Genomic DNA, 121,896 nt, shown 5'->3' with positions numbered 1-121,896 from the left:
TACGACCATTTCCACTCGAAAGACAGTGGAGCTCAGGGAGGGGCCTCGCCTGAGATCCCACAGCCAGCAGGCAGAGGCACCCGGAATGAAAGGAATGTCCAAGTCCAGCTAACAGGCTCTTCCCTCCACTCCAGGCTGCTCCAAGTGCCGGGCATCAGAAAGGGGAGTGTCCAACCCAGGCCCTGCCCAGCAGAACTAGGGACCTGCAGTGGACCTGCTGAGGGAAGATCACGACCATCAGTCTGCCTCCCCCCCCCGAGCCTCCCTTGGGGTGTCGTGGGCCCCTTGAGTCGATGAGATTCACCCTGCACACAAAGGGACGCTCTGCCTCGAATTCCACAGGGGCACACTTTGCCCTCGGCCTCCGGAGTCCCCTCCTTGCTGCGAGAGAGGCAGAAGCCTCTGTCAGGCTTCTGTAAGCGTCTGATTCTAGATCTCGGCTGGTCCAGCGTGGTAGCCAGTCACCGCGCGTAGCAACCGAACACTTGGAATGTGGCTAGTGCCACGTGTTCAAATGACGATATTTTAAACATACCGATCACATTTAAAAATAAATTAATTCCCCCTGTTTCTTATCCTTTTTCAATGTGGCTACCAGAAGCTTTAACAGCACCTGTGGGGTTCGCACTAAATTTCTATTGGATGGGGCCGCTGCCGTCTAGAGCTTGTGGTGTTCCCTGCAACCTCACGAGAACTCTGAGATGGAACTGGATGCCGACCACAATTGAAACAGTTTAAAAAACAATGTGAACTTTGTGAGATGAGAGGAATGGGGGCCATCAGCCTTCATGATACAGAGAAGGGAGGTGGGACTCAGTGAGGTCAAGTGACTTGGTCAGACTCGAGGGTTGGAGGCTGGGTTTTCCTGACTGTGGAATTGAGACCCCTTTCCAAGGCAGTCCAAGGGATGCTCCCTTCTCCACACCGGCGCTGAGCCACTCACATCCCCCAGCCCCTTCTGAGGCCCCTTTCCCCTTCCCACACTCTGGGAACCTGCTGGAAACACCCGCGACAACCCTGTTGAGACATGGCCCTTGGCCCTCCGCTAAGGCCAGAGTCTAATCAAAGCTGGAGGTCTTGCCTTGCCAGGAAAAGCACGCTCCTTTATACCTGCTGCCCTTCACATCGGTGCCCAGGGCAAAAGAAGCAATGGCCCCTGCTCCCGGTGCAGTGGCCCCACGGAGGGCCACTCACCAAGCCCCACCCCACCCCATCCTCAGCCTGGGTTCCACCCCTCTGCCTCCTGCTTATAGAGGAGTATGTTCAATGAGACTAAGGGATTGTTTCTTTAATTCCCCCCCTGTCCTTCGTCCCTGGAACATGATAAAAATACCCAGCATTGATCTTCTTTTCTTCCCCTTCTGCCAGGGTAATGTTTACCCAGGTGTCAATCAGGAGAAGAATTTGGCTTCCTAATTTCTCTTCCCCTCCCTGGGGGCTGCGTGTCTCCCTGCCTCACATGGACACTGAGCTGGAATCAAGGTTACTAATAATCCCCCAGCACACACAGACACTGAGAGCACATATATTAAAGTCACATATTGATTTATATTTTCAGGTCCCTCTGCCTTTCTGCCCAGCCTCAGCCTTTCTCTCTGCCAAGGAGAAAAAAAGAATTACACAGCTATATTTATCACCAAGATGTTTCGTGTAAAGAGCATTGTGTCCGAAGGTAATTCCCACCCCCTCCGCCCTCTTTGGGGATATTTTTTAGAAATAGTGTGGCATCGCCTAGTCATAAGCATTTATCTTTTGTTGTCCATTCTTTAACTTTTCCATGAAGAAAGTGGTGAGAGATTTAAGGTAGACCGTTGGAAGGACTTTCTGACTTGACCGACGGTGCCTGCCACCCCCAAGGAGGCTGGTGGGGTTATCTTGCCCACAGAGATAATCCCGTCATCAGTGGGGGCAAGGCTGGGTAGGAAACTGTGTAGAAGGTGGGGCAATGGGCTCAGTAACTTCTAGAGGCCACCCGCCAGTTCACACAGGTCCTCATAATTCGTGGCTTGCCACCTACGGTCCCATTCCACAGCTGGGGAAACCAAGAGGCGGAGGAGGAGTGTGTGCACTTCCCACCAGGGCTCCCTATTCCATGACAGCCTTGGCGTTCCATCCAGACTCCGAGCTTGATGGGGAAAAAACGCTTTCCTCCAGGTCTGGGCGGCTCCTGCCCTGAGGAGAGGAGAGGGGGCACAGTTGTCTGGGAGCGGGTGGTGGAGGAAGCCGGTGTGGAGACCCTTATTCTTTAAGGAGAGATGAGGGGAGGAAGGGCTCCGAGAGCCCTGAGCTCAGAATGCCTGTCACTCTGTCTGGTGGAGCTGCTATTTAAAATGCCAAACTATTTGACTCTAGTTCCCTCAAGAGGCTCTCGGAATGGAAGCGATGTTGAGCATGAGGACTCACATGCGAACCCTCACCATCTTCTGAATGCGTCTGGTGAGTTTCCTTCCCACTCACATATATCATCTCCTTTATTATTCATAACTGCCCTGGGAGGTAGAGGGTGTCAGCCCCATTCTACACATGGGAAAGCTGAGTTTCAAGAACTCACCCAGCCTCCTACAGCTGGGACCAGGCCAGCCTCTGGCCTCCTGATTCCCCTGCAGGGCGCACAGCCTCACTACAGCAGCCTACAGCCGAGACCTTCAGGTCCCGCAGCCTCCTCCCCTGGCCAAGCCTGTGGTCGGGCTCTCCGCTCACCTCCAGGCCCAGCTGCCTCCCCATCCCTGGTACAGAACTTCCTCTTCCGGTTGTGCCCAGAGGCGCCGGGGTGATCCCGACCTGTCCTGCTGCCTGCCCGGCCTCTGCCCGGGACCCTGGACGGCTGGGCTGGCCGGCCGCTGCTTTCCCTTTGGTATTTTCCAGTAACTTGACCAACCAGGGCCCTTGCTTCCAACCAGGGTCCCTCACTTCATTCTGGAACCTACTTTACCCCATGGCGGGACTGAGAACTGACGTCTGTGGGTGCCGGTCTGTGTAGCCCCCTGCAGGGCACTGTCCTGCTCTTTGTGACCCAACAGCCCTGCAAGGGACATGTAGAGACCCAGATGACAGACGAGAAAACCGAGACTAGGGAGCACAAGCGACTTTTCCTAGGTCACCCAGAGGGTAAAAGGTATTACTGAGATTCCGTCAAGTGCGTGTGACCCAAAGTCCTGGTTTTGGAGCTCACTCCCACTGCAGCGCTGTCCCCCTCAGACAGTGCGGGTGAGGGCCATGGGGGCCGCGGGGTGGGGGCGGGGGTGCCAGACAGCTCAGGGCGCGGCGTGAATCAGCAACGAGGACCCTCCCGGATAACTTTTCCCATTGAAAATCTGTTTCCCTCGCGGCCACGGGTGATGTATGGCTGGAGCTGATGAGAAACGTGCAGCGGAATGGAGGCAGGCAGCGCGGGCGCCCGGGCAGCCCGGCGTGGGCAGCGCGGCATTGAGATTCCACGGGACGCGGAGGGGGCGGAGGGGGCGGAGGGGGCGGGCGGCGCAAGCCCCGACGCGAGCCGGGTAATTGATCTGGAGGTGCCAATTTGCAGCAACTAAATATTTGGTTTCTGCCTCTGCCTGCTCCGCACTCTGCTCAAACAAACTTCAATTAAAAGTGAAAAGGGAGGGATGCGGGGTGGGGGGTTTCTGCGGGTCCCGTGCCTTGCGGCCTGATCGATGGCGTGGAGCTTGCGGGTTGCGGAGCGCTGCCGCTCCAAGCTGGGAACGGGCGGGGGGCCGTCGGCCAGGGTGGGGAGGGCGGTGCGGGGCTGGGGCCTTGTTCCGGACCAACGGGCGCCCGGCCCAGGAGAGGCAGCACTTCGAGCCTGGACCAGTGGCTTAACCTCAGTTGGCGGAGCAGAGGTGCCCACGGTGTAGGCACAGGTAGCGCTGGCCGACACCCCCACTCAGGACGGCCGGCCCTGTGTGCAGGAAGCGGGGAAGGAGGAACCCCAGGGCGCTGAACACCCTCTCCCAACGCAGCCACCACAGGAACTTTGATGGTGGCCTTGCCGTTCCGCAGCATCACTGAGCGTCGCGCCTGCAGGCTGCAGGGTGCCCAGGGCCCTGGGTGCCGAGATCCGTCCCCTTTCTTGTCTGCTTTCAAGCAGACAGGAAGGTTTCAGGAAGAGATCAGTCTACAAAGGGGTTGGCAAAAGCCATGAGGGTGAGTGGGACCCCGGCTCCACCCCTGCAGGGGTCTGAGGAGGGTTTGGGATTGGGGGAGGGGGCAGTAAGGTCCTGGGGACTGGAGAATTGGCTGCAGCCAGGAGCAGGGGAAGGGAGCATGGGGTCACAGTGGCCTCTTTTTGGGCTTCAAGACAAACACAGAAACAGCACTCATTCATTGGGTGAAGTTAGTGCACAGGGAAAGGTCTGTCCCTTGAGAACCCTCCAGTACTTAGAGGGAGAGGCTCCAGGACCGGGAAGGAGAGCCGAACGTTGCTGCCAGGAAGCTGGGGCATCTCAGGGTCGGCTGGGTGGGCAGCTTGGGAGGTAGTCACGACAGGTTCTGAGAAAGGTCTGATGAGGGGGTGGCTACGAGGCATCCAGGTGCAGACAGACAGAAAGTGCAGGGGATTTAAAGTCATTTCATCTGGAAGTTTTGTGAGGGTCGGGGCTGGGAAACAAGGCCAAAAGGCTGGGGAGGTGAGTCAGGAGCCCGCTGTTCTCTCCCACGCCTCTGTGCCCACGGACTGGAGTGAAAGAATAGCCTCCACATTTACCCCTGTGCCAAGGGAGGCTGCTGCCGGTGCAGTCAGCTGCGGGCTGCAGCCCTTGCCCTTCCCTTTCCCCCTTTCAACCTGCTCTGCCCTCCCCAGGGATCTCCTTGGTTGGGGATCCCGGGGGAGGGAGCACAGGTATGGGAGCACAGGTCATACCCCCGAGGGCCCCAGCTTCCAGGTGATCACATGGCCCTGCAAAGCTCCCCTGGACCAGGGAGGCCTGGGTGCTGTCCCCATTCCCAAACACAGGGCTCTAGGGGAGATTGATCTCACCACCACCCTTCTGCCCCCTTCTACTTCAAGCAGTTGCCTCACAACCCCCCAACCTTCCTCATCAGCCCTCAGCCACCACTTGTCTCTGTTGCTGGGCACCAGTTTATCACCACAGGGAAGCTGGATCCAGGAGCCTTCCCATCCACCGCGACTCTCCCTCCCAGCTCCCCGCAGGGGCTGCCGCATTCCCTGCCTCAAGCCCCTTCCCGGCCTGTAAGCTGGGCGCCTGCTTCCTCGCAGTCCCTTCCTCCTTCCCGCCCTCTCCCTGGGCGCTGAGCTGTGGAGCAGAATGATTTCCTGTAATTGGCCAGCAATCTGACTGCCCGACTTGTTCTATCGACATGCTGGTTAGCTGGAAATTGTACTGGAATCTGAGCGACAGGGCGGGGAGGGGAGGGGGGAGCCAAGAGAAGAGGCTCTTTGGGCCTCAGTTGGGTGCAGCCTCAGCTCTGTGGGTGGGACAGAGGAGCCACAGCCACATCCCCCCTTTCTAGGAGCAGGAATACAACCCAGGGGGCTTTACCCCTTCACTTTGCTCTTTCTCTCTTGCCATCTCCAAGGCGGGCGGGGGGGGGTGTGTGTGGTAAGGTCTCCCCCACCCATGCCTTGTGCCCCTTTGCCAGTCATCACTGCCACCCCATGCCCACTCCGACTTCCAGGATGGGTTTCTCCTGACCTAAAGTGTCTTTGCGAGAACTAGCGATGCCCAGCAGGCATGGCTGTCCCTTGCATCCGATTTTGAGCCATGGATGCTCATGGAATGTCCCTAACTTTCCTCTGCCTGTCCCCAAGCAAAGAGAGGCTAGACACCCAGAGAGGTGACAATACCAGATAAAGAGCCAGGATGTAACTAAGGGGAGCAGTGCAGGCAGTGGGAGCACTGTATTGGGAGTCCAGAGGCTTTGGACCCCACGGGTCGGCCTCTGAGCCTCTGTGAAATTCTGGCTTTGCCCCCTTCACAGAACTGGAAGGTTTCAAGTGGATAACCACGGGAACATGCTTTGCAAACTGTAAAGCTCAGAATTATCCTAGGACCAGCCAGGCTGGAAGGGGGAGGAAGGCTGGAGTGCGGTGGTTTTAGGGCCTGCCTGTCCCCTTTACATCCCACCAAAAGTCCAGTCCGCCCGCCAGGCTCACTGGAGTCTTCATTGCTCCTGTCCGTGTCGGGGTGCTAAGGCCCCGAGTGGAGAACGAAACGCAGTGCCCAAGCAGACTGGAGAGTGAGAGGGTGGAAGCCCGGGGAAGGCAGCAGGATACCATTGGGACGAAATAATCGTTTCAACCGCTCCCACCACGGAGGTCGGACCCCCAACCCGGGTGGGTGCTGCCACCTGCTGGCCAGAAGGGATGACGCCCTCCAGGGCGAGGCCCGGGCTCCCGTTTCAGCTTGGCTCTAGCTGTTCCCCAAGCTGCGGAGCCCCATAGGCGGTTTAACCATAGCGTCACGCACCCCTGGGGGAAAGGCCCTCTAAGCTCACCTTGGGCCACTGAGCCTGGGAAAGGGAGGCAGTGAGGAAGGAGGCCGGAGGAGCAAGAATGGGAGCTCCGGGGGGGGGCGGGGGGGGGATCAGGGCACCCTGGAGGACGGGATCCCGATTCGGCCACCCTGCCGGGTTGGCCATCCTCTGACATTCTTGCACTAGACTCAGCAGACTGGGTCAGGAAAGAAATTCTTTGGAACTCTACCATCTGCAGAAGGTTTTTACCGTCCTGCATGAGGTCCCTTTGATGTAGTAAGCATCACGCTGCCTCTCTGGTGGAAGAAACAGGCCAGCACACAACCCCAGATCTGCCCCTGCCGGATGAGGCTCGGGGTGCAGCGGGCAGAATCCTGGGGCCTGGCGGACCCGAATCCATTCCCTCCAGCTCTGTGCCTGGGATTGGAAGAATCAATGTTACCTCACCTCTAGGGCAGTTATGTTCAACTGTCCATCTCATGGAACACACAAACTACTAAAATTCTGTGGCACACCCCAAAATATTTTTTTTTGCCAATCTGACTAAAATTTGCTGTAATTTTTACGACTCATTCACACCAGACAACTATGGTTGTGTTGGCTGTTGTCACTTTTTCATTTGACTAAGGGGAAAAAGATCAGTGGCCCTAAAACAGGTATTGCACGTCTGGGCAGCACGCCAGGTGAAAACTGCCGCTCCAGGGCATTACACACCCAGCAGCATCTGACGCACCGCAGCATTCATAAGGTCATCTTCTCAGTGACGGGGCAACAGGACACCCCATGACCTCAGTGGGGGGGNGACAACTATGGTTGTGTTGGCTGTTGTCACTTTTTCATTTGACTAAGGGGAAAAAGATCAGTGGCCCTAAAACAGGTATTGCACGTCTGGGCAGCACGCCAGGTGAAAACTGCCGCTCCAGAGCATTACACACCCAGCAGCATCTGACGCACCGCAGCATTCATAAGGTCATCTTCTCAGTGATGGGGCAACAGGACACCCCATGACCTCAGTGGGGGGGCCACACCTTTCTTCCCCTCCCCCTTCCCGCCAGGTCCTGCTAAACCCGGGAAGCAGCAGCCTTTCTCACCCTGCCCCGGCCCCACGCTGAGGCTCACCACAGCCTTTGTACCTGGGGTTTGTAAGGAGTTAATGAGCTGGTCTCTGAGGGATAGGAGAAGCTCTGGGAAACGGGGCACTAACTACAGCCACCACGGCACTCACATTTGTCACACTCGTTTCTGGCCTTAATAGGCTGCAGGCCACAGGATCGCCACATCAGCGGGTCTGCCCGCTCTGGCAGGGAAAGCCGATGTCAGCCCTGGTCTAATTGGGTTGGGGAAGGAAGATGGAGTATGTGGGTGTGACGCTGCCCCAGCACCTCCACCTGCCTCTCACCTGGACCTAGTTGGAACCCTCCTCCTGGGTCCCCAGAAGTCAGAGGGCGACTGCAACTTCTGGAGCCCAGGCTTCAGCAAGGCAGGAGGCCAAGCGCAACCCAAATTTTACCAGCCGTGTCTGAGGCTTTTAATTGGTCCACGGTGCTAGGGGCAGCACAGGGCGTTTCCGATCAACACACTTTATTGAGCACCAACAGCGATGCAGGCTCTGCACCAGGAACAGAGGTAAGTAAGACAGTCCCTGCCCTCGAAGGGCGTACAGTCCAGTGAGAGAGACTAGACCAGCAGTTTTGGGCTGATTACTATACTGTGCACTCAGACAGAACCTGGGGAAGGTGGTACCCCAGAGCACCTAACCCAGCCTGGGGCCTCAGACCATGCCTGAGCTGGGAGTCATCCAGTTACAGAAGGGGAAAAAACGGGATTCCAGGTCAGGGAAGAGCATGGTGAAGGCACAGAGGTCAGAAACAGTCCAATGCACATGGACTAAGAGTTCAGGGCTAGGAGTCCATGGAGGGGAAGGTAGAGAGTGGTGGGAGGTGGCAAGCAGGATGAGGGGAGTGCCGGACAAATGCCGGGGCGGGACAGTGGGTCATCCCAGAAGGGGCCCGGCCCCTGTCAACGACTGTGTTACCCACAGGGAATCTCACTGCATCCTGGCCAAGGGCGTCAACCTAGGGAAGAGTCAGGTTTGAAGGTGGTAGCCCGTGGCCCAGAATGACTTGCCATGATTCACGAGGGGCTTTGGCCACAGTGGGGCCTGTGCTAGAGGGCCCACGCCCAGGGACCCTCCCCACTGCAAGCACTGACCAGGGCCAGGGAGACAATGTCCCTGAGCCCTGCCCACGTCCAAGGGTTTCCCGTGATTGCTTTCAGGTCTCATTGTGGACACTGTTCTGCAGGTGGTCCCAGAGCGAGGGGTTCTGGGGAAGGTGGGAAGGAATATCTACCGACAGCCGTTTCTCAGCCTCAGAGAGAATGCACGGCAAGGAAGGGGCAGCCCAGTGCAGGGCTCCAGCCGAGAGACAGAGAGAGAGAGAGAGAGAGAGAGAGAGAGAAAGAGTGAGAAAGAGTAAGAAAGAGTGTGTCGGGGGGACGAGTGGAAACTGGAGGCATTTGTCACCTAGCTTCAGCCTCCCAGGAGACTGAGGCTGGGGCTTCCTGCCTTGCAGTGCGCAGCTAGGGGGAAGGCAGGAGGTAGCGGGTGAGCAAGTACAGGAGGCTGGCGATGCCGGCCAGACCTGTGAGGACCCCCAGCCTGAGCGGCAGGTACTCCAGAGAGCGCTCCAGCTCAGCGTGCAAAAGGATGACCTGGCGTTTGGTGATACTCCACTCGCCCGAGTTGTCTAGAACGTGGCGGGCCATGCGGGCTTTGTCCTTCAGGGGCAGCTGGGCGTTGATGCGAGCCTCTGCGTCCTCACGGTTCAGGTTGTTCCGCCGCATCAGCCTCGCCAGCTGTGTATCCCGGTCACTAAGGACAGGGCAAAAGGGATGATCAGGCTTTGTAGGCCCCATCCCCCCAGCAAGTTACAGAGGTGGACAGCCCCCTCTCTCAAATCCATTTAGGGTCCCACAGCCAGGGAGGGAAGCCTGGAAGCTCTCACAGGCTGCTCCTACACCTCACCCTACTCTGAGGCCCTGGTAAGGTGATGAGTTTAATGTGAAGGGGGGCGAGGAGGCTGCAGAAGCTGCTTTCTGCCACCTGGAAACTGCTTTGCCACCAGACGGGACACTTCCCAGTTGTAGCATGGAAAGTGTGATTGCCTGGAAGTAGCTACATTCTGGATCCCTGGGTGCATGACCTTTACCCAAAAAGGCCTGTGCCTGCAAGCTGAATCCTCCTGCCCTTTCTGTGGGGCCCTGGGCCCGCTGCATCAAAGATAAATTCCTCGGCTGCAAAGACCCTCTTCGGGCCTCCCCATTCCTACGTTTTAGAGCCAAAGGATCATGATGAAATGGTGGCTGCTGTGCTCGATGCCCCCAGTGAAGAGGGACAGGCAAGCCCCAGGATGCTTCTAGTGGAGCAGGGACCTGAGAAGCAGATACCCCTGGTCCCGGCACAGGAGAAAGCCCCCCTGCACATAAGCTGAACCCCCCATCTTCCAGTTCCAAAGGAAATTCAATGACCACCTCTTTGGCCCATCTGATACCACCACCTGGGTCCTTCCTCTGGGAAGTCCCTGTCCTGTCTATGCCCAGAGGAGCTGCCCACTGCGCTCCAGAACAGGGTCACCTCGAACTTCCCTCCAGCTCCGTGACTACCTAACCCCCCAATGGGAACAAGGGGAAAGGGCGGCAGGAGCTGCTTTCTGCCACTGGGGCCCCTCTGCTTTGCCGCTAGGCCTGAGATTTCCCAGGTGTGAGATGGAAGATAGATCACTACAGTCTGGTCCTCTTTTAGGTGTGACCTACACCCGAGGGACTCCTGGGATGTAAAGACAGGCTTTCTAAGGACAGACATAACCTGAACTCTAGCTAGTTCCATTTCAGAACAAAATGCTGCAGAAAATCATTTCTGGCTGGTTGATCAGGGGAGACCTTTCAGAAGAGATGGCATTAGAAAAGTAAGTAGGACTTCTGATTTCCTTTGTTACAGTGACAGTGTACTGTGAAGGTCACGGGCCAATCCCCACCTGGCTGAGAAAATAACTATCTCCAGCCTTAGAAACACCCCAGGCCTGGGGCTGGGAAAAGCAGGCTGAACGACCGTGGCGCAGGACCGCCTGAGTGTGCATTCCTTAGCCGGCGCGGCCTCAACCAGAGGGCCCCCTGGGCCGTGTAGGCAGAGAGCTCCCCCAGTCCTTCGTGGGGCTGAGACAAGGCCCATGTGTCTACTTTAAGGATGGATGCTATTTATAGTAATAAGATTTATTTTTACAGATTTTATTTATTCATTTCTAGAGAGTGGGGAAGGGAGGGAGAGAAACATCCACGTGTGAAAGAAACATTGATCGGTTGCCTCACACACCCCCAACTGGGGACCTGGCCCAAAACCCAGGCGTGTGCCCTGACTGGGAATCGAACCAGTGAGTGACCTTTCGGTTTGCAGGCTGGCACTCAACCTACTGAGGGACACCAGCCAAGGTGGTAATGAGATTTTTATCAATCACTTATTCCACAACTGGCATATTCCTTGAAAATATGAATTATCGCGTTTTGTATACTTGTGCTTTAGTAAATGCCCCGTATTATTTTAAATGCACCAGGGGTGGTGTGACAGAGGAGTCCACGAGGAGAACCTCGTTTCTGTAAAGGGTAGGCCCCCTTCATGAAAAGCGAACCATCACCCACTCATGTCTCTGGCATCTCTCTGGCATCACATGCCCGGGGGAAAAGCAGCAACCAGGACTTTGGCAAAGGTTCTTCAGCTGGTGAGCAGGGCTGGAGGGTCTGCTGGAGATCGGACAGAATCTATGCAGCCCCACGCACCTACCTGCCAGGGGCCACAGCAATCTTTGCTCTTGGCCAGCAGACCAACCTCGAAGGAAAAGGCCAGAGGGGAAGGTGGTGAGGGAAGGCATGGAGTCCAGGGTGGCTGCAGATGCAGTCTGTTCCCTTCTGTTCTCTCGCCTACCCTTAAGACCCATTTTTTCTGTCTGGATCCCTTGGTACACAGTTCCAATTGCATTAAGACTTTTAAGACTCCAAGGCAAAAAGAATTCCAAGTCTTCATGGAGTGTGCTTGGCCTCAGGTCATGGTCCTTCACAAACAGGGAACAAAGAACTCAGAGAGGCTGCAGTTTTACTTGGAGAGACTCGGGGCCAGTGGGAGCGATGAGAAAGCCTGAATCTCTACACCAGGCTTGGCAGACTCAGTAGGTATTTTTTAAAAATCCTCACCTGAGGGCACCTTTTAATTGATTTTAGAGAGAAAGGGAGAGAAGAGGGAAGAGGAAGGAGAGGGGGAGGGGGAGAAAAAAAGAGAGAGAAATCAATCTGGTTGCCTTTTCATACATGCCCTGACTGAGGACCAGACCCATGACCTTTCGGTCTAAGGGATGATGCTCCAACCGAGCCACACCAGCTGGGGCCAGACTGGGTTTTGTTCTGTTCTGTTTCAAAGATTTTATTTATTTTTAGAGAGAGGGGAAAGGAGAGAGAAAGAGAGGGAGAGAAACATCAATGTGTGGTTGCCCCTCGTGCACCTCTTTCTGGGGACCTGGCCTGCAACCCAAGCATGTGCTCTGACTGGGAATTGAACCAGCGACCCTCTGGTTCACAGGCTGGCACTCAATCCACTGAACCACACCAGCCAGGGACAGACTTGGTTTTAAATGACAATTTAAGACAGGAGGCTGAGGAGCAGGGGAGAAGGAGGGCAGGGTAATGCCTGGGGCCCTGAGCAGCCCAGGCCCCATCTCCAGAGTGCTGGGAACCTCCCCCGCATCAGTCTCCTGAGCGCCCCCCAGTGCCCAAATTCCCGCAGAGCCGAGTGCCCACCTCTGGGTCTGCTGCACTCGTGGGCGGCATCCAGGAAGTTTCCGGAAGCAGACACTCATCTACTCTCTCACCCCACCGGGACTGGGACTCATTTTCTCTGACAGTTTGATCCTCCTCTGTTTGTCAAACCTGGATTCTGGTTTGCTTCATATCCTCGGGGATTCTGAGAACAAAGGTCCTTCCTTAGCTGGGCTCTGACAGTTCCCTCCCTGCAACGCTCTGTCCATGGGCGTTGCCAATGGAGACCCTGGACAAATCGGGTTACTTCTCCACGGGCCCCACCCCCAACTTTCCCCTTCTCTAGCTCAGGAGTATCAACTAATGACCTGAATGCCTTGTGTTGAAAGGTAAATTCAGTGAAGTAACAAGCGTGGTGCTGTCTGCAGTGCCAGAGGAGGAGAGGGACCCAGCAAGTCCACTGCCCCAGGGCAGGGCCAGGCATCTGGGGAAGTGCGTCCACCAGCCAGCAGGCAGAGCCCTTCCCAAGCACTAGAGAACCTGGGGGTCGTCCCTTTCCACACCTACACAGGGGCATATCTGGATTGGGCACAGGGGTGGTTTCTGTGGGCTCTGGGGGCTGCTGCCCCAACCCCGGGCTTCCTGGCTGCCCTGTGGGGAAAGGGCACAGTGATGTGGGCTATTTCTCAGGCACGTGCCTTGCTTCAGGGGTCCTCCTTTCCAGCCTGGCAGGCCACAGAGTGCCACACACTCACCAGTATACCACCACTGTGTGCTTCATGTATTTGAGCAGCTTCTTGGTCTCAAACAGCAGGGGGATATCCAGAATCACATAGCGGTACCCTGGAGAAAAGCCCGGAAAGCCACAAGGTCAAGTCTGCACGTACAGTGAGGACTACCCATGTGTTAGGCACGGGGACAGAGTTGAGGCCACTGTCTCCTACCACTAATAGCTCCCAACAGAGGGCAGACCTCCCAAGGCGTAATTCCAACGCCAGGCAGAAGAGAATGCTGCAGAAAGTCCTTTCGGACTGGAGGAGCCGGTAGGACCTTGAAGAAGAAATGTCACCTGTACTGCAGGCCCTGCACAGCAGGCAGGTAGGACTCCTGACACCCGAAGATGAGTGGGTGAAAGTGAGGATTTCACGAATGGGGAACGGCGAGGTCCTACTGCTCTGGCTGAAGTGGGTGCCTGGGCAGTGTGAGGTAAAACTGGTAAGCTGGTCAGGGGTCACACAAAGCACTGAGTTCACCTTGACCTCGAACCCAAAGAGCTATTTCTTTCTTCTAATTAATTAATTAATTTTTAGAGAGGGGAAAGGAGGAGGAAAGAGAGGGGGAGAAACATCAATGTGTGGTTGTCTCCCATGCACCCCACACTGGGGACCTGGCCCATAACGCAGGCGTGTGCCCGGACTAAGAATCGAACCAGCAACCCTTTGGTTTGCAGGCTGGCACTCAATCCACTGAGTCGCACCAACCAGGGCCAAAGAGCTGTTATTTCTGAGCAGGGAAATGACATAGCCAAAATCGTAGGAGACTGGAAAGAGTTTCCAGCAGTGAGGGCCCTTTCTGCTCTACTTCACCCACCTTCATTTAAATTAAAAAAAAAAAAAAAAGTTCTCCCTCAACAGGCAGGTCCCAGCCCTGCCTGGGACTCCCCGCTGAGAAAGTCCTGCACGGCCGTCTCCACCAGCTCTCCACAAGAGGCTCACACGGGCGGCGGTGGCCTCAGCAGGAAAGAGGCTGCTGCTTAGACAGGTCTGGAGGTGCTGCTATCGTTATGACTGATACTAAACCACACTGGGACCAAAGCACTGACCCCCGCCCCTGCCCACCGTGAGCCATGGCCAGTCACGGCAGCGCCCTCACGCACTGTCAGCGGGCACATCCCTGGGCTGCCTGTCCAGGAATGCTGCAGGCTCCACTCCCGGTTCTGTTTGCCAGCAACCCCGTGCAGGTGCAGTGACGCTGTGGGGTCCCGGAGCAGTAAGAGGAAGGAACAGGCACCGCTTCTGCCCACAGACCCCCGCCGGCCTGGCTTGGATGGTGTCCACTGCTAACACTTGGCCACAAAACCAGACACACACGACCCCATTCCAACAGTCACGGTGAAATGGGCGCTCTCGGTGATGCGGGTAACAGAGGTGACAACCCCAGCGGCTGGGTCTCNGAGGTGCTGCTGTCGTTATGACTGATACTAAACCACACTGGGACCAAAGCACTGACCCCCGCCCCTGCCCACCGTGAGCCATGGCCAGTCACGGCAGCGCCCTCACGCACTGCCAGCGGGCACATCCCTGGGCTGCCTGTCCAGGAATGCTGCGGGCTCCACTCCCGGTTCTGTTTGCCAGCAACCCCGTGCAGGTGCAGTGATGCTGTGGGGTCCCGGAGCAGTAAGAGGAAGGAACAGGCACCGCTTCTGCCCACAGACCCCCGCCGGCCTGGCTTGGATGGTGTCCACTGCTAACACTTGGCCGCAAAACCAGACACACACGACCCCATTCCAACAGTCACGGTGAAATGGGCGCTCTCGGTGATGCGGGTAACAGAGGTGACAACCCCAGCGGCTGGGTCTCCTGTTCCCCAGGACCTGTCACTCAGGAAGCCTTCTGCTGAATGAGGGGTTAGGAGACTGTGCCCTGATGACAAGCCTGGGCTATGGCCCCCGCTTTCTCACCTGTGACTCGGGCCCCTAACAAGCACCCTCTGTGTGAACGAAGGAAAGGACTTCCCGCTTCGCAGGAAGACGGGGAGGATTAAGTGGGTGAAGCCCGCAGCCCACGCGCCACCCTTCACCCAGACCCTCACTAGGTGCTCGGTCAATGCCAGTTACTATTGCTGCTGGTCCCGGAGGAGGGAGCCGGCAGTGCTGGCTCCCCAGCTCCCCCCAAACGTGGCACAGGGGCCAGGGCCAGATTCTCTCTGGGCCGCTTATCTCCCTTTCCTGCTCTGCTCCCACCCCCTCCTCTGCCCTCACTGTCCTTTCTCCTCGGCCCCTCTCGGGAGCTTGCGGCCAGCTCTTTGGTTCACCGGCAAAGGGCTATTCAGCTGTCACATCCCTCCTGCGTGATAAGCTCTGCAAACTATCCTGACTCTATTAAGACATCCGTCTGCCTACATGGAGACCTCCCCAACAGCTGGTGATCTTATCTGACGTTTGATTATACCAACTCTGACAGTTGTATTTGTTACAGTCATCAGGGAAAAACTGGGACTGTGGAAGCCACAGCTGTCGTCCCCATTTTTCACCTTATCGAGCTGAAAAGAGCTTTCTGGCTTTTATTTAAGTGGCGGTGGCTGGAGAGAGGGGAGGCTGGGCGGATGACACTGCGGGAGAACTTTGGAGCAGTGACATTATCTGATGTTTAATTTCATAAGGGGAAAGCCACTGTCGCCTCAAAGCCCTGCAGAGGTACTTGTGACTGGCCTGGGAGTGCACGCAAAAGGGCAGGAGTGAAAGGCAGAAGGCTCTGCTCCCGGGTAGGGGCAGGAGGGGATTCTGGCACAGGTACAAGAGGCAGGACAAAGGAAGAATCTACAGACTCTCCTTGAGAGAGGGGGGAGGGAGGGAGGCCTGAGACAAGGTGCTGAGATGCAGCAGAAAGCTGGTCCAGCAGGGAGGGTGGCTGGAGCCAGCCCCGACCCTGGCCAGACCTGGGGGGAGGGGCAGGGGAGGGGGGTCGGCATCACGGATGTCTTTCAAGTCATCCCTTTCCATCTGGGGGAAGGTTCTGGCCAGAGCGGGGTGGGATTCCCCACTCTCTCTGACACCTCGGCACCCAAGGAAATAGGGGTTTGGCCAAGATCACAGAGCAAAAGCCCGAAGAAAACCTAGAAGCCTCCCTGGTACCCACAGGGAGGAAAGTCTCAGCATCAGAACTGACAGAGGGGAGGCCAGCAGCCAGGCCTTCAACACGGAGGCCTCATATGCCAAAGGCTACAAGGGCCCTTGGCCAGCCTCCCACCAGACCCAGACTGCTCTCCTCCTAACCACTGTGGTGACTGACCCCATCGTGGACGGTAAGTAACAGGCCGCCCCTGCCCAACACCGTCCCGAGGACAGGACTTGAACTGTGGCGTATGGCTTGGGAAGGGCAATGGCTGCAGAAGGTTCTTGTCGACTGACCACAGACCCCGCTGTTCAAACACCCCACTTCTTGCAGTCCTGGCAAGGCCCCTGGCTGTGCCTGCACAAGCCAGGCTGACTCCCCACTGAGCCCCAAACTCCAAGGTTTATCCCCCACTTAGAACCCTCCTCCACCTGCCCCAGCCGTCCCAGACCCTCCACAACTCCCCGTCTGCAAACTCACTGTCCTAGGCGGCTTGAGCAGCACCAGATCCGACTCTGACTGGTTTCTAGGTGTGGGGTGATGGACAGTCACTGATGTGGACTCTCAGTCCCCCCAACAGCTTTGCAAGGTTGGCATTATTAGCCTCACTATGCGCGTGAGGAAACGGGCAGAGGCGTCTGCTTGCTGACGAAGTCAAACAGCTAGAAGCTCTGCGGGCCAGGCCGCAAACTCAGGTCCTGTGTTTTTACCCCATTACCCACCAGCTGTTATTACTCCCATCCCTACTAGAAAAAGCAATTTACTTCCTGAGGATCATGGCCCAAAAGCCTCAAGTGTCTCTTCTCAATACTAACTGTCAACCTCCTTAAAGAGTTGAGTGTTAAGTGCGTCGTCTTTCTCCTGGGGCTGGTGTGGGACTCTGCATGGGGGTGGCGGTCAGGGCGGGGGCGCGCCAATAGACAGTGTGAACCCTACAGCCTGGCTAGCAGCTTCCTGTCCACCCCCAGCCAGCCCTTCTGCAGAGAAGGGCCCTGGCCCTGGAAGGAGAGGGCTTTGCCCACCCCTGTCTGGGGCCTTGTGACTCACCCCGAAGGAAGTACTTGAAGGTCTCCTTCATCATTTCCTTGCGGATCTCAGGGTGGGTGATGGTGTTGAGCAGATGTCGCCGGTCAGGCTGGTTAAATATCAGGTCCCCCAGGACCTTGCGATTAATGTCACCATTCTCCAACAAGACCTCGGTGCCGAAGGCCTCCACGATGCGCCGGTGGGCGGGGCATCCTGGCTGGACAACTGTGGCATGAGGAGGAGGTTGGGTCACTCTGTGGAGCCTCCTGGCCAGCTAGAGGACCCCAAGTGACTAGAAGCAAAATGACAGAGGGACCCAGGGATGCTTCTCTCACTTGAAACAAAAGTAAAACGAGGGGAGAGAAAGCAGTTAAAGAAGACGGCAGACTGCGCCGAGTCCCTCACGTTGGTCACGGGTGAAGTAAAGGGGGGAAACGTCCAACGGGAGGCGGCAGCAAAGAGAAAAGCAAGAGGACGAGCACAGGGCAGGGAGCGGGACATCAGACCGGGCTCAGAGGAAAGCCGTCCCACCTCCTGGGGCCCTGCGAGGCCTTACAAAAACGGTGGAGTGGCCGCATCTCCCGAAGGGAGACCTTATAAAAAGAAAGCAGGGGCAGCCGCCACACACAAGCCCATACGCTGACCCCTCAGACTCACCGTGCCGGGCGATGACGTCGACGTCGATCACCGCGCACCCCAGCTGCTGGAACACCTGGATCACTGAGCTCTTGCCTGAGGCAATGCCCCCTGTCAAGCCCACCAGGAACATCTTCCCAGGAAAAAGCGGCCAGGGGGATCGAGATCCAGAAGTTGCAGTCACTGGAGCAGGGCAAGCTCAGCCAATCAGGATGGGCCACCGCGGGAACACCAGGAGGACCTGCCAGCCGGACAAGAGCGGGCCTGATCAGTGCTGGGGGGAAGGGGAGGGAGGTGGCCTGGCCGGGCAGTGAAGGCCAGAGCTTGGAGAGTGCAGGGTCCATCCTGGAACAGAACGCTCTTTCAGGAAGGCCTCCAGTATTCTTTTAAAAACATCCATGCTGCCCTGGCTCGTGTGTCTCGGTGGATTAAGTGCTGGCCTGCAAACCACACGTCACTGGTTTGATTCCCAGTCAGGGCACATGCCTGGGTTGTGGGCCACATCCCCAGTAGGGGGCATGTGAGAGGCAACCACACATTGATGTTTCTCTCTCTTCCTTCCCCTCTCTTTAAAAATGAGTAAAATGTTAAAAAAATTTTAATGTATTTATTTTAGACAGACGGGAAAGCAGAGAGAAAGAGAGGGAGAGAAACAAAGTGTGTGGTTGCCTTTTGCACCTCCGACTGGAGACCTGACCCACAACGCTGGCATGTGCCCTGACCGGGAATCCAACCAGGAAATCTTTGGTTCGCAGACCAGCGCTCAGTCCACTGAGACACACGAGCCAGGGCAAATAAGTAAAATCTTAAAAAAACAGCAGCAACAAAAAACCACTCATAAAGAAGGCAAAGTAATGCAGCCTAAATTTAGCAAAGTGCTAAGGAGGCAGAAGAGGGTCCGGTGCTGTTAAGCAAAGTGTGCTTTCAGGAGGTGGCAGTAAGGGACGCAGGCACACTTCCAGTAGGAAGGGGACACCTGTCCCTCTCTGGTGAACCCAAGGCACTTTCCAGATGCCCACAGAAGCAAGTCGCCCTCCCTAGCCTCCACTTTCTAGTGTGGGACAGAGGCTCACGGGAACACGGCCTGTCTAGCTCACCCAAGACCAGCACTAGGCCTGAGTGGCCCATACAGAACACCAGTAATCCCTCCTGGTCACCTCGGAAGTGGATCAGATGGGAGCTGCAATGGCAAGCGGTGGGTCAGTGGCCACTAAGCCTCAGGTTCAGAGAAGTATAGGTCTTGCCGAGGAGAATGTGAGGTAAGGACAGGCTGGGGCAGCGAGGGGGCAGCTCTGAGCCGGGTGTGACTTGCGGCGCTCGGCCCTCGGCGGCAGCAGCACAGCACAAAGGTCAGGTGCACAAAGGTCAGGCAAACGTCAAAGCCAGTTCCTCGCTCACATGCCGCACAACCCCAGGCAAGTCACTTTCCTCCCCGAATCTCAGTTTCCTCATCCTTAAGATGGGAACGACTGAATCTGCCTCATTCATAAGCTGTTGTGCAGACTGAGCGAGAAAATGCTTGTGAAGTTCTTGGTGCACCGCCTAATACAGTAAGGGAAGTGAGGGTAGAGGTGGGGGTGGGAGGAGGGGGTGCAGTCAGACTGCAAGAGAAAAAGACTTTCACGAAGTTACGTCCCCATTCCTGCAGCTGAGACTATTCAACAATAGGTTTTTTAAAAGGCCATGTTGCATTATCTGGAGTAAATGGGGTTATTTAGCATGTTTTTAACTTTGCTCCCACACTGAAAAAAATGTAAATTGAAGGCCAGGTCTTCCCATCCTTCCTTCAGCATCAAATCACATCTCCAGGAGCTTGAAATCTGTCCCAGGACTTTGTTGTTGTCAAAGAGCAGGTTTGGCAGTCCTAACTACACTTTGCTCGAGCTTATACGGACATGACGTGCTCCTGAGGCCACACCAAATGACGGGGGAGGCAGTGGTTCAGATGTGAGCCAGTGGATGGTGGCTTAGAGCAGCGGAAGGCCCTCGAGTAGTTTATATCTGCCCAGGCTCAGTCTCACCGGGGAAGCCAGGGGCGGAGAGGGGGAAATTCCCACTGGCTTCGCCATCCAGATGGAGAGACCTAATTAAATTATTAAGCCATTTATAAACCACTGCTTCTCAATCTGAGACTGGAGTCATCCCCAGGTGGTCCCCTCCAGCTTAAAAAAAAAAAAAAAACAGTTAAGGATAGGGTTCAGTTGTCCAAAAGAAAAAATCATCTACTCTGCTGAAGTCTGACATGAAGAATTCAGCAACACTGTATTTATTATTTATTTAAATTTATTTGAGAGAGGGGGCCGGAGAGAGGGGGAGAGAGAGAAAGAGGGACTCACGGTTCCATTCATTCGTTGATTCCTTTACTGTCCTGACTGAGGATCAAACCTGCACCCCTTGAACACCAGGACAAGGCTCCAACCAATTAAGCTACAGGGCCAGGGCCTCTAGCAACAGCACTTTAATTCCAACTCCTTCCTGTTATCTCCAAATCAAGGAGCCTGCTACTCTCTCGTTGGAGTCCAATCTGGAACAAAGGGAGTGGGGCTTGAGATCAGGTTGTAGGGGGGCAAAAGCCAGTCCTCCTCGGGGCCCCAGCCTCCCAACAGGGAAAGCCAGCCACTGTCACGGGTCAGCGGGGCTTTGCCCGAGTTGGCTGACAGGGCCCGGAAGGCCGTGTGACTAAGATTTCATCCCCGCCCCACTCCCGGGACCAGGACACTCTCGAGACCTACTGAGCCAGAATTCAGGGGATGGAGGTGCCCAGGCAGTGGCGCCGTGGACCAGGGCTTGGGACCACCTCCCACTCTTCACTCACAGCANAAGGGAGTGGGGCTTGAGATCAGGTTGTAGAGGGGCAAAAGCCAGTCCTCCTCGGGGCCCCAGCCTCCCAACAGGGAAAGCCAGCCACTGTCACGGGTCAGCAGGGCTTTGCCCGAGTTGGCTGACAGGGCCCGGAAGGCCGTGTGACTAAGATTTCATCCCCGCCCCACTCCCGGGACCAGGACACTCTCGAGACCTACTGAGCCAGAATTCAGGGGATGGAGGTGCCCAGGCAGTGGCGCCGTGGACCAGGGCTTGGGACCACCTCCCACTCTTCACTCACAGCAGCAGAGCTGAAGCTCAGGGAGGGGAAGGCACCGGCCCAGAGCCACGGTTGTGCGTGGGGCCTGGATGGAATGTAAGGCCCCAAACCCTGAGTCCAGACCCCGCTTTTCTGCACTAGGGAATGAAAAGTAATTTACCTTTAGAATAGGGCAAATAGGACAACTGATTTGTCTGCGGGAAAATCAGTTCAGAGCCCAAGAAAAATGATCCTTGATCAGTGGGATCAAGGATCCCTCAGCAGAACAAAGGTGGGGTCTCACAGAAACAAACAAGGCACAAAGGTAAATCCAGGCTCAGCTCTGTCCCAGGCTCCTGGGGTAACCTAATGCGTACCACCGATTCTCTGTGCCCTGGATGACCACCTGGGGAAACAGACCAACAGCTGCTTGGCCTCCGTCAGGAAGGCTAAGGGGACGGAGGAGCACGGGGCCAGGGAGGCCCAGGGAGGCCCAGGGAGGCCCAGGGCCCCGGCTTACAGGGGCTGGACGAGCGACAGCTGTTCCTGTCCAGCAAACCCTTCGTAGCTCATTCCCTCACCAACTGCTGACTGAGCCCTTCCGGGCTTCACAGCATGATGCCAGGGACCTCCCCAGCAATCAAGGAAAACACAGGTCTCGCCCCTCAATGAAAATGGAGAGACAGACCGTAACAACTGAAACCCACTGACAGGTGAGCAAGAGGAGTCACTTGGCACTATGCCCAGGCCCAGGGGCATGTGTGGTTTGTTCACCAACCTGCCCAGGAAAAGAGCCACCACCAGCAGGAGCCTGGTGTCCCTCACAGTTTATCAGGAAGAAAACAAAGGCTTAGGTTCCAAGCTGCCTCTAAGTCCCACCCTAACCTGTCCCTGCAGCTCCTCCCAAGGCACCCGTGGAGAGGTGGCCCCTCTGATAACCTTCGACGATCCTTTTCCTGCCCAGGCTCGAGAGCCGTCATTCTCCTTGTTCCACTGCCATTTACTCGGAGGAACTCCTAAACTCGGCTCTGATCTGAGCCTAGGAAACTAGAAAAGGTGCAGAAGCCCAGGCTGCACCCCAGCCTGCAGAATCCGAATTCAGGGTGGGACCTCACATCCCAGCCAGCCAAGCACCAGAACCACTGCTGAAACAGGAAGTCGTGGGATGGGAGTGGAGAGGCCTGAGTCCCAGTCTCTGAACTGTGCCACAGAGCCACCTGCAGGAAACCTTCTCACCAGCCTGGCCCAGGGTGGCAAGTTGAGCTGAGTGGTAAGCTGAGCCCCAAACATCTGCCCCCCTCCAAGCCTTGGTCTCCACACCTGTAAACGAGGGAGGGACTGGACTTCCGGGGCTAGTATCAGCATCAGCTCCTGGGGGAGGCGGAGAGTCACGCTGGTGCCTTCTCTCTCTGAAAGTGCTCTTCCTAGGGCAGTCAACAAATGCTTGCTGGAGTAACCAAAGAACGACAAGGCCTTGGGAGCCCAGGAATCTCCCTGCCGGCACCCAAAGGTGTTCAGAGAACTGGCTTGGCCGCAGGAGGAAGGACAACGCTGAGACCCATAGTCAGAAAGAAAAGCTGAGGCCCAGTGCAAGAGGAATGAAAGCCATATTCTAGAACCCACCCCAGGTCTGGGATACATCAGCCAAGCTGGGGCTCCAACCCCAGGGGGGAGCCACATCCAATCCTTTCTTTCCCCTTATTCTCCATGTGCCGGAGGGGCAGCAGGGAGTAAAGAAAGGGAAGGACTAGAGTCAGAAGTGGCACCGAGGCTGTGAGGTGGAGCGCAATCCTACTGCGCTCCATAAATGGCGGGCCCTCTGAATAAGGCTCTCCAAACCGCCTTTCGGGTTTCACCCCTTGGGCCCCAAAGAAAACCCTATCAGGGAAAAATGGTCTTTCTTAGACTCTCCCCTGGCCATGTTTCTCAGGGGAAAATAAGAGTGGATGGCTCCATGGGCTTCCAGACAAGCGCCCTGCTGTGCCGTCTGCGGGGTTCTACCCACTAACCTGAGCCGCCAGCACCTCACGCCCGACCTCTGCAGTCTCCAGTGCCCTGCGCCCCTCCAGCCCCTGCCTTATTTCTCCCAAGGTAGCCAGGGTCTGGGCTTAAAGGACACCTGATTATGTCACTCTCCTACTGAAAACCTTCACTACGTTCTTCCTCTTCTACCTAGCCACTCCCAGAGGTCTCTGGGTGCCGTGTGACATGCCCTCTGTCGACCCCTTCACCCTCTAAATCACTCCTGTGCTTGTCACGCACCTGCCTTCTGTCCCTAAAGGTGCAGGCACTTTCGTCCCTCAGAGCCCCCTGCCCACCACATTCACCATCTGGCTAACTCGATTCATTCCTTCAACCTGTCAGGCCCCAGAAACTGTTCAAAACAAGAGTGCCCAACCCTTCTGCCCAGGATGGGTGGATGATATATTAAACAGGCAGCTCATATGGGAGGTGGTGCGAAGTAGGGGAGAGAATTGGTGCTTCAGATGAGGAACAGGAAGGTCCCTCTGAGTGACCCTAAAAGCAGCAGCCCGCAAGCGTCGGCTCCTTTCAGGGCAGCCGCATCCTCCCTCCCGCCTGGACCAGGCCCCAACGCCTCCAACTGCCCCATTTCTTATCTTTCCCTTGTACCCATCAGGCTTTGCACATTTATAGTATTTGTTTCATCACTTCCAACACGTTATATAAAACAAGCTCCACGAGGCCATGAGCTGTGTCCACTTTGCACCCGTGTCTCCAGCACCCAGCATAGCGTCCAACGCCTGTGTGTCACTCACCAGGTGAGAGATACTGGTTACATTACTTCGCCTTCCTTCAATTCAGTTTCTTCATCTGCAAAACGGAGCTAATGGCACCTACTCTAGGTTGCCGTGAAAAGTAAATAGGTTAAAACATGTTAAGTGCCTAGAATAGCACCGGGCACACGCTAAGCACTCAACCACTGCTCCCTATTAGTTACGAGAGAGTTTGATAACTATGGTAGAATGAACGTCGGAATGTCCATGGAAGGAGAGGGACACCTGGGGTCACGTTCTCCTCTCAGGGGCAAAGGGGGGGCTGAAACCAAACCCCAGTCAGCTCCTTTCCCCCTCAGAACACGCCGCTCGCTGCTAGTACATCCCTCCTGAGCGGGGCGGGGGAGGAAACAAAACACCCAGTGGGTTAAACAGAACAAGGAACCTGTATTTGAATGGATCCTCTGCCTTTCCTCCCTTGGGAGAGCTTGGGACTTCAGCTGGAAGCGGTTCTGTGGCTTTGCACCCCCCAGCAGCAGCCCACACCTGCGGGCGCAGGGCCTGGCTCCCTCATTAGCTGGCAGCTTCGCTTCCTCCTCCTCCTGCGGCCTCTCAGGATCTCATACCGGGCCTGTCTGACCAACCAAGTGCTTCTCCTCTGAATTGCACTCCAAATGGGGGAGGTAGCCATTTTGCTCCAATGATCAATATAATCATTCAGGAACAGAGTCACTCCCCGTCTTGGGACCCAATTATTTTCTTGTGGAAGCGGTGGTTGCAAAAATATATTGTTTTCCAGTTAACTAGTAAGTGCTATTTTTAGCTATGGTTTCCTCACTCCTAATCTTGTATTATTGGTGAGAGGCTGCTGTTTAAACCCGAGTCCAGGTCCCCTCGTCTGCTAAGTCCATTAAAAGTCACCATCTCCTCCAGACTGCCAATTATCTGAAGGGGCTGCAGTCAGTCTTCCTCTCCCTTCCCCCCTCGCCCACAGCAAGGGGCGGGAGGGAACGGGTCTTTCATCCTGAGCACTCCGAGAGCACAAACCAGTACTCCAGGGAGTGCTTACAGGTGAGCAGGGAGGTTGGCTGGACTGGGCTACTGCACTGGCATCGACACAGAAAAGGATCAAGGGGAATGCCATCTCTCAGGAACTCCGAAGTCATAGGGGCCTTGGCTGACATTTCAGCTCCGTCCGTCCCTTGGACAGCTGTGTGGCCTTGGGCAATACACCAGCATTGTGGACTTCTGTTAACCTGCCTGTAAAATGGAATTAACAGTGACTACTCACTGGGGTTTTGTCAGGATTAAATGAGGTAACATATGTCCCAGTCACCTCATCTTCTGCAGCTCAGTGTGCGGTCAGTCTCTGAAGTCGACTCCATTTCCCTAAAGAGCACCTCCATCCTTTCAATTGCTCGGGGCCAAAAACGTGAGTGTCCTCCTGGCTCCTCCCTCAAACCCATCAGTGCCCCCGGTCAGCTCTGCTCCCCACCTTCACAACCACGTTGGACACCTGGTGCCACCCAGCACTGCCATCTCGCTCCTGGATTACTGCAGTGGCCTCTGTTCCCAACAGTCTGTCCATAAAACAGCAGCTAAGCTAGTGTTACCCTTTAAAAATGCAAGTCCGAGCACGTGACCGCTATGTCCAAATCCCTCCAGTGGGTCCCCTATCACTTGGAGCACAAGCTAAGTCTCCTTACAGAGTCCTACAGGGGCTTCATGACAACCGTGGGTATTTCCTCTGCAGGCATCTCCCGCCACTCTCCCCCTCGATCGTGCCCCTCCTGACACACAGGCCACCTTACTGCTCCTTGACCATGCCGGGGCACTCCCACCTTGGGCCTGTGGACACCCTGTTCCCTCCACGTGGAAAGCTCTTCCCCCAGGGGACTGCATGGCCAACTCCCTCCTCTGCCCCACTGTCATAGTACCAGAGACTGTCCTGAATATACACAACAGCACCCCCACTTCACAGCACACCAGTTCCCCTCTGCCCAACACACTGAGTGCCTGGGCTTGTTTACTGTCATTGGCCCCTCTCCCCAGAATCTGGACACAGCTGCAGCCAAGGTGCTTAAAACAGGGCCTGAAAGTAGAAAGCCCTCGAAAGATCTGTTGACTACGTAAAGCATGGAGCTAAATTTCCAGCTCATGGGTAAGCAGCAACTCCACATTAATTACCTAAAGGTAAGAGCATATGTATGGTCTAGAAAACCTACTATGAGAATCACAAAATCCTTTCACGTCACTTCCCACCCACACCTCCCTGGGCTGACAGTATCTTGGGCTCGCGGATAAGGAAGAGAAGGCAGAGTGCCCAGGAAGGTGTATTTCCCGTCAGGCAGGAACCAGAGAGCCAGAGCAGTCACCCATGGGGTGCTCTCCATGTGACCGGGACATCCTTGATGCCACCTAGTGCACAGAACAACCAATGAAGCCAGTTCTTCGATTTATTCCTGTTGTAGACCGCTCTGCCATGGTTCTAGGAATTGTATCTCGACCCCTTGTGGCTAAGGGCGAGGGACGACCTTTGGAATGCAAGCCCTAGGAGACAAAGCTTGTCTCTGGTAGCAAATGCTGCCTCAGTTTCCTCTCCCTGCCCCCAAAGCTTGGTCGGAAGTCAATGCCAGGTAAGACCCCCCCCTCACAGCAGGGGGGGGGCAACCTAAGCCAGACTCAATCACTTAGGAGGCCTTCATAGAAGGACTGGGGGTGGGGAGTTGCAACAAGGAGCAATGAACTCTCGCCCCCCCAGGCTTTAACAAAGCCCAGTCCCCATGTTGTCTGAGAGAAGCACTTCCTGGCTCTAATCCCCTTAAGCCTGAATACCTGTTGGGGATAGGTACAGCTCCTTGCCTTGCTAGAGCATGTCCTGGGGAAAAATTTGGCATCACAAAGACTTCCTGATAAACCTGTGAAATCTGCTCTGCTAAGAGTGCTTTCATTCATATGTTAAGGGTTCAAGCAAGAAACCCTAACACTCTGTTCCTGACAGACTCTAACTCATAGTAAGCCCTCAGGTTTCTTTGAAATGTTATCTACTGTTTGATCCTTGTCGCCCTGTATTCCTATGTATTAGAATCCAATAAAAGCCCTGGAGGAAGGGGCTCGGGGCCTTTTCCCCCAGAGAAACTGGCGGCTGCCAATGGCCTTTTCCCTCTGGGAAAATGGTCATTTCTCTTTCCTAAGATCACATCATGTCTCGGGTCACATTCACTCTCATCCGTGCATGGCACTGGAGGGGGGGGGGACGGACTTGCGAGGGAAGTCATCCCTACCATATTCCCATTCTGAAAGTGAAGAAATGGAAGTTAAAATAAGTTAGGGATTTGCCCACAGAAGTTCCAGGCGGTCCTCATACTGGGGAATGAGAAGCCGGGATGCATTAAGATTTTGCAAGGGACACAAATGCACAGTTTAAAAGAAACCAATTTCAACTCAGTTCCACACCTTCTCCCTATGGGAACAGACCAGCCATATTTTTTGCCTGTAGTTTCTTCCTTTCCCAGGCCCCCCATTCATACTCACCCACCTCCTCCTGATAAAAAAAAAGTAACTACCCACCCAGGGCATATCTTACTAAGGTGCTTTGTCCCACAGTGCAAAATGCCCCTGGCCCCACAACGGGGCCATTCAAAACATCAGTATTCATGCTGAGACTGTGACTGCCTATAGTGACAATGTAATAAAACCGCCTGCTGAGTCAGGTGGTTTCCAAACCTTCGCTTTCAATCAGGTTAAAGGAGGACCTTAAAAGAATTGTCAGCTGACAGGTTGCTAATAAATGATTTCAACGATAGAGCCCTGTGATTTTCTGGCCATAACTCGGAAGGTGTCCAAAGAACTTGAGCAATACCGCCGCAGCAAAATGCCTTTAACTCCTGTGTATTTACTTACACGAACCGACTTTGCCAATGCATACAGCTATGGAGAACAACAGTCGTGCTGGTTCCAGCAAATACATACGGGTGGACGCGTGAACTAAAACAAGAAGTTCCACTCAGCGTAGGAAGAGAAGAATTTCATATAAAGCTTTTTAGGTTTAACAATGATCAAAACTAGTGATATATTTGTTTTGATCAACTGTGTGTTTTAAATTCTAAAAACTCAATCTCAAGGGAGATGTTTGCGATGACCACAACACAATGTTCAAAAATGTTTTAATTTTTGGAGGTATTTCTGTTGCAGATTAGTAGGACGACAAACCAAAGGCTTTCCAGCCTAATATCTATTCTACTAGAAAATATTCTGTGGAGGAAATAAAGTGGAAGTATGAGTTCAAGGGTGAAAAAGGAACAATGTAAACCTTAAATGTTAAATAAAAACTGGTTCATGGATTTTTTTCCCCCCTAAGAATGAGGGAAATCAAATCACTCTTTGGCATTTAGGTTCCACTGAAGATTTACATTCCTGATGTAACAGTTTTATTTTCAAAATGTCAATATTTACAATTAACTACAAGTCATATCCTTTACAACTACTGAAACCTTCAGGGAAAAATTTTACCTACCTAGAAATGTGCACGTGCCTCGTTTTCAAAACAAAGTTAAGCCCCCACCCCCACCCCGGCTTGCCTGCCTTCAGCTATCAGCCCTAATCTTTTCTTCTAACGCCCCAGGCCGAGAAAGGCTCCGAACCCTGGAAACATTTTATCCAGGGCAAATTCCGACTGCTCCAGATAGAAGAGGATTTGGTGGGAATTTAAGGCCCTGCTAAGATAAAACCACCCAAACTGGCCTGTCCACTTTCTATTCACCAGCCAGCTATCTCCAGCATTCTACCGTTTTCCAGGCCTGTTTGCACTCCGCCAAATCAATTTGGTTTAGTTACGTAAAATCAGCTCCCCTATCCTATATTCAAAGCCTTCCATTTCCTGAAGTTTAAAAGTAGGACTTAATGTGAAAATTAATTTGGGTGGTGATTTTCCCGTAGGTGAGGAAGAAAAATATTTTAAAACTTCATGAACAAACTCAACGCCAAAGGTGCTAAAGCCTCCATTTGTGAAGCTGGGAAAGGACGAGAGGCAAGCGGTTTGGCCGCCTTCTTCCTAGCCGCCAAGGTCGGGGGGAGGGGTCTTCACTAAAACTTTGCAAGTAGTTTGGCCTCCGGGGGAAAAGCGGAGGGCAGCTTGTCTTAACAGCGAAGATGATCTCCCAGCAGAACAGCATAGAACGTTACATCCATCCTCCCTGAGACGGGTATTATTCTCATTTTTTCTCAAGTGAGTAAATTCAGAGTCGGAATGGTACCCAAAATCAGAGACTGGATTCAAGATCTGGTAAGTTTAGGAATGACCAGAAAACTCTACAGTAAACTGGCTTTGAGCTGAAAATGGGTTTGAACCCACGTTTTCCATCGCTTTCTACTTGTAAACCTTCCTCCACAGCTGTAAAACAGGGAAAATAACACCTTGCTTAGTGGGGGGGGGGGGTCAAGGCAGTGAGTCGTAGATGTAAAAGTGATCCAATGGCTGCTATATAGTATGTGCTCAATAAATTGTAACCAAGGCTTGAAAAAAAGGCGCGTACTCTAGACCCCATCACGACTGGCGCGACTCGGGCTATATGGTTCTGAGCGCCCAGGGCCCGGCCCAGCAACGGGAACCAGGCCGGGCGCGGGAGAAAACAAAGCAAGCCCCGGAGCAGCCCGCCGGCCCGCCCACTTCCCGAGGCTTCGGCGCTACCACCCACACGCCCGCGCGGCACGCTACCTACCCGGGCCCTCTGACCCGACCTGGGGCGCCGCCGCTCTTCCAATCTCAAGGACGCTTACTGAGTGACTACCAGTGGGCAGGCGAGGCTTCGGGAGCACGCGCACCGGAAGTCCTATCGGCGGAAGGGGCGGGACCGGGGAGCGGGGCGTGGCCAAGTAACTAATCCGAGAGCCCCGGCCGGAGTGTGGACCTTAGAGTAATTCCTCCCTCGCAGCCAGAGGCTTCTCGTGCGGGAAGCTAGGGGGCGACTTGGAGTGTACTAGCTTCAAATCCAGGCCTGGCCATCGTTAGCTGTGCGGCCTCTGGCAAAGGTAATGAAAGCTATGGTAGTTAACTGTGCCCCCCTTACCTGACAGATCCTAAGAGCCTACAGATCACAGAGAGCCTGCAGATTCCGTAAGTGAATTTCCACATTGAATTTCAACAGCCCTTGAGGTGGATACTGTTACCATCCCCATTTTACACAAGAGGAAATGTTTTAAATTGCATGCCTTTAAGTAACGTGATGAAATTGCATGCGCCTTGCTCCATCTCAACCAGGCTGTGAATTATGCCTTTATAGTTTATCCACACGTAAGTCACTTAGTAGCCAACTCAGTATCATATTCACTGTCATAGTATCACAGTGCTTGTGTTCAAGTAATCCTTAGTTCTTACTTTTTTGCAGTGGAGAAATATTGGCTTTTTTATTCTAAATGACACCACCCAGAATGGGAAGCCAATGTTCAAAAGCCCAAAACTCCCCGGTGGTATATAGGTTGCAAATTATGAAGGGCACAATCACAAGACACCATGGGATAGGGGTTTGGAGTCGTGCTGGGAGCTGATCAGTCTTAAGGGTAATAAATTGTTCCTTCGGGTCTGGAGAACAGTTCTGACGTCTGTTCCGATGTTCCTCTGTCTGGTTTCATGGTAAAGTAGCCAGGTGAAACATAACTTAGGCAAAGATGTTATCTGTAGCCCTGGCTGGTGTGGCTCAGTGGATTGAGTGCCAGCCTGAGAATCAAAAGGCAACCGGTTTGATTCCCAATCAGGGCACATGCCTGGGTGGTGGGCCAGGTCCCCAGTTGAGAGTGTGCAAGAGGCAACCACACATTGATGTTTCTCTTCCTTTCCTGTTTCTCTAAAAATAAATAAATAAAATCTTTTTTAAAAAAAGATGTTACCTTCAGCCTGACAGAGGTCTGGCCTGTGTGACCATTAGTCAGATCCAGGCTACTGTCTTCTGTGACCTAGGGGGTTGCTGATTATCGCAGGGTAAGGCTTGATTTCTAAGGGGCATATATCTAGAGAGAAGTGATTTCTAGAGCTAGGATTTAAAGCTAAAATCAGCTTTCAGGTTTGTCTAGTGTGGAGCTTATGATACTTAAAATATTTAAAAGATACAAGGTCAGAGTATGAGAAAGCTTGGGTGAAGCCATCAACTAGGGTGGACGAGGTGTTCCATCCTGGAATACCCAAGGATCTCAGCAGTCACTCAGCAGTGGCCTTACCACTTAGGTTCCTACTATCTGGTCTGCAGTTAAATGATATCCTCTGACTCCCACCTATGACCTGTGCACCAATCATTGAGCTTACTCTACATTTCCCCTTTGTTCCCAACTTAAGCTGTGTTTCTACTTTGTCAGAGAATGCTCTTCAACTCTTAGCTCCATATTTGTTTCAGTCTCAGATTTATAATTAAACCTATTCAATTTTCATTGTCTGTTCCTTTGCCAAAATTTTCCAATCATCTCTTTTTAAAAAATATTTTATTTCTTTATCTTTAGAGCGAAGGGAAGAAGAGAGGGAGAGAAATATCAATGTATGGTTGCCTCTCATGTGTCCCCTGCTGGGAACTGGCCTGCAACCCAAGCATGAGCCCTGACTGGGACTTGAACCATGATCCTTTGGTTCGCAGGCCCAGGCTCAATCCACTGAACACCAGCCAGGGCAATCATCTCTTAATTGGATGAAACTTTACCCCTAATAGAATCTTCAGCAAGAGCTCTTGAATAGAAAACTTCTTGAGTTCTGAAAGTTTAAAACAGAAATTCTTAGCGCACACTTTTTACTTGAGTTTTTAAAAATGTTTCTTCACTCTTACTTTCTACAACCCTGTTGTGTAGTTGATGCCACCTGTTTTTCATTTTTTTAAATAAGTTTTTATTTTTCAATTAGTTTCAGTACAATATATTCAACCCATATAAATGATTAGACATTTACATAATTTATGAAGTGCTCACCCCAATAAATCTAGTACCCATCTGACACCATAATATTTAACAATTACTTAATAGTGGCCCCAAAGCCCAAGAGTAGTGATGCTGGCAATTCAGATACACCAAAGAGAAGCTGTAAAGTGTTTTCTTTTAGTGAAAAGGTGTGTATGTACAAGAAAAAACACAGCATACATAGTTGGTACTCTGCGGTTTCAGGCGTCCACTGGGAGTACTGGAAAGTGTCCCCCACGGATAAGGGGAGGCTACTACACATAAAAGCATCTAATGGTGCCTCACATCCAGTAGGTGGTCCTTAATGAACTCCTGCCCTGACTCCTTTCTCCCTCCCTCAACTGTACTCCTGCGCTCTGCTTCCTTTAAGGTAGAATGTCTATACCTGAAGGAATAATGTCTACCTTCACCCTCAGTATTCCCAGCACGCTGGGGTCCAGTACACTGAGGAATGAAGTAATTCGACATCTTCCTCTGCTCACTTCAGTTACTGAGACCTTTCTCCTTGACGTCAACAGCACCGGTGGCACCACCCACTACACAGGATTGCACCTCGTGATCACAGGGCCCATTCGGTCCAAACACCTTTTCGGTGTTTGACTCTCCTCCACACCATCTTTCCTGTTGGTACTTGGATACGTCCAGTGTTGGGAGGGAACTCCCTCGCTGATTTGGAGACAACTTCATCCTGTCTTCGAAGTCTAGTCCTGTCAGAAAGCTCTTCCTTAGATCATTCCCACTTCTGATCCATGGGGCCACATGGAACAATTCTAATACCTATCCCACAGAACCAGATCGAACGGCTCGGTCCCCTTCCTGCATCAGACAGCTTACAGATACCCGAGGTGTGTGGTTCTGAACGTTTCCCTACTGCAGACATACCAGAGGGATGATACCCAGATCCCCATCAGTACCAGTGGGCGTTCCGCCTTCTCGCGGCATCCTCATGGCCCAGTCTGTCAACAGCAGCTGCACCAGGCTCTGGCACGGCCCCAGAGGAAAGGCTGCAGGGCTGCTGCGAGCGTTGCCGACACCGAGGCTTTCTCAGCTCGCACACAAAGCCTCCATTATTCGGGGCCGCACCAGTGAACTCTGAGCTGGTTCTAGCTGCGCACACGATCGCACTTTATCCCGACAATGACCTGCATCTCGGTCACCTCTATGTCCTGGGCCTCCAGTGTGACGCCTGGAATAGAGAGCTGCCCCAAGTTGTGCGTGATGAGCAACCCTCTGCATCCAGGAGGGATGACTTCTTTGACTCCTGGTTCGTAAAATTAAACTTACTTCTCAGATGTTTATTTTAAATAAATATTAATGTGCAATTAAACTTACACTGTACCTCACAAATACCATTAATATTTATCCTTTATTAAACAGCTTCAAAAAAAAAATCCTAAAGGTTGTCACCAACTAGAAGATGAAGTCCAAACTCCTCAACCTGCAACTTACGGCCTTCTATAACTCGGCCCCTGACCACTGGGGATGTCTCACCACATGCCTGTTAGGAAAGGCCGAGGAGAATGGGAATTTAGTTATTGCACCAGACTTTTTGTTAAAACACCGGGTTCGAGTCTAGGCTCTCACTAAGTAGCCGTGAAACTTTGGGCAAATCACCAAACTTACAGTTTTCTCATGGTAAAACAGTACTAACGCCTGCGCTGCTCATTGTGGAGGGTCGAACAAGGCAGCTGACATTAGGGGTCAGAGGAGACCATGTGTTAGTGCATTTTGTGGGCGGTGCAGAATTGTGCAGATATCAGGGGTGACTACAGTGTGTTCCGGCCTCGACCCTTTGCTTGTATCATTTCTGCCCCCTGACGGCTTTATCCCTTCTTTCTTACCATTCACTCACTCACACATTAATTAATGCAACAAATGGAGGGCCTACGGGGTGCTGGCTCAAGGGATACAGCGGTAAGGAAAATACAGATACAGATACAGCGGCAGTCTGTTCTCTGCCCCCACACAATGTGGGGTCTTGTGAGGGGAAATGTTTACAAACAAAAGTAAAGCTGTGACTTAAGCTTAGGAGTGAGTCTATAGGGCCTGCCCTCAGAGACTACAATGGAGGGTGCAGGAATTAAGCTGTCTTCAAGGTCATGTTCAGTGTGCTTTTTCCAGGAAGCCTCTCCTAACGATGCTGCCCCAGAGTTTTACCCCTTGCCCTGCCCCCAACTTCAATGAACTTATCTATCTAGCTCATTTCATCACATCCCATCAGGCCTTGTTACAATACTTTCTTTTCAAGTGAGCCTGGTTTTCAGGACTTCACCAGCAGAAGGCTGGACCCATTGTGCTCCAGGCTCAGGTGTCAGGGGATGTCATAGGAAGGAAGGGTGCCCTTCCTGAAAACGAGCTGTGGCAGAGACAGGACACTGCCTAAGACCATTTCCCCACCCCTCATTTCGTAACTGAGCCCACCAGCCCTGTTCTTTTTGGGAGGAGAAAAACTCTTCCCGGGACATCCAGTCGGCTCCCTGGAGTACCATCTTCCAACAAAAACAGGATCGCATCTGGCCCCAGCTAACAATCATCCTTGGTGCCCGGGTCTTCAGGACAATGCCCAAACTCCTCAGCCCGGCATCCACATGCCCCTAGGGTCTGACTCCCGCCCGCTCTCCAGCCTCAGCATCCCAAATGCTCCTGCTGGAAGCTCCAGTCGCAGCATTCTTCCTGCAGTACCTCGAAAGCACCCTATGCGCAGGCACACAGACTTTGCAGACCTTCACCCTGAATATCCACTCCGGTTCGTCTGCTTCCCCTGTGAAAACAGGCTGTCTTTTCCTCCAGGACCCCTCTCTCCACATTAAGAGTCCCTTCTGCTACATCCTGTGCCCCGCACTGTCCTATACACTATTCTGTAACAGTCTGGGTGCTGACCGACCCACGGAAGGAAGCCAGGGTGGGGACTGTGTTGTTAGCCCTGTTCTCTAGGCCCTGACATTATGAGTTTTTCTTTGATTATTAACAGTAGTGATGCTGACTTCCTGGGAAGGGAAATGATTTATAGGTTTTGACAGTCCTAGACACTTTACAGAGAGTTTTGTGTACACTGTCTCATTTTACAGATGACAGTATTCAGGCTCAGAGAGGTTAAATGACTTGCGTAAGGTCACTCATCAGGCAAAGGCAGAGCCAAGATTTAGAACCCAGGCAGGTCTCATAATCACTCTGACCTATTGGGCCCAGGAACCGCAACGGGATAAAAGAGGTGTCCTCACCAGGAGCAGATTCTTCCAGAATCTGCAGTTTCACGGGCACATTCCTCAGTCACCCTCTGGGCCCTCCTGGGCCCCACTTCCTTCTTATAACGCTCCTGCCAGGACAGGTGGGTGAGAGGAGCCAGCAGAGCCAGATGGGGGAATCCTGCTCTTCTAGTGTGATGAGGTGCTCGGAAAGCGGGGAATGTTTACCTTGGAAAAAATAAGAATATTAGGGACGCAGCTATTAATTGTAGAATATGGAAAAACTACCTATAAGGACACAGGATTATATGTTTCTACATAACCCTGCAAGGCAGAACTTGGCCAATTTTCCACCAATGAGAGCTGTCTGAAAGAGGAAGCCTGTCTCTTAGGAGGGAGTGGGGAAGAACAAATGGGAGCCATTTGTAGGCCAAATGTAGGAAACTCTATATTGCACTGTGACTGTAAGCTCCTAAGTAGACTTAGGCACCAAAATCGCATATGGTAATATTCAGTTATCAAGTGGTCATTTAAAAAAAAAAGTCACATATACTCTATTTAATTTTTAAAAACAAAAATTTTAAACTTTATTATAGAGAAATCATGGACCCAACAAAATCTGTGAGGATTCTAACTTGAAAAGTCCTAAGAGAGAGGGAGTAAGAGCCTCTCTTAGACCCCTTCTCATTCTGAACTTCTCAGAGATGCTGGGTTCCAGAACTTTGGCCTTGAATTCGCATTCATTTGCATTGTGAGCTCCATTAGGGTTCCACTGCCTGCCCGTCTCTCCGGAAAGGCTTGCCACCGGGCAAAAACTGCTCAGTTTGCAGTAGCTCGCAGGGCAGGATGTCTTACTTAAGCTTTAAACTACGAGAATGGCGGGGTCCAGAGAAACCAGCACCTTTATTCCCTCTGTCATGTGTCATTAGCCTTCACTTAACCTCTGTGTCTGTGAGAAAAGAAAACAAGAGGCTGGAAACTAGAACACCAGACGTGGGTTCTGGTTCTGCAACTAGATATCATTGTGATTTTTCTTTTCTTCTTTTGCAAGCACAATTTTCTTCAAGTCCCCTTCCCTACCTACTTCACAAGGTCCCATAAGCTACAACAGGTGAAACTAACACAGGTGAAACTAAACCTTACTGTTATCATCTCTGACCTCCTCCAGTTGCCTGCAGCTGCAAGGAAGGTGGCCCGGAGACAGGAGTGCAGAGGTCAGCGCTCAGCCTGAGCAGCTGTCTTTGACTGCCTTCCAAAGTCAAATATAAATCATTGGAGATTACCTGATTTGGATCATATTTACTTCTGCTCTTGCCACTGATATAAAAACTAAGAGCTGACATTTAGCTCTGTTTTATCTGTTTCCCTAAGGCAGAGGGGAGGTGTTTCTTACCATGGTGAACGTTTTCCCAAAGCAAAGATCATTTCCCTTTTTGGCCAAGAAGTTCTCTGCTGTCACGAAGTTCCTTCCCTCACCACCCACCACAACCCAACCTGAGCGGGAAACCTTGGAACCAGAACCACGTCTTTGGGCCGTCTCCTCAAAACTCAGGAGTATCAGAGCACACTTTCGATTTTCAGCAGAAGCTGCATTTCTCTGCTTTGCAGACTATCCATCTGAATAAAGTTTCTAAAAAAACAAACGAGCCCTGGTGTGGCTCAATGGATTGAGCACGAACCAGAGGATCACAGTTCCATTCCCAGCCAGGGCACATGCCTGGGTTGCAGGCCAGTTCCCAGCAGGGGACACACCAGAGGCAACCGTACATTGATGTTTCTCTCCCTCTGTTCTTCCCTTCCCCTCTGAAGATAAAATAAAAAAATTTAAAAACAAACAAACGAAACTCAGGAGTGATTAGAAAATCGCAATAAGACCCAAGAGACTGAGGCCTGTGGTCAGGGCTAAACATAGATCGAGATGTTGCAATTACCTTCCAATACCCGTTTTCCTCGGGCAGGTGTATGAGACAATGGAATTTTCGTAGTGGTAAAGAATTAAGCGAGCCTAAGGGCAGACAGATTAAGATTTATATACCGATTTTGCCACTTATTAGCTATGTGACTGCAATTTACTAATTAACCTGAGCCACATTTCTTCGTCTGTAAAAATAAGGGGGGAGATAGAGCCCACATGCTAGGTTTGCTGAGATTAAAAAAGAAGCTCAAAAATCTTTACCACAGAGCCAGGTATGTAAGGGCTCAATTAAAAGAGTGATTGTGGAGGGCTGCTGCGGAGAATGAAAGGGACGCTACATGCGGAAGAACTTCGTGGACCGGTACCTGGAGGTCCAGAAAAGGGAAGGCCTGACGGGGCAGTCTCCTGGGTCTGAACCAGGGCTCCACACACGACCATCCGCCATCTCTCGTGAGGCCTTAAGGAAGGCGGCCAGGAGCCAACCTGGCTTCTCGCAGAAAAGCCCCACCAAGAAGGCCCGATGCATTCACGCTGCCGGTGGGGCACGCCCGCGGGTCTCAGGCTCTCTTACTTACCCGGAAATGGTAACAGTCCTTAACGGCAGTCAGTAACGGCTTACCTTTGGCCCGGGCACTAGCAAGGGCAGGCTGAGGTCAAAGCTTGGATTTTGGAGCCTCCACCATCAAAACCCCTAAACGAGCATAGAACTACAAATCCCAGAATGCTACACGATCCGCGGGGTCGCGAGGTCAGCCCTCAAAGCGCGGCCGAACGCAGAGGACTTCCGAGCGCTGCTGGCCCCCGACCTAGGACAGCGTCCCCTCGTAATTTCTGGGTATTGTAGTTCACTTTGTTCTGGTTTCCCGGGATGAGCCGCGCCTACTTACGGCTCCCTTCGCCACAAAAACTACAAAACCCAGAATATAGCGCCAGTTCCCCTCGTCCAATAGGAGCCCCCTATGTAGCGAGGCTTGGAGGCCGGCCCTCGGAACAGAAGATGGCGGACGAGAGTGAGACAGCAGTGAAGTCGCCGGCTCCTCCGCGGCAGCAGATGATGGAAGGGAACGGAAACGGCCATGAACACTGCAGCGATTGCGAGAACGAGGAGGACAACAGCTACAACCGGGGGTAACGAGATCCTCGGAGTTCAACTCCTGTCCAGCTTCCTACAACCTGGGTCTCTGGGGTGCGGGGAAGTCACCGGGAGCTTAGTGTAACCCCACCCCCATATTCTTATTGGCTGAGACCTTAAGATCCTGCCCGGCGATTGGGTTTTGCCCTTGTCGTTTACCAGTGGTGGATGCCTAGTATATTAAGGGTCAGAGACGTTCAATACTTTTATTATATAAAAGTTCTTCTGTGTGCGCTTCAGGCTCGTCCTGGGAAAAGATCTTGTAGGATGGTGGTTTTAGATGGCACAACACAGGTCAGTATAACAGTACAGTTCAGAGGGAATGTTAACTTAGGTATTGTGTGAACAACGTGATCAGCAGTGAGTAATAAAACATTTCGCTGCAGTTCGTTCATCTTCAATGAGGAAATTCAGGCTATAAAACCATAATTATGTTGTAAAATGTCGCTACCAGAGAATCTCAAAATATAAACTCACCTTATAAACTCTGCGTAATTACTGTATAATAATGTTTTGAGGTATACAGTGCCTGTTGCTCCAAATCCGTGTTTCCTGAACGATATATAATTAGGTCGTCCAGCATATGGGTTCTGTTACGCTTGCAAAGTAGCCTCAAGCTTCAAGAAATTGAGTAACGCTTCTTGGAGCGTTATTTGAAGGTGGGTTTAACACTGCATCTCCCGTACTTTAGGGTGTTGCCTACTAGTTACTGTTCCTTCCGCAGCAAAAATGTTTCGAGTGTTCAGTTCTGTTCCCAAAGCAGTTTTCACTCTCGTAAGCCACACCCTATCATTCCTCTTTCTTCAGTTTTACAGCGGCTGGAGCAGGCGCTCGCTCTATCTATATATGTTTTTTTAAAGGTAAAGTCAGGAGAGACTGTTTTAGATGTATAACTTCCACTGAGTCTGCTCTGATTTTCGTGGCCATCTTGTCATTTGCAGTATTAATGGTATTCTGGAGGTAAGGTAGAAGGTTGAGATCTTTGGATGAACTTTTTAGAAAATCCTGCTATCTCTTAGAGATGGGAAAACATAGGATTACTAAAGCGGTTTATAATCGACCAGTGATGAATGAACCTTTAGGTTAAAAGATCTCTTATGTTATTTTTTTAAATTAGCTTATTTTTTAATGTATTGATTGAGAGAGAAAGATACATCCATTTGTTTTTCTACTTATTTATGCATTCATTCTTGGCTCATTCTTTTGTGTGCCCTCGGGGAGATTAAACTGGCAACTCTGGCACATTGGTAGGACATTCGGTCAGAGGAACAGGAAGCTTGTTACATTTGATTTTATAAGACTGTGTTCTTTTGGTGTAACTCCCAACAGATCTAATCTGGTAAAAGCCTAATTTTGAAGTTCGAGATTCCTAAGAATGAAAGAACTGAGAAAGAGGAAGTAGGAGGAACAGGAAGAAGGGGAAGTGTATCCCTTCTGAATGGAGATCCCACTCATGAATGGGAGTTGTTGATTAGTCATTTCAGAAGTAAAAGTTTCTTTGCTCTTTGTGTAGTTTCTTTGCTTTTTGTGTAGTTACATTTATTTTTTTTTTCTGCTAAGCTGTTGCTCTGACCAGTGTCTGCAGCTCTTTAATGGGTTTTGTTCTCTGTAATCTGAATCATTTTGCAGAACTGCTTGGCAGAAAGCTCTGTTTTATTGACGTATGACAACGTGGTAACCTTAGAAAACTGAAGGTGTTTCTCTTTTCAGTGATTTTGTTTCATGTGGGGTTGTGGTCTGGGTGAACAGACCCTGAACCTGGAGGCCTTTCTGATAAACGAATTTGGAGGTGGCAGGTGGGGAACAGAGGACCCACCTAGAACACAGAGTCTAGTTCCGGCGCTTAGGTTCGGAGGGAGAGTCAGCATTTTTCTGTTAGTCCTCGGAGTACGGGGTGTTGGGAAGAGGCTGTGGGGCTTGGTGGGAAAGTGCAGGCTGGGGAGTCATTCAAAACCTGCTTCTGACACTGAATAGTCCTGTGACCTTGGGAAAGTTACTTAACCCTTCAGTTGTAGGGATTAAGTGAGATAATGTCTGGAATGCAGTCTTCCCCCTCCCTCCTAGTTTTTCTTCAGCTCTTTCCTGTCCTCCTTCCAGCTTGCCTCCCTGCCCTTACCACACACAGTAGGCTTTGTAGCTTTTGTCTTAACACTGGTTAAGTGACACAGGTGTCCAGTCCTTGCCTCACCTGGCTGTGAGGTGCCTGAGAAGAGGGTTGCGTGTCTTTGCAATGCCTGGTACTTCGCTTGCATTAATGAGTATTTGCTGGCTGGATGAATGGCCAGTGTTAAAGTTCTTAGCCCAGTGTTAGTGGAGTTTCGATTCTCCTCACTGATGGGAAGGATGTCAGATTTTTCCTATACACTTTCTTTCCCCAAATAAGTCTCGTTGTAAACCTTATTACAGCTTTTGTGAAATACCTACAGAAACCAAAGATCCTTGAATTTACTGTGGAATTCCAGCTTTCCACTGCTTTTTGGCTTCTTGAACATTTTATTGTCTTATATTATTTAAAATGTTTTCAGAAAAATTTTTGAATTCAATGAGAGCATTTCCTTTTGATGTGAGTGATTCTCAAGCATAATAGGCAATTAGCTAATGGGGGTCCAAACCAGCTCTCTTCGGCGTTTCTTTCAGGGTGGGTTCCCAGTGCTTTGTAGTGATGGAATGAACTACCTTCGTGCCCTGGAATAGTAGGAAATTGGTTGTGCTGGCTTCCTAGGTTCCTTCTTGTGTATAAGTTTGGTTCTTGACTTTTCTTGTCATGCGTTTCTCCCCTGACTAAACATTGGGTGAGTATAAATTTCCTATGTACATAAGAACATAGGTGTGCTCATGTGTACATATATAGCACATGTGTGTATAGTGTAGATGCATCTGTCTGCAGTTTTTCTGTCAGCTGTTGTTTTCAGAATTCACTCAGCAGAGGAAAGGGGCAGCATTTTCACCGAGGTTATCTGCCTGACGTGGCCAGTCCTAACAACGGGACAGGCAGACCAAGGTGACCTGTGTGCCACATCCTCCTGCAGGTCGTGCTTCATCTGTCGGGTTTAATTTGCCTGCTTGTTTTTAGTGAAAAGCTTTCCAAGAAGTATCACTAAAGAATAAACCTTGTCAGCTGGCAGATTGTTTTTGACCTCTCTTTGTGGGCCTTGGTCTTGTGACTTCTCCTGGCCGAGATTGTATCAATCCGTTGGGGTGCGCCGGGGAAAACAAGCTGCAGGAGGCATCCCGGGGAGAGGGGTTAACGTGGGGGTGGTTGTTGCAGGTGGTGGGGACCAGTCTTGTTGCTGGTGATGTTGTCTACGAAATGGCACCAGTTGTTACCAGAGAGGTTGGACCTTGGTTCGTGAGTTTGGTGAAGAAAACATTCAGATGCAGGAATTCATATTATGAGAGAAAATTACAGAGGTGGTAGAAGTGAGCCAGCTGGGCTGCGTAGGCTCAGGAAGCAAGTCACAGAAGCAGAAGGAAGGCCTGTGGAGCTCTGGAGAGAGAAAGGCCAAGATAACACTCCTGGGGGAAGGGGAGGGGGCAGGAGAGGGGAAGGAAAGGTGCGGGCGTGTTCCCAGAGGGAAAGTGCACTCAGCTGGGGGATTTTAATTTTTTTAAGATTTTAATTATTTATTTTTAAATAAAAAGAGGAAAGGAGGGAGAGAGACAGAAACTTCGATGTGCATGTGCAAGAGAAACAGATCAGCTGCCTCTCACATGCCCCCAACCGGGGACTTGGGGACTGGCCGGCAGCCCAGGCCTGTGCCCTGACTGGGAATCAAACCAGCAACCTTTCAGTTTGCAGTCTGGTGCTCAACCCACTGAGCCACACCAGATGGGGCAGATTTTAATTTTGGAGCACCAAATAGGTAGTTTATCTGAGTGTTTGGAACAGGAAAGAACCTTTAAACCATTTTGTTCCTAGGAGTCTTTTGGAATTTGTCGTGCAGTGTCGTCCATACCATAGAGACACTGATAAGCCCAGGGGTGAAGAACCTTTGGTAAGGGGCGTCTACTCTCCGCCCTGTTCCCTCACTCACCCATGGGGCGGGGTAAGGCGAAGTTTTCCTCGCTTCCTAATCGTGAGTTATCCCTTATGAATAAACTTACGAGAAAAGAAAGGTCTTTTTGAAAGGAATTCCATAGGCTAGCCTTATTTGCTTTTTTTCTTATTGTTCATATGCTTCAAGAATGATTCTTTCTGTATTTATTTGACGGCTTATGGCTGCATCTAGCTCTTGGCAAGAAGAAATCTTTTTAGTTTCTTTTTCCTTAATCTCTTCCTTCAGCTTTGATTTTTCAAAACTAGATCAAAGCAGAAATGAAAAGAGAAACCTCATCACTGATACCAAATAAGTGTTCTAATTTTATTTCCCAATTAAGTGGCAATTAAAAAGAAACTAATCAAGAGCTGCTTCAAAGAGAAGAGACTGGAAAGCAGAAGAAATGAAAAATAAATGAGAGCCTATTTCAGGGAGATTGCTGCTCATAACTAACCAGTTTTGCTGATTTTTCACATTGTTTAATGGGCTCGCTCCAGAATTTCCCGGCTTTACTGAGTCTGCAGTTAACCCTTTCCCTGTGGTGTCTGTCAAGTTTGGGACCATAGATTCAGTCACATTAGGAGAAGGACTCTTCAGTCCTTCCTCTTTAACTGTTTTTTGAAGGCTGCCCTGCTGGCCTCTCTTCTAATTCCCCGAAGAAGGTGCTTTTGTGGTCGTTGCATGTGAGGCACACCGAAACCTGGTGTTTTCTATGGAGAGTGGCCACACACACGAGAAAGAAACTCAAACTCTTCAACAGGGTTAGTCCTTCGAGTTTTTTCTACTGCTGCTGGCTTTGAGAGGCCCCTGAAAGGATTTACTGTTAGGAGTCCAGTAAATGTTATCTCTTATCTCTTGCTATTATTACTGTGTAGTGGGCGCTCGTACACTGTGCTCAGCCCTTTGCCCCTTTGCATGGATTATCTCAGCTCGCCCTCGCCTATAATTGGTTTAGCTTTGGTAGTGAGGCTTGGGATTTGCATCCCCACCCCTCCCTTTGACACCCTGAAGGACATATTCTGAATTTAGAAATTTCTTTTCCTTACTGTAATTGACTTCTTTTTTTAAAATAGATTTTTACTTATTTATCTTTAGAGGGGAAGGGAAGGAGAGAGGGAGAGAAACATCAATGTGTGGTTGCCTCTCATGCATCCCCCACTGGGAACTGGCCTGCAACCCAGGCATGTGCCCTGACTGGGAATTGAACCTTGTTCCTTTGGTTCGTAGGCCCGTGCTCAGTCCAGTGAGCTACACCAGCCCGGGCTGTAATTGACTTCTTTATCCTGTCTCTGAGAGAGTGAGTTTTGTCTTTGGATGTATTCCATAACCCATGGACTTCCCCTAAGGGGAATACCAGTTGGTGATGGAGGTGGCTGGCCCCTTTAAACTTTCCTTGATGGACCAATATCTATTTCAGGGGTCATTTTAGGGTGTGAAATTGCTGCCAGCATTGAGACATTTTTCAAAAAATTACTGAAAGATGGTCTCTGAATAGCATTTGATTTGAACTTTAAGTTGTCAGTTTGCAGTCTGGGTCCCTACACCAACCCAGAGGATGTGGCGTTTACGTTTCTGTCTCATTCCTGTTCTGTTGAGTATTGTCAGAGCTTTTGTGACCCTTAAAAAAAACCCACAAAAAAATCTTTTCCTCCGTGACAGGAATTGACTTTTTCACCCTCGAAACTGTACTAACTACCCAGGAGGGCAGAGGGTGGGAGTAAACACAGTCTTCTGTGATCCCTTCCCACGTCTGCGGTTCTTTTCATAGGCCTCCTAGGGTACCTTGGTGGCTGTACGAAAGTACTTTTGTTTTCCCCATCATGAGGATTCACAAGCAGTGTTTTGTGTAAATAGCTGATGGGTAGGAATTTGCTGAGTGTTCATGAAGTGTGGTCCTTCGATCCCAGCAGTAGGGCGGGTAGGCCAGTGGTACTGATTCATGCCCATGGCTTCTGCCCAGGTACCCCGTAAACGCCGCTGTGATCGTCTCGCTCTGGGCCTGCTGCGTCATATGACAGGACTGCTGTTGAATGTGTATACCTCATGAGTAAATCGGTCTGCAGAAGGATTTCCTGATGTCCGAAAGAACCGAAAGGATGCTAGAGGCTAGATTTATTTAGTAAACTTCTCCAGAAATTTTGAATTTTAGCCCAAAGATTTAATTTCCAGTTTATAGGAGTAGAAAACAAGTGACTGAAGAGGATGAATTTTATTTTCTGAACCCTTTATTTCTGTTTATCTCATGATCAAAAATAAATCTGTGGTCTGTGTTTAAGACATTGGAACCATTTGATGTAGTTACAGTGGAGGAGGAGATAACAAATTTAAGAAAATCGATCATTTAAAATCTTAACCAGCAGCTCAAAAGAGCACAGTATGTCCTATGAAAGCATCACTCAAGATTTTTCCTGACCATCTTTCAAGCTTATCTTTTCAGAGTTTTATTTTAGTCTGTTATACCTGTAAAGCATCCTTCTAGCCTGTGTTTATTGAACTCTCTTCTTAAAAAAATGTTATTGAATTCTTTCACAGAATTTTTTAATTTATTGATTAGGGAGAGAGAAACATTGATTTGTTATTTATATTGAACTCTTTGTTTTATTTATTTATTTATTAAGATTTCATTTATTTATCTTTAGAGGGGAAGGGAAGGAGAGAGGGAGAGAAATATCAATGTATGGTTGCCTCTTGTGTGTCCCCTGCTGGAAACTGGCCTGTAACCCAGGCGCGTGCCCTGACTGGGAATCGAACTGCGATCCTTTGGTTCACAGGCCTGCACTCAGTCCACTGAGCCACACCAGCCAGACATACTGAACTCCTAAAAGAAAAACTTTTTATTGATTGATTAGAGAGAGGGGAAGGAAGAGAGAGAAACGTTGATTTGTTGTTCCATTTATTGCATTCATTTGTTGTTTCTTGTATGTGCCCTGACTGGGGATCGAACCCACAATCACTCTAACCAGCTGAGCTACCTGGCCAGGGCCTGTTGAACTCTTAACTGTGCGCTCGGCTCCACTGGAGGTGCTGTGGGAAACGGCTGTATAACATGTGGTCCCTAGGCTTAGGAAATTTTCATCCCATTGGGAAGCTAGGAAGCAGCACATCATTATATACAAAGTACTGAATTATTTGGGAGATCATCATCTTAAACAAGTCAGAACTCAAGGAGAGCTAGAGGAAGCAGGGGAGGGAGGCTTTCTGTATAAAACGTGGCTCACTTTCCTTATTGCCTTCAAGATCTTCTGATACACAAACATTTGTTTAGGGCCCTGCGTTATGAAACTGTTCTTTCGGCTTTGGAAATGCTCAGGTAAACTCTTACAGGGAATGAGGCTGTCGTGGTGGGAAGAATGGGCCAGGTCTTGAGAGGTCCGTGGCTTTCCCCTGGGTACAGTTGGTTAGTTGGCAGCCAGTTTGCCTCTCATCTTGGGTCTCGGTTTCCTCTTTTGGGAACAGTAGGTTAAGCCAGGTAGCGCTAAGATTTCTTCCAGCTCCGGTGCTTCAGCGCTCAGCTAGCAGCTTGCGGTTCCTCAGCCACGCACCTTCGAGCGGACTTGGTCATCCAGTGGCGTTGAGAGGAGGCCTGTGTTACGGCCCTCACTGTTCATGTGTGGAAGTTTGCTGCTCCTGCTGCTCATCGTCAGCTTGCCCTTCCCTCCTGCCTACTTACAAGCCCTAGCACTGTATTCTTTTTCGAGAAAGGAATGCTGAGGTTTCATTTCCATCTCCTCCCCCAATCCTGACTTTCTATCAGAGCACCGTAGGGTTGCTTCTTACGTGTTTGAAGTTTGAATGTTTTGGCCTTCATTAAAAAAATGACATTTCTTAATTGCTTTTCTTCCATTTGGGGGCCTGTCATTCTGCTCATTTATCCCACATTCACTGGGTTGTTCATTAATGACTTGGTTTGATCAACTTTACTTTAGAATGTAATTTTCCAATTTTTAAGGCAAACCCCCGCCTTCCTTCCCACTGCATGCACACACCAATCCCTACCCCACCCCCAAAAAGGAAGGCAAATTTCACTAATTCTCTGCTCCTTATTTTGGGACGAAATGAACCAAAGTTGGATTTTGATTTGCTGTATTCCAAGGTGTATTAAGATAACTAGCAGGCTTAGAGAGCTCGAGAGACTTGTGTCAATTTGCAGAATCTCAGAATGCCCTGTGACAACTACCCAGTGAGTATGGACTTCACGTCCCTTCAAAAATGATGTTGAGCCCTGGCTGGTGTGGCTCTGTGGACTGAGTGCCAGCCTGCAAGCCAAAGAAAGGATCACCAGTTGATTTCCAGTGAGGGCAGGTGCCTGGGCTGTGTGGGCCAGGTCCCCAGTAGGGGGGGTGTGAGAGGCAACCACACACTGATGATTCTCTTCCTCTCTCCCTCCCTTCCCCTGTGTCTAAAAATAAAGAAATAAAATCTTTTAAAATTTTAAAAACAATGTCGAATTCTTAGAGAAGGGCTAGCCTGGCTTTTGTGGGTTCCTCTGGTTCTTCCCAAATCCAAATTGAGGCCATTTTGTGAAATGATACTGGCTTCCTAATGCTTCTTGAAAACCTACTCTCAATGTCTCTGAGCTTGGTTTCTTGTGAATAATTATAATCACCTTAAAAGCTAACTCTAGTGGGCTCCTCAGAAGTCCCATCTCTGAGTCTGTTTGGGGTGTTGAGTGTAACACCATGGGGGGGGCTCATAGTGTGTTCTCATGGGTGTGGCTCAGTACCTGGTAGCTCAGTAAAGGTGCCTGTAAAAGAACTTCCCTTTGTTCTCCAGTTGGCTTGATGTGCGAGTTGGAACACGATTGTTGCAGTGTCACTCCGTGTGCTAAGTGAAGCCAAGACAAGGAAATGGTTTTAGTTTGGGTCTTGAAGTTTGCCAGGTACTTGTACTAATAGTTTTAAAAAAACAAAAACCCAGAATTCAGCTCAAGATGCTTCCATAAAAATGGGGTGGTTGAGGAGATGGGTGTTAGAGTGGTTCCACTGATTAGTGATTTTGCACACTTGTAAGGATGTCTGCAGTTGAAGAAAGTGATTTCTTCTCCTTATGTGAATGGCGTTTAGTGGTTATCCAGTCGATCAATATATAACAGTATTCACCTTGACCTTTTGGTTCTTTTTTTTACATAGAATATATAAAAAATGGTTCTTACACTAATTCATATCCAGGGACTAGAGAATGCATTCCACAAGCTGAAATGAAAAAGGATTTATAAATTGTATCAACAGTGGGATGCTGGTTTGTCTCCTAACATCAGCGAATTTGTAATGCCGCTTACAATCCTGAGATCAAAGTGAAACTATCTCTGGAATAAGAAAACCACGTAGAGTTGTCATAGGCTACAAATGGGCCTGTGTGTGATAACAAAATTGAGTTATTAAGAGAAAATTATCTTCAGGGCGTGAATGACTTATGATTCAGTTCCTAGTCTTTTTATGGCCTTAGGGCTTTGCTGCATGTCTGATTTTTAGGAGTTCACCTTAAAATCCCCTTCACCCCTCTGAATTGTTACTGGTTTTTCTTCTACATTGTGCCTTCTACGTTTCATTAATATAATTTGTAGGAGGGTACACTTGCAGGTAGACTTCATGACCTTACACTTGCGCTAAAGGAACCTCCAGCTTTCCCTGGCTGGCTCTCCCTGGCTTCACGGTCTTTGCATCAGGGACCCAAGAAGGGGCCTGGCCAGGCGGGGCAGGCAGTCATTCCAGAGCAGCAGGTCGGGGTGGGTAAGCTAGACTGGAACTCGGTGTCATGGACCCAGGGAGAAGTTGGGCTTTCAGGCATGGGAGGGACACGTGGTGAGGCCCACTTCCACAGAGGGGAGTCTCACAGAGGGGAGTCCCTCAGCTGTGAGTCCCACAGAGTTCAGGACGATGCAGAAAGGCTGGGAAGTCAAGGAGATCCAGGAAATACTGGAGGTGACTTTAGTGCACGTGTGAGGTTGTGAAGTCTGGGTGTGAGTGCTGCTTCCCCGGGCGAGGAAGAGACTGGCCTGAAAGTGTCCTACTGCGGAAAGTGGCAGCGCGCGGTTCCAGACTGCCGCCTCCTTGCACGGCGTGACAGGAGAGTTAATGTTCATAATCACCCCAAGTCAGTTTAAGACCATGAAGGCTTTCAGAGTTATAAAGTGAAGCTTAATTGGTATTTACCATAATGTGCGGGAAAGGTATTTTATAATGTCTCAATTCTTTGAAACTTGGTTATCTGGAGTATATGGCTGAAACAGTACAATGAGTTTAGCCGGTCCTGCAGATTAAGGTTCACTGTACTCTCAGATTGGACTCCGGGTTTGAGAAGCTATAAAATACACAGGAGACCACTATGGTTTGTAAGTTTTCTTGTTAATAATGGTGCATCTGAACCTGACAGGACAGCTAAAGTTTCTTGTGTATGAAGTTCAGCTTTGGAAGTATTTGGAGTGAAGTGTAATGTCTGTAACTTACCATGAAAATCATTGAGTAAGGTGGATGAATGAATGGAGGGTTAGATGGACTGACATGTGGTAAAATAAATATAGCAGAAAAACCTAGGATAATTGCAGAATCTAAGTGGTAGATGTGAGTATTTATCATAAAATTCAACTCTTTTGAATCTTTGAAAACTTCTATAATAAAATGGTAGGGGGCACCTCTGCTATTTGTTCTTCGGACTATAAAGACATGTTAGTTGCCTTCACATTTTGTCTCAGGCAACCCAGTTAAGGTGACATTAGCCTCATTTTACAGGTGAGAAAACTAAGGTGCAGAAATGTTGAATAATATGTTCAAGGCCACTCAGGGAGCGGAAGTGAGCTGAGCTGGAACCGAGGTCTCCTGATGGAGGGAGACTGTGTGGTGCAGTGAAAGCAACACCCAGGTCCCATTAGTCGTCATCTTTGGAACAAGGTTTGGAGAAGCAGCCTTTGTTCAGAGAGGTGCTGGAGTCGCCCACCGCCACTCCTACGTGCAGACACACCCAGTCTGCCCCCCTCCCTGCTTATTTCCGCACCAGGTTCCTGTTCTAAGTACCACTAGCATATCTAAAGGGGTCAGAAAGATCTCAATTTGTTGACGCGTTACCCAAAAAATTGGACTGAAGAAACTATGCCTTCATGTCAACTCTAATCACAAGTAATTTACTCTTTCTTTTTAAATCCCTAACCTTGTATATTTCTAGCTCCTGTGGCCCAGGAACACATCTTTATTCAAAAGATGTGAAATCCAGAAAACATGCAGATATCTGAAGAAGGAAAGAACATATTACAATACCTAATTCATAAAAGTTTTGGGAAAAAATTAGCTTCAATAAGCTTAATACTTCTGTGGGCTGTGCAGAGGAGCGTGGGCCAGAGAGTCCCTCTGCTGAAGCCTTCTGGCTCCTCTCTCTGGCCGCCTCTGGGTCTTCACGACCAGAGTGCCAGCAGTGGCTTCATGCCACCCGCCTTCCCAGATGCTCCACTTGCACAGAGCAGCAGGCGGAGCCCTTGGCTGAGCTCCCCTCCGTGGGACAGGTCCAGAGTGCACCCTCTGGTCTGGGAATCCCCAGCGTGGGCACTGGCTCCTTTACCAGGTTTCCACGGATAAGGGACCCCAGCTCCGAGGAGCAGGAGAGATACAGGCCAGAATGCTGTAGGGGAGAGAACACTCTAGAAAGAAAACCCAGTTAGGTGAAATGTTTGCTGTGGAGTAACCCCAAGTGGGACTTTTCTGAACCTCAGAAAATGGGTTCAGCCCTCAGGTGGTCATTCGGATCCCCTCCAGAGCACCTTCTCTGCTCCCTCACCCCTGCCCGTTTCCCCACACAGAGCTTTGTTTTCCCTCAACGCCCATTTCCTTTCCTTACCCCTGAACACATAGACGCTGCCTCTTCCTGTCCAGAGAAAACCTTGATCCTCTCCTGAGCTCTGCCACCCGTGTCACTGGAGTGTGTCTGGGGAGTACCGGAAATGAACTGGGGCATCCCAGCCTCCCAGACAGGAGTCGGCTGTGAAAGCTGCACTGCAGGCCGCTGCCACCCTGGGCTCTTGCCAGAACGATGGATCCACTCGTGGGCTTCCAGGCTGTACTTGTGCTTGACGCCTTTCCCACCTTCTGCCCCGGAAGGGCCAGCTGTTAGAGCGGATGTGCTGGTGACTGAGGAGAAGAGTAGGTAAAGCGGAGGCCACAGTCAGGGCAGGGTGGGGCTTCTCACCTTTGCATGTGCCTGTGGACCGCTAGCAGGGAGGTGCAGGCAAAACAAACGCTGCAGTTGGGACGGCTGGAGGGCTTTTCACCTGCACGCGTGTGCTGGTGGGTGGCCAGCAGGTAGGGGTAAGTCAGGGCATGGGTAGGGCTTCTCCCCAGTGAGAGCCTGTCTGGGTGGCCAGGGGAGCCTCTGGTGGTACGAGTAGGGCTTTCTACCTGCGGGGATGAATTACCTAGAGATGGCCCTGACGCTGGTCACAGGGAAGGGCTGATCCCCAAAGTGAACCCACGTGTGGTTGGCTGGGAGGGAGGGGTAGCTGAATTCACAGTAGGTGGTCTTCAGGGTGGAGTGTCCTTGAGCCAGGCTTGATGGAGCTCCACCTCAAGTTCCAGGAGAGCCCTGGGCAGGCTGCTTTGTGGTGGGGGCCAGCTGGCGTGCTGGGAGGCAGCCACTGCTCGAGAGACTCTCCCATGTTTCATCTTTTTGTTGGGGCTCTTCTTTCGCCCTCTTTCTCCTCTCTCCCATCCCTGGGTCCTGTGACCTTTCCCTCGCCTCTGCTGGCAGTTGCTGGGCTCTCACCCTCTGGATCCTGGGCCTTCTGCCTTCTTCCACTTCTTCCACCCAAGAAAGAAAGCGGGTTTGGGGCCTGAAAATCCAAGAGGGAACCCAGACGAGATGCTGGGCCCCACAGCGTAAGAATCCAGTAGGTGATGATGATGTATCTGACTTTTTAACGAGAGCGTTCCAAGGAGATGGCAGAGCGGCGTCAGTCACTGTTCCCAGCCTGACGAAGCTAGCGACGGCAGTGGTCGGGGAACAGGCCACGGGGTGAACCTGAACATTCATCAGTCAGATGGAGAAATCCCAGAATCAGAACTGCTATCCTGAAATCAACAAGAACTGGAAGAACATTGGGGAGCAAATGGGTTGAAAATGTCAAAGAATCAGTATAATGTATGATTTGTCTGTCAGTAAAGATAATGAGACACAATACAGAAACAATAAGAAACAGTGGGAGACGTGAATGTGGCCAAGGAACTTTGCTGCACTCGCTGGATGTGTCTCCAGGAGGGAAAAGGGCCCGAGGAGGCCCCATCACCATGCTCACGCGCATGCCCACGGCGCATGTGATCTCTGGGCGGGAATGACCGCATGCTTCACTTCGCTGAGATCCCTAGTACTGGATTTTGCCTGTGGTGCTCACCCAGGCTTAACCGGCCCACAGTTGTCCTCAATCCTGCAGGCCTGATCTAGGTGTTTTTCCAGGTTGTTTGACAGTTTTGGACACAGTTAGAGCGATGTTAAATTGCCTGTTTCCTTGTTGTTCCCTCGCTCTCGCGTACTGCTGAGTGCTTCAGGTCCAGCCGGGGAAACTCGTTAAACCGAACGTGTTGGGAGGCTGGAAGTGGGTGTGAGGAAGGGCTTCCACAAAGACCACTTTTGGATGTCATCCTTTTATTTTACTTTATCGGATTTTTTTTTAATATTTTATTTATTTATCTTTAGAGGGGAAGGGAAGGAGAGAGGAAGAGAAACATCAATGTATGGTTGCTTCTTGTGCATCCCCTGCTGGGAACTGACCCCTGCCGGGAACTGGCCTGCAACCCAGGAATGTGCCCTGACTGGGAATCGAACTGCAATTTTCTGGTTCACAGGTGGATTTTTTAAATTGGTTTTGATTTTAGAGAGAGAAGAACATGGATTTGTGTTCCACCCGTTCGTACGTTCATTGGTTGATTCTTTGTCTGTGCCCTGACAGGGATGGAACCTATGACCCTGGTGGATCAGGACGCTCACTGTTAGCAGTTCAGAACTGTTAGCAGCTCTCATTTGTCTTTGATGCCAGCAGCCTAGCAATCTGAAGAAAATAAGTGTATAAAATAAAGCAAGAATAGAAACATTCCTTTCAGACAAATAAGACATTCCTTGCACAGCGCTCCCTCCCTGGGAGCTGGTGGGAGTGGGGAGGAAGCCGTGTCTTCTGGTGTCCGCCACACGCCCCTCTGGAGACCTGGATTAGACTCTCGTCTGCTTCTGAAGCCAGCAGGCGTGATGCCGGAGGGTCTGGCTCCACACAGAAAGGTCTTTGTAAGTGCAGCCCAAAGCACGTGATTTTTTAACAAATCCTGCATCGGTGTTTACTTGTTTTACAGTGGCTTGAGTCCAGCCAATGACACTGGAGCCAAAAAGAAGAAAAAGAAACAAAAGAAAAAGAAAGAGAAAGGCAGCGAGACAGAGTCAGCCCAGGACCAGCCCGTAAAGGTAACAAGGGGGCTCTGTGTTCTTGTGACTGAGAGTCGATTTCTCACTTGAGAGGGTTTGGGGGTAGATGTGTAGCTTAGATTGACAGTCTCCACTGGTGTTACCTCACGGCGGAGTCGTCGCTGCCTTCTGTCCCCCTAGACCTAGATGATGAATTGTTCTTACACCCCAGGACACAGGTTAGACACTGGCTCCCAGGCCTGGTGTCCCCGGAGAGTGCACAGGTGCATCACTGCAGGTGGCGCTGTGCAAGGTGCCAGACGGAGAGGAGAGTGACTGCGTTGTGCCAGCGCCTGTTGCCTGGAGCCGTGGTTCTCAGCCTTTCCGCTCACGCCCCCTCCGTTGTGGGCACACGAGGCCTGTTCCCCATAAGGTGGGCCTTCCTGTATTGCACACGTTCTTCTGCTGCGCGTGACTCTTTGTCACGAAAACCCCAGTCTCAGAGCTGCGAACCACTGACCTACCACAGTGTGTGGCCTGAGACTCACAGACCTGAAGCCCAGAGGTATGGGTAAGGATTGTTTTGTTTTGTAAATAACAACATTAAAAAAAGAAAGCCTTTTATTTCAGGTAAGTACTGTCCTCTTTAAAGTAGGCACTGGGGAAAGTTCAAAACAGATCCATAATTCCTTTTTTAGAATTATCTCTCAAGCAGTTTATAAGCCTCAGAAGAAAATTGGTCTTGTTCTAGGTACACACACTTTGCTTCACGCTCCAGCTTCAGTCGTCTTACGGAGATCGGGCTTGAAGTAGTTCTTACTGTTGTCACCGTCCAGTCCCCTGTGAAAAAAATACCTCCATCCTGACCGCAGTGTTGGCTGGGTTCTTGCCAGGCACTTCAGTATCCCTACAGGGCATGAAAATGAGAGTCTCTCCATTTTAAAGATGAGAGAGCCGGCTCACCCGGGTCTTCAGTCAGGAGTTCTAGTCCAGCTCCTGCTTTGGCTTCCAGGATTTTTGTTGGGTTGGTCTTTTGTTTGTCTGAGGGTGGGTGTTGGGTGACTCCAGGGGAATTTGATCTTGAGCCTGAATCAGAATGGTTCTATTTGAAATGAGAAAATTTTAACAGTATTATTTGCATAGCTCTTCTATTTTCCTTTTATAAGAGTGTTGAAGTTCACTGTAGAGAATTTGGAGAAAAAACATATCAAGAGGAAGAAAACTAAAATCAGTTATAATCCTCTGGACGAAAAAGGGGCACCATATTAAATCTGACATGCTCAGGGGAGGCCTGCATGGTGGGCCTTACAAACTCAGACCTAAAGTAACTACACAGGATGGTCTGAAACTAAAACTTCCTAACAAAAAGCAAGTCACAGCGAGCAGGCATGTCCAAGGCCAGTGTCTTCCCTGACAAGGTCAGTCTTTACCTTAACTGAGCCTTTTGTCTTTTTGCATCTGGACAGCACATCTTTGGAGTGTCAGGGTCATTTCATTCCATGCCGTGCCCCGCCCCATCCCTCACTGCACCAGCGCAGAGACCACAAAATCCTTCATTGTTACTGTGGTTTTTATTGCTAACTATCAGATATCCACAAATGTAAAGGAAGTATGTGACTTTTAATTTTGTTTTTTATCCAATCCTGAAGATTTCCCCTGCTTTGCTCTCTCTGCCTCCCTAATCTAATTACCAGCAGATCTCATGTAACCACATGTGCTTCCTCCTCTGATTGTAATGTATAAAATAAGGTGCAAAACTGCTTTCTCTGGAGCACTGTCTTTGTCCATCGAGATTTCGCTTCTTTGCCAGTTGTTGTCAGTTGGCTCAAATAAACTCATAAAAATTCCCTACAGGTGTCAATGTTTCTTACTTTGACAGACCTGCCTCCCAGGAGTCAGCAGTGTAAACATGTCGGTTTCTAGCCTTCCTTCCCTTCACAATTTAACTGAAAAAAATAAAAATAAAAAGATGTTAGGAAAAATTATGCATATTTTGTAATCATAAGCCTAACATAAGACCCAGAAGCCATAAAGTAAACTTGACAGATTTAAATTTCTCTGTAAAAGTCAAAAGATAAACAATGAACTGGGAAAATAATTTGTAACATATGAATCAATTTAAAGTAATGAAATGCATTGGCAGTTCACAAAGAAAAAAATATAAATGTTCAGTTAGTGTATGAAAAGATGATTAAATTCACAATGGAAGACATGAAAATTAGAGCAATATTTTTTTCTCCTAGATCGGCAGAGATTAAGATCTCTGGTAAATCTAGTAAGAGTCTGGAGAAACACATGCTTTCATAACACTGTTGGTTGGTTTATCAACCGCTAACTATAATTTCAGGTGTGCAGGAGTAACTAGCGTGCTGGAGGGACCCCTTTCAGAGAGCCCCTTTCTCAGACCTGGTCCTGCAGGAGTTCATGTCCAGATGAACAAAAAACGATACACCAGAAAGTTCATTACAGCGTGTGTGTAACACTGAAGAACAGAGCCACCAAAATGCCCACTAACGGTGGGGGTTGGCTAAGTACGCTACGGTCCACGCACAGCGGTTAAGATGCGCAAGTGCACGTGGCCACGTGGAAAGGTCTCTTAGTTGCGGTGTTTAAAGAGCAGCTTATCGAATAACACTATACGATCCAATTCCAGTTTTTGAAATTGTGTGTTTGGAACTTGCAAGCAAAACCATCTGAAATTACATGTATTTACCTCTTCTCTCTCTACTTTCCAAATAAGACGGTTGATGATGAGGATTATATTTGAGGGATGGGGTTGTTGGTTTCTAACTTTTTATATGTTTGGACCTTTACACTGAGCATGTATTACGTCTGCCATCACATATCACAAGAAGGGGACAAACCCTGAGGATGCACCCCCCTCACATTGCTCATTGTGAACAGCTTTCTCCAGCTGTGCAGTACGTGGCCTCTGGGATCAGAACAGGAACCATGCCCCTGTGATTGATCAGAAATGCTTACTAACAGGGGGCCTTTTCTCTCCCTGGCTTTGTCTCGTCCAGATGAACTCTTTGCCAGCAGAGAGGATCCAGGAAATACAGAAGGCCATTGAATTGTTCTCAGTGGGCCAGGGACCTGCCAAGACAATGGAGGAGGCTAGCAAGAGAAGCTACCAGTTCTGGGACACACAGCCCGTCCCCAAACTGGGTATGTATGAGCTTTCTTCCCCAGTTACAGGGGCAAGGGCACACGGCGTGCCGTAGCTGTGCTAGGGGTTCCTCACTGGATTTGTGGGAGAGGACAGTAGAGTCCTAGTGGTCATTTTTAGAGGATCATTTTTTTAAAGGTTTTATTTATTTAATTATTTTTAGAGAAAGGGAGAGAAACATCAGCATGTGGTTGCCTCTCACATGCCCCCAGCTGGGTGCCTGGCCTACAGCCCACACATGTGCCCTGACTAGGAATTGAACCACTGACCCTTTGGTTCACAGGCCAGCACTCAGTCCACTGGGCCACACCAGCCAGAGCTAGAGGATAGTCTTGAAAGTGCAGTCAGTGTAGGGAAGTTCAGGGACCTTTTCTCTGTACCGTAGCACACAGTGATTCTAACAAATAATGATTCTTTTGCTCCATCATCATTCAATATAAATCTACAAAGAAAAATGATGTATTGGCACATGACAAGTGGGGATGTCTGCCCAGGGATCTATCTTTTCATACAGATTTTATGAACAGACTATCTTGTTTATCTGGGCAAATGTTTAATTCTGGAATGGCCAAGTCCACAGTCTCTTCCCCTAGTCTCTTGCCAGTGCACCCTTACTAAATGCAAAATAATTTGACATTTTGCTTAACAGCGATGGTTCAACAGCTGGAACACCATGTATAGGTTTGGTTGGCACCCCTAAAAAAGCTATAACGGATTCTTAAAGGCCAGGCAAAAAATCTAAAAGAATCCCAGAAGAGACTGGATGTAGCAGAGTTACAGATGCCTCCTAGGACCGAGCCCCAGCTAACCTGGGTGGCTTATGTCAGAGTTGCTACTGACGAAGTTCCCCAAGCTGTGCTTCATGGGTCTGGGCCCACTGCAAGCCCAGCTTCAATTTTCTGTGTGCCTGGGAAACTTAGTGTGTTGGAAGAATGTGTGTCCCACCAAATGTGAGTGACCATCAGGACGTGCATGTTACTGCTCCCCTCCAGAAACAGTGCGACTTGACAGTGTATTTGGTGGGGAGGAGGAGGGTGGGAGCAGGGCCAAAGACTGGTGAGGGACAGCTGTGCCCGAGGAGATTCATCTCCAGAGGTGGGCATGTGCAGTTCAGAGCCTTGCTACTGAAGTGTGGTCTCAGACCAGCAGGGTGGTGTTGCTGAAGGGCTTGTAGAATGCAGACTCTTAGGCCCCACTCCAGGTCTTTGGAATCAGAACACGCAGGGGATTTGTGTCCAGTTTGAAAGTTTCTGGAGCCCTGCTCTGGAGCTCTGCAGTTCCTGGACAGCTTAGTCACAGTCCAGAGGTAAGCTGAGGTACGCCCCCTGCAGGCAAAACACTACCCGAAGCCTTATGAGCTGTGAATCAGCAAGCAGGCACCACTCCAGAACCCTGCCCCAACCCATCGGCCTTGTCTCTTGGGCTGCCCCAGGCACATAGGTCCCAGGCCCACTGGCTAAGCCCTCCAGCAAGGCCTTGGGTCCCAGTAATGCTGCTCCTAGGGTGTTACTAGTAGCCGGGCCCAGTGACCGCTCTCTCTGAAGGGAGCAGAAAGAAGGCAGGGCCACACACAGTGCCTCTTGAGTGAAATGCATGGAGGTAGGTTTTGTGGTGACTGCCAGACATCTTAGTCCAGTTATCAGGTAGGGTTTGGTGTTTTGGTTTGATTATCTTTTTCATTGGAAATTTGCAAGGGGTGTGTGGGTGGTGCTCAGAAGAGGGTAGCTTAGCCCGATTGTTTTACAGACAGCAGGACTTGGTGATGAGGTGAGTTAGGTGGTGGGTTTCTGTTCCTCTTCAGTCCAGTTATTCTTTGTTCTTTGCCTCGGTTTCTCCACCTGTACTTGTAGAAAGTGCTGTGGTTTTGTTTTCAGAAGGTTCATGAGAAAGCCACGCACTTGCTCACGGGGCCTCGACACTCAGGAAGGCGCAGCGGGGCCCAGTGCTGTTTCTGCTGTGATTGCCTTCTGTGCACGTGTGTGGAAGAGCCGTCGCTCTGAGTGCCTGATCAGTCTGCCTTACAGGCCCGCGGCCAGTCCAGGAGAGTGAAGGGCTCCTCTGTGGCCGCGAGTCGGCCTGCAGAGAGGGGCACGTTTCCAGTGCCTGCTGCTCTGCGTGGCCGAGGAGCCTCCCTCGCTCTGCTCCCCGTACCCTTAGGGCTGTGTGGTGTCTGGCTTCGTGCTTTGTATTCCCACTGAAACGGGGCTAGTGATTTTAAAACTCAGGCGTTTCAAGTGAGCTGTGTTCAGTACTTCCACCTTTGTTGGGAGAGTTGTGATTACATTGTATTCCACTGAAGAGGCCTAGAGTTCTTTAGAAATTGAAAGTCATCCCAAATTCCCCATTTAAAGGCTTTCTAAACAGCAAGTGTTTCAGTCTATGTAACAGTTCTGTGTGCTCCCGGGTGAAATTTTTACCTCCTTTTTCAGATCACGCCACTGTACTTGTTAAGTCACCTGTGTCCATTTCGTGTACCAGCTCTGTACCACAGAGCGGCACCACAGAGCTTGCGCGCTCTGAGATTCCGTGAACAGGTGGTGCAGGAGAGAATGGAAATGCTTGTCACATGCAGTGCCAGTCCTGTAACCAGCCCTAACGAAAAGGTTTGGCCTTGAGATTATTGTAATACAGCCATGCTCTGCATAGTAATATTTTGATCAACAGCAGATCACGTGTGCGGTGGTGGGTCCATGAGACTGTAAGGGGCTGAAAAAGTTCCTGTCCCCAAGTGACATTGCCACACAGTGAGCACAGCTGCTCCTGCGCCACCTGTTGCATCAAGTGTAGCGCGTGCAGCTACATGTGGTGCCTGACACTCGACGATGGGGATAGTAACAGTGTTGCCAGTTTCCGTGTTTGCTCTACTGTACTGTGTATGGTTACTTGAGAGTATACTCTATTTATTTAAAAAGTTGTTTGCTCTAAAGCAGTTTGCTGTGTTATGCTGACAGCAGCCTTGTATGTCTAGTGTTTACATCTCAATTCCACCATCGTTTTCTCTGGTGCCTGATCTAACGTCCTGTGGTTTTGTGCAGCAACATGCTGTGCAGGCTTGTAGCACAGGGACAGGGGGCTGTGCTGTGGAGCCTCAGTGTGTCGCAGGGTCAGACTGCCTAGGTCCACGCACTTGCACTCTGTGCTGTTTGCACGACGACACAGTCACCCAGCGACACCTTTCTCAGAAGGTATCCTCATCGTCAGCGGCGGTGACTGCACTGGGGAAGATCACTGATCTCCTGTCCGTGGAGCTCACTTAGGAAACCAGTAATACAAGATTCTGAAGTTAAATGTGTTTTGGAAAAGGTGTAAGTTCCATGTAGGACAGGGAACAGACCAGCGCCTAGATGAGGTGGCAGCAGCGATCCTCGGTACTTTCCGGGGCTTAGTCCTCGGCTTTGTGGGCTCAGAAAATTGTACATGGTCTTGAATTGGAAGCAGATTCACTTGTGTTAAACTGCTTTGCTTATGAGTAAATTAAAAGGTCAGCTTCCAAACGAAGGAAGAAAGTATCACCTCTGTTGCAAGCAAACCTTTTGAGGGGCCAGATTGTGATGGGTGGCCAGCTGCTCCCCTGCTGTGTATCCCGTGGTTGCGTGTAGTTTCCAGTTTGTGACCCTTGGCATGGTGGTAGTGTCTCATTTCTTGAATATTTCCCCAGAAGATGGTGCACCTTGTGCAGGTGGGGACTGTGTTTTTTCCTGGCTGTGTTCTAGTGCGCGGTGTCTGATGCACCTTAGTGCCAGTAAATGTTGAGAGAGAGAGAGTTGGGTGATAAGTGATGGTGGCCTGTCCTCAGCTCACAGCCGCAGGTCACCATTTCTCTTTCATCTGCCCCGCAGCTCTGTTCCGGGGGGTGCCTAGAGCTGCCTGTTGCACACGAGAACGGTGCATTTGGGCCAGGAGTCTGAAAGGTCGGCGTGAGTTCAGCGTCTGGAGTGTACGGTGCCCTGTGTTAGGGGTGGACAGTGTACTGAGGGTGTCCTTCTTGAAGACTCCGTTTGCAAAATGTATTAAACATTGCATTCTCCCGAGTGTGAACAGCAGTGAGCTCTGGATTGTAGAACTAAATAACACCAATACCAATAGCCAAAATTAAGTGGTCGAGTCGTCTGACATTTATCAAATGAGTCTGATTTGCCTGTGGGTGGCAGTTGGGGCTGTATCTTCTGAGCACCGCCCACGCACCCCACAGAGGAGGGGTGCCACAGCCCAAGTTCCTGGCAGCATGGTGTGGACTCAGTGATTCAGCCCCAACGCGCTCGCAGGCTCTGAGGACACTGAGGGCCCAAGTTGGCGGCAGCAGGGAACTGGCCCCCAGTGCTAAGAGCTAAGGCTGGCAGGGCCAAGATCCAGCCTGGCGCCTGGATGCCACCATCTGCCTCAGGAATGGGCCCAGGACGTCGTCGTTGCTGTTGACACAGAAGCAGCCTTGTTGCAGCTCCTTACAAATCCATCTGGGTCAACGGGCCAAGGCCATGGCAGCCCTCTTTGCACCAGCCACGAGGCAGGAGGCCAGATCAGTCAGCTGTCACTCGGTAACCAGAGGGAGATGGAGGAGGATTTCCAACCACCCGGCCACCTTGAACCCCAGTGATTGTTCTGAATTTTTGCTGTGAATTGGCCCTCAGTTAGAGGCCAAGGGTAGCTGGAGAGATGGTCTGCAGTTGCCAAGTACAGAGTGTTCTTTGGGGGAGCTCCTGGGGCAGAGGGTGAGGCTCATGGCTGTGCTCTTCTTCCAGGAGAAGTGGTCAACACCCATGGCCCCGTGGAGCCTGACAAAGACAACATCCGCCAGGAGCCCTACACCCTGCCCCAGGGCTTCACCTGGGATGCCTTGGACCTGGGGGACCGTGGTGTGGTGAGTAGGCCCGGGCAGGCCACAGTGGACTGGGCGCCCCTTTCACGGGGAGCCCCGCAGTCACACAGAAACAGCTTCTGCTCAGGCCTTCTTCGAGGGCTCTCTGAAGAGCTGAGCCAAACAGGTCTGAGCTGACCCCCGCGTGGCTTGCCCTGGGGCCTACCCAAGCCTTCAGAGATACCACTGGGCTCCTCTCTGTAGCTCCTCAAGGTGGATACCCTTTTCTCATGCTTTCATTTTTCCTGTTCGCTCATTCATTCCCTTGTCTTAATGAGGGAGTGGTTGGTTACTTGGATGACACTCTCGGTCTGCCACTCTGTATGCTTAAGTCTGCTGTTCTAGCCCTTGGTGGCTCAGTTTTCTGTTACAGCCAGGGTGCTCATTCCAGAAGAGTCCCTGCCATGCCCAGACTGGAAAGGATTATCAGATCAAACACAGCTTTTGGTAGTTTGCCTTGTCCTTCAGCAGACTCGGAGCCCGGGTGGTGGAGTCGGCCCCGTCCAGTAGAGTACCTCTAAGGCAGCGCCCGTTTCTCCACAGCTGAAAGAATTATACACCCTCCTGAATGAGAATTATGTGGAAGATGATGACAACATGTTTCGATTCGATTATTCCCCGGAATTTCTTTTGTGGTGAGTTGTGAGGGCTTCTTTATGGCGCTCTGCTGAGGCAGCAAACACCTGCCACGGGCGTCAGGGTTTTCACCCGCTGAGCCAACCTGTGCATGGCACGTCGGTGTGTAATTTCCGAGTTCCCGCGTCTGGAGGAGACTTGCTCCCAGTGGAGCTTAGAATAGAAACCTCACGTAAGACAGAGTGACTGGGTGAGGGGGCTTTGTGGAATTGTTACCCAGGAGAAAAGGTCTGTTGTGTGGTGACTTTACGTAAGAAGGGAAGGAGAGATGAAAGCTACTAGGATTTTTTTTTAATTGGAAGAGTCATTTTCCATGCAGTTTCAGAATATGTTCCAGAATTGTATGGCCTTGCCTGGCTGAGCCATCCTCCCGGGCCACGTTCAGTACCCAGAAGGGCGGAGGCACAAGGCTGAGGTGTAGAGGGCTGCCCGATGGAGGGGGGAAGGGCAGAACGGGCAGGCAGGGAGAGGGCAGTGACGGGGCTGGAGGGTGGGCGGAAACCAGTGCTCCAGGGGCTTCCCGGTCGGCTCCCAGCCACGGGACCCACTGGACTCAGAGCTGAGGCGGCCCGTCCTCTGGCTTAAGCTGTCAGAGTGAGTGAGCGTAGAGAAATTGAATTGGGTATGAAACTTCAGTGTGGCGGCCTTGGATGGGTGGGTAAGTCCGCCAAAAGGGCCGAGGAGGAACTGTGGCTCAGTTCCTTCTGTGTCCAGGAGGCGTGTCCCTCAAGAGCATTCAGGTGCTAACCCCCATGGAAGTGGGAGCAGGCGGTTAGAACCACACTCAGCTCTGCAGGTCTTGAGCAGCAGCAACTCATGTCTGTTCTAGGGCCCTCCGGCCGCCGGGCTGGCTCCCCCAGTGGCACTGTGGGGTTCGAGTGGTCTCGAGTCGGAAGCTGGTCGGGTTCATTAGCGCCATCCCAGCAAACATCCACATCTATGACACGTAAGCACCAGCACCATCTCCCACCTCCCACATCCCCACCATCCTGCTCAGTCTACAGGGGAGGGGAAGAAGAACAAGTACACATGCCTTCCACAAAAGAAAGAGGGAAGGTCCCATGAAGGGAGGCGACTCAGGCTCTGGGAATAGACGCCCATAGTAAGAACCACCTGTTTTACTCTGAATTGTTGCTGGTTCTCTTGTCTGGGACCTGGGCCATGCTGAGGGCCAGTCCCCTCTCTGAGAAAGCAGTTCAGTGTCCACACTTGTACCAGTCACACACCGATGCACTTGAGTGGCTTCAGCAATAGGCTGGAGCCGGTGTGACTCTCACTCAGATGGTGATGGGCCTCGGAGCTCTTCCTTCTCCCTGGAAACATCGGAGCCTCCTGCCGCGGTCTTCTGGGTTCATGGGCTATGGGTTCCTGTTGGTGTCAAACCCATGCAATCCTAGAATAGCCCTTGACTTTGTGAGTTTCCCTGGCTGCCGAAGGTGGGGCTCCCCCAGCCTGCCACTGCCGAGTCCTCGGAGATGCTCGCAGTGCCTTCAGATAAGCAGTTGCTTGAGTCCCACTTGACCTTTGGAGGGAAAGTCTGTGTTGGGGAGACAGTGGCTCCGTGCCTGGTAGAGCAGAGCAGTGGGCAGCATGAGTGCTGACCGCTGAGAGCAAGTGGCCGCCGAACATCTGCCCGTGCTAGCAGCTCAGTCCCTGTGGTGGTGGCACGTGCTTGAAGGGGTTGCCTTACCCGTTGAATGCCTCGTCACTTTCGTTCCTCCCTCCTTAGAGAGAAGAAGATGGTGGAGATCAACTTCCTGTGTGTGCACAAGAAGCTGCGCTCCAAGAGGGTGGCCCCAGTCCTGATCCGTGAGATCACCCGGCGGGTTCATCTGGAGGGCATTTTCCAAGCTGTTTACACTGCCGGAGTGGTGTTACCAAAGCCTGTCGGCACCTGCAGGTAACGGTCTCTTCCCACAAGGCCCTGGGAGTGCTGGCGAGTCTGCTCTGGGCGAGGGGCTGTGTCACTGTTTGTCAGGGCTCTGCCTCCGCCCAAGAGCATGTCGCTTCTCCGGTGTCTGATAGGAGGGGCTGTGGGTGCCCCCAGCAGCTGGGGATGGGGTGTGGAGAGGTGAGTTTGTAGGAACAGCAGACGGGAAAGTGTGCGCCCTGCCCAAAGGGGTCAGTCTGCCAGGGTTTCGTTTTAGTTTTTAGGGATAAGTCCAAATGAGGATTTTTGTGGTAAATGTGCAAAAGCTTTAACGGTTGGCTCAGTTTTGTTCTGAATATTGTGTGGGCCCGAGAGAGCCTGTCTGATCCCCGTGTGACCCGGGGAGAACCTCTGACTCGGAAAGTTGTTCGAAACAATCGCAGTCTGTGCCTCGAGGACTTCAGAGGTGAAAGCACCAGACAGATGCCGTGGAGGAGGGAGGAGGAGGGTAAATATGCACAGAGAACTGTGCTGCTCTTCCGCAGACTCGATTCCAGGAGCGGGCAGCGCTCTTCCCAGACAGCTCCCGTAGCAGGAAGTTTTCCAACTGAGAAATAAACATGGGGAGAAAGGAAACCCCAGAAGAGCTCTGGCAGCTCTGCTGCATTCACTGTAGCGGCGGTGGCCGGGTGATTGGGGTTGGAGAGCTGGGCACTGCTGCTGGCTCGAGAGACGTGTCTCTTGTGCCACCTGCTGGCCATCTGGGAATCTCCATGCCATTGTCCTCTTAATGGCGCTTGCCAGAATCCTCTGAGGACAGTGCTTTTGTGTCCCCACAGGTACTGGCATCGGTCCCTGAACCCACGAAAGCTGATTGAAGTGAAGTTCTCCCACTTAAGCAGAAATATGACCATGCAGCGCACCATGAAGCTCTACCGACTGCCAGAGGCCAGTGGTGCTCCGGGGCTGCAGGAGGGGCGGGGGAGTGGCTGGGGGGAGCCTGGTCCTCGGAAGGGAGCAGGGCTTTGAATCAGGGAGGGGACACAAAACTGGCTCACCCCATGTTTTCCAGATTCCTAGACTTTCCATTTCCATTGCTTCTATCGTTTTAGTAAGGGTTTTTAGTTTGACTTTCTCTGTTCCCGTGCGCCTGCAGCTGGGCCAGCGTTTCTGTCATTGTGGTTAGGCCAAGAGGATACCGCTTTCCTGCACACGCAGCCTAAGCGAGCCTAAGTAGGAAGGTGCAGCCACTCACGGAACGGCAGTACATCCCAGGGCCCAGTGTAAATCAGCCGCAGCGTTTCTGTTGCTCCCTCTGCCGCGCCAGGTGACCCAGGCTCGTGAGGGAGGCCCAGACTCTAACTCCAGTACCCCGTCCAGACTTTGCCGTCGAAGGACTGGGCCATCTGCAGTGAGCTGGTTCCTATTCTGGGCCTCAGTTTGCCTAGTTTCCCAACAAAACAAATGCTCCACATTCTCCAGCTGTGCCTGGTTTCAGGGTCCTGACGTGTCCTCAGATCGCTTGTCTTCCCTCCGAGCTCCCGCAGGCGGGACCACTGAGTTACAGGGTGCCTGCTTATCAGGGGCTGGACTCCTCAGCCACCCGACTGGTCACTTCTTGGGATCAGGCTAATCCACCAGTGGATTGGGGTCATCATGTCCCATTTTGAGGGACCGCTGCAGCGCAATTACACACTGCCCCAGTGAAAACAGATTTGAGGGGCCATGTTGGGTGTCTTCTTTGTGTTGTTATGACAGCTTTGCCCTGCTTTCTAGGGGGGCAGAGAGCATTCTTAAGGCGCGTAGCGGCCAAAGAGTAAAGACTGTCTCTGGATCTCTCTGCCTGTGGGTGCAGACCGGCAGCGTGGCTGCATTGCCAGTCCAGGGTTTGAGGTGTCACTGTGGGAGCTGCCGTGTAGAAACAAGTCAGGAAGTGTTCCCTAGAGACATCAGGATTAGCGAGGGATTTCGGCAGCGAGAGGCCCTAGAACCGCTGTCCTGGAAGCAGTTCCTACACTGGGAAACTGTTACATCAGGCAGTGACTGAGCAGTGACAGCTTAACTACCCTGGTTTCAGATCTGGCCGACCCCACCTTTGGGGATACTCTCCCAGCACCGGTCGTTTCTTCAGAGCACCATACAGCTTTGTTCCACTGGAGCACTTTTTAAAGAAAAGTTGTGGGGTGGGATTCTGGTTTGAGATTAAGTCAGGAGTTTGATGCTTCTCTCCTGAATTTAACCTGCACGAATGTTCTGTCGGGGGACTGCTTGCGCAGTGGGGTCCAGGTGGGCAGAGGGAGTACCCAGTGCCGGTGTGCTGGGCCGGGGGCTCCACAGTGCCTGCAGGGGAGGGGCCTGTGCCGGAGGAGACCAGCTGCAGTGCGGTGGGAGAAGCTGGGCGGGACTCAGAGACGGGCAGTCAGGAGTGGCTTCGCTGCAGCCTAGGAGCAGCGCTGGGGTGCTCAGGGTTTCTCTCTGTCTTGGCACCTCTTACGTTTGGGGCTGGTTAATTCTTTTTTTAATTTAATTTATTTTATTTTATTTTAAGAGTTTATTTACTCTTAGAGATGGGGAGGAAGGGTGAAAGAACGGGAAAGAAACATCAGTGTGTGGTTGCATCTCTTGCACCTCCTACTGGGGACCTGGCCCGCAACCCAGGCATGTGCCCTGACTGAGAATCGAACAAGCGACCCTTTGATTTGCACTCAATCCACTGAGCCACACCAGCCAGGGCAGGCCAGGTACTTCTTTGTCTTAGCGACTCTCCTGGGCACATAGGATGTTTCAACAGCGTCCCTGGCTTCTGGATGCCAGCAGCACATTTTGTGACAACCAGAAATGTCTCCTGGTGTTACCAAATGACCTCTGGGGGCGAGAGGCACAGTCAGAACAGCCAGCCAGTCCAGGGTGGAAGGTCTTGTGCTCTGTGTTGAGGAGTTTGGAACAGGGAGGCGGGGGGTCATGTTTCTTAGGAAGACGGCGTGAGACTTATGGATGGATAAGTTGAAGTAACAGCCTTAACTAGGAGGGAAGGGCCAAAAGACACTGGAGAAGCAGGCCTTGTGCCCAGTGGATGTGGACACGGGGGAGAGGGCGTCGCCCAGGGTGGTCATGGAGTCTGTTTTGAGGGCTGGGTGGATCTAGGGTCGTGTAAGAAGGGGTCAGCGTGAAGGTTTTGGCACTTACAGGGCCTGAGAGGAGCCGCGGTGCTCACAGTCAGCAGTGCGTCTGATGCGGTCTTTGTCTTCCTTCCAGTCTCCCAAGACTCCTGGCCTGCGGCCGATGGAGAAAAAGGACATTCCAGTCGTGCATCAGCTCCTCACCAGGTACCTGAAGCAGTTTCACCTCACGCCGGTCATGAGCCAGGAGGAGGTGCAGCACTGGTTCTACCCCCAGGAGAGTATCATCGACACTTTCGTGGTGGAGGTGAGCGGGGAAGGGCGGTTCGGCCCTCTGACCGTTCGCAGGGAGCCGTTCTCCGAGGGCAGCTGGGTTCTAGGCTCAGTAACTCCAGAACCCGTTGGCGGCAATGTGGGCGCCCCAGACTTCCTTGACTGTACGTGCTTAGCCCCCCCTAAATTAGAAGGTGGAGTTGTAGTTTGCCTTCGCTAAAATGGTACCCTCTGGACCTGGTGTGGGCCCTTCTCCCTCCCCCACCCCCAGTCCCGATTGGGGACCAAGAGAACGGAGTTCCTCTTAGGTAAGCCCGCAGCCCCTGCCTGTCCCGGCTTGAAGTGGTGCTGGCCGAGCATTTGGGTCACAGTTTGGGGGAATGTGAACTGCAAGGTGTCCCTGGCAACGCACAGGCCAGGAGAGACAGCTGATGGGCTCAGACTGCATCCTGGCCTGGCTTTTCCTCCCGGCTGTGTCCTCACGTGCCCCAGCCGGTGTGTTCTCCTCGCTGCGTATTCTGTTTCAGTTGCCACCCACTCTTTTAGGGGCACACCGTGGGTGGCATGAGAGCAAGAGGAAATATTTTGTTCCCAGGCTACAGGAGTTCTGTGCGGGCGTGACATTGCTTCCTTTCATTGTCTTTTCTTTCAGAACGCAAATGGTGAAGTGACAGACTTCCTGAGCTTTTATACGCTTCCCTCCACCATCATGAACCATCCGACCCACAAGAGTCTGAAGGCTGCTTATTCTTTCTACAATGTCCACACCCAGACCCCTCTTCTAGACCTCATGAGTGACGCCCTTGTTCTCGCCAAAATGGTGAGGAGTGGATCAGAGGGAGGGCCAGGGGACCCGTGGGGCAGGGGCAGTGGAATGGCGGTGAGCACAGCTCAGGGAGAGGCAGCTGCCAGGGGCTGGGGGCTGAGAGCCCACCATGCCCTCCTGCTCCACTCAGGGAGGACTAAGCAGTTTTCACAGTGAGGAACTAGGAGGGAGCAAGGAGCATCCATGTGAAGTGAAGGCATTGAACTCCTCCTGATTTATTTCAGTGAGTTTCGTTCTCACGGGAGGCGCTGCCAAGGAGCCTGAATAGCCAGGCCTGCTCGGGCAGGAAGGGGGTTCTCCTTACGACTTCCCCAGCGTGGGAATGGGGAGATTGGTCTCTGTCGTGGTGAGTCATTGGAGCTGCTGACTGTAGAGTGCGGGGGGAGGGTCCAGGCTTCTTTTACACAGCGAGGTCACCTCCAGTCAGTCCTCCACCATGGGTGCTACCCATAGCCCAGCCACCGTGGGCTGGCCAGGCAATGGCCATTCCAGTCCCTGTCCTGGGAGCAGTTGAGATCAAGGTGGCGAGATGTAGGAGGCACCTTCGCCACAGTCCCAAAGTAGCGTATCAGGTGTCATGGAGTCACAGGGTGTGCACCCAAGACCTAGGAGTTGGGGTGTCCAGGGACTGAGAGAGCAATGCAAGTGCCAGGAGCGGCTTCTCTGAGAAGGGGGTTCAGGGCCTGGTCTCCAGAGAGGACGGTGCAGGTTACTAGGGTGTCTCAGGGAGATTCAACAAGGAACAATGGGAGCAGTGGCCTGGACAAGTGTACGTGGAGGGGCACTAAGGAGAGGCCAGGTAGGGTTGGCCACAAGTGTCCCGAGAGCTGCCACGAGCAAGCGGGCACTGGCGGGAGTTGGGTTTAACGTGGAAGCAGCTGGAGCTTCCCAAGGAAGATAGCTTCTGATGGCCTATGGAGCAGTTCTGGCGGGACCGAAAAGGGCAGGGAGGTGAGGTGGCCTCGGCTTCACTTCACCTGTTCCTCTCGCTCCCTGCTGCTCTGCAGAAAGGGTTTGACGTGTTCAATGCACTGGATCTCATGGAGAACAAAACCTTTTTGGAGAAGCTCAAGTTTGGCATAGGGGACGGCAACCTGCAGTATTATCTCTACAATTGGAAGTGCCCCAGCATGGGGGCAGAGAAGGTGGGTGAGCGGCCGGGTCAGGGAGTTGGTGGAGCAAAGACAGGGCCCCAGATGCAGGGTCCTGCATCAGCCTGGGCCCTGGGTAGCTGGTGTTTGGCCCCCCGCAAAGCCCCCTCTCTGACGGCCAGATGAGCAGGGTCAGTGCTGCTGTTTCAACAGCCGTGTGAGGGGGGCAGAGGGGGGCGTGCTTCAGAGCCGCCCAGACCCTGCAGGCCGAGTTGCCCACCGTTAGCCAGGAGTTTGGAGTTAGAAGTTTGAAGACTTTCCTCTGCTGGGCTGCTGGCCCCTCCCCAACCCTCCCCCCACCAGCTCCAAAGGGAGCCCAGGGCCGAGGGTGTGGTCAGAGGTTGTAAAACTAACTGCCTGCAGGAGGGAGGCCTGGTGGCCGGCAGGGGCTCTTCTTAAAGGGTGTGGTGAGTGCATGAAGCCTTGAGCGGAGGTTGAGTGGGAGCCCCGGCCGGCTCAGCCTCTGCTCACCCTGCTGGTGGCGCTCTGGGGGCTGCTGTTTGGCCCTTCGGGTCGGAGTGGGGAAGTGGGAGAGGCTCCGAACTCCTGTCACTCACCCCTGCCTCTCCCCATTGGCTCTCCTAGGTTGGGCTGGTGCTGCAGTAACCAGCTGCCAGTGCGAGTCTGGATAAAGCCACTGGGAATTCAAACCAGGAAATGGAACCCTACCACTTGTTGGTCCAATTTTCACAAACGTGAGAATCCCTGGCCAAGGGAACAGAAGCGAACCGGCTTTACTGAACAGCCACTGGATTTGACAATTGCATTGTAATGGCGTGGGCTGCGCCATGTCACCTCGGCCGTGTCTCTGGTGTCCGTTTTCCAGTTGGTCACACTCTCGTGCGGCCGAGATCAGGGGGTGTAGCTGCGAAAACTGGCTCGTGATTGGCATATTATGGAGTTAACGGGTGAATAATAAAAGTATATATATTATATATATAAATATTTTAAATATCTTTCATGTTCCAAATGTACAAGGATGTTTGGTCTCCGATGAAAAGCCGAATCCAGGTCATTCCTCAAAATCAGAATCAAGGACAGTGCCATACGTACATACATGTTGGTACGGCCAGTGACTTCCCTCCGAGAGCAGGCACTGACTGTCCTGGGGGAGCAGGAGAAAGAGGATGTGAGGCAGCTTCCCTGCTTCCCCTTCTGGGTTGGCTGGAAAGGTTGGCTTTGAGAAGATGGGGTGTGGTGGAGCGGCTGCGCCAAGCTTGGAGTGGGGGGCTCAGATCTCAGATCACAGGCAGAGTCCTAGGTGGGGCTGGCCCTACTCAGAGGCTTGCCTGCAGGCCCTGGCTGTGGTGACCTGGGGAAGCAGAGTTCATTGAGTCCTTCCATCCTCTTGGCCTGCTCCCTGTTGGAAGTCCTGCCAACTCTTTAGCCAGCTGCTGCCAAACTTACAGGCACAAGTACCCTGAGAGACTGTTTTTCCACTCCCACGGGTGACTGGCAATTTGAAGGGGACTTTTGACCTCCTTGTAGCATTTGAGACCTTGAGGAGACCATGTCAGTGCAATCCCTGTTTAGCTCATCTTAGAGCAAAGAGCCAGCACCCTGACACCCCTGGGGCTGGCTGGGCAAGAGTGGTGTGGGGCCGATTCCCAGACCCCTTCAGCCACCAGTCCCTGGCTTGTGCCTTCCAACCCATCGGCCATCTCTTGGGCGCCTGAGACACAGAGTTCAAGGAATGGCAGGGAGTGGTGGTTAGATGCCGATCTGTACTTGACAACAGAAATGGTTCTGTGTTGCCATTGTCCTAGTGCGACTTTCACTGAGGATGTTTGGTGGGTTTTTGTGGTGGTGGTGGTGGCGGTTATGGTTATGGTTATGGATGCTGCCAGGTTCTCGCCAGGGATGGAGCCTCTGGGCACGTGGCTGTGCAGGCATCCCTCATTTGTGCTCAGCCAAGTGTTAGGGAGGATCAGGCTGTGGAATTGGCGGCAACCCATGTCCTGGCTCCTGTGTAACTTTTGCTGTGGGAGGAAAGTGAGTGGGTGGATAGCATGGTTCAGGGCTTTCCTGGCTGCTTTCACCTCTCCGCTGCTTGCAGCGGGAAGGGAGTCGCAGCCAGGCGGCCTGGCCCAGTCTGGCTTACTCACTGAAGCCAGGCTCTGCAGGCCAGCAGAGCTGGGGTTCAGGGTGTGGGTTTTGATGAGGTTTGCCGGAGGCCAATTCTGTAGTACCCCAAAGCTGGAGCGCTGCCCGCTCTCTGCAGTCCAGGCTGGACTTCCGGAAGTGGCCTGCAGAGGCCTCCCTCCTGTTGTACCTGTGCGGCAGCCTGCAGGCCCCAGAGAGCACGGCTGGCCTTTGACTCCTTGGCTCCAAGATCCCCAGACCAAAGAAGCTGCTGTTCTTAGCAAGACACTCACCGCATTCCACAGACAGGAGGAGTTGGAGAGGCAGGGGCTTGCCTTCCAGCCTTCCGGGTGTCAGACACAGCACCCCGAGTCCCTGAGCGGCCCGCCTTGTTCAGGCTTCTGAGGATATCAAAGAACAAAGTGCCTGCCTCTTTCCTACCTTGGGCAGGACCTGGAACTTGGAAACACTCCCTGGGAGAGGCTTGGTCAGCTCTGGGCCAAGGTCCAGCCCGAACTGCCTGTGTAATGCGGGGTGCTCGGCAGACCCTGGAGAGAGCTTGGCTGTGGTTGACCCAGGTCATGGAATGGAAACTGCATGCCTATGGCTGCTCTGGAAGAAATGGATCTGGAAAGGCCTCGGTGTTTCTCTCCAAAACTGCGTGGCCTGCTCCTTGGACTCTCTCTCGTTCATGGTGGGGATCCTGCCCCACCCTCAGCATTATCACCCAGGTCTCTGGGAGTCGGCTTGGCAGTTGCTGTGTTAGCCTCCTTTTTGTCCAAACAGCTCTTGGGTTCTTCACTCAGCCCCTTCCAGGACTTCAGGCCAGAACGCTCAGAGAGAACCATTGTTTGGGTTCAAGGCCTCCCCACAAGGAGCCTTGACTGGAGCAGGGTGGTGGAGCCGTGGCTGTCTAGGACCAAACAAGGGGAGGACCTGGGGCCACCTCCCCTGGGACCTGCCCCGGGCAGCTACTGTTGGACGGCCTCCTGGGCGCAGCCCTCACTCTGGGCCACCAGTGCTCCGTGCTGGCACCAGCTTTTTGGGCTCCGTGTGTCTGAATGTTTATCTCCTGCCTTTGGACTGACTGCATTTGACCCCTGACCCCGTGGCAAATTCCCACGGCCTCCAGTCTCTGTAGGGAGAGAGCTGGGGAGGAAAGAGGTCTGGGCTCTGGACAGGGGGCTGTATAGGGCTTGTTTCCTGACACATGCCTAATTTTGTAGATGCTAACCTCGGGTTTGAAGGCTGGCCCACACCTAGCCACTTGGGACCCTGCCTGCATCTCCCTTCTAATTGCCATTATCCCCTCCCCGCCTCCACTCCCCAGCTCACTGAGGCCCAAGGGTGGGTGACCCGGTGGTCTTTCATTCTTTGCTCAGAGATGACCAGCATTTAGCCAAACCAAGGGATGGCCCAGATGGCTTTGGGGTACAGCAGTCTAGAAGCGGGGGGGAGGGGCTGTCTGATCGGGGAGGGGGCTGGGGTGTATCTCTGGCCAGTGCCCACCTGCCCCGACAGGAGACCCCGGACTTGGGTTCTGCCCCACTGCCAAGGGAAAGCGGCCCTGCCAAGAGACTGTCCCTGGGGAGCCTTTGTGGGCCAGTTTCATTCAATTAAGTTCAAAAACATTGACTGCAGGCAGGTGCTGCGTCCAGGAACGGGGAAGGGGGAGCTTCACCTTTCTGTCTTGGCTTTTCTCTGGGCTGTGGGCGGGGCATCCATTTCCAGGGTGGGGGAGGAATTGCCTTGTTCCGCTTGATACATCTCACTTGTTTTTAATAAAGGAAGCAACTGAATAAACCCCTTCTGCCCTCCTGGTTTTCCTCTGCACCACAGGTGATGGGGCACAGCCGGAGCCCTGGGGGCTAGAGGGCCCCTCTCCCGGAGAGTGAGTGCCCTGTGGGAAAGGCTCTTCCCGTGGCCACACCTCGGGGTGCTCCTGAAGACACTCGGCGAGGCCAACCGGGCAGACTGGGCCCTTCTCCCAGACCTGCACCCACCATCGAGGAGCCAGTACTGACCCAGCTTCACTCCACGAACGGAGCAGCCGGGCTCTGTGCCCACACCGGGCACCTTGGCGGAGGCGCCAGTCCCAGGCCGGGCTTCCGCAGCTGGGAGGTCAGCCCCTCGGTCCAGGACAGGCACCGTCCCCGCCCACACGATCAGGGGTCTGGTGGGTCTGTTGAGCCACCAGGGCTGCTTTCAACCCCGCAGGTCAGCCAGCCCCGCTGCTGCCCACCTGCTGAGCCAGCTTCTGCAGAAGGGCCCGAGGCACTGCTTTGGACTTCCCATTCCATGTTGTCATCCTCTGGAACTTTTAAAAATATTTTAAAATATAGTTTTAATACATATAATTTTTTATCCTGAGGACATGCTTCTCGGGGACAAGGGGAGGGAGGGCATCAGTGTGAGAAACACTGATCTGTTACCTCATAGGAGACCTGACGGGATCGAAACCTGCGGCTCTGGTTTATAGGACGACGCCGGCCAGGGCCTCCTCCAGAACTGTTCCTTCGTCCCCTGACCCTGTGCTCCTTCCAGACCCCACGGCTGGTGCCTCTGAGCCCCCTTCTGGGGAACCTGGGCCTGGAGCTGCAGTCTGAGGAGACACGACCTGTGTTCGGGAGCTGCTGTCCAGCTCTGTCCTCGTGCAGGGTCAGTGTGTCGCCTGACAGGCAGGGAGGCAGGGCTCCCCTGTGGCCCTAGAAAAACACCTTTCTGCCTGTTTTCTCTGGATTCTGTCGTCTGGTGTCTGGGTGGTTTCCTCTCCGAGCGTCTTCGGAGGCAGCTGGGCGCAGCCATGGCCTCCAGGCCTTTGTCTGAAAGGCTGCTTGGCTGGTGGAAGGCGAGCCCTGGGTTTCTGGGATCTGTCTACCCCACCGAGCCCAGAAAGTCGGGGACCTGCCCGAGGCCCCTCAGCGTCCTGCCCCCACCCTATGGGGCTGCAACAGCCCTGTCCTGGCAGGAGGCCATCCAGCTGCCTCCCCACTGAAGGCCCCTTCGAGGGTTGGTGCAGGCAGCTTGTAATTGGCATCTTCACAGTCTGTGATGCGGGCAGCAGCTTTAAGAGGGCTGGGGGCTACTTCGAGCCGTGGGGTCTCCAGCACCCACTGGTAGTCTTAAAGTCACACCGGCTTCTGTGGAAGGGGCTCTGCCCCTGTCGCCTCGTGTCCCTGGCTGTGGCCTCAAGGTGCTTGGGGTGGCAGTGGTAAAGGAATTTCCTTCTTTATTTTTAAAATAGTCTTGTTCTCTTGTCCTCTCCAGGGCTCTTCTATGTCAAGAACTAAAACCTACTTCTTGGTGTCCCCAGAGCTCCCAACCTCCACCCTTCATCTGGCTTCAACAAGAGAAGGAGCTCAGGGTCAAAAGCTGGAGGGAGGAGCCCAGGAAAACCTGAGGGGGTGGGGGGGACTAGGGGGTGGCTGGTGCCCGGGGTGGGGGGCAGAGGGGATAAGGCCCTTACGTCCTGCTCCCAGGTTTTCTGGCTCCTGGTGGCAGCAGGCCTGGCGCTTCACGGGCCACAATGTGGGTGGGTCAAGGACTCCAGGAGCTGGGGCCCTTATCAGGGCTGCCGGGCAAAGGTCAACCACCCGCTCTTAAGGAGGGGCTGAGGCTGAGGCAGAGCCTGGCGAGCAGGCGAAGTGGGCTGGTCCTCCCACCACCTGGGAGAAGGCCTCTGCGGTGGGCGGCATGCAGACTAGTGTCTGCAGATCCCCAAGGTGGGTCAGTCCGGCCTCAGGAGTGCTGGATTCGGATGTGGACGAAGAGTGTGGCTGGTGACAGAGACGCCCCGTCCTTGGAAAGCAGGTGGATGTGACGGTACCCTGTGGGGAGAGGAGCCAGCCATCGGGTCTGCCACCTGCCACCCTGCGGCCCACTCCCCACCCCTGGGGGCTGAGTCCCAACTCGTCCAGCTTGGGAACAGCTGGCGCACAGGAAAGGAAGCCCTGAGACCTGGACGCCTGTTCCTCCTTCATGCCCACCAACCTTGCTTCAGACTGTTGAGAGGCAGTGTGAACTGGCCCACAAAGTCATTGGGGGACGTGGTGTCATAATCTTCTACCACAAACCGCACCAGCACCAGCTCGGGGACCCGCAACTGGAACTGCAGGGTCTGCCCCCAGTGGGGGTTGAAGCCTGGGGCACAGACAGGTTTGGCTGTCAGAGCCAGCTGGCCCCGTCCTGCGGTGCCCTGCATCCTCCGCCACCTGCACCCCTCGGCCAGCAGGCCCACTCACCGTTGTTGAGCACGTAGGTGGTTTCTTTGCGTGCACAGTCCATGGGCACCCCATGGATCTCAACGCGCACCAGGGGGTCCACAATGGAGCTGGGCTTCTCTGCATTCAGCTTGGGCAGCTGCTGTGCAGTCAGCACCTGCAGGGGATGGGGAGGGGCTTCAGCCTGGCCTCCGCTGTTTTCTGGTTTGCCCTCTGCACCTGCACCCACCCAGGACTCCGACCTCCTTCCCGCCTCCACTGCCTTCCTCTACTTCAGGCTGGTGCCCGAGAATGAGGGCCTCCAGAGCCAGCTCCGAGCCCAGTGCAGGGCGCAGCCCAGGCTGCCAACCTGCACGGTGAGGGTAGTTCTGGGGGGTCCTGGGCTCTCCGGGTCAAAGTCTGTGTCAGGCTGCCGCAGGCACTGGGGTTTCAGGATGTAGCCACACTGCCCGTTGACAAGGAAGCGCCCGGCGTTGAGGTCCATCTCGTAGCCTGGTGTCTGGAAGTTCAGGGCCACTGTGGATACAGTGGGGTCAGGACAGGAGCTCTTAGTGGCCTTCTCACTGCGCAATTTCAGGAGCCTCACTGCCTCCTCCCCCAGACGGACCACAGGCAGAGGACTCAGTCCCTGTCTTATGAGGACCCCAGGCCCTACTGTCTGGGGAGTGCTGCCCCCCCCCCACTGTGGTGTGGGGGCTGGGTCATGGCAGCCAGGGGGTCTAGCCTGCTCAGCCAGGGGGTATCACTTGAGACTGGAATGTGGGGCTGAGTGGGGCACCTGGAGAAGCACCCAGGGCCGAGGCCTGAGGTTTCCATACCTATGCAAGGGGACCCCACTCCCTGCCCAACCACCCCGTCCAGCCCGCTTGGGGGTGCACTACCTGGGGTCGCCGAGGCCCGTGTGTATGTGTGTGCCAAGGGAGCACATGGGGTGTGGGGAGTTTCAACTTCTACAGAGCCTGCTCACAATTTTTTAGACATTTATTTCTTATTTTTAGAAGAGAAGGGAAGAAGAGAGGAAGAGAAATAATGACTGGCTGCCCGCAGCCTCTTGTACACCCCTAGCTGGGGGCCTGGCCCGTGCCACAACCAGGAATCGAACTGGCAACCTTTGGGTTTGCAGACTGGTGCTCAATGCAAGAGCCACATCAACCAGGGCCCTGCTCACAATTCTTTAGTAATTGTTATTATCAACGAAACACTCTTAACCCTGGCCTGGTAGCTTGGTTGGTTAGAGCATTGTCCCAGTACACCAAGGTTGCGGGTTCAATTTCCCATCAGGGCATGTGCAAGAATCAAGCAATAAATGAATAAGTGGGACAACAAATTGATATTTCTCTTTTCCTTCCTCTCTTTCTAAAATCAATCAAAAAATTTTAAAAGATTTTATTCATTTATTTTCAGAGAGAGGGGAAGGGAGGGAGAAACAACAATGTTCGGTTGCCTTTCATGTGACCCCCCCACTGGGGACCTGGCCTACAACCCAGGCACCTGCCCTGACTGGGAATTGAACCAGCGACACTTCGATTAGCAGGCCAGCGCTCAATCCTCTGAGCCACACCAGCCAGGGCAAACTTTTTTTAAAAAACACTTTTTCCACCTGGAAAGCTGCGTGGCCCTATCACTGCCGGGACCAGCCCTGCACCCCCAAGGCCCCCCTCAAAGCGCCCGCCCATCCGCCTGCAGCCACCCTNTAAATGAATAAGTGGGACAACAAATTGATATTTCTCTTTTCCTTCCTCTCTTTCTAAAATCAATCAAAAAATTTTAAAAGATTTTATTCATTTATTTTCAGAGAGAGGGGAAGGGAGGGAGAAACAACAATGTTCGGTTGCCTTTCATGTGATCCCCCCACTGGGGACCTGGCCTACAACCCAGGCACCTGCCCTGACTGGGAATTGAACCAGCGACGCTTCGATTAGCAGGCCAGCGCTCAATCCTCTGAGCCACACCAGCCAGGGCAAACTTTTTTTTAAAAACACTTTTTCCACCTGGAAAGCTGCGTGGCCCTATCACTGCCGGGACCAGCCCTGCACCCCCAAGGCCCCCCTCAAAGCGCCAGCCCATCCGCCTGCAGCCGCCCTGCAGCCGCACTCACCCAGCTGACAGCCCCAGTTCCACATCTCCTGGGGGCAGTAGTTGGCCGAGTTCATCCGAAGCCCCAGGGGGTAGACGCGAGTCAGTTGGCGGGCGTTGTGCCTGATGAAGCTCTTCCCTGGTGGGAAGTCCAGGTGCGATCATTACAGGCTCCTGGGGTGTCCCTCACCTGGAGGGCCTGTAACCCCTCCCCCAGGGCAGACAAGCTGGGAACAGGCCGAATTCCCATCCCCAGCTTGCCCTGCTCCCGCTCCTCTGACCTGGGGTGGGGGTGCCTCACGAGGAGGTTGCTGAAGTCCAGGAGGGGGAGGGTCCACTTCCCACACTCCTGACTCAGCGCTGGAACACCTGGCTCCAGACCGACACCCTGGCGCTCGTCACACCCATACGCGCCCTCCGGCTTCCTGGACCCTCCCTGTGTGCTGTGCCCCATGGCCTGTGTGCAACCCAGTCCCCCCGCTGCTTCCCAGTCCTGCTGGGTGTCTTCCCAGCCATGACTTGCCCAGGAATCTTCCCCTGATCTCACCCCCCCTCTGCTGCCCTCCCCCCGTCCCTATCATGGCCCAACTGCACCCCAGCATTGTAATCACCCAGCTGTGGCTGGTGCCACCACCAAGCTGTGCGCCTGAGGAGGGCAGACAGCAGACTCCCTGCTTCCTGGGTGGTCTCCCACGCCTGCCGGGCCTGTTGCTGTCCCCTCTCTGGGGTCCCCTGACCCCTTTATTGCCCCCAAGCCCCCTCAATTTCCTTCCCAGACCATCATCAGGAATCCCTAGCCACAAGCAGCCTACAGCCCCCAGCTCCTACCTGCCTCCCGGATGAGCTTCTTGGCCTTGCGCTCGCTGAGGGAGCTGATGTGGCAGGGCTGGGGCGGCCCCGGGGCCGGGCCCAGGGTCCACGGGCGCACGGCACAGCAGTACACCACCAAGGCCGACAGCTCCGGGGAGATCTGCTTGGCCTAGGAGACGGGCCTCAGCCGGGGGTCCTCTGGCCCCAGGCGCTCACCGGCCTTCCTTCCCTCCCCTGCCCCCTGCCCCCTGCCCCAAGCTCTGCAGCAGTACCAGGCCCCGTCCAGCCCACCCTACTCACCCCTCGCTTCTCTTCCACAGCCTCCAGCCCCTCTTCTTCCTCCTCCTCCTCTTCCCGGTCGGAGAGAATCCGACCGTCCTCACTCTTGGCAGCTGGCAGCTTCTTCCCCTTCACCAGGACCCGGCCCTTCAGCTGCTGCAGAGGCGGATACGGGAGGATTAAGCCCTCCTGCCACCCCCCCCACCCCCAGTGTCAGCCAGCTGGTCGGTCACTCAGCCACCCCCGTATGAGGAGGGGCTGGCGGGGGTGAGAGACCAGAAGAGAGACACAGAGATGAGTGGTTTATCATAGAAAAATAGAAAGAGGGGAAGCGATCGATGAGGCGGTGAGTAGGGGATCGGCTAATGGGGTCCCGGCAAACACCAGCATGTTCCACAGCAACCTTTAAAACGAAGGAGACAACTTGGGAAAGGGAAGGCCCCCTCTTCAAACAAGATTCACACGAATGAAGAAGTGCAGAACGTGGGGTCCCATGGTCTGCCTTGTGCAGCGTCTGAAAGAGAAGGGGCTACGGACCAGGGTTCACACGCATGGGAAACTCAGGAGGAGAACACGAGAAACTGCCCAGGGTGGCTACTTCCTGTGAACCTGGATGGGGGTGAGCGCAAGTGGAAGGAAACCCATTTTCCCTTGTGTGCACTTGGGTATAGCTTGAAATTTTTTTACATGTATGGTTTTTATGTAATAAAAAATTATACACGTGAAAGGTGAATCAACATTTTTTACATACTTGAAATTAGGAGCAGGAGGAGAGGTTTCTCAAGAAACTAGACAAGGATACATAGCCCGAGGAGCAGACAAAACGCTTAGGGGTTTGGTAAGAGGAGGCGGGACCCCATCTGGCCAGGATGCTGGGGCGGTGGCTAAGGCCATAGGAAGTGGCTAGAATTCTAAGCAGGTGGTGCCTGGCAAGCCAGGTGGCTTGGAAGGGAGCTCCAGGTGGAGATGGAGTCAACCAGGGCCTTCGAGGCGGGACTGGCTGAGCTCTAGGGACTCTGTGGGCGGCAGCCAGACAGAGCATGGGGGTCAGAGCCAGGTCACGCAAGACCTTGAATGCCAGGCGAGAGGTGTGGGGGGAGTTGGTCTAGTCCAAGTTGGAGGGCAGGAAACTACTAAAGCCCTGAAGTGGCAGATGTCTGATGAAAAGAGGAGCAGGGGAAGGTGAAGGCAGAGAGGGGGGAGGGGCCTGACCCAGGGAGCGGGCAAGAGCGGGGTGGCCGGTGGACTGCAGACAGACCCTTCCCCCCTAAGTTGGGGCTCTGGGAGCGTCACCTCTGGGGATGGCAGCTCTTCAGGGTTCTGGGAGTCCAGTGCCTGCGTCACCAGCATGTCCCCCAGGATGGTGCGGAGGTGATGAGCCATGACAGCCTGCTGCTCCGGCCCACAGTGGTTCTCCAGGGACAGGATGACAGGGTATGGGGACAGCTGTTGTGGAGAGAAGCAGCAGCTCAGAGTCACTCATTCTTCTCCCCCTCCCATCCCAACCCCGCCCCCTTCAGGACAGGTGGGCAAAGGCAGGGCTCTGGAGAGTCCTCGGCGGGGGGTGGGACACAGGCTGTGGTTGGTGTGCTCGGTGGAGGGGCAGAGGTCAGATATGAGGCCTCAGAGGAGGGGTGGGCTGTCTGGGAGGCTGAGGGTGGCTGCAGGAATGGTTTTCTCTTATAAATGCTCTTTCTACGGTCATGACGTTGACCCTGTCACTACGAGGCACACTTTCCCCCCAGTTCATTTGTTGGCAGTAAGATTTGTGCAGTTCTGCCCTGGCTGGTGTAGCTCAGTGGATTGAGCGCGGGCCTGTGAAGCAAAGGATCACGGTTCGATTCCCAGTCAGGGCACATGCCTGGGTTGCAGGCCAGATCCCAATGGGGGACACATGAGAGGCAACCACACATTGATATTTCTCTCCCTCTCTCCTTCCCTTCCCCTCTCTCTGAAAATAAATAAATAAATTATATTAAAAAAAAAAAAGATTTGTGCAGTTCTACCAAGACAGCAGTGTGTGTAGACGCCATGCTGAGTTTCTCTTGCGGCTTCCTCTCTGGGAGTAATGACTGGACCATCCTTCCCTACCCCAAGGTCTTCTTCTGGAAATTGCGGGCTTTAAAACACTTACTGGATATGAGGGTGGGAGAAGGAGGCCTCTCGCTCAGCTTTATTCTACCCCACTGGCCGGCTGTCCGGCGGCACCTGGTGAGTGAGTGCCTCTCGGGGCAGAGGTTTCTTTCAGGACAGAGGGCGGCTGGGCTCACCGTGAAGGCGTGGTCGCGCACAACCTGGACCACATCCCGGAAGAGGATCTTGGAGGTGAGCGTGTGCCCGTGGTAGATGATGGGCTCCCCCCCCGGCCCCTCCCAGCAGTCCAGTTCCACGCAGCGGCACCCCTGGGCAAAGGCCCTGCAGACAGACAGACAGACAGGCAGGCAAGGTGTCATGCGGGTGTGGACGGCGCAGAGGAGGGGAACAGGCTGAGCCAGGTGGGCCCCAGGAAGCGCACAGTGGGAGCTGAGCCCCATTCCCCACCCAGCCGGGCTCCCAGGAGTGCTCACGGCCACCATCCCCCCACTAGATACCTGACATAGGCCTCGGTGCTGCTGAGCCCCCCAATCTGGGAGTCGGTCAAGTAGGTGTTGTGCGAGGAAGAGATGAAGTAGTGGGCGAGGGGCTGGTTCATGTCCTGGAACATGCATGTGTGGGCTGGGTCCAGGGCAGCCCCCTCGGGCGACAACAGGTACATCATGAAGCCATCCAGCGTCATTAGTTCATGCTGCTTGGCTGCAGGGATGGGCAGAAGACAGCATCAGGCCCCAGAGGGGACCCCTGCACCCATCCCCAAATGCCCCCAAAGTTCCCCGCAGTCAGTAATAACGAGCTCCTGTCTACCCGGCTGGACTCTACAAAGTGACTCTGTCCCATCTTTGGCTCAACCCTGGGAGGCAGGTACATTAATATGTCACTTTACAGATGTGGCAGCGGGGTCTGGAAGAGGCAGGACAACTTCCCGAGATGGCACCCACAGCCAGGGACAGCGGAGCCCACTGGGCTGGGCCCAGACTGTGCAGCCCACAGCCCGTCTGTCGGACACCCACCTGTCTCATTGAGCTCATGGGTCTGGATGAGCTGCAGGGCGTGGGCCAGCGTGGCGCCAGCTTCGCCCTGGTCCTCCAGGAACTCCAGCAGCTCTGGGGCACTCAGCACGCGGTCCTCGCCCGAGTACCGGTGGAAGATCTCCTCCAGCTCAGGGCGCTTCAGCAGCCGCAGCAGGAACTCCTCAATCTCCGTCCCCTCCAGCCGTTCGTTGTTGGAGCGGTCACACTCCTGGAAAATGGAGGGACAGACTCAGAGGAGGGGACACCCTGGGAAAGCTGGCCTGCACTGGCGCGCCTCTCAGGTGGGCACACTGAAGGCTAGCAAGGCTCCAGTATTGCTCCAGCACACACGGCTGGTGACCCGCAGGGCCGGGATGCTAAGGGCGGCCCTCGAGTTCAGTGCCCATCCCTCCATCCCACGACCTCACCCGAGAATCCAGGTGTGGAAGAAAAACCGGTGACCTGGGGGCCAGCCTGAGCCCCATGCCACAGTCCTCCCCTGATGTGTGCACATTACCACCCTCGCACCCCACGTTCATACCCAGGGTCAACGAGCAGCCCCAGGGCCAGGGCGGGTCCCCGTGGAGCTGCTGGACCGGGGGTACAGGTGTCCCAGGCTGGTCACACAGTCAACATGCACACAGGGGGCTGCCGTGTGCTTTGACTGGGCCAGGGATGCAGGCCCCGAGCCGTGTGCCCCGTCTGTGAGGCCAGAGAGGTGTGGAGGTGCCACAGGGGCCACGGTGCAGGGGTGCACATGTGTGCCTGGGAGCCAGCTCCTCCCTTTGCTCCCATGTGCAAGTTACACATGGCCACCTGTGCAAAGGCTGTCCTGTGGACTGAGAGAACGGAAAACTACAGCTTCGCTGCTCACTCGGGAGGGACAGGGAGGCCCAAGGTCCTCCCCACCCCTGGGGCCCACCTGAGAGGGAGGAGAGACGCGGCCAGCACTGCTCAGGACAGGGTCAAAGGGTAAAGAGGTGGGCCCAGCTGTGGCTTTATTTATTTATTTATTTATCTTTAGAGGGGAAGGGAAGGAGAGGAGAGAAATATCAATGTATGGTTGCCTCTCGTGAGTCCCCTGCTGGGAACTGGCCTGCAACCCAGGCATGTGCCCTGACTGGGAATTGAACTGAGATAGTGTGGTTCACAGGCCCGTGCTCAATCCATTGAGTTACACCAGCCAGGGCCCAGCTGTGGCTTTTATGCTGGGAAAGGTCTTCTCACTCTCCACAAAAGTGGGGTGGAGAGGAAGGCTAATGGCTCAGAGGGTGGGCACCCCCACACATAGAGCAGAGGTCAGAGGTCACAGTGGTGGCAGGGCCCACCTTGAAGAGGCGGTAGGCATACATGTCATTCATGTCCACGTTGAGCATCCTGAGCAGGCTCTTGATCTCCTTGAAGCTCATCTTGCTGTCCTGATTGGAGTCCGCCCGGTGCAGGTAGGAGTGGATCCAGGTGTGGGTGCTCAGGAAATAACCAGCAACAGCTGACAGGCATGTCTCCACCACCTACCTGGCTTTGGGGGTTCCCAGTGCAGGGCCTATGGGCTGCCTGGGTACAGCAGCAAGCTGTCCATGGGACTGGGGCTCCTCAGGGTTGGGAGGTGAGTCACCACCCTTATTTTGAAGACAAGGGGCTAGGGATTCTGGCTCAGGCTGTGGGCCTCCAAAAGACAGGGCATACCTCCCCTGGACTGGGGTCCTCCAGGGACCGGCTGGCCCCACCCCCCACTCTGCAGGGCAGGATATTGATCCAGGCGCTCGCGCTGGCTCATGGCGTCCAGGCGTGTGCGCAGCTTAGCCAAGCCGCGCACCCAGCGCTGCGCCTCCTCGGCCGTGGGCGCCACCAGGTCCAGGTTCTTGCGGCGGCCCTTGAAGGCGATGGTGAGGCAGCGCTCGGGTGCGAAGGCTCCCCCGAAGCGCCTCAGGCCCTCGGACTGGTGCCCCTCGCGGACGGCCTCGATGTGCTGCACGAAGACTGCGGGGAGGGGCGGCCACGCGCGGCCGGGTCAGGCGGCGGCCTGGCAGGGCACTGCCCCAGCCCGAGCACTGTCCCTGGCGCAGCCGGTGCCCGCCCGCCCCACCCAACTCACAGATGTGCTGCGACCGCGCACGCGGGATGCGCCGCTGGAACCACACACTCAGGCCGTCCTCCTGCAGCCGGTACAGCCGCTCCTTCTGCCACCTCCGAGAGCGGATCTTGCAGAGCCGGGAGCCCCGGAGCATGGCGTGCACGTCCTCATCCTCTGTCAGACCTGTGGGGCCGGAGGCCAGGTGCGTTAGCGCCCCGCCCTGCCCGGACCTCCTGCCACGCTTCCCGCAGTGGGAGCTGTGGCCTCCCTCCCTCAGCCTCTTCAGACCCACACAGGACTCTCTCTCCTTAGTGGAACGTGCCCTCGATACCAGGTTTGACCCGAGGCTTCGTGTGCCCCACCCAGGTTCCCCTGGGAGGTGTGCCAGTCACCGGCCCTCCCTCGCAGCAGCAGTCTCAGGAGGCCCGAAAAGCAGAACCACCCCTCTGGCAGGACATGGGCCTCAGGCCTCACAGCCACCCTTTCTGCTGCCCTCCTCCATGACGGCTTCCAGCCTTCAGGCCCAGAATCTGTGTTCTTTTCACAGGATATGAAACCCTGACCACTATCAAGAAAGGCATCCCATTATCTAACCTAAATCTCTCTTGCTGCAACCCAAGCTCCTTGCCTCTGCTTTCCCAAGGAGAAGGGACTGCAGAGGCCACTCCAGCTCCAGGATCCCAGGTGCCCCAGGGGCCCAGCGGAAAACACAGTCTCCTGTGACAGCTGGCATTTGCCCAGCTGCTGTTGCAACCCCTCTGCCCATACGTGCTCTCTGGTCAGTGTCCGCCTCCCCTAACAAGGCAGAGTGTTTACAACACACCTCCTGCCCACGCCCCAGGCCCTGCATGTGTGTTAACACTCACAGAGAAGCTTCGGTCTCTTGCAGGAATGCTAAGGCACAGAAGTGATGGGAGCAGGCCGCAGGCCCGGGAGGTCTGGCTCCAGAACATTCGCCCCCGGCCATGAGGTGGAACCTTACCCCTCTGGTCCTTCTGTTCCCCCTTCTCCCCTCCCTCCCCCGCACCCGGGCAGGACAGGCAGGAAAGAGCAGCATTTAATTAGCTGTTTACTTTATATTAAATTTATTTTATTTTATTTAAGATTTTATTTATTTATCTTTAGAGAGGAAGGGAAGGAGAGGAGAGAAATATCAATGTATGGTTGCCTCTCATGAGTCCCCTGCTGGGAACTGGCCTGCAACCCAGGCATGTGCCCTGACTGGGAATCGAACTGCGATAGTGTGGTTCGCAGGCCTGTGCTCAATCCACTGAGCTACACCAGCCAGGGCTTAAATTTATTTTAATTAAAAGAGAAGTGCACCCATTTCTCCCATCCCCCACCCCAACCATCAGCCCCCACCTCTGGCAACCACCAGTCTTTATATGCTGAGCGTGGTTATTTATTGATTTGTTATTTATTTTTAGATTCCGCATGGAAGAGAGACCATATGGGCATCTGTCCTTCTCTGTCCGCAGCAGCTCACTCGGCACAATGCCCTCCAGGCCCAGCCCCGGTGGGGGGGTGGCAAGGTTCCATTCTTTTTATGGCTGAGATAGTACACTACACATACACGCCCCATCTTCTTCATCCACTCCTCTCTCCACGGACACTTAGTTTGCTTCCACACCTTGGCTACTGTAAATAATGCTGCTGCTAATATGGGGGTGCATATATCTTTCTGAGTCAGGGTTTTCATTTCTTTTGGATAAATACCCAGAAACACGGATGCAGGATCACAGGACAGGTCCATTTTGAATGTCTTCCAGGGAACTCCCTACTGTTTTCCACACCAGGGGCCGCACCAGTTTCCGGTCCCACCAACAACAAGTTTCCCTGTTCCCTGTGTTCCTGCCGACACTTATTGTTTCTCTCCCCCTAACAGGTGGGAGGTGACATTCTGGTTTTTTGTTTTGTTTTTTAAGATTTTATTTATTTATCTTTAGAGGGGAGGAGAGGGAGAGAAATATCAATGTATGGTTGCGTCTCCTGCATTGCCTGCTGGGAACTGGCCCGCAACCCAGGCATGTGCCCTGACTAGGAACTGAACTGTGATCATGTGGTTCACAGGCCCGTGCTCAATACACTGAGCTACACCAGCCAGGGAAGGAATGGATTTTTAAAAAAAGAGTTTATTTATTTATCTTTAAAGGGTAAGGGGAGAGGGAAAGAAACATCAATGTATAGTTGCCTCTCGTGCGCCCCCTACTGGGGACCTGGCCTGCAACCCAGGCATGTGCCCTGACTGGGAATCAAACCGCGATCCTTTGGTTCACAGGCCCGTGCTCAATCCACTGAGCTACACGAGCCAGGGCTATTCTAAGCCTCTTGTTCTCCATTGGTTCACCAGAGACCACAGATGGGCCTGCTGCAAAACACAAAACTCAGGATGCTGCCCACCCTGCGGAGCCCACCCTGCTTGGGTCTGCCTCCGCGGGGGCCTGGGAACAATTGTGGAAGCCTGGCAAAAATTGCGGAGCCCACGCCCTTTGGGAGGAGGTGGGCAGCCAGAGGTGGACGAGGGCCCAGAATTTTCAGAGAACCAAAACCTGGATTTGTAGTGAGGTCTCCAGATTTTTCAATGTTGGCAACTGAATCCAACTGAAGCACCAAAAAGCCCAAAACACCACTGTGTGGGCCAAAGGAAATGGGAAGGTGGCTTCTCTTCCTCCCTTTATTTCAACGAGCTCCCCCACACTGGGTTTGGCATAGGCTCTATGCCCCAAGGCCCCTGCGTGACCGGCTATGGACGCTGCCCAAAGGAATCAGGTCTGAATCCCTTGGCTTTCCTCTCTCTCTCCCTCTCCCTCTCTCTGCCTTCCCAGGACCCTTCTCCCTTCTGCTCCTCCAGGTCCAGTACAGATATGACCTCCTCCAGGAAGTCTTAACAGCACGCTTTACTCTAATTAAAACAAACAAACATCCCGCCAGAACTGTAATTTCCGGGAACCTGAATAAACTCAAGGGCAGGGATGAGACCTACACCCTCACCCTAGTGCATGTCTGAGAACCAGGCCAGCAGCCGATGTTTTCAGAAAGGGGAGGCAGAAGGACAGACAGCTGCTGTGGGTACTGTGTGCACCTGCCCCCAGCCCTGCCCCTTCTGACCGGGTTCAGAACAGAGGCCTTCTGGGTCTGGGTTCTCAGCCCTGGCTGCGCCTCACAATCACCCGTGGGAGGCTGCGGAACCCCTGGGCCGGAGCTTCCCATCGAGCGGGTGCAGGCTGGGGCCTGAGCTGTGTGTTTAAAAACCCACCCTGTGACTCCGAGCGCAATCAGGGTGTCGGGGGCAGAAGTCTGCCATCCTCAGGAGGCTGAGGTCCCCCTTGAGGCCAGCCTGTGGCCCCAGTGGCTCCAAGGGGGTTTCTCAGGATTCAGACTGTGGCCTTCTAGATGCGTCAGTGCCCACTCAGTGCCCCCTAGCCGGGAAGGGCTGATGGAATGTAGCACCCACCAGGCCAAGAGGCTCACCTGGCCCTCAGACCTCCACCCCCACATCTGGGCAGCCTCTGAATTCTCTCCTCCTGAGAAAGAGTGGGGTGGGGGCAGGACAGTCAGGGAAACCTGCAGGGCCACCACACCTGAGCCCAAGGCACTTCATCTCCATGAGGACCAAACTCTGCAGCTGCAGCCCCTCCTCTGACCCGGCCAGCCCTCCAATGCCAAGCCCATAGCTGGAGGGCAGGTTGGAAAGGAGGGGCGGGTAGTGAGAGACTAAGGCCAGAAACGGAGACTGAGGGCCTGCTTTGTCCAGAGCTTTCTGGAAATGGGACATGGAGATAGGCAGCCTGAACTCTTGACCAGTCCCCTGCTGGGACAGGCTCCCACGTTGAGGAGGTCCCTGCTTCAGGCCTCAGCCCCAGCTGCCCCATGAATCTGCAGTCTGTCCACCCAACAGACAGTGGCCTCCGGGTCACACTGCCTCTTTGGTCACACTATCCCCCAGTGGAAAAGCCAAACAGAATGAGGGTGGAGGGCCAGGTTGGGCCTGGTGCTGAGTCTATTTCCCCATCACTTGAGCTACAAGCTTCTGAACTGTTGCGGTAGTGAAGGGTGTAGGGTGGCAGACAAAAGGGGCAGGACCAAGAGAGGTGAGCGGGTGCACCAGGTCTGGGCAGAGATGCCGGGAAGGGCCTGGCTCTCTGTAAACATTCACAGCTCCTGCCAAGCCCGAACCCACATATGTCTCCACCTCATTCCTACCTGCTCCGAGCAGGTGCACAAGCTGCCTGCCTCCTGTGATTTCTGGGGGCTCTCTATCCCTACATCTCTGCCTTGACACTGGGCTGGCAGCACCACGGCTACCTGGACTGAGTAGGTGGGGGATAATCATGAAATAATAGTAGGAACAATGAGGACAGACAATGGCCAGAATGTGGCAAGAACCCAGGTGTCCACTGATGAACAGACAAGCAAAATGGGGTATTGTCCATACAGCGGAATATTATTCAAACATAAAAGGAGCGAAATGTGATCTATGCTACAACGTAGATGAACCTCGAAAACACTCTGCTGGCCCTGGCTAGGTAGCACACTGAGTCAGAGCATCGTCCCGACACGCCAAGGCAACAGGTTCAATCCCTGGTCAGGGCACATACAAGAATCGACAAGTGAACGCACAAGTAAGTGGAACAACACATCGACATCTCCCTCTCTCTACCCGCCCCTCTCTCTGCCTTTCCCTTCTCTCTAAAATCAATACATAAAAACATAAAATAAAATAAAATAAAACATCATGCTAAGGGAAATAAGCCAGACCCAAAATGGCAAACATTGTATGATTCCATTTACATGAGGCACCTAATATGGTCAGATTCATACAGACAGATTGTATGTCACTTATACTTCAATTAAAAAAAAAAAAATCCGAGACAGAAAGTAGATTGGAGGACCAGGGCCTGAGAGACAGAAGGAATAGGGAATTACTGCTTAATGATTACTGTTTCTGTTTAGGGCGAGAGAGAAGTTTACAGAACAGATATCCCAACACCGTGAATTGTAAATAATGCCACCGGAAAAGCCACTTAAAAATGGTTCAAATGGCCAATTTTAGATTATATACACATTTTAACACAATTTTTAAAGACCATTATGTCGTATGTCAGAAACCACTGTACACTCTAGTGGGTGAACGCACGGTGTGAGAATTCTCGATAGAGAAGTCAGAGGCACTGCGTGGCTGGCCTGCCCAGGGGTGCGGGGAGGGCAGAGGTGGAGCCGGAATGTGCGAGAGTTGGGGAGGCCTAACCCCAGAGGCTCGAGTGGCTCCAATGAGCCAAAGCACATAAACACCCCACTCGGGACCTGGCCCACAGCAGGCACTGGATAAATGAGGATAAAGAAGAAAGTCCGGCCGTGCCCCGGGAGGGACGAGGGCCCAGGTGTTCCACTGTGTCTGCCCTCCTCGGTCCCGCGGCCTCCAGCGGCCCCTTTCCTTCCCAGTATAGACAGGGGCGGGGTGCAGAGAGCAGGGTGGGAGAGGAGTGGTAGGTCTCCGGTGAGAGTGTGTGCAGGGTGGTGTGTGCATACAGGGGGGGTGGTGGGCAGGAGAAAGGTGGGTCGGCCTGGGAAGGAAAACAGACGATGTGTGTGCCAGTGCTCTCAGGAAGGGCACGTGGGGCTCCAGCAGGAATGTGAGACACGCAGGGAACAGTGACAGCTGACAGCTCATGCCAATGGGGGAAGGGGAGAAGGAACAGCTTTTCCGGGTGGCTGGGGCCATGAGGCTCTAGGAGGGGACGCACAAGGGCAAAGGGACCCAGACACCTTCCCACCCAAATCCTCTAGCCAGCAGGAAGCCCCAGCACCGAAGGGACCAAGTGTGTCCCCCTAGCCCCCACTTGCTGCCACACCCAGGGCTGGAGCCCAGCAGAGCTCAGTGCCAGAGTCCACAACATTCCGTGGAGAATCGAGACCGTCAGGAAAGGTGGGCGGCGCTTCCCCTGCCTGGGCCAGACACAGCGAGGGGGAGGTGGCAGCACCTTCCTGGCAGGCCTGGAGCAGGCACGAAGCTGGTTTGGGGGCCAAGGTTTTGGGAGGGACCCGCCAGAGCTGAAGAAGGAGAAGAGGCCACGGTTCGGGGGAGGGGATCACAAGGCATGGCAGAGTCAGCCCCCCAGTCCTGCCTGGAAAGCTCCTGCTCAGCCAGGAGGGACGCCCCGCCCGCCCCCCGGGCCAGGCACCAGCCAGCACTGGGGGCCACTCTGTAGACCCCCACCTGCCAGCCCGGACAGCCCCACTCACCCCAAAGCAGACATCCTGGGCAGCCCATCAGCAGAGCCCTCCTGCCCTGTGGCACCTGGCGGTGCGTGCAGGCCCAGAGGGCGGGGAGCAGGATCCTGCCTACTCAGGGCTCTGCTCGCTGGGCGGACCAGGGACAGGGTGGAGCGGGAGGAGCGTGCAGTCAGAAAGGGGTTCTGGGAGACCAGGTTGTCAGATAAAAGTTGGAGTGCCCAGCTAAACAGGAATTTCAGATAAGCCATGAGTCATGTCCCAAATCACTCATTTATTTGCAATTCACATTTAACCGGGCACCCTGTATTTCATTTGGCAAGCCTCTGAGGGCACCCCTGGGAGCTGGCAGGGCCCTCCCCAGGAGAAAGCGCTCATTCATTCATCACCTTTGGGGTCTGGACCCTGGGCCAGACTGCCTGGGTCCACGTCCTCTCCCAGGCTCTTCCCAGCTCAGAACCTCTCCGAACGCCAGTCTCCTCACCCTGTTGCCTCCTGCATATGACAGTGCGTGTTAAATGAACTAATATGCACGATGCCTCTGGCACAGTGTTCCAAAGGTGCAGATCCGTACCCCTTCATTCTGGCAGTAGGCTTTGGTAGCAGGCAGGCAGGCAGGCAGAGGCTGTGTGGCCTGGAACTGGAGCCGGCGACTGCACCCCTTCACCTCGAATTTCTCCTCTGTGAGGTGAGGACAGCAGCAGCGTCCTTCCCCCCAGGGCTGGGTTGATGCGGCCTCAGCGCCTGGCCTACCACAGGTGCTCCCCGGGGTCCCCTCCTCCCTCTTCGACTATTCCCTTGCTTCCCAGGGGGCGGGGGGCGAGGGGGCAGGCCAAGGAGGCAGCCATCCTGGGGCAGGGACAGAAGAGGGACTTGCCTGGGCTCCACAAATGACTCCCACTCATCATAGGTGGCTCTTCCTCCCTCCTCCCCCTCCCCCGGGTTCTCCCAGTGTGGTCCTAAAGGCCCTTTGTTTTTCAGGGCCCCCTGAGCCTCTGACCTCTGAGCCACTCCCTGCCCAAGCATCTCTCGCGACCTGACCTGAAATAAAGTATGTTCTGTTAGCCTAAAGGGTGTGGCTGTGGCCATGGGGGTCATCTCAGGACTACCGTGGAGGTGAGTAGAGGCCTGGGTGTGGACGGACTGAGGGCCTGGGTCCCGAGACACCTGGGCTTCCTCTCCGCCCTGTCCTGAGACTCAGTGAGGCCTGGGGAAGGGGAATTCCCACACACTGGACATTCCTCTCTGAGCAGTCACGCAGCAGGACACGGCAATGGAGAGGAGGGAGGGTGCCAGGTGACATTCTGACACCCACACAGTTTGACAGTGTCACTGTGACGGAGTCCCGTGCCATCTTATGTGGCCTGGGCTGGGCTGTAATTATTTGTTTACACAAGACTCCTGCCACTGAACTGTGTGCCCCCTGAGGGCAGGGTGCTGTTATTCATCCCGGAAGCCCCCGCCCCCTGGCCTGGAGCCTGGCACCCTGATGGGGCTGAGTAAGCGAGCGTGGAATGAAGAGGCAGACTGGTGTGCAGGCCCTGGCAGCCAGAGCCTCTGTGAGTGGTGGCTCCTCTGGCTTTCTTCAGTGGCCATGGGGGTCATCTCAGGACTACTGTGGCTCTTTAGTGGCACTTCAACTCCCCATGGCTTTCCTCCTCTCCCCAAGCCACTGCTGCTCCTTGGCCCAGAGAACAAAGGACACCCACTGGAGACACCTGTCCAGTCCTGCCGGCTGCAGAGTCCAGCCCGGTCTAAATCCTAGGTGGTTCTGGCATCTGTCTGCCCAGCTCACCCCTCAGCCTCCCTCCTACGGGTCTCCCTGTCTCACACCCAACCTGGCCCTGCTGGGCACAACTCCTGCCCTCCAGAGAAAGCCCCTAACCCTGAAAGGAGGGGCCTTGAGATCTGGCCCTACCTGCCTCTCCCCTTTTGCCTCACTCCAGTCTGGCTCTTGGGTGCAGCCAGAGCCCCCGCTGCTTCCCAGCATCTCACTCGCCCCTCCCTTCCTAGTCTCCTTTCTTTGCTTCATTGTCTGACCTCCTTCCTGATACTCAGTTCTCTAAGAGCCAGGACTGTGTCTGTCCTACTTGTCACTGAATCCCCAGGGCAGAGCATACCAGAGGCACTCAACGAGTGTTTGTTGAATGCATGCATGACTGATGTCTTCATGAGGAGAATGCCAGTCAAGTTGTTAGAACACAGGGCTCAATAAACTCAGATCGAATGAGTGACAGGAAGTAGCCGTAAGAAAAGGGTGGTAGAAAGCAGTAGCAAAAAGAAGGCAGGATTGGTGACTGGGACCTCTGAATTCTGCTCCGAGATTCACACCGGTCTCCTGGGCAGCCCTACCCTTCTGTTCCTTCAGCTCCACCCACCGTCTCTCCATCATTAACTATTCTGCAAACAGCAGTCCTGATACACCAATTTCACTGCACTTCACATTTCACAACGTACTCACACCTGTGCCCCCGTCTTTCAAGCCACCTGACCACCTAGTTGGCCCCACTTTCCCTGACTCGGGAGGGACCAGGCGCAGTGTGGAATTACACAGCGGGCCGGCCTTTGCCTCTTACTGGCTGTGTGGTTATACACAAATTCCTCAACTTCTCTGAGTCGGTGTCCTCGACTGAGACCCAGGGGTTGTACCATCTACCTGTCAGGAAGGTGAAGACTGGATGGCACCGAGGACTTAACTGCCCAGTGCTGCCTGTCTCTGGAAGATGCTTAATAATCACAGTTACAGTAGCCCTTTCCCCAGGGGCTCTCCCCAAACCTGAGATGGGAACTCCGGCTTCCTGCTGCAGCCCTCCCCCCAGTTAGAACAGGCCTGGCAGTGCTGGGTTGCTGCTGCGACCCCTCTGTGGGCGGCCGGGTTGGAGGGCTGGCTGGAGAGGTCAATCTCTTTCTTCCACGGCTCTTAGGCCCTTCTAAGAACGGCCGAGGACCCGGGATGCCCGGGGACCCTCGCAGACCCTCGTGGGCAGAGGGCGCGGGGCGTTGGAAAGGTGGACGCCCCAAGCCTGTCTTCCTCTCCACTCTCCGGCCCTTAGGGACCCCCGATCCGCACCCCTCGCCCAGACTCTCACTCCAGCACGCCCCGCGGCCGCCTCCTGGTGGGAAACAAAGGCCACACCGGGCACCAAGCTTGGGCCTGGGGACCACGGGTGGCCGCGGATGCGACCCCCCAGATGGAATGATTCGGGCATTGCACACCTCGCCATACTATCCACGACCCCCTGCAGCCTGGGAAGCCCCCTAACGGCTGGCCGGAACACCCCGGCCCTCCCAGGCTGCGCGGTGGGAAGACAGTGCGCGCCCACCCGAACCGACCCCTGCGGTCACTGACCCATCTTCTTCAGCGCTCGAAGCCCGGGCCTCTTGGCGCTGCCGTCCTGGGGAGCCGGCGGGGGCGGGAGCGCGACGGACGCTGCGACCTGGGCCGGCACCGGGGGCTCCCGGCGCCGGCTGCTCCTCCAGCGGCCACACAGCATGTCTCGGTGGGGGGCCGGTGTCTGCGCGCGGGGACAGGGCAGCGGGGGCGCCGCTCCGGCCCGGCCCGGGCTCTGCGCGGTCGCAGGCGAAGAAACTTAGCGGCGCCGGGAGGGAGTCGGAAGGAGTAGGTGTCGGGAGGAGGGAGAATAGAAGGGACGGGGTTCTGGGAAGGAGGGACTGGGAAGGAGGGACCGGGAGGGAGGGACCGGGAGGGAGGGACCGGGAGGGAGGGGCGGGGCCGAGGACCGAGCAAGGGAGGAGCGAAGGGAGGGGGCGGGGCCTCCAGGCCGAGAGCGGGTCCGAGGAGGGGGCCGACCCGGGCCCCTTCCCTCGGTCTCGGTTTTCGCCCCCCGCTCATGACTCCCTATTTGCCAAGCGGATCCCAGCCTCGCCGGTGACAGGAACCTCCACTAGGGGCACCGTAGGGGACGAGGGTCGTCCTCCCGCACTGGCACCTTTGCCTGGACCCCGAACTCAGTACGAACTCAGGATCCCTCCCCACCTTCTCCTTCTCCAGTCCCACCGGAGGCCTCAGAAGGGAGCCAGGGGGGAGACGGGGTCTGCGGGGCGGCTCGTCCCGGGTCAAGGGCACTGGGTCCCGGAAAGCGGATAGGGCCCTGGGAGCAGAGCCGGGCCGCAGGGCAGCCCAGACCGGAGGAGTTGGGGGGCGGGAAGTGGTGGGTGGGGGCGCAGGAAGGCTCATGCTGTGACCTCATAGGATTAACCCTCTCAGCGCCCGGCCAGTTGCCGACCCCCCCGGTTGTAAGAGTCTCTCGAGGTTGACTGGTCTGGAGTCTACAGTCGTTGGCAGAACTGGGTTCCGGGGTTGGAGGCTTGCGGGGGTTGGCACCCTCAGCAGGCGCTCGATCGTCCCAGGACAGCCGCTGCACTCCGCGCAGATGTCTGTAACATCAACCTGTGGCCGAGCGAAGAGTGCGGAGTCTAGTGACAGCGTCCAGTGTCAAACCACTTGCGTACTTGTGCATGAAGGGTAGGATGGACAGGTGACTTCAGGTGCGTGCACGTCTGCGTTGTCTGTTGAAAGTGCCCTGGCTCGGGGTCGAAGATCTGGTCGCCCACTGCCATTCTGCAGCAGCCCAGAGCGTGACATCGGCACGTAGATTTGTTCACTTTTTGCCTCAGGCTCTACCCCGTTCTTAAATATCCTCGACTGAGATTCCACGTGCTGGTTTGGGTCTCCGTCCCTCTCTGGGTATTCTTTCTGGGATGTCAAGTGTTCGCCTCTGCACTTTTGATCCTGCAATTCCTTCCTCCAGAATGACCTTCCTCATTCTTCTGGCTTAAGCCTTTCAAAACTCTGGCCCGATGCCCCTCCTCCAGAACTCCAGGCGCCGGAACAGGACTCCGTGTTTTATTCACAGCTACTGGCGTCTGAAGAGACCTGGGTTCAGCTGACAGATGTGATTCCACCAGGGGGCGCGAGTACTCCGCGTTATTTCACTTAAGTCCCGCAGGAGGCGCTTCCGCCCGCCTCTGGCAGCGCAGGGCAGGATTCGCCCCGCCTGATTGGGAGAGGCACCGCTATTTGCATAATCTTGAAAGGGCCTCACTGAGTGGCTGGAGTGTAAAAGCCGAATCTAAAACGGGCTCTCTCATTGGCTTAAATTCTCCCTCGCCTTGAGTCTTCATCCCCGCCACGCTGGGCCGGGAGGTCAGGAGGAAGCCTTCGGCTAGTGGCGAGGAAGGACCCAGGTTGCGGGCAGGGGGCTCTGCGGGGTGAGTGCCGGGCTGCCGGGCCGGGGTGCGGAGGCCAGGGTGGGAGGACTGTTCGCCCACCTGACTCATCTTGGCTTGCCCATTCCCTTGTCTAGGAGTTGGAGATGAGCATTTAGGGGGGCACTGAGACCCCTTACCGCCTATCTCTCTGCCCATCCACCAAGCACGGCGCTACCCACCCCAGCCTTACCAACGCTGCCTTGGGGTAGAAAGGAGTCTATCCAGGCACAGCTTCGGACCTCCACGGGTATCTCAGGCCTCTCAAGAGCTTAGTTTGCCCCTCTGGAAAGTGGATTAGTGGTTTATGGAGGGGCATGCCAGGGTGGACTCCCGAGGTCTGCTCACAGAGGCTTGTTCTTGCAGAGTTGCTCAAAAGTAGGGCCTCAGTGCTCAGAGCAGCTGGGAATGGGTACCAAGAATGAAATCCCAGAACCGGACTGCCAGGAACAGTTCCAGGCCGCAGTCAGAGTCATTCAGAACCTGCCTAAGAACAGTGATGGTGAGGGCACGGGGACCTGTATTGGGGGGGTCAAGGTGGCTGGGGTCTGCCTCCCAGGAGGTTCTGATCCCTTCAGTTTTTGCGGACAAGTCTTTGCCTGTGAGGACTCACTCAGTGAGTCCTCTCTGCCTCCTACGCCTGGTAGACCCCTTACCATCTCTGCCCTTTCCTAGAGTGGCTCCCCCCCATCTCCATCCTCTTGGAGCTGGGGGTGATGCTCTGCCCTCCACTTTTCAACTTCCTGCCCAGGCTATTACCGCCCCTCCTACGAAGAGATGCTTCGATTCTACAGCTACTACAAGCAGGCTACCATGGGGCCCTGCCAGGCTCCCCGGCCTGGGTTCTGGGACCCCATTGGGCGATATAAGTGGTGAGCTCCCCACTGGTTGGGCAAACAAGCCTCAGCTGTCAACCAGCTTCTCATAGCTCTCTGCCCTCAGGGATGCATGGAACAGCCTGGGCAAGATGAGCAGGGAGGAGGCCATGTCCGCCTACATCGCTGAGATGAAGGTGGTGGCACAGAAGGTAGGGAGGGGCAGGCTGGGGGCTCCTCTCTGTCCCAAAGCTCCCGGCTGGGCGGCCTGCCCCTCATCCTTCCAGTGCTGCTCCCATTATGTTTCCTGAACGTGGACACCGGGTCGGAGTTACCACCTTCATGCTATCCCCTCAACCCTGTCTCTGGTCTCTGGCTGGGCACAAGGTGGAGGGTAAGATGGCAGGAGCAGGGTGGAGGGGCCCAGCTAAAAGGGACAGGAGGGTAGGGGTGGAAGGGGCTAGCTGCTCCCTCAGTAAACCTTATTCCCTACAGGTGATTGATACGGTGCCACTGGGTGAGGTGGCAGACGATATTTTTGGTTACTTTGAGCCCCTGTACCGGCTGATCCCTGACATGCCAAGGCCCCCAGAAACCTTCCTGAGAAGGGTCACAGGTCAGGCCCCCAGGATGGGAGCTCCACAAGTGCTGAGTGAACTGTTATAAGTTCAGGCAGAAGGGGCTGCTTAGCTGGAGGGGGGCCCGGGGGCAGAGGGCTCCAGGTGTTGTCCCTGTAAGGACCCCAGCCATTGCCCGAGATGGAGCAGGAATCAGGCAGAGTCCGTGGCTAATGGGAAACAGGTCTGATCTCACTGGGAGATGCCAGCCTTTTCCCACCTGCATCCCTGGATGCTGTGTCTGTGCAGGTTGGAAAGAGCAGGTACTAAATGGAAATGCTGGGGCTGCCCCAGAGCCTCCCCGCCTCCCGAAGGAACCAGCACTCCCAAGCCCAGGTCAGTGGCTGAGCAGGAGGGGCAGAGGGCCAAACCCAGGCCAGGATTGGGGAGACCTCCAGGTCGGTGAAGGGGAGGCTGGATGCTCTGCTGTACCTACCCACCATACCTCATGCCCACAGACAGAGACCTCCTATGCTCCAGGGGAAGCCAAGAGGAAGGTTCTGGGACTCCTGTTCCAGGGCCTCATGTCTGGGACCCATCTGTGCCTCTTGCAGCAATATCTCTATTGCCTCTGCCCAGTGCTTTGCCCCTCCCCTCCCTCCGTAGCCTCTCTCTTGTCACTAACATATCTATGCCCTCCTTAGAGTCTCAGCCACCCAAGGACCTGGACTCTGAGGTTTTCTGTGATTCTTTGGAACAGCTGGAGCCTGAGCTGGTGAGCTAACCCCTTGTAACCCTCCCCTTCCCACCCTACTGCGCCCCAGCTGCTCTCACTGCTCCCTTGGGACCTTGTAACTCATCTTGGCAGGTCTGGGCAGAGCAGAGGGGCACCCCTGGAGGAGAGCCTGACAACAGAAACAGCCCTGTACCCCCAACAGAGAAAGGTGAGCCACTGCTTGACCCTTAACCCCCTTCTGCCCTTCCCCATGGTACTAGTGCCCTGGGCCGTCCCCTGGCTGCCCTCTTGGGGCAGAGATGAAAGTCTAGCTCTGGGTACTGGAGAGAGCAGCCTCCTCCCAGGAAGGGTTGCCAAACAGCCAAATGCCAGCCTGGATGGGCAAAGTCCTTGTCCTGCCTCCTCTTGCTGAGGGCCCTCAGTCAGGAGCCATCAGGCAAGGAATAAGGGCAGCTGGGGCAGGAGGGGCTAGCCCCGCCCACAGCTATAGTTACATGGCTTTGGGAGTCATTCTCTTTCTCTGGGCCTCTCCTTTGGGACTCTCAAAGGACAACAATGACTTCTGCCCTGTCCCTTTCTATAGTTTCCAGTGTGCCATGTCCCATAAAGGGCACTTTTCATAAATATTCTTTTGAGCCAGCAGCCCTATGAAGGAGATGACAAGGTCTCCTAATCTTCAGATGACAAAATGAGGCTCAGAAAAGTTACTGACTTGCCCAGAGTGGCACAGCTACCCTCGGTAGCCTGTCATTCAGCCATGCAGATGGACTCCACAAAAGGCACACTTGGTACAAGGGGTCGTGCCCTACTCTCAACTCTTTCCTGGGCCTGCCCCAGCCTGCCCCCACCCTTCCCCTAGCTGAGTTACCTCCTGAATCCTCTTCCTTATGTGTCTGTTCTCCACAGACCTGTTGGAAGGCAGCCTGCCTGGGCCCCAGGAATTAGACACGTGGCTGGTGGGGACAGTCCGAGCACTGCAGGAGAGCATGCGGGATGTCCAGGGGAGACTGCAAAGCCTGGAGAGAATGCCTGGCCCCCCTAGGCAGGTGAGCCCTTCTCCCCCAAGACCCAGGGCAAGACTGGAGCAGAACTCTGAAGGCCTCTCTTCTGGGCTTCTTTTTTAAAAAATATTTTTATTTATTTATTTTTAGAGAGGGGAAGGGAGAGAGAGAGAGAGAGAGACATCAGTGTGTGGTTGCCTCCCACGTGGCCCCTACTGGGGACCCAGCCTGCAACCCAGACATGTGCCCTGACCCAGAATTGAACCTGTGACCCTTTGGTTCACAGCCCGCGTTTAATCCACTGACCTATGCCTGCCAGGGTTCCAGCTGCTTCTTTGACCCCACATCTGTACCTGGCCACACCTGCCTCCTCTGGAGAATGGGTGTAACACTCCAGCAGGGAACTCAGGGATCTGGAGTGCTTCCTCCTGGGAGAGTGGGGAGGGCCCTCTTTTTCTGCCTTTACCTCCCTTTGCCTGAAGAGACACTGAACAGAACTAATTCCAACAGGGTGTGTCTGCTCTTTGCATTGGGGCTGGGAGTCCCTGTTGCTCCTTAGTTAGGATTTCTGTTCCCAGATTTAGCATTTACCCCCAAACAATTCAGCCCTTGCATCCCTCACTTTTTCCCCTCAACTCCAAGATCCACTTGCCCCTTATACCTCAGCCTCTCGCATTTCTGAAGTCCCAGCTGTGGGCTAAAAACCATTAGTTGCATTATCTCACTTAATTCACAAAACAACCTTAAGAAATAGATGTTCATTTCCCTATTACTGATGAGGAAACTCAGGCTCTGAGAGGATGAGTAACCTACCTGGTGGCACACGGCCATCCAGAACCTCACAGAGCTGCTGAGCAGATCAGATGAGCTCATGTATATAGGTACTTCTCCAGCGCCTCCTGGAATGCAGTTCATTGTCATTATTAGTATTGTTAGTATCAACGAGGGAGGCAGGAAATTCCTTATATCCACGGTGGTTAACATTTCAACACCCCCTCCCCTGGCTTTTAAAATTTTGTTTACCTTTTCCTAACTGTATGTGCTGACAGCTTTAAAGATTTCCACCCTGAAATACTTGGGTCTGCATCTCTAAAAATAAGAACATTCTACTACCTTATTTTATCACACTGTAATCCCTTCATGTCATCAGATAGCCAGTCCAAACTGCAGTCTCTCCTTTTCCAGCTGCTCTGTCTGTCCGTCCAGCTCAGGAGCACATGCCGCAGCTGGTTCCTGTCCTTTTAAGGCTCTTGTAGTCCAGACCAGTCCACGTTCCTTCCTTTCGACTTGCTAATGAGACTCAGTCCTATAGAAATGCTCCATTCTGGGGGACTGCCCACATCCTGGTGGCTAGTTTACATGACCAGGTTTCATCAGAAGTGAAGTCCTTCATACCAGGGGATATGTATTGGGCGTACGCCCACGAATGATTCTAACACGGACCACTCCCATGGATAAAGGGCTGGTGGCCTCATCCCACCATTGTGAAGTCGTTTTGCTCTTGGAGCCAGGGAAGGGCCGGCTCCCTGTCCACCCCATTTGTCACACAGGCTTTGATGACAGTTGATAGGTAATCCTTGCCTAATCAAAAATTTATTTAGTGGTTGCCAAGAAAGTTTACTTTTAAATTCCTTTATTCCTTTAAAATTTATTAGCTATTATTTTCCAGGAGTTGCCTTGATCACCTAGGATTTCCCTGAAATACAGTGCCTTATGAAAAAGCAGAATAAGTCCTTAATTCTCTTTAATTCTCTCTTTTTAAAGTAAAGAGTTGATTTAACAGTCTCAGTGGTGACAAATGTCCAACTCACTCTCTTTTTGAGCATCATTGCGGACTCACGAGTCTCAGACTCAGTATTTTGGTCAACTGCGACCACCCTTCTTTCTGATGCTCAGATTGTCACAGCTCTGGTCAGCGGAGACCCTTTCAGGTTGGGACCTATCATGACCTCATTCACTTCTAAAAGCTTCCTTGCTTTCTGGCACAAGATATCCTTCATTCACCTCTGCCTTTCCTGCTCCAGACCTGGAACCAGCCACTTCTCCAAGGAGCCCTGGCTCCTTTTAGCAAAGAATATTTAGAGACTAATATCTGAGATCCTCAGATATCTGAGCACTCAGGTCCTCATTTGAAATATGTGGCACATCCTTTGGAATATGGGGTCTCAGGCCACACCAGCAGGGCCATTGCTCTGTGGCCCAGACGAAATAGCCCAGAAGTCAGTCCTTCCACCCACCCGGCAGCCCTTCCCTCCTCCAGGCCTCTTGGTACCTTGGATTGTCCTGGAAGGAGGACATGGGAGTGAGTGCAGCTCATCTGTCAGGGACACGCCAGGAACCCCAGGATCCCTTCCCATCTAGTGGGGGCAATATGGGGCAGGGGCTTCTCTGACCCAGTCCTCACAATCTTGAGGAAGTAGAAGCTCCCGCTGAGTTCTGCAATCAGGTTCCTAAGGAGGGCCCAGTGGGTGCTGAGGTGTGGGCTGGCCCCTGACTCCCTCCCTCCCTCCCGACAGCAGAGGCCCCCATCCAGTGCTCCGCCTTGGCCCCTCAGGCTCTCTGGTCCTACGCTGCTCTTCTTCCTCCTGTGGCCCTTCATTGCCCAGTGGCTCGTCAGACAGTTTCGGACCCAGAAGAGGTGACTCTCAATAAAGGAGTCTCTGCAGCCAACAGAGGAGGCTGAGTCCCGTTCTGCCGTACCCTGAGCCTTCACAAGGTTTACAACAGCATTAATCCCCGCCCCACACCACCACTACTAGTCAGTGTTTGCCTTGGCACTCCTCCCCTATTGGGGGAGGGACAAATAAGACCCCACCTTTCCTGGCAGCTTCAGGAGGATGCTTCTCCCCGCCCCCAACCCATCCCAGGTTTCCCTGGAAGGCTACTTTTGCGGTGCACTTCCTAGGTTCTGGGTTGGCCTGTGACTCAGGGGCGGGGCTGCCATGGCTCAGCCTCTGCCCTCCCCACCCCCTGGGTCACCTGACTGTTCTACCCCAGCCTCTCCCTGTGGAGGCTTAGCTCTTGGGCAAGTTGGGACTTGGGCCGGGTCCTGGGATTGGTCGGCTGGGAGGCTTTGGGAGGCCAGGAGGCCCCGCCAAGCTGGGGGAAGGCAGAGAGAACAGGCCCCAGGGGAGGGGCGTGAGCTCCGTTTGCTAGCCTGCCTTTCCCCATACACACTCAGGACGTCTTCACTGAAGTTTCGATTGCAAATGAACGTTTCACTAAATAAAATAAAACCTTAATCTTCTGCCATCAACAAAGTGAAGCAGAAATCGAGTCTGGAGCGTGTGAGGCACAGTCTCTTCCCAGCTCCCCACCACTCTTATCCCTTTGGACAGCACAAGAGGCTACTGGTTGGTGTTTCTAAGACAGGAAAATGGTCACTCCTCTGTAGCCAAGTTTAGGGAACACAGAGCCCGAGGTATTGAGGAAAGGCGGAAGCAGAGGAGAGGAGGGTGGGTATCACCAGAGGAGGGGAGCTGGGGCTTTGTGGGAAGGGGTACAAGCCACACCCACCACAGGATACGGGCCAAAGGCTCAGCCCTACCCACCCCTCCCTGTCAGGGGCCCTGCGGGCCCGGGCGTAGCTCTGTCAGCACCGCAAGACAGGGACGTCTGCTCCCTGCTCCCCGTGTTGAGCTTAGGGTTGGTGTCCCGACATACTGGCCACGGAAGTACCCATTGCTCGCTCCTGGTGCCCCCTTCCTGTGAACCTCTTGCTGGGCACTTCCCAGGGAACTTTTGAGGAGGCAAAGACCAAGCAGGAGCGTTCTCACATTCCGGGGCCCTTGGGTAAGGGAGCGGAGAGCCCCAGTAGGCAGGGTCAGAGGGCCCACGTGGGCACAGGCCTTTGGGTGATGCTGTCTGCTCGGGCGCCGAATTTTTCTGCTTGGCAATCCTGGCCTTCCTCTGGTTAGTACCAACCCTGCTGTCTCAGGCACCAGTGGCTGCAGCAGCCTCAAGCCCCCTCCCCCAACCCCCCCCACACACACATAGCTGCCACCACCTGGGTCCCAAGGCCTTTGTGCCCCTGGGTGAGAAAGAGGCAGTTCTGAAGGCCCCTCCTTGGAGATCCTTAAACTCCTGCGTTATCTGGGTCAACTCCTGTCCTTGCCAACTCTCCCAGGCGTGGCCATCACTTACCCCACTGAAAGCCACCATAACTCTGACCCTCGCTCCTGTTCTCAAGGCGGCAACCCTCAGAACAGACACAAGGCCCTGTGGCTCCACAGCTGGCCCAGTGTTATAAGCAACAGCAAGGCAGTGAGACGGGCAGAAGCCAGCTCCACCACTAGCCATACACTAGTTGTATGACTTCTGCAAGACTCAGGCCCTGGGTTATCATGTTTGCAAAATAAGGATGATGACGTCTTTATTGTAAGGCAGTTCTGTAATTCAAATGACCAGGGCATCTGAAATACCAGGCAAAGTGTAAAACACCACTAATAGTAAGGTGCCTGACCTCCCATTTGATAGAATCTAGAATTCCACAACCTAGTGGTCTGGGCACCCTTCCCCAATATGACAAGTGAGCCCACACAGCTGAGCCCTGTCCAGTAAACTGAGGCTGGGCTCCACTATGCCTTCCAAAGCCCTGATTGAGAATACACACTAGTCCTCTGGAGTCTGAAAACGTGCTGACAAACTGGAGGCCTGACCTCCAGGGTGAGGGGCAGCTCTCGCCCCCAAGGAACCATGTGTTTGGCTGATGAAGCAGCACAGAAGGCAGGCTGCTCAGATGGGCTTGCCCATCTTGGAAGCTCAGGGGAAACAGGCTGGGATGGTCCGTTTCAACACACCTGGCTGTCCCTAGAGGCACTCAGGCTTGCCATCTCCTTTGGGCCCCCCACCACCACCTTCTCACATAACCAGTCTTGAATTCTCAGATAAATTCTTTCTTTGGACATGAGGCTTGCTCTTCATAAAATGCCTTTCCTTCATGCCACTTTGCCTGAAAATGATTCAGCCATCAGAGACAGCCAGCAACTTATTTCCCCTTGAAACCTGTACACAATTCCCAACCCTAAGCAGCCTGGCTCACAAACCCTGCTGGATTTTTGTCACTTGCCATTTTGGATCACTGTGATTTGATGGCCTCTCTACACAGTCCATGAGCAGCAAGGATGACATTATTGGTCCCTCCTTTTTTTTTAAGATTAAAAAAATATTTCTAGAGAGAGGAAGGAAGGGAGAATGGGTGAGAGACATCAATGCTGGTTGCCTCTCAGGCACCCCCAGCTGGGAACCCAGCCCACAACCCAGGTGTGTGCCCTGACTAGCAATGGAACAGGCGACCCTTTGGTTCAGACTGGTGTTCAATCCGCTGAGCCACACCAGGCAGGACATACCCTCCTCACAAATCTTTACTAAATGAAGGAGTAAGGGCCTGATTTAGGCTGAAGCTGTTAGGAATGTAAAGGAACTAAATGCAGAGTTCTTGAGAAAGAAGGGAATTGTGTGTTTGTGACAGAAAGAAAAATGGCACGGAAGGTCACAGAGTATACTAGCCAGAGTTGTCACTTAGTTGTCATGTGATCTTGTACAAGTCACTTAATTTCTATGAATCTTAGAAATTTCTTATCTCTAAAATGGAGACAGTAATTCCTATCTGGTTAAGGGCACATACAGTGGAATGCAGCAGGAAGCAGTTGGAAGGTGAACCATTGCCTTTCAGGAAGAAATAAGAATGGGTCACTAGGAATGCGGCAAAAAGAAGAAGTTAAGATTAAACTGGACTTTAGGCCTGTGATTAGGTCCAATGGTTTGGGCTATTCCCAGGTTCTGTCCCTTGAGCAGATGCTTGGAATTTGCAATTTTTTCTCAAGAACAAGTTGTCTCTCTCCCCCCAAGAGTCTACCCCACAGTCATGAGCCAAAATTTCCTGCCTTCGCTCCTGGGCAAGGCCTCCTCTTCACTACCTGGTTCTGCTTCCCTCCCGCTGACACCCAGTGATGAGGAAGAGCCTCTGGGGGTGATATCCCCTTCTCTCTTTCTCTTGTTAGGCAGGAACAATTATTTAAATTCATTATTAATTTCAAACCCCTCCCCAACGACAAGGTTCATTAGCTGGAGCGACTTCCCTGTCCATCTCAGGTAATGCTCCAGGTGGGCTTGGAAATGAACAGACCAAGTCATCCCCAAGAAGCCATTTTCTTCGATGGAAGCTGAGCCCCTTGGGTGACGCCTTCCTGCCTCGGGTTTCCAGGGAGCTCCGGTCGCACACCCCGCGCTTCCTGGTTCCCGGCCCAGGAGAGGCTCAGTTGCGGCCCACCATTTTGCACTGGTCCCTGAGGCGGCCGTGGGCCTGAAAGGCAACACATGGCTGGACTTGGTCATTTTCGCCCATAGGNATATCCCCTTCTCTCTTTCTCTTGTTAGGCAGGAGCAATTATTTAAATTCATTATTAATTTCAAACCCCTCCCCAACGACAAGGTTCATTAGCTGGAGCGACTTCCCTGTCCATCTCAGGTAATGCTCCAGGTGGGCTTGGAAATGAACAGACCAAGTCATCCCCAAGAAGCCATTTTCTTCGATGGAAGCTGAGGCCCTTGGGTGACGCCTTCCTGCCTCGGGTTTCCAGGGAGCTCCGGTCGCACACCCCGCGCTTCCTGGTTCCCGGCCCAGGAGAGGCTCAGTTGCGGCCCACCATTTTGCACTGGTCCCTGAGGCGGCCGTGGGCCTGAAAGGCAACACATGGCTGGACTTGGTCATTTTCGCCCATAGGTCTGGACGCCAATGTGAAGGTGGACATCACTCAGGACTCGAACCTGCTTTCTCATCTTCTGAGGCCTAGTCCGAGATTGATCGCTAACACAGTCACACTGTCCCTTTAAGGCGGCACTTTTTATTCCTCATTTGTTTACTTCTTCATGCGCTTTTCGTTATTTCACAAAATATATTCAAATTTCCACCCGCAAATGTCAATCTCAGGCACTACCCACACTTTTAAACTATTTCTGAAACATTAAGGATCGAGAGTTACCAGCTAGCTCTGTGCCAGCATATCTCTTTATTACATTTTTTTTTACGCGTTAGGGACTACTTTTTAGGAATAAACCATTCTTTGCTATAGTTAACCAATGTTTATGATTTTCAGAGCCCTTCCACTGAGAACAGAAAACGATAACAGGCTTTAAGACGCACCTTTTCATGAAAATACTCTGTGAGGGCCTTCTTAGATCATGGAATCTTCTCGTATTCTAGAAGCATAATGGTATGGTCCAGAACCCGCCCCATCTTCTCTGTGATTGGCATTCCTTCCTCCACGGTATTTGTGACTCTAGACCAATGGTCGCTCACGTTTTTCCAGCGAGGGATAAGGGATGGACGGAGGTGGGCTGGAAGACGCCCCCTACGTGTTCCGAGATTGGCTACGTAGCCCGGCGCATGAGGACGGCGGGCCCGAAAGATGAGAACTACCAGTCCCAGCTTCCTGCAATGGGGACCCTGTTAGGCATGCGCATAGGCGGGGCGGACAAGCGTCTATATAAAAGCGGAGCAGAGGGCTGGGAGGCAGCAGTTGGAAGTTGGCAGGTGGAGAGGCAGGTTGGGAGGGGAAGTTGGGGGAGGAGGCGGAAGAGCTGTCGGAAGGGGGAGGGAGGGAGGAAAAGAGGAGGAGGCGGAGAACTGAGCTGAGCAGAGCATCGAGCCAAAGGGGAGATGAGTTTGTCTGTCCTCGGATAAGGCTCCGGCCCGGCCTAAGGAACTGGAAGCTCGGGTTGGAGCGACACCCGTGGAAGTGGGAGGTGGCGGCTCTGGGACCTTAACCCCTTGTGGGCTCTGCGGCAGGGGATTTAACCCTTTGTGGATCCAGCCCCTCGGAGACAGCGTCATCGGGTAGTTTTAACCCCTTCGGGGCTGGGTTTAACCCACTGGACTTGACCTCATCTTCTAGCCCACCAATTCCTCCACAGTGGGGGCGCTCTGTGGCGAGGCTTGAGGTCGACCCTCTCCGCACATTACGTACTGTTCCTGCTACTGCACCCCCTTGGACCTGCTTGCTGGTCGCGCTGTGGCGCTTAACCCTTTACTGTCTTGAGCTCCCCCAAGTTGCATTTGGAGTTTGCCGACAGGACTGGCTAAAGGCATCACTGCGGGAATTACCGAAGTGGACTCTGTTGGACATTTTTGAAAAGAAAAACCTCTTTTTTCCTCAAGGACTTACAGCCAAAATTCTTCAAACTTCGAGAAGAGAACTCTGTTAGCCATGGCCGAGCCACTATTGTCGAAATATCAGCACCAGCCTCAAACCAGCAATTGTACAGGTGCTGATGCTGTCCAAGACGAGAGGAACCCCGATCGCCCCCCAGGCGCTGAGGAGCGGGTGCCAGAGGACAACAGTAGGTGGCAATCGAGAGCGTCCCCCCAGTCGGATGGCCGTCCAGGGCAGGAGGGGGAAGGGAGCGTGGAAACCCATTCACCTCTGCAGACCCAGGTCTGTCCAGAAGCTGGCTGCCCGGGAGCAGATGAAAGGGATCAGAATGGAGACGAGTTGTCCGCTGGCGTAGCACCCCCGCTGGCGGCAGGAGGGGAGCCCAGGCCCGAGGCCGAGCCGCCCGCCCAGCCTTGTCATGACTCCGAGGCCAACAAGTTGGGGGCTCCTGCCGCTGGGGGTGAGGAGTCATGGAAACAGCAGCAGAGACAGCTCGGCAAGAAAAAACATAGGAGACGCCCCTCCAAGAAGAAGCGGCATTGGAAACCGTACTACAAGCTGACCTGGGAGGAGAAGAGAAAGTTTGACGAGAAACAGAGTCTGCGAGCTTCGAGGATTCGAGCTGAGATGTTCGCCAAGGGTCAGCCGGTCGCTCCCTATAACACCACGCAGTTCCTCATGGATGATCACGACCAGGAGGAGCCAGATCTCAAAACCGGCTTCTGCCCCAAGCGGGCCGCCGCCAAATCTGACGATACCAGCGACGAAGAGTTCATGGAAGAGGCCGGCGAGGAGGACGGGGGCAGCGATGGGATGGGAGGAGATGGCAGCGAGTTTCTGCAGCGGGACTTCTCGGAGACTTACGAGCGGTACCACGCGGAGAGTCTGCAGAACATGAGCAAGCAGGAGCTCATCAGGGAGTACCTGGAGCTGGAGAAGTGCCTCTCGCGCATGGAGGACGAGAATAACCGCCTGCGGCTGGAGAGTAAGCGGCTGGGCAGTGACGACGCGCGTGTGCGGGAGTTGGAGCTGGAACTGGACCGACTGCGCGCCGAGAATCTCCAGTTGCTGACGGAGAACGAACTGCACCGACAGCAGGAGTGAGGACCGCCGTCCAAGTTTGGAGAATAGACTGCAACTTTTTTGGGGGGGAGGGGGCAAAGGGGACTTTTTACAGTGATGAAATGTACCATTATATCCATGTGTATATAAGACAGTGGACCTTTTTATTATGACACGTAATCAGAAGAGAAAAAGCCCCGGCTTTGGTTGTTTTGGTAAATCTAGCTATGATGTAGCTTGCTGTTCTTTAATTATAATTATGTAAACTGAGGGATGCTTTACTTTTCCTTTTAGATTTTCTTTCGTGTGTGAGTAATTTGACCAAGTTATAATGCATTTTCTGTTAGAAATTCTCTCCTTAAACAGAGCTATAAGGTGGCCAAATCTGAGAACAATTAAATTCATTCTAGTTATAATTTAATATTTGTTAATGTTACATAGTTTTAAGTGTGATTTCTAGAGCTAATAAAATATAGTACTGACTTATGCGATTACATTTGGAGGGGATAAAGAAGTTAAATTTGTTAAGTTTGGGGGGGAAACCTTTATGGAAGACTTAAATTTGTCCATTTTCTCCTTGAATGGGTTTTAGTGTGCTACAATATACAGTTCAGGCAAAATATAAAGATTTAAATAGCTTCAAACTGAAGTGTGCTTGCTTTCTAGTGCCTTGCGGTTTTTCCCTGATGTTGGAGAAATAAACCAGTGTTGGGTGTTTGGGGAACAGAGTTGCTCCACATCAGCTTAAAATTTCATTCTGCTTCTCAATAGCCATTTGAAAGTCTTAACAAAAATGTAACTCTAACTTGGCAGTTTGCTAGACAACTCATTTCACTCCTACAAGTAGGTTTTTAGTAATATCCCCCTCCCCACTGAGGCAGGAAGGAGGAGTTCCTGGATGCTGGAAGAGGCTCTTGGTAAACCTACTGCTTAGCGCAAGCAATGGTTCGATAACTTTGTGGAGCAACTCTTTTCATTAAGTTGTTTAGACTAGGGGATATTGGATTTGTGGAAGAAACAGCTGTTTGGGGCATTCCAGGGACTTAGCCTAATTATCCAATATTGGTGCTTCCTATACCAAAAAAGAACAGGAGCTGTCCACCTTTCCATGAGAGTCAAACTAAAATTAGAAATGCCCCCTTACTGCAAATCAAACTTAGTTTCTGGTTGAGCTAAACGAACTCCTTGGGGGCAGTGGTCCCCCTGCATATACTCCCTGTGCAGCCGATATTCTATCTCCTAGATGGGGCTGACAGCGGCAGATTTTCAATCTTCTACTCTTGAAAATGCATGGAGGCCCTGGAAGTTAATTTCTGTCCCCCAAATCAAAATAAATTACAAGGCTGTTCCCTCCTGTCACCAGTTAGATAACTCAGCCCATTTTCACCTAGCACAGGGGTTCCTTAACTTGGGGTCCACAAACCCCACAAAATTACATATAGACTTGTGTTACACACACTTAATCTGGGGAAAGGGTTCAAGAGAATCATGAGATTGTCAAACTTGCAGAAGGCTAAAAACCCCCTGCAGAGAAAGGAAAAAAAGCCTCCCATTGAGAAGCTTCCTTTTCCAGCTAAATGAAATAGAGGTGGTGGAATCTTCAAGCATGGAATGCTCCTTATGATGCAAAAGAAGCACACCCAAATCAATGAATCAAAGGAAATTGATGGTCAAGACTGGCCCTCAAAGCTGGATTGAGCTAGCCTTATTCTGGAGACAATGTATGATCTGGTTTTTTGGCCTAAAAACGACATTAAATGTCCAATTTGAAATAGTTTTCTTCGTGTATTTAATACTCCTATGAAATCATGCAGCAGACCCAGAAACCCGGTTGCTAGGTGGAAAAGCAGCAACACTGCCCTCTGGCTTCACAGTGCAGAGCAGAACCCTCATTCTGATTGCATTAGGATGCAGCAGTGACAACCTCTGATGATTTTGGAACCTGAGAGAATCTTGTTTCCCTTACATGTTCCCCTTGGAGAGACTTTAAACGTATATTTATCATCACAAAAATCAGTTTACATTTTACTCCTAGGTGACAAATGCAGTGCAGTTTTTAAAAATACACAAATATTTGGTTTTAAGTAACTCAAATAATTTTATCTTGAGCTATAAACTTTCTGGATTCTGCTTTCAAAAGCACTGGCATTTTACTCTATTTATTACATTTATCTTCTTTGAATGATGAGGTTTATGTGAAATGAGTTTCCATCAACACTTCTATGTTGAAACGCTTGATTAGCATACTGCTCTCAGGCCAGAACACTGAATTTCTAGGGGGTTGTGATGACAAATGATCCTCAAGTCCACACTAGCCTTTCGCTGAAGTGCTCCTTGCCAAACATTTCAAATGAGTTGCACAAAAGACCATACTCACACATTAGCAATTTCAGTTTGTTCCCTTTTTAATACTAGGGCCTGGGTATCAAGCCAGGGCATAGTGCTTCCCAAACTTTGAGACAGCTGGCTGAAGAGCTTAATTTTTTGAGTAAGGAAAACGTTTCCAAGGCTGGCCTATAACATGAAAGGGCTCTCAGGAGACAGGTCCCTTTAGATTTCAGTTTGGAGAGGAAAAAGTCGGTTTAGTTCTAAAACAGACCAGGTATCTCTAAAGAGAGGAAGCATCGTAAAAAATTACACCAGACTAGATGTCAAAGAAGCAGGATCCCAGTCATACCTTTAACACATACTAGTAGTGGCAATCCTGGACACATCTCTCAAACTCTCTGGGCCTCATTCTTCATCAGCTAAATGGGGCTATGCCTACTTACATAACTAAAGATTAAACGAAGCAGTATAAAATGTGCTACACATGCACACAGCAGCTACCCATTTGATATTTTTAAATTATCATTTCATCCAGGATTTATAAAAATGGTATATAAATCTAAAAAAGCTTTGCTTGGGGAAATGCAAATAAATATATTTTATCCTAATGTCTTCATAAGTTAAGAGAAACCAGAGTGAATGTAAGAAATAAAAAAAAAACCCACAACCCAAGAATCTGCTGTCAGAGAGTAAAGAACTGGCTATACCCCTGGCTGGATTGCTCCACCAGTTGGAGCACCAAGAGGCTGTGGTTTGGTCCCAGGTCAGGGCACAAACCTAGGTTGAGGATTTGATACCCTGTCCGGCCATCTATGGGAGGCAACCAATGTTTCTCTCTCCCTCCTTCCCTCCCTGAAGTCAGTAAAAAACATCATCTCGCCCTGACTGGTGTAGCTCAGTGGATTGAGTGCGGGCCTGCAAAACTTATGATCGTGGTTTGATTCCCAGTCAGGGCACACGCCTGGGTTGCAGGCCAGTTCCCAGCGGGGGCCTCACGAGAGGCAACCATGCACTGATGTTTCTCTCCCTCTCTCCTTCCCTTCCCTTCTAAGGACGGGTGAATAAAATCTCTAAAAAAAACCCCCAAAAACAAAAAACATAATCTCAGGTGTAGATTAAAAAAACAAAACTGGCTATATTTAGTCAAACACTAGGTAATAACACTACAGGTGTCCCCCTGGCCACTTACATGCAGAACAGCTGGCAACAAATATTCACAACAGTGTGATAGAAAAGTTGGCTAGAGTAAAGATAGTACTTGTATCTAATTAGGTACACTTGCATGTGTGTGGGTTTTTGGTTTTTATTTTTAAAGATTTTATTTATTTATTTATTTTTAGAGGGAGGGGAAGGGAAGAAGAGAGGGAGAGAAACACCAATATGCGGTTGCCTCTTGTGTGCCCCCTACTGGGGACCTGGCCCACAACCCAGGCATGTGCCTGATGTACAACTGAACCAGCGACCCTCTGGCTTTGGGTTGCAAACGAGTGCTCAGTTCACTGAGCCACACCAGACAGGGTGGTTTTGGGTTTTTTTAAATAAAATTTTTCACATTTGACAAGATCACTGGAATAAAATTCCACTTTACTATTCTTTATTACGTAAAGTGTAAATTATTGATGCTAGGATAAAAAGTAATTTTTAAAAGAGTATCAAATTCAGGACCTAAACACAGTGGAGTCTGCTGACCAAAGTGTAGTAGTCATACTTTGCAAGTGGGACAAAAATCTGTGGTCTAGCAGGCAAAGAATCAATCTTTGCCAGCTGTTGTTGAATTTGGAAAGCTGACCACCTCATTCTCTCTCTTGTTGAAAAAAACAAAGCCTGGGTTTAGATAGATCAATGCTGTAGCTCTCACAAATCCTCTGGACTAAACTTTTTTTTTTAGAGACAGTTCAATTATTAAAATTCTTTCAAATGGCTGTGATGCTACAGGAAACTCTTAGTCTTTTGAAATAGTGTGATCATTCAATACGGCACCAAGAGGAGTTAACACTGGCTTACACACTCTTGTTTTCAAGAGCAAACATTCAGAAGGGAATTGTCAACACTCGTCTGAAGTTAAATTCTACTTGCCACACTCACTGACTCTGTGTGAAGTGTTAAAAAGCCCTGGGTCTGCAGGGAGCAACAAGCATCTTCCTGAAGGAAAATGTGGGAGCTTCACAGTACTCCATGAAACAGATTTTTAGAAAATGATAGCTGCTCTCGTAAGCTACTCAGCTGAACTTGTCCTAACCTCCCCAGTCAGCGGAGGAGGTTAGTTTGAACTTCTGAAACTTGCTCCAAACATTCAGTTCTGCATATATGGATAACTAGTACAGCTTTCAGGCAAAGGCAGAAGACCGAACTGGAGGATGGAAAAGAATGTCTGAGTAGTTGTACCCTCCTCTAGTTATTACTAAAGGTGTATTTAATAAAACAGTAAACACTTAAACAACTTAGACAAAAGATAAAAAGTGGTAAAAGGTATAGCCCGGGCTGGTGTAGCTCAGTGGATTGAGCATGGGCCTGCGAACCAGAGGATCGCAGTTCGATTCCCAGTCAGGGCACATACCTGGGTTGCAGGCCAGTTCCTGGCAGGGGACACACGGTACATTGTGTGTTTCCGGCAGAGGCAACCATACACTGATATTTCTCTCCCTCTCTCCTTCCCTTCCCCTCTAAAAACAAATAATTTTTTTTTAAAAATGGTAAAGGGTAAATACAAAGAATAAGAAATTGTGGAAATCAGAGTTCAGAAGCAAGCACCTTCATTCTGATGAGGACTGCTACTAAGAATCAATGAATCCTGCTCACAAATAGCCACTAGTCCCCAAGACTGGACTGTCAGGCAGACATGGAGCACCCAGACCCTTCATGGTAACCACTACTTGGTACCCTAACCCCCCTGCAGCCTATCTGAATGGGCACACTCTGTACTGCCAGGGGCACATTTCAGTAGGGCAGGCCTCCCGACTACTCCAACCAACCTTTGAAGTGAAAGTTCTAAAGTTCCAAAGTAACAAAGTTATAGGGGTAAATGTTTAGACAGCTACTGAAGATTAGTTACTCAAGGTATTTATGAAGGAGGCAGCACTGACTCCACTATCAAATTAGGAAACTGAGGCATACCCAATAAACTCAATAAAAAATAAATGTAAAAAAAGGAAGCTCAGGCATATACAATACAGCCTGGTAGAATTTGTCATAAACTTTAAAGCAACTGGTCTGAAAAAGGAGGAGGGAGTCAAAGATCTGGTTGAACATTAGATGAATAGACTCAGCAACAGAAGTTTGGCCTAATCTTCAGGTTTTGGCCTCCAGCCAAGCTGACCAAGTCAGTGGTGGCACACACAGAAACAGAACTTGGAGTTCCTAGCCTCCAATCCTAGGTTTTGTTCCGTAAACAAATGAGCTTTATTTCCAACTTTTCTTATCAAGGAGTGCTTATTGGCCGACCTTAAACAGGATAAGCTTTCATTTTTATGAGTAACAAATTTCTGTCCCTGGTATGCTCACTTAGTAACATCCAAAGGTTTAATGGAGGGTGAATCACAAGAGCCTGGGATCCTCCTCCATTAAATTCTTGACAATCTTCAGACTCCCCTTTCAGCTCCTATGACTATTTCACTTAACTCCTACCAAGTGAGTGTTAACTTTTCCTAACTTAAATATTCTGTCTGAAGAACAGTGTAAAATGAACATGACGTTAGGCTAAGTCAACCTACAGCATGAATCGAGTGTACTGGTTTCATTTTGGACTAAGTGGTTCAAATTTTGGATTAAGAACCAGAGTCAATGGTGATCGTGTCCCTCCAATCCAGTTCTAAGACTTCCTCTGAAAATACTCTGTGGGTGGGGAAGTAGCTAAAGCTATGGAACTGTCACTCTCACAACTTTTTAAAAATTTACTTTATTAATAGAAGCAAGGATTCAGTTCTGAAGAACCTTTTGAGGTTCTTGCTTTGAGGCCAAAGGCTCAGAAATGACCCAACCATCTGTAACTGGCAATGAGACTCATCCTAGGGTACCTTCTGCCTGGCAGGGGAGCTCAGCTGGAGGGAGCCTCATCCTGATTCGCCAAGGTTGGGGGTTCCACCCCCAGTCAGAAGACTTACAAGAATCAACAAGGTACCCTCAAAGACAAAGTTCACTGCTCAGTCAGTCCCCTAACTTCAGAAGCTACCTATTTACATTCTTAAATGACATTTTTGCAGATTAAGCTACCCCTGAGGTATAAATCTCCCTGAATTAGTATTTCTAGCAGTAAGAAACAAGATAGTTTAATCTGTAATTCAAGACTTTCACATCAAACTTCAATCTTTAAGAAGCTACTACAGGTGTACTGCATGGCTGACTGTTTTTTTTCAGAGCAGGTCTCCCCTACCTCCAAACTGAAAGTTCTATTTTGGCAGCATCTAGGATCTACAGAATAGTTTTTTTTTAATTACTTGGAATTTCAAAATAGAGGCTTCCTAGTAATAATGCACTAGTGGCAAAATATTCCATTTAGTTTAGTTCGTGGGAGAAAAGTTCTTTAAACTGGAAAGAATTTGTAGTCTTATAAAGATTACAGTGGAACTCGTTTTTTTTCCCCCTCTAGGAGGGCAGACATTCCTCCAAAAGTTTTGGGAGAAGTTATGGCTCAGATTTCAAAATGCAAACAGATGTTCCTGAAGCATCCGAAATGGGCCACTCCCCTTTTATTCCCAGAGCCATGGCAACTCTAAGGTATTTTGTGTCCCGACCCTGTAAAGGGCAAACACTCATACCCCTCTGGTGTCAACTTTCAAGACAAGTGGAACAGCACACTCCTGGAGTTTCCCAAAGTGGCCGGCGACGTGCGAGGTCAAGTCGTTCAGAGAATGGGCACTGACAGCATGAACCTTGAGGACCAGAGTGCTCAGAGATTTCCAAGCATTGGGCTCGTGAAGGTTTCCACGTGCCCCTACCCTGCTGGTCCCAGGGGAAACTGGAAGTTGTCACAGTAGGAAGAAGCCTGTTTCGCAGCCCGGGCCGCGGGACAGCCTTCGAACATGGAGGAGGAGGTGGGGGATGGTGGTGGGTGCACCGGGATCTCTCGGAGCCTCCACCTGACTGCCAGGCGAGAGAGACGCGCGGCCAGTGCTGCGACCTCCACCCTCCCCCGCGGCCCATCTTTGGAATCTGGCCTCTTCCCCAATTCTCCCGTCGAAGTTGGGGGGGGGGTCCCACTACGCTGGGCCTCGCCGCCATACCCAGGCCGAATGGGGCTGGAAAAAGAACTTCGCAGAGCTCAGCCGAATGATCTGCGCCCCAGTGGGAAGAGAGCCGAAGAGAACCGTTTCACTCGGTCTCTCCCCAACTGGGGTCTCGGGAAATACGTGGTAACTACCCCAAAACCGCGCCCTCTGTGAGAGACGAGGCTGCGGGGCTGCCGGGACGGTTTGAGGACCAGGCCCTGCCGGGGAGACTCCAACCTTCACCCCCCGACCAGGCCCCCGGTCCCACTTCCCGCCGTCTCCCGGCGTTGCCACTTCAGGCAGCCCACTCGGCCCGGCCTCTCCCCACGCCCGGACCACCCCCCACGGGGTGCTCTCACTGTGCAGCGAGTCCCTCCGCTGCCTCCTCCCAGCCCAAAATGGCGGCGGCGGCCACAGAGCCTTCTCGTCGCCTTCCTCTAGAGCTGAGGATCCCTCCGCGCCCTCAGCCCCTCCCCTCTCAGCCGGACCTATTTTCTGCCTAGTAAAGATTAACGCCATCAATGAACTCTTTAATTGAGCTTGGAAGGCGGATACTGATTGTGCTTCCGCACAGCAAACGTTGACAAAAGCTACCTTATTGGCAGACGAGTTGACCAATCAAAACAGGAAGCGGTCACCGCGGGACAACTCCCGCGTAAGGGTAGATGGGTTTTGAAGTACTCTGCAGAGCTGTTGACGTGATAGGATTTGGGTTCGCCTTCCAAGGCCGGGAGAACTACAATCCCCGGCAGGCACCGCGCTGTCAGGCCGTTCCCTTCCCCCAACCTTAGTGCCTGAGCGGCTTGACCAGACAACTGCTGCAACTGCATGCAGCAAGAGGTAGGGCTGAGGCGTTGGGAATTGCACAGACAGGCGATTGCACAGAAAGGCACACGGATGTAGTCGTGTGCATAGCCCTTGGCAGCAAATAGGTCAGTTCCGCCTTTGCAAAACCTCTTTCCCGGACCATTTCCTCTCTTCCAAGGAATCCATCCTTATCCCAGTTGGGTTTCCCTCCCAGCTGCACGTCATGTGAAGACCTCTTCCCCTGTCCCTCTGTCTCCCGTCCTGAGAGGCAGGACGGCGGCAGGCTAGGCCGTGTGTGTGGATGAAAAGGCCTCAGTCCCAGACTCAGCCCAGGCCCCAGACGTGTTTCTTGAGGCACCGACTTCTGGAGCCCAGCCTGGGGAGGAGTTAGGGGGCTGCAGTTAAGACTGAGGCCTCTGGAAAGGACCCCCTCTTGTGGGAGCCACTGACCCAGTCCACTCTGAGTCCAGGTCGTTGCAGTACGGACGTGGGCCTCCCAGGCCGTCTCCTTTCCCACGTTGGTTGCTGGGGGAACAAAGCTCAGTCCCACCTTCCCCGGAGCCAGCCTGGGCCTCGGTGACTTCCAGGAGAACAGTACAGGGTGTGAGCCTGGCCCTGGGGCCTGAGAAGCAGGACTGGGAAGATGGCTTCTTAATCCCCATTTGGCCCCTGGCTAGCCGGAGGTGTGAAAAGCAGGGCAGCCTCCGGGGCTGCCTTTGAAAAGGAGGGTATGCAGGTCTGTCCGGTGCTACAAAATGGCTGCCGCTGCCTTGGTGAAAAACTCCTGGGCAGCCAGTCTTGCTGACATTTCTCTTTGAGCGCTTAGGTTTCTGTTGTTATTTGAAGCAGGTGTCACTAGGTAAAAGCATCTGCTGAGAGATTTGGAACAGAAGAAGGTGGCCACTCTGAAGCAGACCGACCGTCATACAGAGTCAGCAGCAGCAGCCCTGGAGGAGGTCAAGGTAAGCCTCACCCTTCCAACCCCGAGTGCCCTGAACGTGGAGTCTGCCGTCCGGGATCCTGGCTTCTCGTCTCAGATGTGTTGGCAGATTTGGAAAACCAGTGTTTTTAAATGAGTCCCTACTATGCGCTGGGCAGTATTCTAGGTGCTAAGTCTGTGCCATCTCATGACACCCTAGTAGCCCTTCAAGGTAGGACTTCTTTTTAAAAAAAAATATTTTATTTATTTATCTTTAGAGGGGAAGGGAAGGAGAGAGGAAGAGAAACATCAATGTATGGTTGCTTCTCGTGCATCCCCTGCTGGGAACTGGCCCCTGCCGGGAACTGGCCTGCAACCCAGGCATGTGCCCTGACTGGGAATCGAAACGCAATCGCCTGTTTCGCAGGCCTGTGCTCAATCCACTGAGCTACACCAGCCAGGGCAGGACTTCTTATTTCCAGTTCACAGATGGTATGGTTCTGAGAGCTGAGGTACCTTTTCTAGAATCATGCAGCCAGTGAGCAGCAGATCCAGGGGTTAAATCTAGGGCCTCTGACAACAGAGCCCTGCCTGGCATTTTGTCCAGGCTGAGAACCAGGTCTGAAGCAGGGAAACGAGTCTGAACAATTGGTTCAGAATTTGGGTTGGGGTGGGGTATAGGGTATCACCTGGGACAGACAGAGAGACGGGTCGTATCAGGCCCTCAGAATGTCACCTTCTGATCTGGGAACAGGAGCCCAGACCCTCCCGGTCCAGGCTCACTGCTGCCGCCTTGCCCATTCTTCTCCCCTAGTCCACAACTCCCTGTAGGTGACGAGAGCTCAGCTCCTCCGACTCACCCTACCTAGGCACTTCCAGTGTTTCCTGGATTTATTTAATTTGGACTTGATGGCATGCCAGGGCTGGAAGATTGAGAGAGGGCAAATGACTCACCCAGGTCACACAGCTTACCTGCAGTTAGTGGTCATGGTCATGGAGGGACAAGCCTTTAGGAGGGAGACAGCACGTGGGGGCTGAGGGCCAGGCTGGCTTGGGTGAGGGGAGAGATCATTAGGGGCATTTGCCGACACCTGGGAGCAGGTGAATTGCAGTGCACACAAAAACAAGCCATCCTGCCTCAGAGGTCCCGCGGGCAGTGGCCTGCCTCTTCCCATGTCGGGCAGATCTCCATCCCATGTGGCTGAAGATGCCAGTGGAGACAGGCTAGCCGTTCTTAAGTGATGATCTCCCTGCAGGTGAAGTAACAACACAGGCACTCCAACACACCTTTTCCCTACAGTTCCCTTCATGGTCTCCAAAACCCACATAACACACCTCCAGCTCTTACAGAGCTACATGCACCCCCCAGTACATACCCTATACTTATATGGACCCATGCTCGGAACCAGGCTGGGCATCGTGAGACAATATACCAGTGGTAGTAGTTATTATTAGAATTCCCCAAACCGCAAACTTAGAGCAATTCATTCCCCACTCAGTACTCCCACCCTCACCATGACAGAGATAACCAGAGGCCCCGAATGCATACTCTCGTGACCGAATCCTTTGCACCTCTGCGATAAGTTCTAGAATTCTCTCAGCTGCAGACTGGAGATTGACCTTTCTTCTCCCTAGTTAGGTCCTCTTTCCTGCCCGTCATGTAGACGGATGGTAATGACTTTTGCCTGGAATAAATGCACTCCATCTTCTTCACCCTCGAATGACAGGAGAGTCTTGGGTTCCAGTATCTTTTGCACTCCCCTCTCTTATGGGCTTTATGTCATTGAACGTCTGTTTATGAGCACTTCCCTTGGACCATGCACAGGGACACAGTGATGAACTGAACAGACACGTTCTTACAGGAGGAAGTCAGGTGGTAAATGGGAATGTACCAATGCAACGTGGGATGCTCATTTTCATGTGATAGGGAGTTAGTGGGGAGGGGAGATTGGGGGGCTCCTTTAGACAGGGGGTCAGGGAGGGCCATTCTGAAGAGGCGACGTGGGTACAAAGAGTGAAGGATGAAAGAGTCAGCTATCCAAGTATCTGGAAGCAGGATCAGCTACATAATTTGTGGAGCTCAGTGCAAAGCGTACTTTATTCTAAAATTATTAAGAAGTTCAAGCCCTGGCTGGTGTGGCTTAGCAGATTGGATGTCGAGAGTGCTAGCCTGTGAACCACAGGTTACTGGTTCGATTCCCAGTCAGATCACATGTCTGGGCCAGATCCCTACTTGCAGGTATGCAAGAGGCAACTGATCAATGTTTCTCTCCCTCTCTTTCTCCCTCCTTTCCCCTGTCTCTGAAAATAAATAAGTAAAATGTTTCCAAAATTTTTTTTTTCAAGACAATGATAGCGGAGTGTTGATCAAAGCATGGGGCCTTTCTGATGGGGAGGAGCATTGAAATTACAAAGTGAAATGCACGGGTGAAATTTCTGCTCTCTTTGTGAGTTTGCTTGGGGCGTGTTGGGGGACAGACAGTAGACAAGTAAGTGACAAACAAATAAGTGGTTGCAGAAGGGCGAGAGCTAGAGAGGGACAGGGTGGGAGAAGGTAGGTTTTAGGTGGGGATGGGGAGGTGGAGGGCCATGGAAGGTGTCCACCACCAGGGAGCAGCTGGCCATGACCCATCCTTCCTCACGTTCTGTCTTCAGATCACTGGCTGTTCTGAGAGCCCAGACACACCCCCTGAGCCTCATGATCCTGGCAGCTCCCTGCCCCTGACACCCCAGATGGAGAGTCACTCGGAGGAGGAAGATCATGGTGGCCTGGGCCAGAATGGCAGGGGTCCCCGGGCCCACAGCCCAAGGGGCTACTCAATGGAGGCAGTGCTGAGCCGGAAGAAGCACCGCAGGCGGCCTTCCAAGCGCAAACGGCACTGGCGGCCCTACCTGGAGCTGAGCTGGGCTGAGAAGCAACAGCGGGATGAGAGGCAGAGCCAGAGGGCCTCCCGGGTCCGAGAGGAGATGTTTGCCAAGGGCCAGCCTGTGGCGCCCTACAACACCACCCAGTTCCTGATGGATGACCGAGACCCTGAGGAGCCTGACCTGGATGTGCCCCAGGGGGCCTCCCACCCAGGCTCCAGTGGGGAGAGTGAAGCAGGGGACAGCGACGGGCGAGGCCAAGTTCATGGGGAGTTCCAGCAGAGGGATTTCTCAGAGGCCTATGAGCGCTACCACACCGAGAGCCTGCAGGGCCGCAGCAAGCAGGAGCTGGTGCAAGACTACCTGGATCTGGAGCGGAGGCTGTCGCAGGCCGAGGAGGAGAGCAGGAGGCTGCAGCAGCTGCAGCGGTGCCCCAGCCGGCAGTCCTGTCACCTGGTTGAGGAGCTGGCTGCCGAGGTCGAGAGGCTCCGGACGGAGAACCAGCGGCTTCGGCGGGAGAACGAGATGTGGAACCGAGAGGGCAGCCTTGGCGGTGGGGAGCCAGGCACCTAGGAGCGCCCCCCCAGCCAGGTTAGCCCAAGCAGACAGTTCATTTCACAGGCGCCCAGGCCGGCGGGGCCTCCAGTGGGCCGGTGGCCCGTGCAAACCACTCGGCACCCTGTGCTCCCTGAGAACGGCTTGACTTCCACCTTGTCATTTCCACAGTTTGTTCTTCGATGTCATCTTATTTTTCACAAAGAAAATAAATGGTTTTGGTGAAATCAAATGTAAGTGGCTGGGATCCGTTTCACTAGGGCTCTGAAATTCGAAGCACATTCATTCCAGATAGGTTTGGGACTTGGGGCCCCCGTGCCCCCTTGCCCCAAGCCTGGGAGGACAGCAGACGTCTGCACTGGGGACCTATCAAGATCTCCAGGATGGCCCTGGCCAGTGTGGCTCAGTTCGTTGGAGCACTGCTCGGTAACCAAAGGGTTGTGGGTTCGACCCCCAGTCCAGGCTCATACGGAAGGCAACCAGTTGATCTTCTCTGTCACATTGATGTTTGCACCCATGTTTCTCTCCCTTTCTCCCTCAGAGCAATGAAAACAATGTCCTTGGGTGAAGATTTTTTTTTTAAAAAGGTCTCCAGGTTGCCTGAATCTGCTGTGCCAGGGACGGTCAGACTACTCTTAGGTTTTGGAGAGCAGGGGATGCAGAGGTGAGAGGGGCCTCAGTTAGGAACCCCTGGGTCCCGATGGAACTTGACTTAAGATGCCAGATTGCTGGGAGGAGCTGAGACTTTCGGGGGAAGGCCCAGGGGGGGGTTCCCAGGCTCTCTGCATTCTCCCCATCATCCCATAGTTTAGGGGGCTGGGCTAGATGAGGTCTGGGTGCCTTGTGTCTCCTTGTCCTTGAACGCCCCCAACCCCCCACATCTAGCCAGGGGCTGGGCAGGAGGTTAGTCATTCATTTACCCCCTTGCCTCCTAGAAGGGCACTGACAAGCACTCAAAGGACATTTTCTCCTGATGGGAAATTCACTCAAGAGGCAGAGGGGGACAGTGAATCAATCCTTAGCAGAGCTGGTGGACTGGTTGTTCTGGTACCCTCTGTGCATCTGTGCCTCCCGCTCCAGCCTGGGCACCTGTGTGCTTCATTCCCCGTGAGGTGAGCCCTTCATCTGTCTGCGTAAGAGAGCTGAGTCAGCCTGGATGATTCAGGGGCCACCAACATGCCAGCAGTACTGGGCTCCAAAACACAGCTCACCCTTGGACCCACCCTCTGCAGACGCCAGTCCCTCTTCCTTCACCCTCCTTGGTTGGCCCACAGAGCGTCAGGCTGCGGTGCTAGAGGAGGAAGTCAGTCAAATCACCAGCGAGCCTGCGCTGACTCTGCCACCACGCACAGGCAGGGGTGGAGGCCTGGCTCACCTCCCATTCCAGGAAAGCTCATCTTGACAGGCTACACTGAGCAAGAGCAGGGCTCGGGCCTGGGACCTGCTAGATGGAAATGTTGATGAAGGCTGTGTGCTGCCAGGACAGCTTTCACGTCTGCCCCACCACACCCAGGCCTCGCCAGCACCTCCTGCAATGAAACCAGGCGAAAACAGATTCTAGGAAGGGATGGGTTTCAAGAGAACGAAATCGCCCTTTCCTGTGGGGTCTGCCCCTGGAACTCTGGCAGAGGGTTTTGGCCCCCTTTGAGTTACCAGCACCGTCACGAAGGACCAGAGAAATGATGGTCCCCACTTTGCAGGTGGGGAGCCCAAGAGTCAGAGAGGGAGTGACTTTTGGGGCTTCAGGAGTGCTAATCAGAGGCCTGCCTTCCCCTGTGGGGTGCCAGCCTGGGATCCACAGCCCCCCCCTATCCCCAGGCTGGGCAGCTTCCCTGCTGTTGCATTTCTCAGCTGGAGCCTGAGGGAGGGGGAGGGGGAGGCCATGGGCCAGGAAGAAGGCTGTTTACCTGGAGGGGTGTGAGTGTGTGTGTTAGTAACTAGAAGGGAAGGGAAGATTCCAGAGGGCTGCTGGAGTAGGGGATGGGTGTGGATGTCGGGGGGATGGGTGTGGGGCTGTGTCAGGAGGTGGCTTAGCCCAGTGTATCCCTGAGTAGGCCAGAGCTCCGCACAGGGGAGGGGACAGGGGAGAAGTTCAGCCCTTCTTGGCCTAGAAGCTGAGGAGCCTGGAGACCGAAAAGTTGCCCACCAGCACTCCCAAACCCCCAACACACACACTCACAAACACGTGCACGTGCACACACGGGTGCACACACATGCGCACACACATGCAGTGGCTGAAAGGCTCTAGGTCAGGACTGTATCCAGGTGGGTTAATATCCCAGGGCTGGTGGAGCAGGATGGAGTAAGAAGAAATCAAAGGAGAAGGGCATGAGCTGGGAACAGTCAGGGGGCCTGAGAGAGATTAGTGAAGAGTCATGTCACGTCTTCCGGTGTCTGGTTCTGTGACCTCAGTGCCCAATCCCCATCCTGTGGAACTGGGGACTCTTCGGGCTCAGTCCTGGGGAGAGGCAGCTCAGCTCCTGGCAGTGGCCAAGGTTCATTTTGCTTCCTGCCCCCACCCCGCCGCCCTTTCCCTCTCCACTGCCTGGTCCTGAGGGCTGCGCAGCCCCCCACCCACCACAGTGATGTAAGCTCCAACTTGCAGCCCCCCACCTCCAACGCACATTCCCCCTCAGCGGGGAAGATGGGCTTGGACATACTCCCCTCTTTCCCCAGGCCTTTCTAGAGCAAATGCTCAGGGCCTTACTTCTCTGGTGTTCATGGGCTTTCCAGAACTTTCTCAGTCACCTGGGCCAGTGCCGGGAGGCCCAGAGAGGCAGGTATCTCGCAGCG

At 53.0% G+C, this 121,896-nt stretch overlaps 6 protein-coding genes across 18 annotated transcripts; 4 read left to right on the top strand and 2 right to left on the bottom strand.

The window, feature by feature from the left end:
- Nucleotides 1-8,004: 8,004 nt before the first annotated feature.
- Nucleotides 8,005-37,332, bottom strand: DCAKD (dephospho-CoA kinase domain containing). 3 transcript variants are annotated; one of them, XM_037067320.1, is made up of 5 exons: nt 37,133-37,332; nt 17,751-17,970; nt 17,115-17,318; nt 12,990-13,077; nt 8,005-9,307 (listed from the first exon to the last, which is right to left on the bottom strand). In XM_037067320.1, the coding sequence occupies exons 2-5, from the start codon at nt 17,860-17,862 to the stop codon at nt 9,016-9,018; spliced, it is 696 nt and encodes a 231-aa protein (XP_036923215.1). In that variant the 5' UTR covers nt 17,863-17,970; nt 37,133-37,332; the 3' UTR covers nt 8,005-9,015. The 3 variants fall into 3 exon arrangements, with proteins under 3 accessions (XP_036923215.1, XP_036923225.1, XP_036923206.1); XM_037067330.1 differs by having other exon boundaries at nt 37,177-37,332; XM_037067311.1 differs by lacking the exon at nt 37,133-37,332 and adding an exon at nt 29,246-29,331.
- A 190-nt stretch (nt 37,333-37,522) lies between these two features.
- On the top strand, nt 37,523-70,049 carry NMT1 (N-myristoyltransferase 1). Of its 2 annotated transcripts, none has more exons than XM_037067289.1 (12): nt 37,523-37,685; nt 52,046-52,154; nt 55,118-55,262; nt 60,003-60,121; nt 60,662-60,753; nt 61,584-61,700; nt 62,484-62,654; nt 63,464-63,572; nt 65,880-66,050; nt 66,669-66,836; nt 67,850-67,987; nt 68,579-70,049. In XM_037067289.1, exons 1-12 carry the CDS (start codon nt 37,555-37,557, stop codon nt 68,597-68,599), a joined length of 1,491 nt encoding a protein of 496 aa, XP_036923184.1. In that variant the 5' UTR covers nt 37,523-37,554; the 3' UTR covers nt 68,600-70,049. The 2 variants fall into 2 exon arrangements, with proteins under 2 accessions (XP_036923184.1, XP_036923193.1); XM_037067298.1 differs by lacking the exon at nt 37,523-37,685 and adding an exon at nt 37,912-37,983.
- A 2,364-nt stretch (nt 70,050-72,413) lies between these two features.
- Nucleotides 72,414-92,516, bottom strand: PLCD3 (phospholipase C delta 3). Of its 2 annotated transcripts, none has more exons than XM_037067273.1 (15): nt 92,222-92,516; nt 82,663-82,824; nt 82,319-82,547; nt 81,896-82,025; nt 80,568-80,796; nt 80,052-80,253; nt 79,731-79,875; nt 78,754-78,906; nt 77,482-77,616; nt 77,200-77,350; nt 76,394-76,510; nt 74,645-74,811; nt 74,317-74,452; nt 74,066-74,215; nt 72,414-73,902 (listed from the first exon to the last, which is right to left on the bottom strand). In XM_037067273.1, the coding sequence occupies exons 1-15, from the start codon at nt 92,364-92,366 to the stop codon at nt 73,814-73,816; spliced, it is 2,340 nt and encodes a 779-aa protein (XP_036923168.1). In that variant the 5' UTR covers nt 92,367-92,516; the 3' UTR covers nt 72,414-73,813. The 2 variants fall into 2 exon arrangements, with proteins under 2 accessions (XP_036923168.1, XP_036923172.1); XM_037067277.1 differs by lacking the exon at nt 92,222-92,516 and adding an exon at nt 88,885-88,947.
- Nucleotides 92,517-92,668: 152 nt separating this feature from the next.
- Nucleotides 92,669-100,482, top strand: ACBD4 (acyl-CoA binding domain containing 4). 9 transcript variants are annotated; one of them, XM_037067233.1, is made up of 12 exons: nt 92,669-92,844; nt 93,358-94,104; nt 94,200-94,351; nt 94,468-94,603; nt 94,853-94,973; nt 95,044-95,128; nt 95,412-95,563; nt 95,783-95,931; nt 96,178-96,248; nt 96,342-96,417; nt 97,116-97,255; nt 98,396-99,712. In XM_037067233.1, exons 4-12 carry the CDS (start codon nt 94,510-94,512, stop codon nt 98,453-98,455), a joined length of 948 nt encoding a protein of 315 aa, XP_036923128.1. In that variant the 5' UTR covers nt 92,669-92,844; nt 93,358-94,104; nt 94,200-94,351; nt 94,468-94,509; the 3' UTR covers nt 98,456-99,712. The 9 variants fall into 9 exon arrangements, 8 of the variants coding, with proteins under 8 accessions (XP_036923128.1, XP_036923108.1, XP_036923124.1 ...); XM_037067213.1 differs by lacking the exon at nt 98,396-99,712 and adding an exon at nt 99,765-100,482 and having other exon boundaries at nt 92,671-92,844; XM_037067229.1 differs by lacking the exon at nt 98,396-99,712 and adding an exon at nt 99,730-100,482 and having other exon boundaries at nt 92,671-92,844.
- A 4,329-nt stretch (nt 100,483-104,811) lies between these two features.
- On the top strand, nt 104,812-107,741 carry HEXIM1 (HEXIM P-TEFb complex subunit 1). Its single transcript, XM_037067199.1, has one exon. The coding sequence runs from the start codon at nt 105,418-105,420 to the stop codon at nt 106,465-106,467; it is 1,050 nt and encodes a 349-aa protein (XP_036923094.1). The 5' UTR covers nt 104,812-105,417; the 3' UTR covers nt 106,468-107,741.
- Nucleotides 107,742-113,771: 6,030 nt separating this feature from the next.
- HEXIM2 (HEXIM P-TEFb complex subunit 2) lies at nt 113,772-119,335 on the top strand. The gene is given in 3 exon segments (XM_037069492.1): nt 113,772-113,796; nt 115,614-115,726; nt 118,339-119,335. Coding segments are annotated over 3 exon segments (921 nt in total). The 3' UTR covers nt 119,122-119,335.
- The last annotated feature ends 2,561 nt before the right edge of the window (nt 119,336-121,896 follow it).

This window comes from Sturnira hondurensis, unplaced genomic scaffold, assembly GCF_014824575.4.
Source record: "Sturnira hondurensis isolate 20B ecotype Veracruz unplaced genomic scaffold, ASM1482457v3 Scaffold0001221, whole genome shotgun sequence".
In the NCBI taxonomy this organism is placed as follows: Eukaryota; Metazoa; Chordata; class Mammalia; order Chiroptera; family Phyllostomidae; genus Sturnira; species Sturnira hondurensis.
The sequence above is the reverse complement of the archived record's forward strand: the minus strand, read 5'-3'. Positions and strand labels throughout refer to the sequence as shown.

Bases quoted from the DNA above. Each gene is read 5' to 3' on its own strand.
- PLCD3 (XM_037067273.1), bottom strand. From the start codon at position 92,366: ATGCTGTGTGGCCGCTGGAGGAGCAGCCGGCGCCGGGAGCCCCCGGTG. The intron at 77,351-77,481 runs GTGAGTAGGGTG...CCCGTCTCCTAG, and splicing joins CTGTGGAAGAGAAGCGAGGG to GCCAAGCAGATCTCCCCGGA. The intron at 74,812-76,393 runs GTGAGTGCGGCT...CTGTATCCACAG, and splicing joins GAACTGGGGCTGTCAGCTGG to TGGCCCTGAACTTCCAGACA.
- ACBD4 (XM_037067213.1), top strand. From the start codon at position 94,510: ATGGGTACCAAGAATGAAATCCCAGAACCGGACTGCCAGGAACAGTTC. The intron at 95,564-95,782 runs GCTGAGTGAACT...GTGTCTGTGCAG, and splicing joins AGGATGGGAGCTCCACAAGT to GTTGGAAAGAGCAGGTACTA. The intron at 95,932-96,177 runs GTCGGTGAAGGG...TGCCCTCCTTAG, and splicing joins AGGATTGGGGAGACCTCCAG to AGTCTCAGCCACCCAAGGAC.
- HEXIM1 (XM_037067199.1), top strand. From the start codon at position 105,418: ATGGCCGAGCCACTATTGTCGAAATATCAGCACCAGCCTCAAACCAGC.
- NMT1 (XM_037067289.1), top strand. From the start codon at position 37,555: ATGGCGGACGAGAGTGAGACAGCAGTGAAGTCGCCGGCTCCTCCGCGG. The intron at 60,754-61,583 runs GTGAGTTGTGAG...TGTCTGTTCTAG, and splicing joins TCCCCGGAATTTCTTTTGTG to GGCCCTCCGGCCGCCGGGCT. The intron at 63,573-65,879 runs GCCAGTGGTGCT...TCTTCCTTCCAG, and splicing joins AGCTCTACCGACTGCCAGAG to TCTCCCAAGACTCCTGGCCT.
- DCAKD (XM_037067320.1), bottom strand. From the start codon at position 17,862: ATGTTCCTGGTGGGCTTGACAGGGGGCATTGCCTCAGGCAAGAGCTCA. The intron at 13,078-17,114 runs GTGAGTCACAAG...GCTTTTCTCCAG, and splicing joins CTTCAAGTACTTCCTTCGGG to GGTACCGCTATGTGATTCTG. The intron at 9,308-12,989 runs GTGAGTGTGTGG...CCCTGTCCTTAG, and splicing joins CACACAGTGGTGGTATACTG to TGACCGGGATACACAGCTGG.